The 139,485-nt window shown below is 40.4% G+C and overlaps 13 protein-coding genes and 1 long non-coding RNA gene across 25 annotated transcripts in view; 6 read left to right on the top strand and 8 right to left on the bottom strand.

The window, feature by feature from the left end:
• The first annotated feature begins 13,199 nt into the window (after positions 1 to 13,199).
• On the top strand, positions 13,200 to 17,928 carry LOC103709654. 2 transcript variants are annotated; one of them, XM_039132926.1, is made up of 7 exons: positions 13,200 to 13,378; positions 13,578 to 13,628; positions 14,062 to 14,113; positions 15,252 to 15,310; positions 16,168 to 16,213; positions 17,080 to 17,175; positions 17,528 to 17,928. In XM_039132926.1, the coding sequence occupies exons 1-6, from the start codon at positions 13,313 to 13,315 to the stop codon at positions 17,139 to 17,141; spliced, it is 336 nt and encodes a 111-aa protein (XP_038988854.1). In that variant the 5' UTR covers positions 13,200 to 13,312; the 3' UTR covers positions 17,142 to 17,175; positions 17,528 to 17,928. The 2 variants fall into 2 exon arrangements, with proteins under 2 accessions (XP_038988854.1, XP_008793330.2); XM_008795108.4 differs by lacking the exon at positions 17,080 to 17,175 and having other exon boundaries at positions 13,205 to 13,378.
• A 1,318-nt stretch (positions 17,929 to 19,246) lies between these two features.
• LOC113460921 (glucosidase 2 subunit beta-like) lies at positions 19,247 to 33,557 on the top strand. Of its 4 annotated transcripts, XM_039132924.1 has the most exons (18): positions 19,247 to 19,547; positions 19,677 to 19,790; positions 20,041 to 20,136; positions 22,930 to 23,169; positions 24,153 to 24,325; positions 26,600 to 26,692; positions 26,794 to 26,833; positions 26,867 to 26,919; positions 27,007 to 27,102; positions 28,972 to 29,278; positions 29,410 to 29,514; positions 29,591 to 29,692; positions 31,520 to 31,577; positions 31,688 to 31,756; positions 32,562 to 32,649; positions 32,727 to 32,788; positions 32,864 to 32,915; positions 33,002 to 33,557. In XM_039132924.1, the coding sequence occupies exons 1-18, from the start codon at positions 19,439 to 19,441 to the stop codon at positions 33,062 to 33,064; spliced, it is 1,920 nt and encodes a 639-aa protein (XP_038988852.1). In that variant the 5' UTR covers positions 19,247 to 19,438; the 3' UTR covers positions 33,065 to 33,557. The 4 variants fall into 4 exon arrangements, with proteins under 4 accessions (XP_038988852.1, XP_038988850.1, XP_038988853.1 ...); XM_039132922.1 differs by having other exon boundaries at positions 19,248 to 19,547; positions 26,794 to 26,919; XM_039132925.1 differs by having other exon boundaries at positions 19,248 to 19,547; positions 20,019 to 20,136; positions 26,794 to 26,919.
• Positions 33,558 to 35,671: 2,114 nt separating this feature from the next.
• LOC103709649 (pyruvate kinase, cytosolic isozyme) lies at positions 35,672 to 39,685 on the top strand. The gene is made up of 3 exons (XM_008795099.4): positions 35,672 to 36,311; positions 37,989 to 38,450; positions 38,541 to 39,685. Exons 1-3 carry the CDS (start codon positions 36,090 to 36,092, stop codon positions 39,354 to 39,356), a joined length of 1,500 nt encoding a protein of 499 aa, XP_008793321.1. The 5' UTR covers positions 35,672 to 36,089; the 3' UTR covers positions 39,357 to 39,685.
• Positions 39,686 to 41,573: 1,888 nt separating this feature from the next.
• LOC103709650 (E3 ubiquitin-protein ligase SIRP1) lies at positions 41,574 to 43,943 on the bottom strand. Of its 3 annotated transcripts, none has more exons than XM_008795101.3 (2): positions 43,667 to 43,943; positions 41,574 to 42,835 (listed from the first exon to the last, which is right to left on the bottom strand). In XM_008795101.3, the coding sequence occupies exon 2, from the start codon at positions 42,801 to 42,803 to the stop codon at positions 41,784 to 41,786; it is 1,020 nt and encodes a 339-aa protein (XP_008793323.1). In that variant the 5' UTR covers positions 42,804 to 42,835; positions 43,667 to 43,943; the 3' UTR covers positions 41,574 to 41,783. The 3 variants fall into 3 exon arrangements, with proteins under 3 accessions (XP_008793323.1, XP_008793322.1, XP_008793324.1); XM_008795100.4 differs by having other exon boundaries at positions 41,574 to 42,839; positions 43,667 to 43,942; XM_008795102.4 differs by lacking the exon at positions 43,667 to 43,943 and adding an exon at positions 43,333 to 43,640 and having other exon boundaries at positions 41,574 to 42,839.
• A 2,764-nt stretch (positions 43,944 to 46,707) lies between these two features.
• On the bottom strand, positions 46,708 to 51,062 carry LOC103709651 (alpha-ketoglutarate-dependent dioxygenase alkB homolog 6). Of its 2 annotated transcripts, XM_017843450.3 has the most exons (9): positions 50,800 to 50,881; positions 50,632 to 50,692; positions 50,487 to 50,525; positions 49,353 to 49,401; positions 48,248 to 48,360; positions 47,889 to 48,135; positions 47,748 to 47,794; positions 47,070 to 47,529; positions 46,708 to 46,997 (listed from the first exon to the last, which is right to left on the bottom strand). In XM_017843450.3, the coding sequence occupies exons 3-8, from the start codon at positions 50,511 to 50,513 to the stop codon at positions 47,353 to 47,355; spliced, it is 660 nt and encodes a 219-aa protein (XP_017698939.1). In that variant the 5' UTR covers positions 50,514 to 50,525; positions 50,632 to 50,692; positions 50,800 to 50,881; the 3' UTR covers positions 46,708 to 46,997; positions 47,070 to 47,352. The 2 variants fall into 2 exon arrangements, with proteins under 2 accessions (XP_017698939.1, XP_008793325.1); XM_008795103.3 differs by lacking the exon at positions 49,353 to 49,401 and having other exon boundaries at positions 50,800 to 51,062.
• A 2,127-nt stretch (positions 51,063 to 53,189) lies between these two features.
• Positions 53,190 to 78,699, bottom strand: LOC103709652 (nuclear pore complex protein NUP214). Of its 4 annotated transcripts, XM_039132920.1 has the most exons (19): positions 78,360 to 78,698; positions 78,075 to 78,283; positions 75,938 to 76,106; positions 75,333 to 75,479; positions 69,985 to 70,109; positions 68,760 to 68,872; positions 67,921 to 68,060; positions 65,834 to 65,996; positions 65,533 to 65,735; positions 64,535 to 65,355; positions 63,931 to 64,083; positions 63,752 to 63,809; positions 61,394 to 61,527; positions 61,182 to 61,306; positions 57,895 to 58,246; positions 56,366 to 56,585; positions 55,736 to 56,248; positions 54,308 to 55,333; positions 53,190 to 53,668 (listed from the first exon to the last, which is right to left on the bottom strand). In XM_039132920.1, exons 1-19 carry the CDS (start codon positions 78,565 to 78,567, stop codon positions 53,559 to 53,561), a joined length of 4,989 nt encoding a protein of 1,662 aa, XP_038988848.1. In that variant the 5' UTR covers positions 78,568 to 78,698; the 3' UTR covers positions 53,190 to 53,558. The 4 variants fall into 4 exon arrangements, with proteins under 4 accessions (XP_038988848.1, XP_026661439.2, XP_008793327.2 ...); XM_026805638.2 differs by having other exon boundaries at positions 54,308 to 56,203; positions 78,360 to 78,699; XM_008795105.3 differs by having other exon boundaries at positions 54,308 to 56,248; positions 78,360 to 78,697.
• A 1,617-nt stretch (positions 78,700 to 80,316) lies between these two features.
• Positions 80,317 to 86,993, top strand: LOC113462889. The gene is made up of 3 exons (XR_005514534.1): positions 80,317 to 83,471; positions 83,711 to 83,937; positions 86,089 to 86,993. It is a non-coding gene; the product is annotated as an uncharacterized LOC113462889 (long non-coding RNA).
• On the bottom strand, positions 83,740 to 86,080 carry LOC103709648 (probable glutathione S-transferase). The gene is made up of 2 exons (XM_008795097.4): positions 85,393 to 86,080; positions 83,740 to 84,248 (listed from the first exon to the last, which is right to left on the bottom strand). Exons 1-2 carry the CDS (start codon positions 85,705 to 85,707, stop codon positions 83,883 to 83,885), a joined length of 681 nt encoding a protein of 226 aa, XP_008793319.2. The 5' UTR covers positions 85,708 to 86,080; the 3' UTR covers positions 83,740 to 83,882.
• A 1,198-nt stretch (positions 86,994 to 88,191) lies between the features above and the next one.
• Positions 88,192 to 89,476, bottom strand: LOC103709647 (glutathione transferase GST 23-like). Of its 2 annotated transcripts, none has more exons than XM_039132919.1 (2): positions 88,995 to 89,476; positions 88,192 to 88,892 (listed from the first exon to the last, which is right to left on the bottom strand). In XM_039132919.1, exons 1-2 carry the CDS (start codon positions 89,322 to 89,324, stop codon positions 88,533 to 88,535), a joined length of 690 nt encoding a protein of 229 aa, XP_038988847.1. In that variant the 5' UTR covers positions 89,325 to 89,476; the 3' UTR covers positions 88,192 to 88,532. The 2 variants fall into 2 exon arrangements, with proteins under 2 accessions (XP_038988847.1, XP_008793318.2); XM_008795096.4 differs by having other exon boundaries at positions 88,201 to 88,892; positions 89,007 to 89,461.
• Positions 89,477 to 91,674: 2,198 nt separating this feature from the next.
• LOC103709646 (probable glutathione S-transferase) lies at positions 91,675 to 93,505 on the bottom strand. The gene is made up of 2 exons (XM_008795095.4): positions 93,101 to 93,505; positions 91,675 to 92,215 (listed from the first exon to the last, which is right to left on the bottom strand). The coding sequence occupies exons 1-2, from the start codon at positions 93,413 to 93,415 to the stop codon at positions 91,850 to 91,852; spliced, it is 681 nt and encodes a 226-aa protein (XP_008793317.2). The 5' UTR covers positions 93,416 to 93,505; the 3' UTR covers positions 91,675 to 91,849.
• A 16,644-nt stretch (positions 93,506 to 110,149) lies between these two features.
• LOC103709644 (S-adenosylmethionine synthase 4) lies at positions 110,150 to 113,712 on the bottom strand. Its single transcript, XM_008795094.4, has 2 exons — positions 113,586 to 113,712; positions 110,150 to 111,724 (listed from the first exon to the last, which is right to left on the bottom strand). The coding sequence occupies exon 2, from the start codon at positions 111,722 to 111,724 to the stop codon at positions 110,534 to 110,536; it is 1,191 nt and encodes a 396-aa protein (XP_008793316.1). The 5' UTR covers positions 113,586 to 113,712; the 3' UTR covers positions 110,150 to 110,533.
• Positions 113,713 to 118,453: 4,741 nt separating this feature from the next.
• Positions 118,454 to 120,713, bottom strand: LOC103709711 (transcription factor EAT1-like). Its single transcript, XM_008795196.2, has 3 exons — positions 119,653 to 120,713; positions 118,927 to 119,346; positions 118,454 to 118,839 (listed from the first exon to the last, which is right to left on the bottom strand). Exons 1-3 carry the CDS (start codon positions 120,388 to 120,390, stop codon positions 118,744 to 118,746), a joined length of 1,254 nt encoding a protein of 417 aa, XP_008793418.1. The 5' UTR covers positions 120,391 to 120,713; the 3' UTR covers positions 118,454 to 118,743.
• Positions 120,714 to 126,934: 6,221 nt separating this feature from the next.
• LOC103709642 (E3 ubiquitin-protein ligase hel2-like) lies at positions 126,935 to 136,931 on the top strand. Its single transcript, XM_008795092.3, has 7 exons — positions 126,935 to 127,271; positions 127,818 to 128,123; positions 133,749 to 133,957; positions 134,044 to 134,092; positions 134,394 to 134,483; positions 134,591 to 134,653; positions 134,814 to 136,931. Exons 1-7 carry the CDS (start codon positions 127,104 to 127,106, stop codon positions 136,527 to 136,529), a joined length of 2,601 nt encoding a protein of 866 aa, XP_008793314.1. The 5' UTR covers positions 126,935 to 127,103; the 3' UTR covers positions 136,530 to 136,931.
• A 2,203-nt stretch (positions 136,932 to 139,134) lies between these two features.
• The window catches only part of LOC103709643 (EEF1A lysine methyltransferase 4), an 8,200-nt gene continuing 7,849 nt past the window's right edge, over positions 139,135 to 139,485 (top strand). Inside the window, exon 1 of the mRNA XM_039132918.1 lies at positions 139,135 to 139,402. Coding sequence (XP_038988846.1) covers positions 139,216 to 139,402 — 187 coding nt within the window. The 5' untranslated portion in view covers positions 139,135 to 139,215. The remainder of the gene's footprint in view (positions 139,403 to 139,485) is intronic.

The following is a 139,485-nucleotide window of genomic DNA, read 5'->3' as shown; positions in this document are numbered from 1 at the left end:
TGATTGAGGAATATAGGTATTAGTTGATGAAAGGAGAAGTTTTGAAAATTCTGTTTTGACTGGATGCATCCAGAAGCAGAATTGGATACATCTTTTTTGGCAAACACAAAACTATGCCCCAAATGATGCTTCCATTGGACTGCTTGAAAGCAAGGAATGGAATGAGCATGCAATTCCCTTTTGTCTCCTCTGTAAGTTTGGTACTTATTCAAATGTCAGGAAAGAAAAGGAGATAGGGAACTTAGAGGCTATCCATTGGAAAGCAGCCGACACTCCGATGCCAAATTTTGTCGTGGGTTTTAAGAAAAGAAAAAAAAGATATCAATCATACTTCAGAGCTGTAGGCCTAAAAACCACTTGGCTTGCCTTGTCACCCATAATTGTCTTTAATATGCTATGGTACCGAGATAAATAAGAAGGCTGGACTTGCATATGTACACGCATCCATATGCTGTAGATGTGTATGAATGTACGGTTTATGTTAGGGCATGCATAGAGGTGTATGATAGCAACTAATCTTTCCCAACCTCTAACTCCTTATTGCACATTATCTATTTGCCAGTCTTTATTATAAGATTGCTAAGCTGGTAGCATTAATGAGTTTGAATTCTATCATGCTGGAGACAATCCTTCTACAGTGTGTGCATCAATGGCTGTCCTCCCCTTTCAGTCATCAATCTATGGTGATTGAGTTCTTTTTATCACACAAGCAATGGATTCTCTTATTGTTACGCTATTTTATTTTGGTTTGTTTCAGAATTGTTTAAAATTTATTTGTCTTGTGTATTTGGGATGGAAGATACCCGGTTTTACAGTCGGTTTAAGGCACAATTTACTTCAGATCACTAGATAAGATACGAATGCTTTTGCATACTTGAGCAACCTCTTATCTGTAATGGATTACTGAGGTATCGATGTTTCTTTTGACTGTGATCTGTATATCTCTATCTCCCTGAAAATTCAAACCATTCTTAATGGAATCTCCCTGAAAACTGATATCATGGTCTTGTTTTTTCTTTGAGTATTGCTTGTTGAAGTCATAGACTCTACTTATAGATTGAGACATCGGTAATAAATAACAGGATAGAAAACTACACGACACTAATACTCTGCTGCAACTGTAACGATCGACTAGCCCTCATGCATAGCCTGAATTTTTAATTGCTGGTATTGATATTATTCTCTTGTTGTGAGTATGAGATTCTGCACAAAACTTACCCCTCATCATAATATTCTGCACAAACCTACTCCTCAACATAATATTACCACATTTGGGGCCGATAGAGAATATCTCGCTTGCAATGGGTTTATATTTTAATGAGGCTATAACCAAGTGTTTCTTATCACTTTGCTTATTTCTTTAGAATGCACTCATTATGGCATATATCGTGACCCCATCTCCACCCAAAAGATTAAAGAAAATGCCAAAGTTGAAAGAATCCTTCTCGCTCATGAAAAGAATAAGCATGATCATAGCTCCTTCATGCTTGTTGATCTGTAGATCTTGACAGGGAGATATGCCTTTTTTTTCGGAATCAGAGATATGCCATCACTTAAGAAGTTCCCTATCAATTATATATATATATATATATCCAATCCAAGGTTTCTAAATCTGTGACCATATCTTGAGAGACTTCAATATTTATAGGTTATTTTTGAAAGCTTAAAGATTGATATCAATTTTAAAATAGACTATTATAATTTCAACACCAAAAAAAAGCAAGCTTGCTTGGAAGCACAATCTGTACCTTAAGAACTGTGTTTTTCCTCCAACAGCCTAAAGATCTATGGCATGAGCTGGCTATCAGTATTTAAGAACTTTAGTTGATCTCTTACCGGGATAATTAGACAATAGAGGAGACAAATATGAAACTTAGAAGACTAGCTGGCAAGAAGAGAAATCTTGGGCAAGTTTTGCAGTCCATGTCTCTCAGAAATGGAGTGCTCCAGAAATTGACAAACAAATACAAATTTTGAGATTTCTCTGCAGAAATGTCTGATAACCGCTGTCATAGTTTTCATGGAAAGATCATTTGCGCCCACTGCCTTAGATTGTTAAAAAGTTTAAAAAAAAATGGCTGACCCCTCAAGGAGTTTTATGTTGGGTCCTTTGCTCTACAATTCAGCCAGTTATACTGTCGCCACTGCATCTCTGTTTGGTAACAATTATGGTTTTCACGCCTGAGATCTCAGCTGAGGTATTGGTGTGTGTGCAGACCGAGATAGGCTGTCAAGGCCTGCAACAAGACCAATATGATCAATCTCTGTTTAGTTGTTTACTTGTTTTTTTTTTTTTTGTAGCAACAAGTAATAAATCCTGTTCATGTATAAAAAAAGAAGTAATTAATCTTATTTTTATAAAGCAAGTAGCTAAAGCTTGTTTGAGATAGCCTCCTATTCTTGAAGGTGCTTGATAGAGTTTTCTTTTCATAATCAGCCATATATATCGCTATCCAATCTGCAGTGTTGTTAGCTCATTTGTAAATATGTACGACTTTGAAAACATGTCCTCATTTTTTCAGCAATTCAGTCGAAGTGGATGAGAACCAATATAACCATTTAACAATTGTCGCAGCGTCTGCTTTGGGAATTCGATGGAGTTTCAAATATATGATTAAAAGAAGAAGACATCCATGGAGAAAAGTGAGGCAGGGAACAGGGTCTCATTCCACCATCAGGGCTAAAGAGAGGCTAGAAGGAGTGTGGAATCCACAGCCCACGCGCCATGGAATTTGGGATATTGGAATCAAATGTCGACCCCTCTCTAAAGATAGGAAGCAGCATCCGTGGCTTTCAAGACATCGTTTTTTTTTTTTTCTCTTTTTCCTTCTGAGCATTGGATCACTCTCCTTTCGCATCCTCTGGTAAGTCAAAAGTTCCGGCTTATTCTTCTCAGCCCTCATCACAAGCGTTTGAGCTACCATCGCTCAGGCTCAAGCCTGATAGGTTGGTAGCTTAAAAAAACTATGCCTTATCCTGGTCAAGTGCTACTTGTTTATTTATAATTTTGAACGAATTTGTAATGAGTAAGTGAGAAACTGTAAGCTTCTCTGAATTATACAAGTTGTTAATAAAGAAAAAATTGGACCGTTAGTAACTTTTGAGACAATTTGGTGGGTATTGTTGCTATATTGTAATATAAGCTCCTCTGAACAAGCCAAGTTGGAAAGATCGATCCCTTTATCTTGCTGCCAGAAGCATGAATTTTGCATAAAAAATCAGATAACTATTGATTTTGCGAAAAAAGAACATTTTTCTGTGGTTTTGCTAAATAATATACATGTAGAGATCTTTGAATAATTTTATTCGGAGTTGAAAGACAAGATAGGAGACAAATACTAAGAATTTGATCTATATTTATTAAACATCCGATACACATTATTATAAATATTCGATACATATTTGTTTAGACTAATGTCTATCTCATATTTAGACCAAGGGATAAAATTATTGTTTTACAAAAAATATTCAGAGAAGCCTAAATATATATTATTTTACAAAAAAAAATCAAGCATGAAAAACCAATGATGAGATGGATGTTTTCTGCAAAATTTACACTAGAAAACCCCTTGTTCAAACGGTCTAAAGTCATTATGACTCACATTTAGCTTATGATGTACAAACGATTTGATAGTTATGATCTCATCAATTATTGAGACAGATGGCTATAGGTTTCGTGTTAAATATGCTTCAATTTTGAGTTTGCTTGTCTCTCTTGTACACTTAAAGTATCCAGGCGAAAGAGATTGGAACGGACAAAGATAAGGGGTCATGAGGGGCATGCAGGGGCCAAACCAGGAATTTCCTTTAAGTGAGCCAACAGATGGTCGAAGCCGCTCAGTTCTCAGCAACACTCCACCGCTCCACCTCCCATTCAGATGGTCGAAGCCGCTCAGTTCGACCAGTTAGCCCAGCAGGTTCGCACCCTCGCAGAGGCAGTGCAGAACCTGCAGGGTGTGATGTCTCGGGCGCCGCAGCGGGCCCAGGAGCCGTTGCTCCCTGAGCGCTCACCTGTCCTCCTCAACCCGCGCTCCTTCCTCTCCCATGGGGAGGAGCGCCGGCGCGAGGAAGACTCTCGAGCACGGTCCATTCTGCCGGGACCTTCCCATCGGAGCTGCGCGGGGTACGAGAGGCGGGCCCGGGCGCGTTCCCAGACCCCCCAGTCCTCAAGGAACCCGCGCTCCAGTCGGTCCCCCTCTCGGTGCTCCTTGTCTCCCACCCATCGGTCGCGCTCCCTGGACCGGCGGGTGGACGATCTCCACCGACAACTCCAGGTCCTGAAGGGCCACTCCAAAGATCCCTTCGCCGACTTGGAGATCTTCTCCCAGCCGGCGCTAGCCTCGAGGATCCTGCGGACCCCGAATCCGCCGGGGTTCAAGATGCCGGCGATCGAGCCCTATGACGGGGCAGCGGACCCGCGGGATCACGTCGAGAGTTTCAGGACCCTTATGCTCCTCCACGGAGCATCAGACCCTCTCCTCTGCAAGGCTTTCCCAGCAACCCTCCGTGGCCCGGCAAGGGCGTGGTTCGCCGGCTTGGAGGCTAACTCAATCCAGTCCTTCGACCAGTTTACTCGCCTCTTCATCACCCATTTCGCCGTCAGTAGCCGGCGGCGACTGGTCTCCGACTCCCTCTTTGATGTCCGGCAAAACGAGCCGGCAAAACGAGGGAGAAAGCTTGCGGGATTATCTCACCTGCTTCAACAAGGCTACGCTGGAAGTCCGGAACCTGAGCCAGGAGGTGGCTCTTTCAGCCCTGAAGCGTGGCTTCCGAAAGGGCAGACTCACCTTCTCCCTGGACAAACGCCTGCCGCGGAGCTTTCCGGAGCTGTTGTCCCGGGCGAACCAGTATGCGGACGCCGAGGAGGCGGCCGCCCACCGGAGCAAGGAGGCCGCCGAGATCCCTCCAAAGCTCGGGAAGAAAAGGCGAAAAGAGGCACGCCAGAGGAGGAGCCCGACGCCTCAACGTCGGCGCAGAAGCCTGTCGCCGGCGAGGAACCACGGCGCCCTACGCCCTCGTTCTCCGCCCCGACGTTTCAACCGGTACACTCCTCTCCTGACTCCCCGGGCCCAGATCCTCATGGAAATCAAGGGGCGGGAGGACCTCCCGGTCCCGAGACAGATGAAGAAGATTCCTGGGAGGAGGCCCTCTCGGGCGTACTGTGAGTACCACCGGGACCACGGCCACGACACCGAAGACTGCTTCCAGCTTCGGGACGAGATCGAGGCTCTCATCTGCCGAGGGCGTCTCGGTCGATATGTGAACGACCGACGTCCCCCCGCGGACCCGCGTCCAGCCGACCCGGCTCCTCCGGAGCCTCGAGAGCAGAATCGACCCGTTGCGGGTGTGATCCACACTATCACTGGGGGCTGCTCACGGCCCGTGAGGAACGCAGGGGGCTCGGCGGAAGCGTCAGGGACGGCCATCGTAAAGAGGCAGAGGGTCGGTAATGTAATCACCTTTTCTGATGAGGATGTAAAAGGGGTTCAGACTCCCCACGATGACGCCATGGTGATCTCCCTCACTATGGCAAACTATGATATAAGGCGTGTTCTTGTTGATAGTGGAAGCTCAGCTGATATTTTGTTTTACGAGGCCTTCCAAAAAATGAGCTTGACCAGACAATTGTTGCACAAAACATCCACCCCCCTCATCGGATTCACTGGTGACGCTGTCCCGGCCGAAGGAGTCGTTGAGCTGCCTGTGACTGCGGGCGTTGCACCCGCAGAAGCCACGGTGCGACTCGGGTTCTTGGTCGTCCGTGTTCCCTCGGCCTACAACGCTATCCTCGGACGACCTGGACTGAACGCCCTTCGTGCGGTGGTCTCTACGTACCACTTGCTCATGCGGTTTCCCACGGCGGCTGGGATCGGAGAGGTCCGAGGTGACCAACCGACCGCACGGCAATGTTTCCTAGCGACTCTCAAAGGGAAGGAGCCCGTGGAAGCCCTAAGCGTCGTTCTCCTTAATTGCATTCTTTGTGCAGGACACTCCGGGCGGCATGTATCCCTCGGTCCACGTATCTCCGCTCGCGCCCAGGCCGCATCCGCCTCGAAGAACGCGCGTATCGCGGCCGCTTAACTGACACTCCTTGCAAGCAGCAACTGGCGGTCCGATTTCCCAGGTAAAGCTTCAATTAGCATTTAATGCCCTTCTGGTGCTCCCCAGGCGACGCTTGGAGAGGAGGAGAAACACGATCGTAGCTGGACACGGAGAAATCCCGTCGAGTGGCAAGCGACAGGCGCGTGGCCAACGAGCGGAATTTCCCGAGGCTCGGCCCTCGGATGCCAGGCTAACCCGATGACCATCCCGGGAGCAGACTAACCTGAAGCCCCGACCGGTCGCCTCGGCTTGCGCCAGCCTTGGCCGACCAACGAGCAGAATTTTCCGAGGCTCGGCCCTCGGATGCCAGGCTAACCCGATGATCATCCCGGGAGCAGACTAGCCTGAAGCCCCGACCGGTCGCCTCGGCTTGCGCCAGCCTTGGCCGACCAACGAGCGGAATTTCCCGAGGCTCGGCCCTCGGATGCCAGGCTAACCCGATGATCATCCCGGGAGCAGACTAGCCTGAAGCCCCGACCGGTCGCCTCGGCTTGCGCCAGCCTTGGCCGACCAACGAGCGGAATTTTCCGAGGCTCGGCCCTCGGATGCCAGGCTAACCCGATGATCATCCCGGGAGCAGACTAGCCTGAAGCCCCGACCGGTCGCCTCGGCTTGCGCCAGCCTTGGCCGACCAACGAGCGGAATTTTCCGAGGCTCGGCCCTCGGATGCCAGGCTAACCCGATGATCATCCCGGGAGCAGACTAGCCTGAAGCCCCGACCGGTCGCCTCGGCTTGCGCCAGCCTTGGCCGACCAACGAGCGGAATTTCCCGAGGCTCGGCCCTCGGATGCCAGGCTAACCCGATGATCATCCCGGGAGCAGACTAGCCTGAAGCCCCGACCGGTCGCCTCGGCTTGCGCCAGCCTTGGCCGACCAACGAGCGGAATTTTCCGAGACTCGGCCCTCGGATGCCAGGCTAACCCGATGATCATCCCGGGAGCAGACTAGCCTGAAGCCCCGACCGGTCGCCTCGGCTTGCGCCAGCCTTGGCCGACCAACGAGCGGAATTTCCCGAGGCTCGGCACTCGGATGCCAGGCTAACCCGATGATCATCCCGGGAGCAGACTAGCCTGAAGCCCCGACCGGTCGCCTCGGCTTGCGCCAGCCTTGGCCGACCAACGAGCGGAATTTTCCGAGGCTCGGCCCTCGGATGCCAGGCTAACCCGATGATCATCCCGGGAGCAGACTAGCCTGAAGCCCCGACCGGTCGCCTCGGCTTGCGCCAGCCTTGGCCGACCAACGAGCGGAATTTTCCGAGGCTCGGCCCTCGGATGCCAGGCTAACCCGATGATCATCCCGGGAGCAGACTAGCCTGAAGCCCCGACCGGTCGCCTCGGCTTGCGCCAGCCTTGGCCGACCAACGAGCGGAATTTTCCGAGACTCGGCCCTCGGATGCCAGGCTAACCCGATGATCATCCCGGGAGCAGACTAGCCTGAAGCCCCGACCGGTCGCCTCGGCTTGCGCCAGCCTTGGCCGACCAACGAGCGGAATTTCCCGAGGCTCGGCACTCGGATGCCAGGCTAACCCGATGATCATCCCGGGAGCAGACTAGCCTGAAGCCCCGACCGGTCGCCTCGGCTTGCGCCAGCCTTGGCCGACCAACGAGCGGAATTTCCCGAGGCTCGGCCCTCGGATGCCAGGCTAACCCGATGATCATCCCGGGAGCAGACTAGCCTGAAGCCCCGACCGGTCGCCTCGGCTTGCGCCAGCCTTGGCCGACCAACGAGCGGAATTTCCCGAGGCTCGGCCCTCGGATGCCAGGCTAACCCGATGATCATCCCGGGAGCAGACTAGCCTGAAGCCCCGACCGGTCGCCTCGGCTTGCGCCAGCCTTGGCCGACCAACGAGCAGAATTTTCCGAGGCTCGGCCCTCGGATGCCAGGCTAACCCGACGATCATCCCGGGAGCAGACTAGCCTGAAGCCCCGACCGGTCGCCTCGGCTTGCGCCAGCCTTGGCCGACCAACGAGCGGAATTTCCCGAGGCTCGGCCCTCGGATGCCAGGCTAACCCGATGATCATCCCGGGAGCAGACTAGCCTGAAGCCCCGACCGGTCGCCTCGGCTTGCGCCAGCCTTGGCCGACCAACGAGCGGAATTTCCTGAGGCCTGACAACCCTCAGATGCCAGGCTAACCCGATGATCATCCCGGGAGCAGACTAGCCTGAAGCCCCGACCGGTCGCCTCGGCTTGCGCCAGCCTTGGCCGACCAACGAGCGGAATTTCCCGAGGCTCGGCCCTCGGATGCCAGGCTAACCCGATGATCATCCCGGGAGCAGACTAGCCTGAAGCCCCGACCGGTCGCCTCGGCTTGCGCCAGCCTTGGCCGACCAACGAGCGGAATTTCCTGAGGCCTGACAACCCTCAGATGCCAGGCTAACCCGATGATCATCCCGGGAGCAGACTAGCCTGAAGCCCCGACCGGTCGCCTCGGCTTGCGCCAGCCTTGGCCGACCAACGAGCGGAATCTCCTGAGGCTCGGCCCTCGGATGCCAGGCTAACCCGATGATCATCCCGGGAGCAGACTAGCCTGAAGCCCCGACCGGTCGCCTCGGCTTGCGCCAGCCTTGGCCGACCAACGAGCGGAATCTCCCGAGGCTTGGCCCTCGGATGCCAGGCTAACCCGATGATCATCCCGGGAGCAAACTAGCCTGAAGCCCCGACCGGTCGCCTCGGCTTGCGCCAGCCTTGGCCGACCAACGAGCGGAATTTTCTGAGGCCTAACCCTCGGATGCCTGGCTTAGCGCCGGAAGAATTTTCTGAGGCCTAACCCTCGGATGCCTGGCTTAGCGCCGGAAGAATTTCCTGAGGCCTAACCCTCGGATGCCTGGCCTAGCGCCGGACGAATTTCCTGAGGCCTAACCCTTGGATGCCTGGCTTAGCGCCGGAAGAATTTTCTGAGGCCTAACCCTCGGATGCCTGGCCTAGCGCCGGACGAATTTCCTGAGGCCTAACCCTCGGATGCCTGGCTTAGCGCCGGAAGAATTTCCTGAGGCCTAACCCTCGGATGCCTGGCGTAGCGCCGGAAGAATTTCCTGAGGCCTAACCCTCGGATGCCTGGCCTAGCGCCGGACGAATTTCCTGAGGCCTAACCCTCGGATGCCTGGCTTAGCGCCGGAAGAATTTCCTGAGGCCTAACCCTCGGATGCCTGGCCTAGCGCCGGACGAATTTCCTGAGGCCTAACCCTCGGATGCCTGGCTTAGCGCCGGAAGGATTTCCTGAGGCCTAACCCTCGGATGCCTGGCTTAGCGCCGGAAGAATCTCCTGAGGCCTAACCCTCGGATGCCTGGCCTAGCGCCGGAAGAACTTCGAGAGTCAGGAGTCGGCGAGACGCTACCAAGAGTTGAAAAGAGGAAGGACGAAAGTGAAATGAAGAAACACTCTGTTTCTGCCGAAGGATCGCTCGCGCCCCAAAGGCGAATCGACGCCATTAAGGATGTCCGCCGAAATCCTCAGACTGCCAGGTCAGCAACAACCGCCATACGCCATAAAGAAGGCGGGGAGCTCGAAGCGCGCGCGCCTCTCCGAGGGATGGCGGCAATCTCGAAGCATCACTCCCTTCACCCGTTCCCCTTCTGGTTTCAGGCTCGGAAGTGGGGGGCTACTGTTACGGGGGAACTTAGCCACCATGCCCCATGTGACCGGCACGCGCGCCCAGGAAGACTACGGCAGCCCCTTGATCCAGCAATCCGACCCCGAGTCGGACATCTTCGGCTCCGCAGCCCGACCCCGAGTCGGACATCTCTCGACAACGACAGGCTATTCCCCAGAGGCACGCCGCGGCCCTCTGCTCCACTACTCCCTGCAACGGTCGTATCCGGCGCTGCTCCACGATCCCCTGTAACAGCCGTACAAAGCGGAGCTCCACTACGCCCTGTCATGGCCGTACCCAGCGCTGCCCCACGACGCCCTGTAACGGCCATGTCAGTGGCAGCTCCATCGTGCTACACGATGACCAACCCCCCAGAAGGACCCCCCAGCCTGGTATATATGCGGCTGGGGGGAGAAGGGGGGAGGTAGGCAAGAACTTCCAGAGCATTCTCTTACTTGCTACTATTATCTCTCCTTCTCCTCCAATCTCCTCTGACTTGATCGTCGGAGGGCCCCCACTACCCCAGTGGTGGTGCGAGGCTTGCTTGCAGGTTTTCCGGTGGAAGGTGGAGCGCAATCAACACCAACCAAGGCAACTCCAACGGAACCCCGTTCACACCGCTGTGCCAATCGTTCTCGGTTTGGACCACCAGCAACAAGTAGTATATCTCTTTATATAATATGAAAATGCAAAAGAGAATCTCAAAATTCACTTTAGATCAACAAACTTACCGAATTATCCATCTGTTGTGGTTCAAATCTGGCCCGAGGGTGACCACGCCGGTGGAGCCAAGGGAGCTACCGATGTGGAAAGGGGAAGACGGGAACCACCTCCTGCGCGACGGCCGCGAACCTGCACAAAGCCTCACTGGTTTTTCCGGTGAGGGTCCTCCGACGATCAAGTTAAAGTAGGTAAATTTGGTCCAGCCAAAGGCCCCTTAGGAATTACCTGACCAAGCTATTTATAGCCTCAGTAGGATGGCCCAGATGACGGAGGTGCTGTCATTCCCCATCATGAGGGGGTATGGCTCTGAGCCGGATGGCGTGCAGCTCAGGTAGGCTGGTGACGTGCAGCACAACCCGTTCTTAAGAACGGTAGGGCGTTGACAGCTACAACAGGGTATGACCAGAGTAGTCAAGGTGCCGTCTGACTGCTGTCGGCCGGTTATGGAGACATGACATGGCAGTGTGGTGGAGTACGGCCACGTAGGGGGGCATAGGCCCGCACGTGGATGTGGTTGTTGGCGAGGCCGAGCTTGTTAAGTAGTCGCGTCAGGCGTTTAATGAGGCCGGCTTGGTGTAGATTGGGAGTAGCTTGGTTTTCCAGGTTTCGAGGTGTACTCGAGGGAGTGCTCCGAGCTCGAGGGTCAGAGCGTATGCTATGTATTGCTGGGGTTGGCGTCCTGAACTTGGTCAGGATGGGTCAGCATTTGTCTGGAGGCACCCCGAACTTAGTCGGAGGAGTCGGCAAATGTCCGAAGTTGGTGGAGCTTTAGGTGGAGTTCCGACGACGAGCTGGCTCTGGGCCGAAGTAAAGATTTAGTTATTTATCGTTGGTGTTTACTAGGCCGAAATTTGGCGGCCTTTTAGTTGTGGGCTGGACGATCCGTTTTTCTCTCTATCACCGTCTATTTCAATTATTATATAAGCTTTTAAGTTCTTCTTTCCTTTCTTTTCTGGTAGTTCAGTTCTTTTCTTTCTTAGGCATATAAAAAAGTTTACATGTTACAAGAATTGAAGCTTGATCAGCCAGTCATGGTATTAGTTAATGCTTGACTGAATAAATATTTTGCAATCTAATAAGATAATAATGTCTATAACGATACAGAATAATTCGAACAATAATTTCTAGAATGCCGCAAGCAATGTTATCAAGATTCTAATTTGGTCGAATCTATCTATATTTGGCTAAGCCCAATATTTGAAAATTTTTAAGGGATAAAACATACAGGTCTAACTGTTGAGCTACATATGAAAAAATTAAACCTTGCTTAAAATAAGGAGAGGTTTTAGGGCGTGAGATGTTAGAAATTAAGTGGGTTGGAGACTAATGTTCAGAGGGGATGACACTATGCTCACTAAGGGTCTGTTTGGATAATCCAACAAGTTTTGGGCTGAATTTTCTGTTAGATTTATAGATTGGGAAGCTAATTTAAGCATGATCCATATCAACCCAATACCTCCCCAGCTTGAATCCTATGGAAAGGAACAAAAAAAACACAAGATTTTTATGTGTTTTCTTTTTTCTTATAGATCAATAGGCCTACATGCTGGAATTTAGACGAGGACTTTGGTAGGCCCTTAGAAGATGCTGTCTAGATGGATCAACAAGCCTAATTCTTACATGAAAATCTAAACAATCTATATTCAGGGAGATAACAAGAGCAGGTCAGTTTTCATGGAAAGCTCTGTTTTATGGATACTTGTTAGGTCACAAACTGTTCGACCTTGTGTCCCTTCTGCAAATAGATTCTCTCAATTGTGCATCCAAATATTTAAGCTCGTGCTTGGCTTTGCAAAACGAGATTGGTTTGCAAACTACAAATGAGTGTGGTGATGCAATATTACATACATTAAAATTGCTTGTGTGATGAGGGTTTGTCTAAATACATGAAATGCATAATCTTAGTGCACACAACATTGCGCCGAAGAGGATAAAGACCATGGAGAAAACTAAATTTGCACTCATCAGGCTCTTCAAGAGAAGGTAAAAGTGAAAAAAACTAATAATCAAAATCATGAGCATAGCCAGAAGGAAAGGAGGGTTCAGCCACTAGATGATATTCTGTTTCCCCCCACTTTTTTTGTCTCGACAATTAGAGTACCTTGCCATAAGGTTTTTCACAGTTGGATTGATCGACTTGCTGCATGCTTCTCTTTTGCTTTCTCGAAAGATCTCTCAATGTACTCGATTTCAGTGGTTTTTTTGAAACTCTGACTCCCCTTTTCATAGAATTCTTGCTCCAGCACTCAATGGTGATGACTAGCGTAGCGCATTGATGAACTGACTCCTTCTTGCTTCGCGAAAGCCAACTGCCCTGGTGGAGTGAGAGAAAGAAAAACTTAGTTGGAATCATACTCTATTATCCTATGATACAGATCCACACCATTATGGAAGTCGATTTGTAGAATAAGATCCAATAAACCCCAATACTTCATGGGAGCTTTTGGCTTCATGGGACCGTGCCACTTGACAGGCCAGGTCAAGGGCGACAATTTCACACCTATATTGGGCCGGCCGAATAAGGCTGCCTGATTAGGCCGTCAAAAGAAACTTGGGCGTGGGCCGGCCTGTTTGCATCCCTAACCAGCCGGCCGAATAAGGCTGCTTGATTAGGCCGTCAAAAGAAACTTGGGCGTGGTCCGGCCTGTTTTCATCCCTAACCAGCCGGGTCCGGCCTGTTTTCATCCCTAACCAGCCGATGGCCACTTATCCCACCTCCATCCCCATCGCTAATTTCTACGGCCGAGATCTGCCAATCCCTTTAAACGGCGGAGAGATCCACAGACCTCGCTTTTTCAGCCGAGGGTTTTCTTGAGGGTTTTCCACGACGCGAGAGGGCGAGAGAGAGAGAGAGAGAGAGAGGCGGTTTGAAGGACCAAGTGGGGAAGATTCGGCCATGGCGGATACGAATCACGCTTGCCCGAGATGTCCTCACTGCGCGGGGCCTCTCTCCAAGGACATGGTATCGCTTCTCTTCTCCTCCTTCGAATTCTTTATTCCAGCTTTCGACCTCGGTGATGGGGATCTCTTATGATGATTGCGGACTCTAATTTTGCTTTCCTGTGTCTCTGAAATTTTTGCAATCATTGTTATTTTGTCAATTCCGAACAGTGATTTATTGTATATGTGATTCGCTGATACTTGTTTTGAATTGATGGAAGGAAACGAGCAGTTGGACCGTGGCGCCGCTGATCCGAGATAGCTTTTGCATGGTGAATTTCCAACTTGAATTCCTCTTTTTCGATGACTTCATGACGATCTCAGATGTTTTGTTTTAGTTTCCAAACTCTTTTTTCTAACATATTTTGAGGTCACGGATTGGGCAGCTTAGTTTTCTATTTAAATTTTATTTGGGTCTTCGTGTTTCAGATCCTGCTTGGTTCAATGGTTGTTTTCACCTTTAAAGTTGCTTTTTTTTCTTCTGAATGTCTCACGCTTCATAAGCAATTTTTTAAGACAAAAATGAATAATTATGAGCTAAATTTGAGATAATGAAAGCACATTAGTTTATTTGTCTATTCGAACCTATTGTAATCGAAATTCTTTAAGTATCTTACAAACGATATTTTTTTGCTTAATTTATTGATGAGAATAGTAATCTAAAGGCCTTTCTTTTCACTCTTTTTGCATGGTCGCTGTGGTTAGATTGGTTCTGCTGTTGGAGGAACAGCAAGCGCATTCTATGGATTTAATCATGGTATGTTAATAGCCGTCCCATATCCACCTTATTGTTTTAGTGTGAAAATGTGAATTTATCGGTGTTAGTTGGCTTCAGAGTATGTTTGATTGGTTGGCTGTTTCATTTGTTTTATATTAGCCTTAATTTGACTGCTGAATATTGAATTATAATTAATTTATTTTGGGTGTAATGCAAAGGCTGTTCTTGTATGAGGGTATAGCCTTCCTTATATCTATTTAGACAATGGTGCCTCCCTTTTCTATATTTCTAATTCATACAAAGCCTTAGAAGAGATAAGTATGCCTATCAACTTCATGCTGCTTATATTGGGCTGGATTTTCTGTACTCCAATGTTCCAAGCTATTCATATTAGGTAATTATTTGGCAAAAAAAAATTCATGACAGATTTATGTAGAAGAAAGGAAAGCAAAGTATCCATATATACACAAAAACCTTATTATTGTGCTTATGCATTCATAAGTTCTTTATATGAAGGAAGACTAAATGCAGCTTATTATGAAATCTAAGTCACCTTTTAAAGCTATTGTAAAAGTTACTTATTATTTGGAGCTTGCATTGTATTCTGTGTTTGACAGTCAGTCAATAAACATTTTCTTTCAGTATGAGCTGTCGTCTCTTGCTTTTGCATCATTAGCTGGCCAGAGGTATCTATATTTGTGCTATTTATATTTTCTTTCTGGGCATCAGTAAGGAGATACAGTGTCACTAATTTCATGATACAAATAGATTTTTCCCTATTTTATGCATCTGATGCATTGGCAGCTCTTGTTGATCAGGACTTAATGTGGATGAGTCTAGGATAATGTAATGCACCATGGCAAATCTGAATTATAGCCTGTAGTTCATTATATCCATACAGTACATATATTCAACTTTTTCTGGTTCTTTGTCCTTTATATCAATTTGTCCATGTGTTATATTAATGAATATGGATCTAATGCAAGATCCTTTTGCATTCTGATTTACGTTGATTAGTTATGATTTTGAATTTCAATAAACATATGTATTTTGGAAACTCTATCTAGATTTATGCTTTGATTTTGCTTGAGGGTTTCTTATTGTATTTGGTGTATTCATTTCGTGCGAAAGTGAACTTCACTCTCAAGTGGTTATATCCTTTTTATATTTATTGCAGCTATGCCTATTGTCAGAAGGTGGGTGAAGGGGCCTATGTGGATACATTTTCTTATTGGTGTAAGTATCTCAATGCCTTGCACTTTCTTGTTATGCTTGGATGATTTTTTTTCCGCCTGCTTTTAACCATACATGACACCCCGTTCTCCCCTGATTTTTTTAATTTTGTGTTTTGTGAAGTTTATGTTTACTAGTCTTGTTCAACAATTAGGATGTCTTTATCATTATAATCACATGCATAAAAGACCATATTTACTATTATATTCATCTCCTTGAATTCTACGTAACTATTGTATGTTTTTTTTTTAACTTGAATGCCAACCTAAAACATAATTCCCTTCTAATGGGCACCTCTTTTATAGAAGTTATTCCTAAAATTTGCAGATGCTTATTTTTCCAAGTCTACCGTTACCTGGTTTTCCTCAATTTTACATTTGCATGCTTGTACTATAAATACCATTTTCCATCTTCTGATTTATTTCCTGTTCTTTGGTTGTTTCACCATTTATATCTAGATATATGGAGGGGAAAAAGATTTAACCTCATATAATTTCATCTGCTTTTTCTTGGTTTTCCTCAATTTCATATTCACATGCTTGTATGGTAAATGTCGTTTTTCATCTTCTGATTCATTTCCTGTTCTTTGGTTGTTTCACCATTTATATCTAGATATATGGAGGGGCAGAAGATTCAACCTTGTATAATTTGATTTGCATTTTTATTTTTAACTATGTGATGGCTTGGGAGGTTTATCTTTTGATGTAGTACATGTCCTTAAACTTGCACGGATGACATCAAATATATGGAAGCTGGAATGACTGACTTTCGATATTTATGATCATGGTTGCTGGATAGAGTGATATCTTGATGTGGTATAAAAGACATTAAATAGATCCTTTATGTTTTTCTCTCTGCAGGCTCCACCTGTAATTGTCTTCTCTTCGGCATGTGCTGGATTGGCAGGTTTGTTATTGCTCTAAAATTTTTATATAATAGTTGCTGCTTTTTGCCCCTGAAAGATAGTGACTTGTCAAAAAGAGAATGAATGGATTATACGACTTTAAATTCTTGCCTTGAGGAAGTTCTTGTCCATTATTCATATTTGACATGATTTCTAGAATTGTTCGCTCATTTGCATTCATTTTAAGAAAATCTATTAGGTGTTGGCAGAAGATATTTAATAGATAATAAATAAAAAAGTTTCAATTAAGTCCCAAAAAATAAATCTTATAATATTTTAAACTTATTTAATTAGAATGTTGCTTCATGATCATTTGTGGTGTCTTTGTTGCTTACCATACTGTTCATCTATTTTTCTATCTGCCTATACTTCACTGCTCATCTTTTATAGCAAAAACTTTCAGTTTTATCGCCATAATTTAAGATATATGCTGCTTCTCCGATGTTATTGCTGTTGGCACTCTGTGTTGATGAACATAAGAGCTATTATGTCTTGTGCTATATCTCCCTGATGCAAATGCTGTTGCTGTTTGTTTTTCTTCTGTGGAGTATCTTCCTTGGATCCCTCATCTCGTACTCTTTTTTATTTTCTTTTGCCTTTTAATTCATTATACCTTGTTATTATAGAAAGAAAATACCATCTTTTTATATTTTGCTGGTACTCTCTCTCTGTATCTCTCTCTCTGTCACAATCATGGTGGTTGAATGTCGTTTGTCCTGCTTCTTGGCCCTGCTGGTGGGGTTACTTCCTGCCTATTTTGAGTTAATTTCTAATACAGTGGGACTGGTTCTGTCAAGTTCTTCTTTCAACTTAGGCTTTTTGCATTCTTATTCCTCAAGCATAGTTTTAATTTCCAGTGAAATTACAGATTATTTGATTCGTTTGCTATGCTCCAAAATGACAAATAAAGGAGAGCTGCTGGCTTTATGAAGTCTTTCCATCAGAACGAGCAATGCCGATCCATGTCCGTTTTTGGCCAAATTTTCATGTCCTATGACAGTTTATTTCTGACATCCAAAGTTATTGATAATAATTATGCTTGCCTATGTTAAATGCTTGTTTCAAGTTCTGTACACATTCACATATGTTTATAGAACATAAGGGCTTTCCTTTTCCCCTTATTCTTCTGCCGTCACTTGCCAAATACTACTACATTTTTTTTTGACATTATATATAAGTTTGAAGTGTTCACATGTATAAGCTGGATCTCAGGTTTTAATAACTATCTCAATAACTGCAGTTCTTTTTATTATATACTTAGAATGCCAATGGCAAATCATTTTTAGAGATTATAATAGCATGTCATGGTTCTACAGGTGGTGCTCTACCAGCTCTCGCTCAACTGGCCTCTTCATCATATCATGCAGCCATGTCATCATCCTCCCTGGCGCATTCCTCCTCCCAGGATGATAACATGCACAAAACAAGAAACTCCTCCCCTCTGTAAACTGGTCACCGCCTTTCTTTTGCTTCCCAAATGAGTCTTGAACTTGTAAAAAAAAAGCATCCACCAATTTAGCTTTCCTTTCCTGCTCATCTTCACCAAGGATGGCTTGAAGCCTTGAACAATATCGTTCACTATAATTACCGAGGTTGCACTGGATAGTCGCATTTATGTGTATTCCATATTTGCTTCTTCCCTGAGCTCATCTCTGTAGATGATCTTGTTTTCTTGTTAAATAAATCCATTTATTTTATTACTACGAGTTTATTTAAATGATTTTTTTGGAGGTGGCTTGTTGAGGAATGGGAACTGAAACAGCTTACCGAAGTGGCTGCAATTAATTCATTACAGGGCATCCATTTGCAAACCATGTCCTGATATTAATATGGAAGAGTCCAAAGAGCCAACCTATGGTTTATCATTGTGCTTGTAATCTGTATCGCCAATGGTTGGAACATTTTTGTTGTGAGACTTGGGACATCGTACTAGTATCTATTTTAAGAATATATTTGATCAACAGCAATTAAATTGAAAAGGGGCATCCAATGGGCTTTGATTGGTTGTGCATGGCATGGTGTCATCAGAGTATGCTAATTGCTTGAGCAGAAGCAACAAACCACCTGCTGTACATTTGCAATGATGGATCAGATGCCTTCTGCATGATGCATGTGTTTTCCTATGCACATTGTTTGCTCATCCGGAAGAGGATCTCATGAGGTTTTTGCTCAGGGAGTCTATGAAGACCTCGGGTTGGATTCAGTAATACTAGGTTTGGAAGTTCTACTAGTTGACTTGGCCACCGTGGCCTTGCTGTGCCAGCCGCACTGATGCTTCTAAGATATTTGGTTCCCCCACTGTCATCAAATTAAGTCTGGATGGACTCGTGTTATTGATCATTGACCATCATTTCGGTGTCCTGAAGGTGAACTACCACTCTACTGTCATCCCTTGGATGAATCTATTCTGCAGCCTGCTTAGCTTAATTGTATTTGGTGACTTTTTTGTGTTACAATCAAGGCATTGATTTTTAAATGATGTTTGTTGCATGTAGTCTCTGGGTTAGTTGGGATCCATGGGTGCTCACCCATCCCAGCTCCCAGGATATCCATCTAGAGCCAAAAAAAGTATTGGATTAAGCTCTCTTGTACCACCCCATATAAACTCATTCACCAGATAAAACTAATGCACCATGTACCACACCTATACTTGTGCATACCGTTCGACTTTGTGTTGGTTTATGAAGTTCAGGTTGCAGGTAGGTGCCTTCATCTATGCATGCATGGAGAAATACATAGCAAAGTGCTATACAAAGAATGCAGTTCAGGTTTTCCCGAGATACAGAAGCAGTGACAAGTTTTTAGGACGCTGCTTATGAATCTTAAATTCTGTTATATATTTCACATTCTAAACTGCTTCCATGTGTATATATAACAGAGCAATTAATAACTAGGTTAGGCTTCATACATTAATAAATGCATATAATAGGCAAAGAAATCTTGACCCTACATCAAGAACTCCTAAAACGGACGGTCAATGTTGTCCCAGCTTCCTTAGGAAGTCAATAAGAACAATCGCCCAGGATCTAACGAAGATCCAATGCACCCATATAGCAAAGATCGCGTCTCTCGGTCGGTACTCGGCCCGCCGGTCCGTCACTCTCTCGGGAGTCGGGAGCTCACGAGGCAGCAGTTTCCGGGCGGCCTAATAAAAAAAAAAAAGAAGATCGTACTCTCTTGCCTTCCTCTTCTTTGGACGAGCCGAGGGCTCTCTATAGAAGCGATCGATGGGAGACCGTCTCCGGATTTTCCTAACGATCTCGTGCCTTTTCTTGATTTGGATTTCCGCGTCGGCGTCAATTCCGTTGAGCGAATCGTTGGGGATAGCTCCTCAAGGTAATCCTCTCGATTGTGTCTTTTTTTTTAAATATATAAACATTTACGTGACTTTTTTTTTTTTTTCAAATTTTCGAATTTTTACCTACCAATTTTTTTTTCGGATTTCTTAATTCTTCGATGCATCAGATTTGAGTTATTATAAATCGGATGTGATCAAATGCAAGGATGGATCGAAAAAATTCACCAAAGAACAGCTGAACGACGAGTTTTGCGACTGCCCGGATGGAACCGACGAACCCGGTCAGTATTTTTTTTAATTTTATTTTTTTGTCACTTTCTTGAGATCAATGATATATATTTTAAAGTTGTTATTTTTAGTGCGTTTCATATTGTTGATTTTTTTCCTGATTTTTAGTTGCATTTTTACGGACAAGGGTTAGGACATGTGTAGCGAGGTCTAAAAGTATAAAGTGGAACCTTTTTGATTTATTTGTTTTTTCTCTGATGGTTTTTTCTTTGATCGGATAGGTTATGTTGTGTTATCCTGCAGGGACATCGGCATGTTCGCAAGGGAAATTCTATTGCCGGAATGCGGGTCACATTCCTCTCACAGTCTTCTCTTCCCGTGTGAATGATGGTATATGCGGTAAGGATCATGCTCTTTACTGTCTGAAATATGATGGTATATTGTTTAAGGTAGGGCCTATTATTCATCAAAGGTTTCTCGATCTTTGCCATTAACCAGAAATATGAGAAAACTGTGATGTTTATTTGATGCAATTATTTTAATTTTACTGTTACTGCTAAAGCACCAATTCACAATAAGAGGAAAAAGAACACTAAATACAATTTAATGGTTGGATTTTTCAGGTTCACTATTTCAAGGAAAATCTTAGTCTCACTTTTCCTCAGTTGTTTTCGTTCATATAGCTGCACTACACAGTATGCATATTCCTGAGTTTGAAAATCATCAATGCATGAGCTTCTAAGCCTTTAAGCATTTTGTCATTGCCCGAATGCTGTGCTGTTTTATATTTTTTTCCGAAGCAATCATACATAGTTTTTAATATGGCCCTAATGTTAATGCTATGCATGAAGCGGCCAGGAAATCGTTAGAAGAAATAGCATCGGACAAGTGAGATTCAATCTTGGTGGAACTACATCAAGGGTTGGATGCAAGGCCATATCTGTTCGCACCTTTTCTTGATGAACTTGCTGCAAATTTTCAGAAGAAAGTTCAATGATTTATGATATTTGTAGATTATATAGTATTGATTGGTAGAAGAAGACTCTGGTCAAATGCAATTGATTTTTCAGAATGAACTTTGGAGGATAGTGGCCTAAATGTCATTAGATATAAATTATATGTAAATGTGACTTTTAGTGAAAATGTAAATAGTTTCTAGGCTGTGGTCTAAATTTGATGGTTAACTTAATCATTAATCATTCCGCTGAAAGAAAATAATGCTTTAATCACTATAGTGATATTTAATTTAGCAATATGAAAAAAATGGAGATATAAACTCTGATAACTAAAATCAAATTAGAGAAAATGTTGAATGTGGAGAGATAGTTCTGAAGTGTTTTGAGATCACTGTGCATCTCTGAGAATGGGGAAAAAATTCTAAGATAACAATGTTCCATGATTTATGATATTTGTAGATTATATAGTATTGTTTGGTAGAAGAAGCCTGGGGTCAAATGCAATTCATTTTTCTGAATGAACTTTGAAGGATAGTGGTCTAAATGTCATTAGATATAAATTATATGTAAATCTGACTTTTAGTGAAAATGTAAATAGTTTCTAGGCTGTGGTCTAAGTTTGATGGTTAACTTAATCATTAATCATTCCGCTGAAAGAAAATAATGCTTTAATCACTATAGTGATATTTAATTTAGAAATATGAAAAAAAATGGAGATATAAACTCTGATAACTAAAATCAAATTAGAGAAAATGTTGAATGTGGAGAGATAGTTCTGAAGTGTTTTACGATCACTGTGCATCTCTGAGAATGGGGAAAAAATTATAAGATAACAATGTTCCATGATTTATGATATTTGTAGATTATATAGTATTGTTTGGTAGAGGAAGCCTGGGGTCAAATGTAATTGATTTTTCAGAGTGAACTTTGGAGGATAGTGGTCTAAATGTCATAAGATATAGATTATATGTAAATGCTATGTTTAGTGAAATTGTAAATAGTTTTTAGTTTGTGGCCTAAATTTGATGGTTGATAGATGACTTTAATCATTAGTCATTTTCCTGAAAGAATAGAATACTTTAATCATCATAGTGATATTTAATTTAGCAAAATGAGAAGATTGAGGTATAGACTCTGATAACTAAAGTCAAAGTCAAATAAAGAAAATGCTGAATGTGCAGAGATAGTTCCGAAGTGTTTTGTGATTACTGTGCATCTTGGAGACTAGGTAAAAAAATATAAGATAACAATGAACCCAAAATATCAGTGATTGGAATTTGGAAGGGTTCAAGCAGAAAAGATGAGTATTTGAAGAATGTTGAATTGATTTTTGGTATAGAAAGGATAACGGTGAATATAAGTGCATCAAAGAAGCGTAGAACTTATAATTATTGAGGCCCTAGCTAGGAATCACTTGGGTCAGAGGACCAAAAAGGAAGTGAAGGCCTAAGATGATGTGGAAGAATTGGTAAGGAAGCTTCCAGGACATCTAGCCCCGAATTCAAGTAATTTCTGAAAAAGGATCAAAATTCCAATTCTGCAAGGTGGACAAAAGTTTCTTAAAAATCATGGTAAGGCTTCATGTTGTAGTCTTGGATCAATCAGTCATATGGCCATTAAGATATGTTAGATCCAGGTTACCAAGAGTGTTTTTTCATAAGTTACAGGGATTCATTGGAATGATTAGATCTTCTATGTAAGCCAAGTTTGGTGCTTATATAATGGGGTAACTAACTTTATAGCCTATGAAATCTTTAGGTCTTGCAACTCAGAGTTTACCGTATACTTAGTATGGATCAGCTACTAAAGTGTGAAAGATGTTTGTCTTTGCAGGCCATTTGTTATCTCAATTAAATTCATACCCATAAATGCCATAACTTGCAATTACATGCCATCATTATATGCTCTATCAAGTTATTATGCCAAGTGTTTTCCTTAATCTGTACCCTCCCTTTCATAGATTGATATATGATGATCTAAATTTGTGTATGTGATGAGAGAGAGAGATTTCTAACATAGGGTTGTACACGGACAGATTTTGTATGACGGCAAGATTGTTTTATATTTTTTATCATGCTGGATTAATCTGTTGCGAATAATTCTCTATTTTGTAAATTCTAGTTTTGAACTTTGATAACTCTGTGGTCCCTTCACAAGGACATACCACTGTAATCTTCAAAACTGCAGTTTTATTGATCTTGGTCCCTCTTTTTTCACCTTATGTTCTCTCATGCAGATTGTTGTGATGGGAGCGATGAATATAATGGCATTGTGAACTGTCCAAATACATGTTGGGAGGCTGGTAAAGTGGCCAGGGAGAAATTGCAGAAGAAGATAGCGATGTTTCAGAATGGAATTACTATTCGAAAGCAGGAAGTGGAAGAGGCAAAACAAGCATTTGCGAAAGATGAAGCAGAATTGTTAAAACTTAAAAGTGAAGAGAAGATACTCAAAGAGATTGTTCAGAAGCTTAAAGGTGCTCTCTTGTCATTACTTGTTCAAACAGTCAGCTTTTTCGATTATAGAAGTAGTCAATAGTTCATGTAATTGTGGTGCTTCTGCTACACTCTGGTGAAGTTAAATTAGACATAATAATCTTAGTGGGTTCTTGTAACAGCAGGAATGCTACTATCCTCATTTATTGTTATGATCTTGTAAGTTCTTCCAGATCTAAAGATGCCCTCACTGCTTGATGTGGCTGCCATGAGTCCTTTGAACTTACTTATCTTGTCGAACTGGATATACTTAAAAGTTTCAATGCTCAAGGTTTGGCCTAAAATATTCTTGTGGCAAATGTTGCTCGAAGTTACACTAAGTTTTTTAATAAAGTGAATGGCACACAAAAAAATAGATAAAAAGAAGCTAAGAAATGTGAAAAATATCCATTAGAGTTTCGAAAATAAAAACGTATATATTATGTTGAATAATCTAATAAGATTGAGTTAAAGTTTAAGCCACTACAACTTTTTATTGATTCACCTCAAAAAAAAATTATTATTAACTCTATAATTTATAGCTCCATCTGCCTTCTGGTTTTAAAATTGGAAATCACTGGATTACCTCATCTTGGAGCATTTGGTGGTCATCGTAACTTATTGTGTTATAAAGTTTCTGGATTAGCTCCATCTGCCCCACTTTAGTATTCTAAAGTGTGATGATTTTTGGTTTTAAGGCTTATCATAGGCTCCCCCACTTAGAAAAAATTCTTAGGTATTAACTATTAGAATATCTCTCTCATTTTTTCAGACAGTAGGATTCAAAATTTTCCACTCTGTCGAATTAACCATTTTAAGAAGAAAGGCATATCCAATAAGGCATTCACAATTTCACATACTTTCAAATCTTCATGTTGTGATAGATTTAAAGGATTAATAATTTGAACAAGAAGGTTTGGACAAGGTAAAATCTATGAACCAGGTCCTTTTTCTTTCAATAGCTTTTTGTTGACCTTCCATGCAGAGCAAAAAGAACGAATTGAGAAGGCAGAGGAGGAAGAACGTAAAAAAAAGGAGGAAGAAATTAGGCTCAAAGAAGCTGAAAGGAAAGCTAATGAGGCAAAGAAAGCATTTGAGGAATCTTCACATGATAGCAGTGATCAGGCTCCTGAGAAATTGTCAGAATTACCTAATCAGGTTTGCATAGTCATTGCATTGCTTCATTCAATGTCTTATATTTGGTTTTCGGCGCATTATCTTGTCTATTATCTTACGGTTTATGTTCACCGATTTTTATGCCTAACCACCAGTCTTGAAATCCAGCTTGAACATATTCCTGTACAAACTCTTCAGCTAAGTGCAATAAACCCTGCCATGAGACATGTAAGGGAACTCTTAGTAAAATGCAACAGTTGCTCAGCTGTGCTAATATATCTATCATTTAAATTTTCTAAAGCAGCATGTTAGAATTGTGTATTGTAGTTTAGCTTCCTGATTTTCAATGCATAAGGTGTGAATCCACAATGTTGCATTGCATGCTTTGTACTGCATGACTTGGAACCAAATAAAGGTGATCCAAAGAAGGCAGTACCATCCGAACCATCCAGTTTAGGGTGTACCGAACCATGCTGGAGGTGGACAGGCATGGTTCCGCCCCTCGGTTCGAAAAATCGGGCGAGGGAGGGTGCGAGGGAGAAGGAGAGAGAGGGAGAGAGGGAGAAGGAGAGGAGGGGGGGGATATGGATAAGCTAAGAGAGACGGAGGAAGGGGATTCCCACCTCATCAAGACAATGATCCCTATTCGTTTTGAAACGGGGTTCCCTTTTTTTAGTTTTTGCCGGCTTCGAACTGAAGCCGGCAAGCATTGCCAACTTCAATTGCATTGATCTCTCTTTGATTTTTTTCCAGCTTCAAACTAAAGTTAGTAACCATTGCCGACTTCAATTATTGCCAACTTCAATTAAGTTGATCCTTTTTTATTTTTGCCGACTTCAGTTAATTGAAGTCGGCAATGGTTGCCGATTTCAATTTGAAATCGACAAAAATAAAAAAGGAACCCTTGTTTCGTACTGAAGCAAGGACCGTTGTCTCGATAAGGCCAGAACCCCCTCCTTCCATCTCTCTCAGTCTTTCTCTCTCCCCCCTTCCCTCTCCCTCTCTCCCTCCCTTTCTCCCTCTCCCTCTCCCTCTCCCTCCCTCCCTCTCTCTTCCTCTCTTTTTTTCTCCCTTCCCACCCCCCTCTCTGGTTCTTCCTTTATTGCTACGCACTGGAACGACATGTTACCATATTGTACCATACCATCAGCCAACCCGTATGGGTCCTGATATCGGTACAACTAACCTTGAGGTGATCATTTCAACAATCTATTAGTGACCTTACTATTGTACATAGACTACAATATACTTTTTGATCTCAACTTAGAATTTTGAATCTTTTTAATTTAATTTTTGAAATATACTAGTGGTGATAATTATGTGAATAATATTCTATGCAATAATAGCTAGTATATTATGTCTAGGCTAGGTATTTCCCAGATAGGTATTTCTTTTGCCATTTCTTAATTTGCTTATAAGCTGCTGTTTCAGGATTTAGCTACCTACTTGTGTGTCGGTAGGTTTGAGACCATACTATTAGAGATTTCCGTAGTTTAGTTAGTCAAGATGAATATTTGAAATTTGTCATGAAAAAGGGAATTGGTAAAATGCAAGAGACGAAGATATTAAGGCATTGCCCAGAAACTTCAGACATCGGACCTGATAATAAAATTAGGAGGACCAGAGCACAACGTCTACATCGTCGATGTTGCACTAATCTTCTTCTTTTTGAGAAGCCATTGTTCTGTTCTTAAACAATACTCTTAAGTTAATATTAATAAATTGTGCCTGCTTTTTTTATGCCTATTATTAAGCTCAGTGCTGCTTAGGTTGTCAGCACTTTGTATATCTAATTTTGATTTTATTTTAGGACCTGATTCCAACCTGATCTTTATTTATTTATTTACTAGTCTCAAACTGCTACCTAGTTAAGATCCCTTTTATAGAAGCCCCTGCTTGACTTGGCCCAGGAACCAAGATGATTTCCTAGTGGTGAGATATGTTATAATTAATAACACCACGAGGTTAAGAAATTAAGTGAATATGTGCATCGAAACTAGAGATGTAAAGGCCTGTTTGGTCTTGACAGACCAGGCTGTGGCCTTGAACCTTCATTCTACAGGTTTTAGCTGCTAGACCTAACCCAATCTGCTGGTGTCTGCTGTAAGGCCCATAATCAGCTACACAGTGGATGGGCTCTGCTGGTATACGTTTGCCTAACTAATTAATCATCTTGCCTCTGTTACTGTTATAAGCTCTAAGGATCTGTCAGGTGCTACCAGTTGCTCAATGGTTTTACGTCGTGCATATTCTTCTGGGGTTCATGGTTATGCAACACCCTTTTGGCTAATGCCTGACTTTGTACTCTATTAACAGGATGCAATGGAAGATCACCATGATTCTGCAATAGAAGAGAAAAGTGATTATACCGCTGAAACTGAGATATCTGATAGTCAGGCAGTGGGAAAGGTATTTACAAGTTCTTGTGCTATTTTTGTTCTATATGTTGATTTTTGATGATAAGCTTTTCTCTTCCTCATTGGCATATGTTTTCTTGCTTATTGAGGCAGGTAGCCAATGATCATGATGACACTATAGCCAAGTCTGGAGATGAGACTGATGATACAATAGCCAAGTCTGGAGATGAGACTTATGATACAAATGAAGAATCATCTTTCAGTCATGTGGAAAAGCAGGTAACATGCTCCTAGTTGTTTCAAAGAATATGTAATTTTACATGGAAAATGGTTATTTTTTCACGTTCTTTTGTATTTTTGTGTCAGCATTTGGTCGGAGACCAAGATAGCACTATGCTGAAAGCTGACACTGATGATTATACTAGAAGTAAGGAAGCACCTTCCAGTCATGTGCTGGAACAGGTAATATGAATAACTGATTCTTGATGCTTCCATTTTATCAAATTTGGTTCTTCCAACCTTATTCTAACAATATGAGGTGTCTTAGATGTGTTCCCCAAGGCAAAATTCTGCAGATCATTGATGAGTGTTGATGTTGAATTTGTTCAACTATCTTTAATATTTTTGAGGTACTTTTACTGGTTTAATTTGCTGTTCTCATGTTGGCAAAAAGCCATGATGGGTGAGAACCAGAAACTTCAGAGAGATCAATTGAGAATTTGGCTATCATCAAATTTGTTCTTAATAGAAGCATGGCAAACTTGTCAACATGCTCATAAAGCGAAAACCAAAAGTTGTGTCTTTTCATGTTCTCATTACACTTGCACAGTGGTAAATCATATTGTATTTTGAACTTCTTGTAGTTTTAAAAATTTATATTCCAAGCAGAGGCAGAGGCTCAGGCACATGCTTCTTATACATGCCTTGGCTTAAATTATAATTTTAGGGATGAACATCAGGCAGGTTGGGGTAGGCCATAGGTGGCCTCACGCTTGGCGCAGGTTACTAGACAGCTGGCCCGAGCTCAGCCCAGTCTATGCGCAACATAACATGCATGGGACCAAGCTCAGCCCAATATGTTACAAGTGAGCTCAAGTTGATATCGGGCCAGCCCAAATTAGCAACAAATCAAAATTTGAAGAAAGAAAGAACACCCTCATTCCCCTTATATAGTCATTTTATAATGCCAAATCTATGTTAATAATTTTATATAATCCTTACTTCGAAGAATAATTCCTTCAAGGATTAGTATTTTTACCTATATGATAGACAATTTTTAGTATCATATTTTTACTATAGTTGTGTAATGTAACCAAATATATATATATGCTATATAATTATTGGGCCAGGCCAGGTTGGGCTATTGATATCATAAATCATTGGCCCAAGCTAAGCTTGTTATTAAATCAGTATCAAAATTTGTAACCTAGGCTTTGGCCCAACCATAGAAATGTTGACCCAGTCTTATCCTAATGTGGGCTGGGTCGAGTGGGCCATGGGCTGGCCTCGCCCAGTGTGCATCCCGAATAATATTTACTCTAAGTCAAATGCCATGTTATTACTTCATGACATTTTGTATTTATAATGCAAAAATATTTAGGTATACATCCTCACAATTTAACCTTTGAGTACATGGGCTCATCATGCAGTGCATGTTTTATTTGGCGTATATCATATGCTCAAAAAGCAATTGTAGAAATAATCGTAGAGTTTCTAGGGTAACTTGTGAAATGGGATAATGAAATCTGGAAAAGTTTTAAATTTCTGTGGTTATTTGCAACTTTCAGTTTTGTACTTGAAAAAAAGCTTGGTCTATAAGTCAAGGAAGGGCCATATTTGATTAAAATATGACATCATAAGCAATGATAACACAATGTTGGATTTAATAGGAAACTCAGGCTATCAAGAAACTTATATTGTATTATTTACATGATGTTGCATCTATAATCTTCTACTATCTTTTTTTATTATTATAAAAAAATAATTAACTCACATATGAAAGAACCATTGTTTGAAATAATATTTATAACCAGTATTAGTTTACCTGATATCTAGCAACAAGATCAATGAAGAAACAAATGAAGTTGAAAGGATTCTGGTTCTTCTCTTGCTAGAATAATCGCATTATTTTCTTTGTAACCTTATAAAACAATATGAAAACCAGTTTAGTAAAGTGTGTGCTATTGCTGCTTCAGATTTTTGTATTTATTTACCTTTTGTTGACTCATTACATCACACAGAAGAATTCTGGTTTATAAATTCTAGTTAGAGTATTCATGTCAATTTTCATGGATTGGTATTTTGGCATTAATCATCTATGTTCTAGTCTAGCAGGGGCAAGTTCTTGACAGTACCGAAGGATTGTCGAGAGAAGAGTTGGGCCGTCATGTAGCTTCTCGCTGGACAGGGGAAAATGCTGCAGAGGAAGAGGATGGAGTTGACACTGCAAAAGAGCAAGGACATGAACATGATGAAGATATTCCAGAAGAAAATCATGGTGGTTATAACTCATATAGTGATGAAGATCATAACTTTGATGATGATGATTTTGAAGATGACCCAGATATGGAATTTGGAGATCACGAAGAGCCTGCTGGAACCGACAGCTCTGATGAAAATGACAAAACTGACTATTCAGGTTTTTGTTTGTAGTTTCCTGTGAGGGCAACAAAAGTTTTCCATCACATTGAATAAACTCAATACTTACGGTGCTTAGAAAACATGTCCGGGGTTGATTATGTGTGCGCTAATTGTTGTTCATTTTTTTAGATTTAACTTCCTCTGGTAGCTCATCATGGCTGGACAAGATTCAACAGACTTTCAGTAATGTTTTTCAAGCTATCAACTTTTTCAAAAGTCCAGTAAACATATCAGGTATTCTTTTTCTTTGCAAAATCATATCAGTGACAAAGAATGAGAATCATGCAGTCTTATGTTGTAATTTATGCAGAAGCTGATACTGTCAGAAAAAAATATGAGGACTCAAGCTCGAAGTTGTCTAAAATACAATCAAGAATATCCAGTCTAAGTGAAAAGTTGAAACATGATTTTGGTAAGTATATTATAATGAGAATTTGATTTGGTAATGAACATCTGTTCTCATGTGTGCATCCTTGTGCACCTGTTTGTGAAGTCAGAAGATAATAAGGTTATAGAATGCTTCTGTCATATTTATACTATCCTGCATTACCATCTAAAGGGGGGGAAGAAGGTTTTGATAATTATCATGCAGTATTTGTGTTTCTTCAAGATTTTGTTCTGATTTTTTTATCACTTTATACTTTTTAAATGTCTTGCCTACACTCTCCTATGCGTATCATGCATGTTTTCAACATAAGCTCATAGATTCATTCCTTCACAATGTTCTCTTCAACATAATCAATCTTGGTACAGTCTTGAGGAGGGCTTTTGCCTTTTGTTGTTGTGATGTTGTTTATATGGAGCTGTGGCTTTATCCAAGGTTATGACGCAGGGAACTAGAGATACATGAAATGATCAAATTTTTGACAGACTCATCCAGTTCACTGTCCTCCACCATTATAAAATTCCACACCAAGATCACTTCATATGACATTGCTTTGTTTGATTTTATGGTGGTCGGTAACTTCTGAAATTATTAGTTTCCTTCAAGGATGCCCGGAAGTTTAATCTTGAAGATGTAAAATTGTGGCCCCCAACTATAGCATGTCCTTACAAGACATGTAAGACATGTATAATGTAGATCTTTGTCCAAGCTATGACATAAACAACCTTCTGCTCATACCAGAACAGCCAACAAGAGATAGATAAAATGCACATGTACAACAAATACAGGATCATATCACAGCCTAATACCATGCAGTTATAAAGAAACTGAGTGCGCTCAGGTAAAGTTGATTATTGAACAGAAGTGCAACCTTTTCATTTTAACAAAATAAACTTCTGTTTGAGCATATAATAATTGATGAAAGAGAGTAAATTGCTGGCTGATTTTGATCAAACCATGGGGTGACCAAATTACTCCATGGGTTTTAGCCATGCAGTTGATGTATGACCATTTTTGTTTTTTCTCCCAATGATTAGGTACTTTGGTACTAAGCTGGATACTGTTCTATTATTTAAAGTTCTTTTTTAGTTTTAAGGATGATACAAGAATGAAAGAAAAGAGGAGACAGCATTAAGGATAGAGGAGACAAACTTCAAACTGTAAACAATCTTGCAACTCTCTTTATATATAATAGGTATGCTGATCCGAAAAGTAATATGATTAACATCGCCTGTGAATTTCATGACAAAGCTATTGTAATTTTTGTGAGGCTACAGAGATTTTTCATACCATGTGCATTGGTGCATGCCAAAAACATCCTATGGTTGCAATCATATTTTTGACTGCAATAGATTTGACATGTCTGAAAGACACGGAGGAACAGAGGTACCCTTTTAGTTTTCAAGGAGCAGGTTGGCTAGCGAGCTTTGTAATGGGTGAGGAATTCAAAAGTGTTGGTGGTGGATAGAGCCAGCACACTTGCAAGCCGCTGGTTCTTTTTAATGTTTAGGGCATGATGGAAGGCTGTGCTTTTTAAATTGCATGCAATATGTAGGAAACTTAATATTAGGGTGCTAGATCACATGCAAAACTCACCTTTGTTCTTATAAATCCGTAATATTTGATGATAGCACAAATACAAAAACCTTTTTTTTGTCATCATGTGGTTGTCTATAAGGTGATAGGCCAGATGGTTCTTATATTGTTTATATTAATTTGCAAGTGCAAGATAAGTAGTTTGTAAATTACGCTGTTTCTACTTTATTTCTTTAATTGCTTGTGTGAGAATATGGTCATGTTTATGACTTAAGTTAAACAACAATAGTTTTCTGAAGTTTGAAATTTTCTTGCTAGGCAAGGATAAAGAATTTTATTCATTCTATGATCGTTGCTTTGAGACCAAGCAGAACAAGTATGTATACTGTACACACCATTCTTTTAAGTGTGCTCAAAATAGTATGATTATCACAGTTCTTGTTATTTCATCCTATTTTTGTGGCTTTTGGAAATTCTTGTTGGTAGGTATGTCTATAAGGTCTGTCCATTTAAGAAAGCCTCTCAGATTGAAGGGCACAGTACCACGCAATTGGGGTAAGTTCTAGAGATGCTTTGTTTATATTAAAAAAAATTGTATCACTGATAACCCATCTTCCTTGGCAAAAAACAAGGGGCTCTAATAAGGAAGTTCCACATTACATAAACAACACCATACTAGCCCAAGGGTCTGCATGTTTTCTGATATTTGACCATTCATATCTGTGTACATAGAAGCATTAAAAAGCATGATATGGTAATGTCCATTGACCATTATATGTTATACCCAATTTTTTGTATCACTGATAAAATATTCCTTGGCAAAAAACAAGGGGCTCTTATAAGAAAGTTTCTCATTACATAACACCACCATACTGGCCCAAGGGCCTGCATGTTTTCTGATATTTCATCATTCATATCTGTGTATGTAGAAGCATTAAAAGGAACATAGTAGTGTCCACCGACCATTATTTCCAATTTTTTTCTGTTAATTTTAATTTGGGACCTTTGTAACCTTTGAAATGAAGTCTTCTTTGATTATCGCAAAAACTTTAGAATCTTTCAATCGCATCAAAAGAGAATATTGTAGCAATGACACTAATTTAAGGATAGGGAGAGTAAAAAGGGCAAAAGACAGTTGTTTTACCAATTGACCTTCATGAGCCTAGCTTAACCTGTATTTGAATAACTTTAGTTCTCTATGGGTCTCTCCGGGAATCTCTATCTGTTTTAAGGAATAATGTCGCTAGTGGTTGCTGGGTCATATTATGGTATGGCAGGGTAGTGTTCGTGCCACATTCTAACAAGATGAAAATATATCTACTTGATTTGGTTGGATGCTATCTCATTTTATTATATGCAGGTACTGGGATAAATTTGAGGAGTCATACAGAGTCATGCTGTTTTCCAATGGAGATAGATGTTGGAATGGCCCTGATAGAACTCTAAAGGTACTGTTTGAATTTCCTTATCAACCTTGTATGAGATTTCTTAAGGTAGCGGTTCTGATTGCTCACATTTTGTCCAGGTTAGGCTTAGGTGTGGACTGAAAGATGAGCTTATGGATGTTGATGAACCAAGCCGATGCGAGTACGCAAATCTTCCATCATTCTAACCTTTCTTCTCATGATCATCTTTTCTCATGTTTAACGTTGCCCATGTCAGGTATGTAGCTATACTATCAACTCCAGGCCTATGTCTAGAAGAGAAGTTAAAGGTACGTGCTTGAACTTTTTAATTATTGTGATATGCCTCTTTTCTTGTAACTCGGATCTTATAATGGAATCCTGGTAACTGCGGCAGGAACTGCAGGAGAAACTTGAAGATGTGAACGCAAGTCGACCCTCCATTCACGACGAGCTATGAGATCTTTTCCACAATTTGCAGTGAACAAAACATTCCTAAGTGCTTCCCACCACCCTCGTTTGAGCGTAAGAGGTTCATGAGAAGCCTTTCCTGTTGGAACTGTGGAGAAGTTTGTGACGGCCCCATGGAGACCACATTCTGATTGGATGTCATGAAGCCACCTTCCAATATTTAAAAGCTTCCGAGCTCACTACATGCTGCTGTTGCAATTCTTTTGCCATCCTTCAACACGAATGCTGATTGAGAATAGAGAATATCAAGGCAACTCTTAGTTTAATTTACTTAGATTATCTTCATGCACTTGTACTGCTGATCAATCTGAATTCTCATTAGCCGTTATTGTATAGTAATTGTTCTGTTGTGATAAGGTAAACTTGTAAACTATTCGGTCATCATAGCCTAAAAACCTTGATTGATATTTCAAGAACAAACTGTGGTTCGATATGGTCATCATTATCCAAATCAGTATTTATTTAATACAACATATTTTATACGGTAGAAGCTTTTTTGGGCAGAAATTTTGAAAGATTTGAATTTTGAGAAATAATTATTTTACTGAAAAAAATTAGTGCAAATACCAAATATAAAATGTATATAATTTCTTATATTAGATAAAACTAGAAGGCTATGCACCATGTATTAGTACCGATGAACATCGTGTGTTTAGAAAGTGTATATTGATTTACCGAAATGTATATATTGGCTCGTTAGATGATTTAATCTTAGTCTATATTACTTGGCTTTGAAGTATATTTTGAAAATTATATATCGATTCACTTGAAGATGTGTCTTAAATCAGTATCAAAGAAACTTGTAGTATGTATCAAGAAGTTGACGAATATATATCATCTGGTTATGTAGTGCGTACTAGTGAGCATGAGATTCTATAAACTATGTATCGATTTACTGTAATGTGTGTATTAAGTTATTAGATGGCTAATTTGCTAAGTATGCATCACTTGATCATGTACTATGTACTGATGAACATTATATTCTGAAAACTATGTATTGATTTATCTATATGTGTTTATTGACTTGCTAAATGACTAATTTGCTTCCTGTGTATCCTCTGACTATGTAGTGTGTACTGATTAAAACAATATATTTTGAAAATAAACAAGGAAAAAAGAGATGCTATGCACATTTTTTTTTCTATTTTTATAATCTTGGTGCCGATAACTTTATTAATAGAAAAAGTTTTTGATTTTTGTTTTTCTACTTCAAAATGGATACTAGAAAAAATATGGCAAAATGAGAAGCACGCCTCATGGCACACCCCATATAATTTTTGCTTGATCTCACTTGACCATGATATTTATTTTGTTTTTAGATTGTAGTATGTCCGCTCCCTCGAAAAGAGTATCTGATCAAATAAACTAGAAATTCCCGAAGAATGAAGACAACTAAATTTCAAACAATCGATCCCCAAGCGCTCTCTTAAAAACTGTGGACCGGTTACCTTGGAAGAAAAGAAACGAAGAGAATTCTATGGGTCATAGAGATTCTCCGGTTTAGGCTTGGTGGAATTTGCGCTAGGCTAACACAGGCTGCCTTATTTTCGGTTCATCAGGACTGAAAATTTTATAAAAATTTTACAAAAAAAATATATGGGTCATATCATGTTAGTCTTTGCATCAATATTTTACAAATAATACACAGAAGTTTTACAAATAACGATGCATAATTAAATACATAGTGAGATGCACATATCAAGCTAATATGAGGACAATAAAGATACAATGTACTTTGCGTAGTTCAGTTTTAACAAAGTTCTACACTTTGTAACATTTAAAGCAGCAAGTTCTACACTTTGTTGTCCATGTGTAACCAAGAACTGCAAAATCAGTACCGAACATCATACTAGTTATCCGGTGAAACGAGTTGGTATGGACCCGTATCATATCATGTAGGGTCCGTATCGACACAACTTTTATGGCGGACAAGAGGGAGAATGAGGGAAGAAAAGAGAGAGAGAGAGAGAGCGAGGGAGGAGAAAGAGGAGGAAAGAGAGAACGGTCGAGGCCGACCGACGGAGGCAGGGGAGACGCAGAGGCTCTCCGGCCTTCGCCAGCTGGCCTCTCTTGCTTCTTCTCACTCTCCCTCCCTTCTCCACTCTCTCTCTTTTTCTCTTCTTCTACTCCGGCGAATCGTTTCGGTATCCATGGTAGAACCGTCTCGATCCGCCACCGGTACAACTCAGAGCACTCCAAAGTGGACAATTCAGAATGGTTCCGCAAACCTCGCATGTGTACTTGCAATTTTTGGCAAGCCAAACCATTTCCTATGTTAGCATGTATCATGCATCTCGGGCATCTATGGGCATGCAATGTGCCACAGAAGGTATATTTCTTTAGAACAATTGAAAAATGATAAGCAAAACTAAGCCCCAAACCGACTCGCGCTCTCTCTCTCTCTCTCTCTCTCACAATTAAATTTAAATAGCTCATTTGGTATCCAATGAATCCAAGATTCAAGTCATGATAGCCCCATCTCCCTTGTATTTCTTCTGCGCACAGCGCATGTGATTGATATGAGAGAGGATGCCAAGTCCTATAATAATTAGACGCAAAAAGGATAGAGGCATGCAAAAAAGGACAGAGGCATGCAAAAAAGGACAGAGGCATTGCAAATCCGCCGGTCCGGTCCACGGAATGTTCCATTCGCCCCCCTTTCTCTCCGCTAATTCGCGCTGCGCTGCAGAAGCGAATGCCGTCTCTCCAAATCCACCCCATCATCCACTGTTTCCTCCAAAACCCACGGCTCCCATGGTTTTCACCGCCCCAGTTCCCAATCCAATGATTCCCCACGCTGCTCCGCCGGAGAAGCATATGCCCAACCCCCACCGATAAAAGGCGACCTCGGTTCTTTCGTCGCTCGCGGCTGCGTTTCTTCCCATCTACCGCTGCTGGAAAACAGGAGGGGGAGCGAGAGGAAAAGAGACGCATTTGTCCTCTTCCTCTCCTTCTTCTGCCGGATCGATCTCTATTTCTTGGGTTTTTCTCGGTCTTCTTGCTCGAAGGGAGGAATGGCGGAGGTGAGGAGGAGGCCGAAGACGAAGATCGTGTGCACGCTGGGCCCGGCGTCGAGATCGGTGCCGATGATCGAGAAGCTTTTGAGGGCGGGGATGAACGTGGCCCGCTTCAACTTCTCGCATGGATCCCACGCCTACCACCAGGAAACCCTAGATAACCTCCGGGCTGCGATGGAAAACACCGGTATACCATGCGCCGTCATGCTTGACACCAAGGTAAGGCCTTTGATCCGTCCCTTTGTGTCGGATTGTCGATATGGGTGGGGACCTCATGGGGCGGGAACTTTTTTTGGAACTTTCCTGTTTCTGTTTTGGATTTTTTTTGCTTTCCGATTTATAGATTTGATTGCGTTATAATTTTGAACTATTCATATGGGTTTTATGCTAAATCGTGCCCTGCTAATATGCTTTGACTGTTCTAATGCTTTTTTTTTTCATTTAAAGTATCGTCTTTTATATCTTCTTTGTCGTTTTTCATTTCTGTATTTATTGATAAATGGATTAGTTCTAGTTTTAAAATCGTATCAAGCTTCTTAATATGGTTCCAAAACTTAATTTTTATTACTCCTAGGAATGCTATAGTTTGTTATGCATCGAGTTTTCTCTCATCATCAACCCTCATTTACTTTGATTTCTTGTTAACTTTTTATTTTCATGCCAAGATATGATACCCGCAGCTCTTCTTGTATCATTGTAGCGTGACCCTTGCGTTTACTTTGGTATCTTTGCTGTTTCTCTGCCATTATTTAATTCATATCAAGCATTTGTGATTTCTATTTTTGAGTAGCCGGTGGAATCAGTAATGCTGTCTTGCATGCTGTTCTATCGATGAACTATGCAAGATCGATGATTTTCATTTCCTTATGAACTCTTTGGGTTTTTCTTAACTGCTATTTTCATGCAAATATGGTTTCATCTGATCCCTGAGGTGTCTCTGGAGGCCACTGTATATCAACTGTCTGATTGGCTTGCATGTGCCACTACCTTCAGCTATTTGTATGCTATATTTGGTTTAGGAGGTGATTTTTTTTTGGTGTTTATGTTTATTAGGATATTGCACTTGTCGATAGCACAACTTTCTTTGATTTGTGTATCTTTGATGAGTCGCCACCACCCCCCTGCCGGACTCCATCCCATCTAACTTACAGTTGATGATATGATGCTCTATCTTTTATTTCCTTCTGGTTCTTAATAGGATCGTCCTAAATGCAGTTCACTTCTTATTCTTTATTTTCGTCTGTTCATGTGTGTTTGATTTGAGGGGGAAAAACTTGCCCATATTTACCGAACTGGATTTAGGCAAAATAGCTTATGTAAGGCTGTCTTTCAGTTTCTGATCGGATCGGGGTTTACACTATGCTGTTTGTTTTTGTATTTAGATAGCATGGTTATGTCGTAAGTTACAGTTCTAGATTAGGAGATGGCGCTAAGATAATTTCAGATATAACAAGTTCCAAATAAGGAGATGGCATTAACATAATTTCAGATATAACAAGTTCTTATGGAGTCTCTGCTTTGTGTCAGTTATATACATTACGACATAATCTAGAAGTTGTTATGGTTTTGGCTTCTGTAGTAGGAATGGGTATAAAATGAGGGAAGAAATTGATGTCAGTGTCAGGGATTAACTTGAGGAACTTTGCCAAGGGGGCGATGCAAGTCTAGCTGGAACTCAAAGAAAAAAGTGCAGTTGATAAATATGATATCAAATTACTGACTGATTTTTAGGTGACCTCTTAACGAGCATATGATTCCTATAGTTCGGTCAATTTTATGCACTGATATGAAGAGCTCATTGATGTTGTAAGCTACCGGATTTTCAATCATCATGTCTTTGTTGCTTTAGAAAATGCTAGTACCACTCCTTACAAGATTCTGATCTGTATATTTCAGGGTCCAGAGATCCGAACTGGATTTTTAAAAGATGGCAAGCCAATCCATCTTCAGAAGGGTCAAGAGATCACTGTCTCCACAGATTACAGCATAAAGGGTGATGAGAACATGATATCGATGAGCTACAAAAAGTTAGCAGAGGATTTGAAGCCAGATAGTGTCATACTCTGTTCTGATGGGACGATCACACTTACAGTGCTTTCTTGTGATAAGGAAGCAGGCGTGGTTCGCTGTCGATGCGAGAATTCAGCTGTTCTTGGTGAAAGGAAAAATGTCAATCTTCCAGGAGTCATTGTGGATCTTCCTACACTAACGGAGAAGGATAAGGAAGATATCCTGCAATGGGGCATCCCTAATAAGATTGACATGATCGCTTTATCCTTTGTACGCAAAGGTTCTGATCTTGTGGAGGTCAGAAAGCTGCTTGGAGAGCGTGCAAAGTCAATTATGCTGATGGCAAAGGTTTGTTAAACTGTCTAAATTATTGTATGAAAAAATTATACAATAGTATGCATGGTCTGGAGTTTTTATATTCACTATAAATACTTGCAGGTTGAGAATCAAGAAGGGGTGGCAAATTTTGATGATATACTTGCAAATTCGGATGCTTTCATGGTGGCACGAGGAGATTTGGGAATGGAAATTCCAATTGAGAAAATCTTCTATGCTCAAAAGGTGATGATTTTCAAGTGCAACATGCAAGGGAAGCCTGTTGTGACAGCAACCCAGATGTTGGAATCCATGATCAAGTCTCCCCGTCCTACCCGAGCAGAAGCTACTGATGTGGCCAATGCAGTTCTTGATGGCACCGACTGCGTGATGCTTAGTGGAGAGACAGCTGCTGGGGCTTACCCAGAATTAGCAGTTCAGACTATGGCCAAGATTTGCTTGGAAGCAGAATCATACTTGGATCATGGGGCTGTTTTCAAAGGTATCATGGCAGCAGCGCCAGTACCAATGAGCCCGTTAGAAAGCCTTGCATCCTCAGCAGTCCAAACAGCCAACTCTGCTAAAGCATCACTAATCCTGGTCCTGACCAGGGGAGGAAGCACAGCAAAGCTGGTTGCCAAGTACAGGCCCGCGATGCCGATATTGTCAGTCGTGGTTCCTGAGTTGAAGACAGATTCTTTTGATTGGTCCTGCAGTGATGAGGCTCCTGCAAGGCACAGCCTGATCTTTAGAGGATTGATTCCGGTATTGAGTGCTGCAACTGCAAAGGCCTCCGACACAGAGTCCACTGAAGAAGCATTGGAATTTGCGATTCAGCACGCAAAGAGCATGGGTCTCTGCAAAGCAGGAGAATCTGTAGTGGCCTTGCATCGGATTGGTGTTGCATCCGTGATTAAGATCTTGACAGTTAAGGAGTAAATGAATGATAATTGAGAAGAAACTTTTGCAGGGACAATTTTGCTTGAGGGTCCATGTTTCCTGTTTTTTCTTTTCTCGTGTTAATTCTATGGAGATTGCAGTTGTTTTGCCTCGCATGGGGGGAACTGCAAAATTTTGTTGCTTTAGCTAGGATACAGATTTTCTTCCTGATGAAGGTGATATGAACGAATAAGGATTTTGGTTTAGGGGAGGTTCTATTGTGAGAATGTTATTTCCGTTTATTTGGTTGCCTATATATTTGAAGTTTATATTTCAGGACAATTGTTGAGTGGGTTATGTCATGATATTAACTGAATTTTCTTCATCTATATCTTGTGCTCTCTAGATATTGTAGAACTCGATATACTAAATTGTTGAGTAGCTCAAGTTAAGATTCTGATTCGAAGGTGCTTCAGCTAAATCTCGGGCTCACTGGATTTTACAGAAGTTAGTATCTTGCTGGTTCTCGAGAGGCTATTTCATAGAGAGAGAGAGCACTGAGATCAATTTATTTTATCAAACTTCTAGCGTTCGTTTGGCCAAGTGCTCGAACCATTTGTGGTGATCGGATGGTTTGGACTTCCAGGGATTCAACTGCAATGCACTTGGATGAGTAGTTCTAATATTCAGGACTGATCAGAAAATGGAGGACATACCAAGTAAGATGGAGAGCCAGTGCTAACAGTTTTATCCTCATCTCCTAAGGAAATTTAACAATGCAGCTTTTGCTTTTCTTCAGAAGAAATATATACATAAAAGGATTATGCATTCAAAACAGGACAAAGGGATACATAACTATAAGTGTTTAAGAATGTCTTGGTAATATCTTAGCCAAGTGCCAACTTCCATATTGCACATCAGAAGCATGAAGCAAATCATGTTTTGCAATTGCAAAATAACACCGTGCTATCGAGCACCACCAAATCAATTATTTGCTTTAGACATTGAATTCACCACCACTAAATAAAGTATATCATCTATTATCATTTAGCAGAAAGTTTCTGCAACTAAATGGTTTAGGCATATCAGTGAAATGTTCATATACTCCCAAATGTCTATACCAGCATTCATGCGGACACTGAGGAGCTTGCTTGACTAAAAGAAGATTGATAATCTGATCAGATCATATGTTGCATTAAAAGACTATCTATTATTCGAAAGCTATGAATGATAAGTGTTATCATTCAGAAATAGTTCTTAGAAGCAGAATCTATAGTGTAGATCCAACTCCATATGATTCATGTTTAGATGATGATGTATAGACTTTGCAGACCAGCTGTTTCTCAGCTACAGATAGGAAACGTGTCCTCAGATATAAAGAAGCACACCTCTACCTGTTTTCACCTAGCAATGGCTGTACTGTACCTATGGCCCTAACAGCACTATCAATTGCCCCACCGACTTACGTATAACAGAAGATGAGCAAAACCATATTTTGGTGCACACAATTCTGCATGCTCAACAACCAAAGGATGTATTTCCAGAATTAAAGCAAAAGGCATCCTTGTTCAAGAAACTTTGTAATCTAAAATATAGCGAAATCCAAAGCCTGCTAAAATGGACTGTGATTCACAAAGACTTCACTGGCACAATTATGCAACCACTTCATGAGAACCATACCAATTATAGTCAGGAGAAAGACATCATAATTGATCTTCAATCATCTGTTCCATTTGAGTCCTTGTTGAATGGTGTAGAGGTGGCAACTAATAGGTCTCAAGTAAGAAGGTTTGAGTTACCAATTAATGTAACAAAAAATCTGTGCCAAGAATCAAGAAGATTAACTCGAGCAGCAAAATATATTCCAGCTCTTACCAGAGACTATCAAAAGTATCACTATCAATATGAATCTTGAAAGATGCATTACAGGAAAAATGAAGATTCCACCGGATCCTAGTGAAGGTGAGAGAGTAGGCCACTGATCAATGATTACAAGAATTGCACAAATAATCAAGAAGACTACCAAAATTTTGGTGCAAATGAAATAGTACAGGGTACTGATAAAATATGAAATCATTGCTTGAGCACAAATTCCGAAGAAAATCAATGGAAAGTAAACTTTGAGATAATGAGGAAATAGAAATCTCAGTGGGTCTGGATGGTTAGTATTGATCATCATCTTCAACATAAATTGGTTTTATCTTCTCCAACTTATACTTCATAAATTCTGGAAAGGTAGAAGTTAAAGACTCATTTACCCCAAAAGGTAAGCAGACATCAGAAATTCCAGTTGATGCAGCTAAATTCATTGGACACAAACTCTTCAGAGACACAAGAAGGAAAGAATGTGAAAAAAAACAAAGAAGAGAAGGGGCTCAGAATTTATACTTCCAGGATCCAGATTCAGTAAATGAAACATTATTACACTAGTATTACACCCAAAGAAGCAGAACAAGAGAAGCATAAAACAGCTATCTTCAGTTCATATTAGGCTGAGTTACTATCGGGGGTGGACGATGACGGCGGTGCCGAAGAAGAATTCCCACTGCTCTGGGACCCTGATAAGGAGAACAGCCCATTGAAAGGCCAAGGCACTGGCAACCAGAATCTCCTCCCATTCCCTCCATTACCCGCATCACCACCATCCCCACTACCACCCTCCACCCTATTGCTGTTACCACCTCCATTTGAATCCTTCGACTCATCTGCTGGCATCTGAAACCTACAAACTGGGCACGAGCTGTGGAGCTCCAGCCATGGTAGTATACACCCGCAATGGAATTTATGTTTACAAGGCATCTCCCTAGCCTCTCCACCTATTTCAAAGTCTTCCAAACAGACGGAGCAGCTCATGGCTTCCACAATTTTTACAGTGGGCATTGCATCAATTGCCTCTTTCTGAGCAGGCGGTGATCCATATCTGTTAGGATCATTCTCTGCCAAATGCTGCAACAAAAGATCCAGGCCAGGCCCAAGAAAGTAGTCTTCGAAAGAAGCACCAAAGCTGTTGCTGTTCGAATTCTGTCTCTGAGTTTCGCCTGCATCGAAGGATCCTTGGAGAATTATAGCCTGGTTGAAAGGATTGATTAGGATCACACGCTCCCTCTCCCTTTCTCTAACCCTTTCCGTCTCCCTCTCACCCTCAGAATTATCAGACTCTGATCTGTTTGTTTCCCGGAGGGCTTGCAGCAGCTGTAGGATGGCCAAGCTCCTCCTCCTTCGACGAAGGGATTCTGAGTAACGATGCGGACCAGAGTCATCCTCTTCTTCTTCCCTTTGAAGCCTTCGGCGTCGGGAGCCCCTGCTCATCATTCCAAGCAAGACTGGAGCCCAAAGAGAGAGGGATCGGTCAGAGCCCAGATCGGCGGCATCCAAGTCTCCCCCACCATCCATTTCTTCTACAAATCCATTATTACAATGGGGGCATTTGATCTCCACCTCCATCACAGGATTTACCATCTGTGAGCACATGTGGCACCAGTATCTAGCAACCAGAGCCTCGTCCATCGTCTTCCTGCCCTTCTCTTCAACCTTCTTGTCTGGCTTCCAAGACCAAAAAATGCAATGAATCCAACAAGCAAAGGGACAAAAAAAAAACTTATAAGGAGCAAGAAATTAAGCAAAGTTTAGGCAAAAATTCAGCTCAACTTGCCACCAAGTCTTCATGCAAAGAATCTATTATTTTCTTCCATCAGAAAAATATATAGGAAAATCAGGTCTTCGACTGGCGAAGAAATTGGAAATCTTGAAATGAGTCTTAGTTTCCATATTTCTTCTTGCCGAAGGATAGATAATTTAAAACAGATCCTTCAGGGAGAGAAATGGTAGATCTTTTCATGAAATCCATTGAAAATCAACAAAACAAACTCTTTTTACAACACCATAGCCAAAAATCTCTCATAAAGGATATTCCTTTCTTTCAAATCCATGAGAGTAACGCCGGAAAAAGAAAAAGAAGACCCACATGACTCTCGGATAATAAAACACCAGCAGAAATAAAATCATTCTCTCAATGAAAGAGGAGAACAGAAAATACCAGCTAAAAAGGACTCCTCTTAGCCACGAACAAATTCTCAAAAATCGCAGCCAAAACCATACAAAACTCTGATCAAAATTGAATTTTTCGGACTTTTCTACCAACAAAATCAATAATTTTGGAGATTCATTCAAACCCCAAACAGGTGAGCATTGATTTAAATTTCCCCACCCAGAAGAGGCCACAGCAGAAGAATCCAGAAGGACCGAGAAAAATCTCATCTCCTCAAACCACCAGAAATCGGCCATAGAAGAAGAATCAGAAACGCAATCTTAAATCAATTCCCTCGATCTTTTCTCGAACAAATGCATTAATCTTGGATTAAAAAAGTTACCTTCGAGGAACTTTGGGCAGGCTTTGAATGGTAGAAGAGACGCAAAGGGGGGGTGGAAGGTATCGGGAGAGAACGACTCAACGATCCTCCCCCGCTTTAATTTCCTCCAAGGGGTTCGGCTTTCCGATTATTTTATTTTATATTAAATTCTCCATCTGTTTTTTTTGCTAATTTTAATCTTTAGTATTACTTTTCTGAGCAGCGTGGTTGGTGGTGGGATTTCGCTCTCTTGCACCGGACAGCAGCCCACCCACCCTCTCTCTTCATTGTTTTAAAATAGCTAAGCCATTTCTACCCAAAAAAAAAGCCAAGTCATTTATTAGGATCATGGCTTAAAATTATGTACTGAAATTATTCCAATATTTGAGAAATTTCCAGCTTGCTGCGATCAAAGTCATTTGTCAAATCTTCGTAGGGTCATACGTACATGATCATGCATCACCTCACAAGCTATTTGCTTCAAGTAATACTAATCCATTAACTGTAAAAAGTAAGAGTATGTTTGTATGTGTGATGGATATGATTTGAACTACACAAATGAGAATAAAAATATGACAAAACATGACTAGACCAACTTTTTTTTTTCTTATCAGCATGAGGTTCAAAGTTCAATTATTTGAAAATGCATCTCGAACTCTCTATGAAAATAGAGAAAAAAGATTGCTATTGTGCCTGATTTGTAAAAGATTCCAGAACAAAAGGATTGGCGAATATATTCACTGAAAAATATCTTAAAGCTTAGATTAACTGAAAAATTGGAGCATTAAAGAACTTCGTAAGTAGTTGTATAATAATATTCACAAGTAATAGAGTTTGCATCGGCGAACGCTTCTGAGCCGCCAAATAAATAAAAACCCAAAGAGCTGAAGCGGAGCATAGAGATGACCGCCCGCATGATAATGACGCAACCAAAACAATCATACGATGCGAGCTACAAATCACGGGATGCTGCAAGTTGACCGGTGGGGCTTTGTGGATCCAGGCAGCCCAACTCGGAGTGGGGCCGGAGGTGTTTGCTAGAATCCCCAGAAGAAGTCGTCAAGCCCAGCCAAAGAGAAACCAGCAACAAGGCCGAGTCGTGAACAGGAATAAAAGAAAGATGCTGCTCGTTATGATTTCTGTGGCTGTTGAGGAACTAGTGGATGGCAAACGCCTACGGTACTGTCCAGAGAGAGAGAGAGAGAGAGAGAGAGAGAGCGATGGTGATGTCTTCTATAACAGCCTCAAAAGACCGCTATAGTGATAATACCATGAGAATGGTTTCCAAGTCTCATCCTGGAGAATATGATGGCCTACGTAAAGTGTCGACTCTAAAATACTGTACTGCGTTAAGTATAGACATCGTTATCCTTTCTTGTATTCAATTCGGCTATCCTCGGCTTCCATGCATGTTGCTCACACGAGATGCACCTTGGTGCTCACCCTCAAGAAGATAAAATGGCAGATAGTGATGATGACCTCTTGGTAGTTAAGTGAGTGCTCTCTTCATTTTCATATATGGGAAGGATATGATTTGTGGCTAATTTTATCGACAATAGATTCTAGGAATCAGGAAGCCTTGTCGCGGTTATTCTAACTGCTCGCTGATCATATTTCCTCTCCACATTGGCCAAAATGAATCCAGAGGTATCTGAAATTAATTACATGTCCAAATAATCAAGTACACAGGTCCCAAATTCCAGATATGGAAAGGAAGCACTAAAAGATGGATTTGTTAATATGAAACATCATCATTGACATCACTAAAAAGAAAAGCTGAGATCTATCTAAATAGGCATGGATTTGCCTTTGCAATATGCCATTTGCACTTGGTACAAAAGCAAAGGCTTGCAATGAGTTGCCTTGCTGTTGCCCAACCCAGTTTTCCTTGCATAATAATTGCCCCTAAAAGATTTAGTACGATTTCTAGCCCTAAAATTTGATGAAAGCTGTTGGCTAAGATTTAGTGCAATTTCCGTGCATATCCGAATTGCCGCAAGAATCGACGGAATGGGGAGAGAGAAGTGGAGTGATAAGAGGTTGAGAAGGAGAGGCAGAGGAAGGACTCGCTCGGCTCTACATTGGAGGTAAGGTTTGTTGAGGCATAGGAAGAGATGGTCTCGGCAACGCCGGAGGTTTGTGAATGAGAGGATAAGCATGGTCTGTTTTCTTATTTAGGACAGATTGCAGATCAGATAACCATGGTTTAGCTTAATTGTTTCGTGATTAACGGGTGGTTAGTGCTTACTGGTTTCCATAGAGGGGAGACTGGGCATGAGTTGGCAGTGGGGCCCCTTGTGTATGAAAGGTGGGACCATGTCACATTTCTGCCTCATCTATACATGTGGATGGAGTTGGAAGGGAGACATCAACCACAAAAAGCTTTATCATATAACTAGCATATAACTTGAGATATTATTATAATTCGAGACTTCCACCACAAAAGCTTTATTATATAACTAGCATATAACCTGCCCGATGCATGAAATATTACAATTTGAGAACTCATTTAGCTTTCAGCACATTGGTTCAGATGCACAACTGGTCTCTATTCCATCATTTGCCTAGTTAGTTGGGTTTGGGTCCGAGTCAAACCGAACCTGATCAGAAAACAAAATTCGAGAATTTTGTTAGGTTGTTAAGGAATCAAACCAAACCTGATATTTTGGAGCCACATTAGTGGGTTCGAGTCAGATTTTGCAACCTCTAAAATCATACAGAGCTAGATATCGATAAACAGGGTGGGCAGGATTAGGTTTCTTATAAGGCAGGTTTTGGGTAGCTATGGTTTGGCTCACGCCAAGTCCAGCTCCTTTTCATGTGGAGGATAGATTCATTGCGTCAAGTAGAAGTATGAGAGTGCTGGGAATAGTCTATAGAAGTAGGCTATCTTCAAGCTCTGAGTCATACTAAATATGACCTCTGTTCAAGTGCTGCTCAATTAAAACTGACCTAAACCCAGTAGAAGATTGGCATGAGCTAAATTGCATGATTATATTTCAATCTAATGGTTGAGAACATACATCAAACGATTGTAAAATTAATTTTTTATTCACAAACAATAACTAGAATGATGTATGTCTTATTAATCATATATTCAGATTTTTAGCTTAAAAACCAGCAAAATGAGTGCATATTTGGTTTGCTAATTGAGCAAGCCCTTGTCAAGCTTTCTGAGCACATAAAGCTGCTCATGAATGGCTTGCTTATTCCACAGCCCCTCTGCAGGTGGCCTTCACTCCATAAGCTGAGTGCAGCAACCAAAATAGTCAATTGCGTGCGACAACTTCGCCTTAGCTATTTGTTGCTGGAGTAATGGTAGGAGGCAATTCTTGCACATAAAAAGTTCATCCTGCCACATAGCATGAGAGAATTAGTTGTAACTCATGAGAATTGGTGTAATACGCTGTGGGTGATTGAATACCGTGTTGCCAAATCAGCCCCAACTTCATTTCTTCATGGATCTGACTTGTAGACTTCTGCCAAGAAAATTCTCCTCATCCTTGGCCTATATGCTCATTCCTATTTAAGACCATATGATAGAATGCAGGAGATTATCACAGTGGTGAAATGCAGGTTATTGATAGCCATGATAACCGGCTACTTATTATATTTCTTTGAGAAAAACAATTTATCGCTCTCCAATTCAGAAAAACTTGCAATTCAATTGATATTAAAGGTTCAAATCATATTTCACATGAATTGTTTTAGAATTTGAAAAGATTCTTGTGAACTTTCGGCACCAAACGACATGTCAGTGAGACTCTCTTTGAAGTTCTACGGAAGATGCTACTTTGTCCGGTACCATTGGAGTCTTCTGCTACTACAGGGTCACAAGTCAGCTCCTGCGCTTGAAGTTTCTTAACTTCTGAAATGTTCAGAACCTGAGTTAACAAAACAAGGGAAAATGGGAGGAAAGAAAGGAAAAATAGAGTTTAATTAGTACATGCTGTACAAGTTGACCTCTTTCAGTAAAAATATATTTATAACAGAAGCGACAGATATAATTTAATCAAGAGTGGCTTGCTATTCCTGCAAAATGTCACAAGCTTAATATCCTCAAAATCGATGTTCGCATGATATCTATTCTGAGATTAGTTACCTTGTCAAAACTGCACAATTCAGAATCTTGGATGCCATGAAGGTAATCTGAATAGAGGCAATAAGAAACATTTAGATTTTGGAAAAGAAATTCTTACTCAACCTCTCATTAAAACTATCAAATTGTTTTTTCAGTTTTCACCTGTATAAGCCTGATCTTTGAATATCAGTAAACTACAAGGCATTAGTAGAAGAGAGCACGGATCACAGTGAACATCTGGTCTGCATAATGACTCACCCAATGAGCCATTTGTCTCAGCTTTAGCTGCAACTGTACAAGTAGCAGAATCTTCTCTCAATCTTGGATGGGCAATAAAATCAATCATAACAGGCGATTCCAGAGATAAAATTGCCACAACGGGGAAATAGGCAGGGCCGTCTTGGTGAAGCTGGATAGCAGGATAGATGTAAATGCTCCCATTATTAGCCAGATGCTAATGAAAACAAGAAACAAGGCCTGAAAAATGCAGCAAGAAGAGAGTTTAAAGTCTGGATACAAACCATGATCCCTTGATCAGGAAGGTATTCATTGATGAGCACATGGTTTATTGGTGATGGAAACAACCCTGTTTGTTGACATATTCTTTGAGTAATCTTTGTAAGCCAGGGAGGCACTGCAAAAAAAAAAAAGCAAAAAAAAGAAAAGGGAAAAAAAGGTTGAGAAAGTAGGATACAGACTGCAAACCACATGACATCATACCTGAAGCTACAAAGGTCCTTCAAAAGCATGAGCTGTAATTAGCTTACATAATCGACATACACACTAAAAATCTATGGAAAGGGAACATTTGTTTATCATAACTCAGGGCACTTAAGTGAAATTTATTGGTAGTGTCACATCTTGTTATTTGTTTTAATTGTCCAAAATGAAAACTTCGAAAATCCCTCAACTTTATCATATTGAATTTGAGAAGGTGGAGTCAAATTCAAGCTTGGCGAAGTAGGAAACTTTAGGAATGAGGTTTTCAATGGGCCTAAATCATCCAAACCTGACTGGAACCAAATTGACCCAACCTGCCCTGTCCCAGCCAAACCTGAGCAGACCGAACCCAGCTGAATGAGTTACAAAGAAACCAAACCATCCAAGCTAAGACCCAACCTGACTTCAGGCCATGCAACTTCCCATTGTAACTAACTTGAAAAACAAACACCTCATAAATCGATGGAACTGCATAAGCATTTTAGCATATGATAGCTATGAAACTATACTGCACCACTCTGCTGTTCTAACCATAGTAACAGATCTTGTTCATAGGCCTTTTCAGCAAAGGAACATTTTGAGAGTTTTTCAAATATACAGAACTATATTGAATCTATTTTAGTTATATTTCTGTAATGAAGAAACTAAATTATTTTTCAGTAGTTCTTGGGTTCCAATCCTTTTTGCCAAGTCTCAGAAAACATCATGAGATTTCTGAAAAAAACCACAGAGATTTCTTACTATGACTCTGACATGCACCGTAGTATGATGTTGCAATTAAAGATTTTCAATATGGTACATGATTGCCACAAGCTGCTGAGAGTCACTTAAAGATTTTGCAAAGAAACTATAAATTTGGTGAATTTTAGAATTTTAATTTTTGGCATTAAAAGAGTGTGTACTCACATGGGCCTATGAAGTGATGAAAATGTTGAGGCAGATTGATAGCGAATTTCTGGAAGATGAAGTTAAGTTAATAATTTTATATAGCAAAAGGCTTCAAAATTGCACAAGCAAAAAGCATGATTTTAAACTTATGATAAAACTAAGTATTTAAGATTTACATTAAAAATATAAACCTAAAAATATATAGACTCCAAAAAAATGACCCACAAAAAGATCAGCCAACTGAATGGTCAGACTGTGCTTCAAGTATTCAACAAGTGAAGAAGCAACAGACCAAGATAAAATTCTGTTTAGCCGAATAAGATACAGTCATCCAGTTAATGATCACAGAACGGTTTAGATTGTTTCATTCTTCCCCTGATCCAGCACCATACTTAGTTTAACATGATGAATCTTTTATCTTGTCATTCATGCCTCAAGTATTCTCAACTGGCTCATGATTGCAGCACAAGCGAATGTTAAATCCAAGACTAATAAAGTGGCAATGCGACAGCCGTTATATTCTCAGCCTCTAACTGAAACTATAAGAGATGACAATTTTAATGTCAAATATCATGTCACGACCTAGCACAGTAGTGCTTTAAAGGAGCCAGCTGTATTAACGCTAGGCACTTCAATACTCTAATAAGACTTGCAACAATGCATCCATCAATTATAAGAAGTGCCACAAGTAACAAAGGGGAGCAGTGGCAACTCAGCTTGTGTTCCTTTAAAATCATCAAGCACATGACCTCTTAAATCTCTGAATTAAAAGCCTACACCAGCTAATTTTCGACCAATTGCAATGAAATAGTGTGCGCAGATGGAAAGACCCCAATCCAGTATTCTTGTATAAGCATCCTGAGTAGATGCAAAACACACCAAGAGAAGAATCATCCAATCAATGACATTGGGTCAATTCTACAAACAGCTTCACTGCAATAAATGTCCACTCCTAGAAACAAATACCTTTCTCCATTCCCCAAGCTTCACTGAACTAACAAAATATATAACAATTGATTTTACAGTCAAATTACGGTAAGTGGAGCCAGTGATTGAATAACCAGGAAGTTTCAACCATAGAGAAAAGAACGCGATAAAATCAATAATTTCATCATATCTACATTATATATAAGGGAAACAGTTCCCACTCACATTCCTGTGGCAGAAGGCCCTTCTCATGCACCACACCACCTACCATCAACAAAAACAAGCAGACGAACCATTAAGTCAGGCAACGAGCATATATATAATCTCAGCTTCTGGGCGGCAGAAATAAAGAAACACAAAAGACAAGTACCCCAATTCTGTAATCTCCTGTTCTTCAAGTACTTCCATCTCGATGCTGGCCCCTCATAAATCTATGAAAATACCATATCCACATCAAAAAAAAAAAAAATCCCACAGGGAAAAAAGAGGATAGGAGAATAGAAACCTAGGAAAAATACAAAGAAGGAAGACATGTTACATGGTGGAGAAGCTGGGCTTGCTCAGATTCTGTGATGAAGTTGGGGATGTAATAAAGAGTGGGTAGAGTCCCCACAATGAAGTCGTCCAGCTGCAACCTCTTTTCTTCTTTCCCTTCCATCTTGTGGTCTATCAATGGAGTTCTGTTTAGGGTTTACATACGATCAAGAAATTTTTTAGTGTTTTTTTTTTTTTTTTTTGAGTGCATATGATAAGAAAATTTAGACTTGGGATTTGGCAGGAGTGCGGCTGTGCAACGGATGGGCGACCACCCCACCCCACAGGAAATTAATTTAATATCATGGTGGGCCGCCCACTTGTCACCGATAGCAACAGATACCGCCCTCGATTTTAGCTGAAAGGCCGAGAAAGGTACGAATTAGACCGACACGCTTCCTGGTCGTAGCTACAGTTGTCCAGTCCGATGCGCGATTAAACAGCTCCTTCACGATTCCCGATTCACCATTCACCATTCACGATTCGTTAATCATTGCATTTGGGATTCTTATTAGCACAGAAAAGATATAAATATCAGTGGGAAGATACACGTTGGGCAGCGACTCAGCTGGTCTGCTACAGGAGTTGGTTGTCCCAGAGGAAGATTCGATGACTACCATTAGCGGGATAAGTAGTTGAGCTGAAAAAGGACCGTAATCATTAAAAAAAAAAAGAAGGGATTATAATGGCCACGAATTTAATTATATGCTAAAATCTATAGAGATAAGGATACAAATGAGTTAATAGTTTGGATATAAATATAGATGTAAATGAGATAATTAAACTTTATAAACCATCAAATCATAGGAATCACTATATGAAAAGTAATATAAGTTAAAAGACATGTTAATATTTATTTTTTTCGGAGCTAGCGAGAGTTATACAAAATTAAATAGAATTTTAAACAAAACTGGATATTTGAATTGGATAATTATCTGTTTATATTTATTTTTTTTTATAGATATGGATATAAATATTAGTATCCATATTTTGATAGAATAGAATGATATTATCGGTAGTCGAAGAAAGTTCGTGTAGATATATAATTTTATATTTTGCTGGTTATCTGGGCGGTGGTGGAGAAAATAGATATTATCGGAGAAGTCCACGTCCGCCAGCGTGTCTGGGTCTTCCAACGCGTCCGGGCTCCTCCCTGGGCCACCAATGCACGGGAACGTGTATTGCCAGCTTATAGGGCAACCATCTTGGACCACCAAATAGTTCAATTTCAATAAGCTATTAAAAAAGATGACTAATATGTAGCAAAAAAAATATGAAACACGATGATGAATGCAAAGTACCTTGAAAGTAATCATTTTTGAGGACCGCCAAGTTATTTAAAAACGACGTTTATTTTTTGATGATGTCGAGAAATAAAGCCCTAATCATCTGTCACCAACGGGTACCCTTTTGTAGCGCACACAGACCATAAAATTGATGCCAGCATCCATAAATATAACTCTTGAGACGCAAACAGGTACTCAGAAATTGTAATCGACAGTCATCTTCTAGAGGCCTTTTAGGAATTCTCGAAAGCATAGCTCCAGTCTTTTTTTGCCCCAACAAGGTTGCCAAATGGATTTTTTTGTTCTTAAGTAATACCTAGGAATCGAACTTTCGACCTCCTCCATGAACAAAGAGGTGCCGACAGAACCGAGTCATCTAAGTCGACTATGAAGTTCGATCTTTGGATTTTAGCCGCAACCTAAACAGCATATCACATTCAATCAGAAAGACAATGCTCGTTGTAACCACCGACTACTTTCTTCCATGTTGATGCTTGACATATACGCAGTCTACTAAAAGTTACCTCACTACCCAATATCTATCAACCACTACAATCAATTGCTCCATAACTTAAAAAGTCTTTGGTAAGAAATATATACCATACCCTACAACAAAAAAATACATATACCATACCTTCCATCACCGCAGATTTACCCTGAATATCAGTCCTTTTCCCTGTAAGACAACAATGCTGCCGTTATTGGTCTTCTGTTTGCTACCTTAAGCAGCATGATCACAATTAAAAAGGAAGAATATTTCTAATTGGCACGGTGTATCCTGTAATGGTGCTGGTTAACTATGCGGGCAACTTGTTTGTCCTTTGGCTAGTAGCACTGATTCAGCAGACAAAATACAAAATGAATCTACAAGGTATGAGAAACAATTTCCATATACTGCCCAAAATTGCAACAGAGAACAAAGATCAAGCACCATTTCATTGTGCTCAAAACACTGGCGTCCATTACCAGATATGCCAGTGATTTTAGAATGTTGGTTTTCAACTGTCAACCATAGATGAAAAATAAAACCAACTTCATGTTCAATTTGATTTATATTACAATCCATCATATGAAAAAAGAAGCTCGATATAACAAACAAACACGCTAGTTAAAGTATAAGAAGCTGAAGAATGAAATGATTTCGAGCCAATGAACAAAATATTTGAAAGTTTACACAATATTGCTTTCTACCACGCTTTCACATTAATTTCATGACATCAGACTCCTCCAAAACACTTCACTCTTTGATAAAATTGAGGGAGAGAGACCACCTCCGATAATCATAGAGTTAAAGCAATTCTTTTTTTTAAAAAAAAGAAGAGGAGCATCATTTAGCTTTTCTTGTAAAGGATATTAAATGCAACAAGGAACAGGATGGAAATTCATGGATAATATGAAACATCCTACATTTTTATGTACACCAATACCCTGTATCACCCATTCTTCCAAAACATTTTTCTGACTAATTATGATCTAACTATCTCCTCATCTGTGTCAAAATATCTGCAGGGGTTCTTCCAGCAGCACTGTTTCCACCAAATGCAGAGAAACCACCTGCCTGATTGCTGCTAAAGCCCCCAAAACCACCTGCTCCAATACAAACATAAGAAGAAAATTCAGTGTCAATTAGTTTTTAAATTGGGAACAGGCATACCATCAGGGATTCGAGTATAGCTAAAAATGGCAAGAGTAAATTAAGAATTTAGCGACAAGTGCAGCTTGGCTTGGGTTGCCTCCTCAAAACTAGGTCACAGAAATATGCATTTTAGGGGGATAATGAAGAAAGCAATTACACTACTCCATGAGAGATACATTTAGACCTAGCTATATTTGTAATAGAATGGATTCCAAATATCAATTCCAGCATTATGGGTAGCAAAACACAGAAACATAGTATACAGCAATGCAGAATACTTAGTCTAAACATCTGCAAAATTGAAATGAAAAATTAATGTCAACATAAAATAAAGAATACAAAAGGTAACTCAGTTATTGTGATATTAATCTGCATGAGACAAAAGGATCTTATCATTCTTGTTAGGCCCAAGCATGGACTCTGAAGTACTTAAATATGGAAATGCAGGATCTTTTTAGCTGGGTTCTACTTCTAAATTACAACAAATTTAACAGATGATAGTTGCTAAGACTAATCAGGTATGAGTTTACATGCCCTTTGATCATCAATTAGACTACCACTTACAGACGATAAGAACACATATATCCTACCTCCTGGGAACCCACCACCTCCAAAGCCCCCTCCTGTAGAAGCAGCACCAGCAAAGCCACCACTAGCAGAGGCAACAGCAGCAAAGCCTCCTGCACCAGCACCAGAAAAGCCACCACCACTGGAAGCAAGAGCCGCAAAGCCCCCTCCTGTAGCAGCACCAGCAAAGCCACCACCAGTTGAGGCAACAGCAGCAAAACCACCTCCCGTAGCAGCACCAGCAAACCCTCCACTCTTGGAAGCAAGAGAGGCAAAACCCCCTCCTGTAGCAGCTGCTGAAAATCCTCCACCATTAAAAGCACCTGCAGAAGCAAATCCAAAACCCTGTACACCAGCACCAAGCTGTCGCGATTGTCCAAAAGCACCCAGAACTGATCCAAGTGCCTGCTGTCCAGCTCCAATTTGTGCCGGTTGTCCAAACCCACTAAATCCACCAGAACCACCTCCAGAAAATGCACCTGAACTCAATGATTCTGGTGGTTGTACTGGTTGGGCAGATGGGAGATTTAAAGATGGGGGACGGAAGAGTTCCCCTGGAGTTGCTGTCAGAGTAAAAGGAGGGCTTGCAATGCTTGTGTTGGCTGCAACAATTGAACCACCAAAAGGGTTGGTTTTAGCTGCACTTGAAGGTGGCGTTGATCCAAGCCCAAACCCACCAAGAGCTCCAAAATTCAGCACATTACTTGTGACTGGAGCCTCCTCTTCCATTTCATCTTCTTGAGATACAGTATCCAAGTAGTCTCCATTGGTTTCTATGGCCGTGGTGCTCACAGGAGGTGCCAGGTCAGCTTGTGTCATAGGTGGGGTGTTAGATAAGCTTCCACTGGTTGCTGGAACCGAACTGGGTTTCTTATCAAAAGCCAATCCAACTGAAGCCTCGCTTGCAGTTGTCTGTGATGTAGCTGGTTCAAGTTTAGAAGTAACATTACTCATGTGTGATGAAACCTCAATTATGGGCGCCTGTGATGGAGTTTGTTCAGATAGAGAATTAGCCTCGTTAGGATGTGAAGGGGCAGAGGATTCCCTATCTGCAGATGACATAGAAGGCAGTGAAAACAGTAATTTCTGAGATTGACTGGAAGAAAGAGAAGACTGACAAGAAGCAACCAATGTTGACGCTGACACTGAAGTTGCTTGAATAGTTTCTGCTATGGAATTAGTTTTAAATGATGATTCTCCAAAAGCAACAGCTGATAATATGGAGGGTGCCAAGGATGGTGCAGTCGGTGTGGAAATACTAGACAAGGTGTGAGCAGCAGAAAATGAAAAAGGTAAGGAAGAAGTTGAAACTGATGCTCTTGACCGAGGTGCAACAGTGGAAGCAGTTTCAGTTGACTGGATTCTGCTTGTTATCTTCTCAGTTTGAGCAGTACTTTGGCTTGCATCAGGAAACCAGATGGAAGATACAGAAGAAAGAGATGATATATTACTTTCTTTTGATGACGCAGACAAGCTTTGTGGAGAAATAGCCTCTTGTTTCATGTTTCCTGGGAATGTCTTGGCCAGATTGTCCTCTCTGGTGCTCAGATTCAGTTGCTTGCTTGCTTGACCATTTGCCTCCACTGTTAAAGTGGCCTTCACAGGCGACATGCTGCTGGAGAATATCGTAGAAGTTGACATAGGAGTAGATGTTCCTACATGAATATTAGATACTGTTTTGGGGATTGAGACAGAGTTGGCAGTCCAAGATGACTGACTCCCCATCCGAGCCACTCCAATGCTTGCCCAGTTAGGTGAATCAAACTTTTCATTACTCTGGGCATGGCTGAATAGTGACGGTGATGGGGCCACCAACGTCAACGGTTGAGTACTTATCTGCGTCTCCTGATTTGAATAAGACTTTGATATCAGGGTTTGGGATGACCCCGACAATTCCTTTGCCCATTTGAACAGAGAACCTGATTGAGATTCGAAGGCTTGATTTAGTGGCTTTTCTTGATTTCCTACAGAACAAAATAAATATGGAACCATATATAAGCAGACTCATGATTAGGCAGTGGATACTTTCATCATTTTTTTAAATTTACATTTTTATGAAATTACATAGTTTAACAAGTTACCTTGAGTGTATGCATGAGACTGAAACTTGCTTGCAGATGAGACTGAGGAAGAAGATACAGGAGTTCCATTACTTTTTTGCTGGATGATAGCAAGTGCTTCCATTTGAGAATCAAATTCTTCCTTGGTTTTCCTGAAAGGGTTGATTGCATTGACTCTTAAACGTTCTTGCTGTGACGCTCTTTTGACAGTGGTCTTTCGAGGCTCAAAACTAGCCCAACTCTGCAAAATGTTAATTATTTAACCTCTTATTTGTTCTACCTTATAACTACAAAACTTTAAACATATTATAAGAACTTCTAAAGTTTCAAAAGAACTATAAAAGAAATTGGAGAACTATAAAAGTTTCCAAGTCAGACTTCGAACAAAGAAACCAGAACAGGATCTCAATATTATCCTTACAAGAGTGACATGTTAAATTTGCAGACTTTCTCTTCCATAATAGATAATAAGTTCAATGGTAAGTCCTGAATCATATTAGTTGTAATTAATCCCCACTCCTTCCAAGAGCATCTTCCTGGTTTAATATGATGACTGATAATTACTATTATGGCTTTTTCATATGAATTAGCTTAGGAGTGACCTTTATCAAACTGAAGCTTAAACAACTGTGTAATATTTAATCAACTTCATTTGATTTCCATACAAAAACATCGATAAATTATTTGGTAGCGGAGTATTAAATATTATTTTTGTAACTTTTCTCAATATTGTTAAGCCTTACCTCCTTGTCCCTAAACCTTTAATACAAATCTAGGTCCCTTTCATAATCTTTGTTGCGCTAGACATATCATTGTTTGAACGGTCCTCCAGCTATCATGATTTTGAGGTGTTGATGCATCTTACATTATATCAGAATACATAATATATCGCAATTGTTAAGGCAAAGTAAAAACCTGTATATTTTAGCACATGTATTGAAATGTAACAACCTTGCACATTAGTATTCCTTCAAACATTGCATACAACCAGTGACTTAACAAGCAACATGATACAAACTGATACAATTGTACCAAGTAAACCTATTTATCATTGTATAAAGCAAGCTGTATATCTTAATAATATTATCTTAATAATAGAAAAAAGGGTAATACCAACGTTCAAACTATCATAAAATTTTTACCAGAGGTCTCAAGGTAAACCCACAAACACCTCTCAAATTCAAACTATGCAACCTTAAATTTTGTTTCATACATCTTCATCAACTCCTTTAACATTCCATTAATTTCATCACCTTTTCTTGGAGTACAAGAATACTACAGCATATACAGCTAGGTTGGCTAGAGCTACATAGAATTACATACTACTTGCTCCCTAGTGATAGAAGCAAATGAAGGTAAAGATCTTGTCATAGTATCCAAGTTTAGATCAGAACATAACTAAAGGATTACGGTGGAAGCTACAAGAATAATTATTTAGTCCAGAAGGAATCTCAACAATATCATGGAAAGAACAGAAGAGGATATAGGTTAAAAACAAGCAAGCATATGCATCATGAAGAGTTAAGAAATAGATAAAATTTGGACATTACTTTATCCAATGAGTCTCTCCTCCTCCTTGCAGTTTCTGGTTCAAAACCCTTCAGAACACTCAATGTGCTTCTCCTAGGACGTTCATTGCTTGAAGTAAATGTTAATGGTGAAATTCTCTTGACAGAATCTGGAGCAAGGCCAATTCTTCTAGTATCAGGAGACTGGAAAGCATCAGCTTCATGAGCAAGACCAATTGATTCAAATAATTCTGTTGTTACACTCGCTCTCTTTACAGAAGGTGAGTTTATATTAAGCATGGTCATCTGTTTTGAGAGGCATTGAGATAGTTGCTCTGCTGCTGCTAATTGTGAATTCAAAGTATTGTATACACTGTGCAAGGATTGAATATGCCTGCGGACAATATTATAATGATCAAAAAATCCAGTAGTTCTTAAACATCAAAGACAATGAATGGATAAATACATGGGTGGGGAAATCTAAAATCACAAACCATGACTTATGTCACACAGAATACCAGAAAAGCAAATTTCTCAAAGGTCGTCGTACAAACCCAAAAGCAATTTCAATTTCTAATAAAACTTTGAAAAGAGAAACGTCGACTTTGCCAAAGAGATTTCATTGATCAAAATGTTGGTTCTTATGTAAACATACAGTAGTTTAAAATGGAGAGTTGCTCCTGAAAATAGTGTCGGCAATCTGGTTCCTAAAATACGATGCATCTGGAAGGATGTGAAAGTAAATTTGCTGGAATTGCAAGCATTTGATAGTAGCATTTGAAGCAGCTTACATGTCACCATACTAAGTAAACCTGCTTACCAGATACAACAAAAAAAAAAAGTAGAGAAGGCTCTTTCGGAATTATCTTCTTATTTCCTTATTTATTTATAAATTATGTTTAGTAACAGAATAATTATGAATTCGAACCCAGAATGAACATAAGATAAGAATCACTCTCAAGGGTGCATATAAACATGCGCAAAAAAAAAAAGAAAAAAAAAACAAGAAACTTCTTGGTGCTCCATGCTCACTTCCACTGGTTCAACCATATGCCCTACAAAAGTGATGGTATCTGCTTTTGGCACTTTTAGCCATCCAGATACAGATTTAATGAAGACTATTTTCTACCTCTCTCCAACGCAATTTCCAAAAAGAAATTCTACAAAACGCAAGCAGTGGTTCTCTCTATTTATCAAGGAAATTATCAAGTATTTGTGCTAGAAAAGTACATATAAAACATCTCTTATGGTCATCCCTAAGACGTGCTTAAATGTCTGTGTTATTTCCATCACCCAAATTCATACAGGGCATACTAGTGGTTAGGTCAGTTGGGCAGAATACGGGATAGTTTAGTAGAGACTTAGTTTGATCCATGCAGTAAATGTCTCTTAGATAAGCTGAACAGCTTATTTATCATTTTAACTTCTTTCAAACAGATAGAAGAAAATGGGAGAAGCAAGAGAAACAAAAGTAATGGATAGATGCATACATATATGGTTACGTATATACATACATATGTACATATATATGAATTTTCCAACCTAAGCATGTCTTGCTGTAATTTATGAACGTAGATGAGCTAACATGCTTTGCTTTCAAGTAGTGTGTCATCATACAAGAAATGATTTTTGCTCGAGAACTAGAGAAATTACAAATAATTTGTTGAATCATCGATTGGCTCTTGCCAGTTTGAAAATAAGCATATATGGCTTCTTTTTATTTTCACCAATTTTCATTCAAAATATAAATTATGCAAGTAATTCTTAAGCAGCTTGCATTTGCTCAAGCAAGGCCTGAATATAAGCAGATTAGCCTTCATCAAAAGTTGATTTAGCCAAGCATGAACTCAGCTCGTAGGCTGAAAAAAGTTTGGCCAGATAAGGCTTGAAATTGAGTGTATCATATGTAGTATATATTTAAGTGTCATGTGATCAACCATCGGAATAGATCATTTGGCTGATGTTTTGGGCGTTTAGGGTAAGATTAAGGCTTTGATTTGTGGGCTATTTGAATTGTCCAAATTAGATTAATCCTTGGTTCAAGCTTGAACCTAGCCATGATTCAAGTTTGTACTGAGCTTGTTTCATGCTTGAACCAAGTTCACAGAGAAGCTTGATACAAGCTCAAATGGTTTCAGCTCATTTAATGTTATTAATCCGATTACAACAAGCACATGTTTGGCTCAGTAATAACTAAACCAAGCTTGATCTCAAGTTTTAGGCTCAAAACTAAATTCAAGCCAAGCTTGTTAAGATCTAGGCTCGATCAAGCTTAGCTCAATTACACTCCTACTTTTTAGTATGGTATGCCATACCAGTCCGAGTCGGTGCATACTAGGCATACCGTATCGTATCGGTACCGAACCGATACGCAATACAGAGAGCATACGAGTATCAATACGCCGAACTAACGCCCATACTAGTCATAAGGACACTATACAAGATTGTACCAGTAGAGGATTCGATACCGAGATTGCAAACCATACTTTTTACCATTCCATTTTTTTAATTTTTTACAACGTTTTATTATTTTTAACTTGTGAATACAATAATGCCCTAAAATCCAATTCATGGTAAGGTATACACCAGCCAATGAACATACAGCAATGCTAGTATTTTAACCTTCCTAGGAAACATGAAACTACAAACTGAAATTTAATTTATATGAAGCAGTCAGCAAAGAGGAATGCAAACAAGAAATTTGTCATTCAACCTTATTATATGCTTGTTTGATAAAAGTGGACCAGAAGTTGGGGAAGTCATAGAGGGTCCACTTCCAGGAGATGAATTCAACTAAACAAACTCTAGCCACTTCTTAAAACTTACAAGTGACCATGTTCAAACTTTTTGTCATTACAACCTAATCAAAGAAGTTTGATCAAAACAGATACAAGTGATCATAGTTGACAGTATCTGACAAGTTTGACCATAGTTGACTAAATCACTTTTGTTGTAAAAAAACTTTTTTCTGAATGCACTTCCAGCACATAAGCAACAGAATGCAACTCCATTGATCATGTTCTAATATAAGTTGGAAACATGCTAAAATTATAAATTTTATAAGTTGATGTAAATACATAACCTACTGAAATATAGACAGTTCTAACTAGTGAAAAAGCAACGTCATCCTCCATATAACACAAAAACTTCTTAAGACAACATAGTTGGAAAGCAGGCACACTAAAAGAAATAAATGTTAAACTTCTATAAATTTCAAGAACTTATGGCTATTCAGAACTAAGCATTAAGTGGTTGCATATTAGACATGACTTTCATCTATATCAAATGAATATATCTGCCATTGCTGATGGACTGTATTCATAATATACCTTGATGACCCCATACTATTACGAAAAGCTCTCCGTCCTGGAGGAACTCTGCCACTTTCACCAAATCTGTTTATTTCAAGTGAATTGAAATGCCTCTCTAGTTCTATAAGCTGATTAGTCAACTTCTGAATGAACAAATACACATAAGAATTACAAAGATTTTTTAAAAAAAAGGAAAGAAATCATTCTCAACACAGTTTTGTGAAATTGACCTGGTTTGCATTTAAAATTTGCTGCCGCTTCAGTTCAAATTCCGGGCTTAACTTCTGCTGGTTCCATATATCCCAATATTTTCCATTGGAAGCTTGTCTAACAATGCCTTCCATGTAGAGTTGCCGAGCCGAAACTGGATATATAAGAAGAAAAAATGTTTTGGACATGACTAACAACCATATCAGACAGCTAGCATCACTTTAAAAACATAAACATGGAAGAGGAAGTTATTTTCTAAAGGAAAACTACAAATAAATGCCAAAATTATAGACAGCTCAAAAAGAAAAAACTGACAGCAATATACATATAGTACGTAAGAAAAAGTGAACAAAAAATGTTCTCAAGGTCCCATGGGAAATGAAACTTGATTGCATTGCAATTTGATGAAGTTATATACCTCCTTTAAATCGGAACAGGAGTAAGGCTAATTCTATGGGAAAGAGGACCATATCTTTTCTTCTAATAATGTTATAAATCTTCTTCACTTATCAAAGAAAGCATTGTTGAGAAGCTTTAATCATAAGGTGCTGCAATTTCTTAGTAGTATTGAATTGAAAACCAAGGGAGGTGCTAATTTCTACCTAAGTTTAGACATAAGTCAACCAAATTTTGTCACATTTGCATTTAATTAATTGTTCTTTTAAGTGTACAGATCTAGAATTCAAATTAAAGAGGAAAAAATATTAAGAAAAGCAGAGATATAATCACTGTTACAATTTCAGCTGTGCTTTTGGGTGAAGCATCAAGTTAAATTGGTATAAAGCTTGAAACAACTAATCCATGATTTAATCCCTTGAATTGGAAATTGAAACCAGGTTAGAAATTATTAGTGATTATTGTCTAAAATCCACTACTTTATACCAAGTCAAGGCGGAGTGGTTGAATTAAGAGATGGGAAAAGTTACAAATACAAAGGATGATTCAAACTAGAATTAGCTAATAAAAGTTTAAAGATGCAGCTGGAACTGAAACCGATCTATTTCCCTCAAACCCAATATTAACTTGGGTAATTTCTGACAATCTTAACCCAAATTAAACAGTTTCTGTCCAACTTCGGTAGATTCTGACAATTTCAGAGGAAATCAACCACTTTCAACTAAAATTGATTGATGTGGGGCTTAAGACCTTGAGTTATTTCTTGGTTTTTTGACTAGATCTAAAAGCATATAAGCATTGCTTACAAAAACAAAAATAAAAAAAATTATTTTTTTGATTTCTTGGTTATTTAAAATTCATGGAAACCTTGCACAACTTGGTATCCCTGCTTTACATCAATAAGTATCAGTAAACATAACAAATTAGGTTATTTGTTTATATAAAACTAAAAAAAATGTTATTTTGATGAGAATGCTATGTTTTGCATGAAGGATTTAACTGATAGTATATAATAATTTTAATATTTCCAAGGTTCACAAAATTGGCACAGGACCCTTTACAACTACCATCTCAATATAGTGTCAGTACGCTGGGTACGGGTTCCGTTGGGCATACCGATTCTTGGTATGCCTCTCATATCGCACACCAATTCGGTACCGATATGGTACAATATGCCTAGTACATATCGGTATGGACGGATATCGCATAGCATGAATCTTTCTTTAGTCTAATTTGATCTACTTTTCCATTTTTAATTTTTTCAATTTTATTATTTTTTTATTGTAAAACTTCAAATGTTTGGATATAAATGTTATATTTGGTGTTCAAGATTCCTACCAAATGAAACGTTATGATTTAAAATGGAGTCTACTGTCTATTTTTCTTCTTCCCCCTTTTTTGAGCTTTTTTGCCCTTCCTCAAGGTCCAAACACCAAAGATATGCATAACAATTTAAAGGCTCCAAGTAATACAATATTCTCTAAAATGGAGCAAAATGTATGTTCAACTTGTTTATTTTATTTTTCAGATATTGAAAGTCAGCAGAAAGATTAATTTAAGATTAGTACACGAATTTTAGACAGTTCATTCATGGTGCTTGGACAAGTGAAGCAGGGTTCTAAATATTATCAGTTTCTGAGAATAAATGAGACTATTAGCAACTTGAGTCACAAACTTGCCACATGTCTGTTTCTAGAGACTTAACTAGCACATGTCTGTGTCTGAAACTTGCATACAAGCTTCTTGAGCTTCTGCAGATTATGTCTATGAAAGCAGCAGCTTCTCATTCAGAAAGTTATGATACACTAGATCAATCTAAGTTTGCCGTAAGTTCATGCCACTAATTCCTCCAAGTAATGCCAAAGACTTCCAGAATGATTCATTTAAACACTCATATAAATCGTACCACACAGATAAGAATGTCAGTAATAATCATATCTAAGAGCAACCAAATCTAAATGACTGCACGCAATAGTACATACCCTGCAACATCTTATTCTGAAGCTCTTGAATCTCCATGAGCTGTTGCTCTACTTTGCTCTACAATGTCGAGAAACAGAACCTTTCAAACATTTGGAAGAATATTATAGAAAGGAAAGAACACAAACACATAAAACCTGTTCGCACACTGAACGAGATATCTGAAAAGATGGAAATCTACCCTGCATATGCCGGATAATGCTGAAAGATTTTGTAGTCCCTCCTCCAATGCCAAAAGTGAACTTTGCTGGAAAACAGTGCAGGCATCCCTGAACCCATCCTCTCGTTCTATGAATGATAAGAGAGTGTCAAGCTCCTTAGTCATATCTTTCACCTGACCAAAACATTAAAAATGATTGAGGCAAACTAGAGCAGATCTTTAGGAAAGAAAGTTGAACAAATTCCTCAATTACTAAAATGCCTGAATATATGACAATCAAACAATGTGAGCACAGAAGAGAGGGAGAGAGACTATGGTAAGGTCAACTGAATTCAAGACCAAATCTGGTCAGGTAAAATTTGAAGATGGAGGTTCAGAAAACACAAAGATCCAAAATGATGAGCTGATCCAGTTCATATACTAGCACCTGAACCATGCATGCACAAACATGAATATGAAGAATAGTAAGATGGGCTAGTATTTCAAGACAGAATACTCAAACATGCTGCACATAAGTAGACCAAAACTATTAAATAAATACATAACATATATCAAGTTATTGAGATATTAAAGGCAATGTGATTCACAAAGGTTCCCAAAATCAGGAGGTTTATGGAAACCTTACATTATAGAACTCCTTTGACAACGCTGGCTCAGGGTCCAACATCTGAGGAGACTTGGAAGTTCTGAAATTGTCAAGTGAAGGTTGCACCCTGGAATATACTGGCTTACCCACCATAGTTCTTTCTTGTTCCATAACAACAGAGCCACGAACAGTAGGCACAGTTTCTGCATTTCCTGTCTTAGTCCATGGGGCTGTAACACCTTCGTTCTGAGCAGCTTTATATGAGAACATCAAAGATGATGATTCCCTACTGGAGCCCTTCAAATTAGCACTAGAAGGAAGATCAGCTGAAAGCCTGTTGTTTGAAGAAAAGGACAATGATTTATTTCTTAATCCAACCTCAGCCTTTTCTTGGGTATTACTAGGAAATGATCCCCCAGAAGCTAATGCTAATGATTTTGCACTAAAACCATCGGCAGCAACGGACTTCCCAGTGGCTGGTGGTCCATATGAAACCCCCTCAGTTTTATTTAAGCTGAAAAGTCCCTTACCCGCCTCACTGCTTTTCACAACACTTTTAGCACGGGCTTGCCAGGTTGCTTCACTTGATATACCATCTACCATGGAAGTAGTACTTGCACCCTTTCCAGGCAAAGACAAATTAAGTTCCTGCATGCCAGGCTTGGCATCATCTCTTAGGGCCAAACCAGGGCCTTGGATTTGAGGTGACTCCACTGGCAGTTGATTAAAATTTAAAACTTGTCCAGTGCCAGACCCAAAGAGTGAACCACCACAGCTTTGCTCTTTCCTGCCAGGGGGCATGTGGTCTTGCCTCCCGACTTCACATGTGCCTTTGTTTCCAATACTTTTCAATTCTTTACCTGCAGAATTTTATTTCTAAGTTTATATCAGAATTTTATGTCTAGGCTCTACATTCCCTTTCTAAGTACTGAGAAATGCTCTAGTGTTAGTTCAAAAATTTAATATATAACAAAAAGAAATTTCCAAAAGATGCAGATATTACTAATCGGGAACTGTTTCCCTCCGGTAGCACTTACTTGTATCTACAATAGATGCTTCAGTAGTGATTTGTTTTATCCTGTCATTAGAAACTAAACCATCTATATCATCCTTTGGTCTTGAAGTGGTAGCAGGCAACTCATTTTCCAATAAAGTATTGGTCGAAAGTCTCACTTTCTCAGCCTTATAGTCATTGGTAGGAAGAAGGGAGGACTGAGGCAGATCTGAAGGTTCTGAAATTCTAAACAAAAGATAACAGTAAGACAACAAAATACAAACAAATGCTAAGCCTTAACAATGATAACTTCCGAAAGTAGTGTGCCTAAATAAAAGTTTTACCTTGCAACATGGTACATTATAAGCTTTCCTTCACAAGTAAGACACAGAACAATACAGCGTGGAGACAGTTCTTTAGTTTGCAAGTCAAGTTGTATCTTAACTTTCTCATACACAGAAACTTTGTCGACACCAAACCCCAATATCAAATTGTCATTGCCATTTTCTGAAAAAGTAAAATATTATTCATAACAATCAAATCAAAGATGTGACATGCACCATAAATATATTGATATTATAAATTGTCTTCATCCTAAGTCCACATATTTGTTGGAATGCTCAATAAGCATCTGCATTTACTAATAATAAAGACATTAACATTATAAATTTTAAAATAACATGTTTTGAAAGCTTAACATGGACTAATTACTAGTTGATCACAGAAAACAAAATCAACATAATTAATTCTTATTGGTGGGGACAAGAATGAATAAACTTCAATGAGATCCATGAAAGATCACAAGGAACCAGCAAGATTTGTCTTAATCACATGTTAACTAACTTGAACATCTTGCCCTGACTTGAAGTTAAAATTGCTCAAAAATTAAATAAAATGAGTGTTATTAAATATGCCTTCATTCCATATTAAGAAAAACATGCTTGAATATTAAAAAGCTTAAACCATGAGTAAGGCTGGAGGGGAAAAACTGAGATATCAGCATCAGTGTTACAGTTCAGAGCTCATGCTTTTGCAGAGTGGAGCATCATACTAATTTGTGAGACAACTAACTTCAGAACCATAAGAAAAATTTCCAGCATTAACTAAATAAATTGTTAAACATGTGTTAGTTGAGATAATACTCTTCTACATAAGTTTACCAGAACAGTTGTGCGAATATTTGCTCACAGATTTAAAATGTTGTGTCAGACTAGAGAGAAGTATGACATTAATCTTAATGATAATGGATATTTTGTTCATGACAGCATATTTTATACATTATCAGAAGGCATCTAACACATCATGCATGACCGTCATTTTGTTTTTCTATCTCCGTATTTAACTTTTATATTTTGACAGATGAAGGTTGTACCTTCATGAAGTTCTAAAAAAATTGTGCCAGATCGAGATAGTTAATTATTTTAACTGAATTTGACCTGCGATAAAGTTTACATTCTCGAGTGCTTCCCAACCCAGTTCACCACAAGATAGTGAAAAGAAGCCTTTGAAAGCATTTAGGTGTTTTGGTGTGGGTTTAGGATGAAAATATAGGTAACTCAAGTTTCTACCCTGTCATAAGAGAATATTTATGTAACCTAAAATGTTGGAATGACATAACTCTTAGCATCTTTAGGACCATGTAGGTCAGCATTATGTTGTTCAAGTAGTCCATGCACTCCAATTGTATTTTTTTCTCCCAATTCTTTCTGTTTGTATGAGATTCTAAAATTATTAAGGTCTGCTATACTTGCCCATGATTCATACATTAATGCTATACTGTCATGATTAATAAGGATTTTGCCACCAAATCTGACCTCCATTAAATATTGATGATTATTAGAAAAATTATGACTCAATTCTCTTCTACAGCAATCCATGGTTGGCAACAATTTACAACAAAAAATAAAATCATTATGAAAACAATACCATTTTAAGAAACTAAAGGTGTTAGGTTTTACGGATTTAATTTTCCCTGTATGAAGCAACAAATATGAAATCATATGGCATTTCTCATAGATATGACACCACCCTCCCACACACTAGGAGTATCAGCCTCAGTGGTAGACATTGAAACCATGCATCTTACAGGTAAGTTAGCTAGAATATACATTTCTATTCATCCACCATGTACGGTTTTAACATGCATAAGCTTTGATTTTTGCAACAAAATACCAAAAAAAATTTCAAGCTTGTTCATGCTTATTACAATTTTAATGTTCATTAGCTAGAAAAATAAATGATAGTCAAATGTATAACGTGTTCAACAAAAATAGTCAAATGTATAACATGTCCAACAAAAATACATAAGTCCATGCTCCCATAAGTAACTGATTTTGAGAGTCAAGTAAAAGCATCAAAGAAACCAGGAATATGAATTAGAAAATGATAGCAAAAAAGGGGTATTCACAAAAAAAAAAGAAAAAGAAATTACCTTGCAGATCAACCCTAGGAGTATACTTATCATTTTGAAATTCAAGGAATACCACTTCCCTTGTGTTGTCATCTTCTGACCACTTCAATAATCGAACATGCTGATCAATATTCTTTTTGTTAGCAGCAAGAACAAGCTCCCTGTTAGGGAAAAAATGCATTGTTCATCAATAAGAAAGAAAAACAACTACCAGCAAGAAGTATTACAAGAAAAAGGCATACCAAATGTAAATACAAAAAGTGCAATGTTAGCTTACTTCACATATCTGCCAATCATAATAGGAAAAAAAATCACTTGACAATGTGGCACGTTGTATTGCTCCCTCTTTGGGCTGACGCCTTACAAGCAGCCAGAGAAAGGTGCAACAGATTAAGTGTTACATAGGCTACCTTTTCAGGGAGATTTCTAAGTAGTGAAATCATATCCCATAATTAAATCAATTACTTAATAAATTGTGTTTAAAGTTGAGGATTATTCAAAATTCAGAAATATCATGACAGGCATTACACATTAAGGACAATGTGTTCCTGATAGGTGTGAGAATAAAACACAGCATCCGAACTGCACATATATTACATCTCAACATTTTATATAGATAAAGTAACTAGACAGTCCATTAATAATTTACTTATGACAATTAACAATCCGAATGTTGAAGGCATTGGCTATAAAACAAAAGAACATCCACTTGACTATAATCAATAAGCCTTGAACATATAAACATCATAACAAAACAAGCCTTGAGCACATAAATAGTAATGTTGTTGAACTTTATTGCGGCACAAGCACACGCTAGGATATATTACAAAATTTCAAGCAAAGACAAGTTTCTGCCATACCAGTGATCCAAATAACTTGAAAGTAAATAAGGCCCAAGTCCAGTGGGCAATATATCATCCAGAATACCTTCAAATAGATCGGGGAAGGAAAAGATTACTAGCTTGGATGTTTCCTGGAAGAAAAAAGGAAGCATCAGTAAGATGAATCAAATTCATATCAAAGGCATAAAAGGCACAACAATGAACATAATGCAGCACCAAAGAGAGGAGATTTTTTTCTGCACCCATCCATGGCCTCCATCCCTCTCCCTCCCTTCCCCTTTCTCTCTCTCTTCCTCTCTTTCCTTCTCTCTCTTCCCCTCCCTCACAGGTTTCTCGATGTGAAGGCCGGAATCATCCCGGTCTGCAGCCGTTACAGCTTGATACGCCTCGAACTGAATGGTTCGAGACGGTTCCACCGACATTGATCTAAACTATACATTGATGATATCCATTGAACCATCAAATAGCCTTATGAAATAATCAAACAAGGAATGAGACATAAGAGTTTTGATTAAAGGTGGTGATTTACAGAAAATATGTTAACTGAGTACTCTGATGAAGAATAATTTTCAAAGAACCTAAATGAATGTACCACAAGATAGTTATCATACAAAGGTAAAGAAAGATGCAAAATGGACTCAAAAGCATTGTGGCATTTCAAATCCATAAAAAAAGGCAGCCTAGTGCACGAGGCACCCGCCATTGCAAGGTTTGGGGAGGGTCAGATGTACACAACCTAACCCCCACATGCAGAGAGGCAGTTCTTGCATCTCAAACAAGTGACCTCCATGTAATAACGGAGAAACCTTACCATTGCGCAAAGGCTCACCCTCTCAATACAAATACATGAAATACCATAAATAGTACAAAACGTTGATAGCATCGAGGCTGCCTGACATGGTTATCCAGCTATTTATTATAGTACGCTAATAAAGAAAATTTACTCTAATGGTGTAATATTTAAGATATCCACTAGATTCCTAACATGGTAATAACAAAATTTGAGACTTCCTGGTATCAACGATATCAACAACGGTTTAAGTTGAGAAAACAAAAAATCATTTGAGCTTACTACAAAGTATGATATTCCCTTCATGCTATCCTTTTTATGTAAAGAGACAACAATTAGGTAAATAAATGAATAAAGTAAATGAAAACAAAAGATACAAAATAATGATATCGAAAGTCATTTTTTATATACAAAACTGCAATCTTAGGTTGAACATGCAACTAATGGACTAACCTCAGTAAATTTACGCTCCTTGCTTGTGATCACTTGAACTAGGTAACCCTCTTCAATACCATCTTCATTAACTCGAAAGCAACCAATAATAATACTATCATCACGCACCCACTCAATGGAATCCACTGTTAAAAGTAAAAGAACTGTTCAGCATTCAAAAGTATAATCTATATCTTAAAGAATTTCAATTGGCACACCAAAAGGTGGTAAAAACAGATTAAAGGTTTGAAAATAAAGCATAAATCTAGTTGCAGTATCTCATGTTATGAACATATTGAACAATAACGATGCAAAGAGGATGCTAAATTTGTCTGAGTATTCCTCTGAAAGAAACCTCGAGAAATGTAATAAAGGTTGATCTCTAATTCCCTCTTCACAGATGATACGACAAATCAGAAGCTCCACACTACAGTTTTCTTTTATATTAGATCTTTCATTTATCTACACTTACATAATGGAAATGTGAATGTGACTGACTGCCATCCAATCAACCCACATTGCATGACCAGGCCTAACAGGGAAACGACGCCAGAAGGTGGGAGGAGGGGGAGAAGGGCATTGCTCCAGAAAACAATGATTAATGCTGACAATCAAGAGAGAGAAAGAGAGAGGGAAAAATGAAAAAGCAAATACTGTTGTCAGTCTTCTAAGAATTGAAGGATCTCGAGTCCAGTTTAAAAAGCCCTTAGAGTTCCGCTTCAACAAAAAAAAGGAATGCTCTGACTTGCATGGCACTTGTTCAGTGCCAGTAGTGCATATAATATGATCTCTTGCAAGACATCCATTGGATGTTCAACATGGGCATCCAACATCATCTCGTGTGACAATCACATGACACCATGGAAACAAACCTCCTGCAATTTTGAGAAGATCTGTCACACTAGGAAATTGTAATTAAACAAACATCTCCATGATCTCAAAGAAGCCTAATACTCATGGGAAAGAAAAATGCGAAACCTTTTCAGATCCTCTCCGGTTTGATATTGAACTGGAGAGGGGACCAAAATTGGACAGATTGCTTCGATTTCCAAGCTTTTCAAATTTTTGGGATTTCAAAGAGGAGCCAACATTTAATTTCCATATTTACTTGTCTCTCAAATTTTCTTTCTATGTGAAATCGCAGGAATTCAATGTAAAATTTTTAAAATTTTCAATCAAATTTTATTTAAATATCAAAGCATGATCACCCATTCTATATCTTTTCCTGAATTCAATGACATGCATAGCATGTCCCAGAACACAACTGCTTAACCATCTCTTCCTATTTTTGTTATGAATGAATTGAAATAATTTTAATCAGATGAATGGATCCAACATGATTGATCTCACACATGCAACTGCATGTGTCAAAATGTAGTTGTTCATAACTATAAGAGTCCTATGACATCTTGGTAGACTCCTAGTCAAATGTTGAATTTTGAGTGAACTTGGAAGTAGGTAAACTTGGTTTCCCTTTTAGCTTAACTAGGCCAAATGACTTTTATTTAGGCAGTTTATGGTTTCATTTTTGATACATTGATTGAAAAAAAAATCAAAAAAGTCAATTAGAATTATTAAAAAAATAGAAACATTACAGAATGATACATTTAAGTCAAGAAATATATTAGATATCATTTTTAACTAAATTATATTGTTTCACACTATTGGATGTATCATTTCCTATGTTGCATCAATTTAGGAATAGTTGTCGAGTTCTAATGTGTCTAAGAGTCCCAAAATTTTAGAATAAGAGCCATGACTCAAAATCCACGGGATATGGCCACTTTTGATTTTTCTGTAGAATGGGATGCACCATCGTCCTGCCCCATCCCGAACTATGGATGGGGTATATCTGAGGATGCACCAAACAAAATGCTAGGATGATGGTTGGGCAATCTCATCCCAATACATGGGAAGTGCCCCATCCCGACATTCCCCAAGATATCACACGAGGACTTGAATCCTCAAATAAGAACACTTGGTTCAAAAGCATCTAGAAATTGGAAGTAGGTATGTGCATATAACATCTAAACGCCATTAACAATTAGAGCCAATCATCACTTAACCTTTAGCATCTGGTGTGAACATTATACACCAAGGTTCGCCCTACTGGGCATACCATACCTACCGATACCGAACCAGTATGCAGTCTCGTACCATTCCGACACTTGGTACATCTCACTGTCTCATATTGTACCATGTACCGACACTGTAGTATGATAGAACCGGTACAGGGTTTACTACCAAGACGGCAAACCATGCTAGACAAATTTGCATATTGATTTATGTACACTTTTGTGGCCTTACCCCAAACCAGAGTTTGCAATCATGGTACTAGACCACAGATCAGTATCTAATCGACACACCCTATATTGAGTGTAATTATGATACATATCTCAGAATTGGTACTCACTACAAGGGGTACACCGAATCTAAGTCCCTGCCAATATGTTGTGATATGCCCCACACCCTGTGGTATGGTCTGATACAGCAGGCTATGCTCTAAAGTCATGCCAAAGATTAAAAATTAAATGTCATCAAAGTAAGGCAAAGCAAATTTTGGTCGATAAGACCTAATCATCAAATAGTAGTCAAAATGGAGACTAGCAATTAATTCTTTTAACAAACCTGATTAATAGAATCAGAGTTATCTATCAAGTGTCATTCTTTACTAAATCGCATGCATCAAATCTAGCTAAAATCTAATCATTATCATCCAATGTCTTCTGCATCATGCACAAAAGGCCCGCAGCACCTCATCCATCGTCTCCACCTACTTTGCCTATCTCCTACATCCACGAAGTGCCATCTCCATCCATTGCCAGCTTTCCCTAATTATAGCAGGACCCATCCTCTTGACATGGCCTATAACTAGCCAAGCTCCACCAATGTTGGTAATCCATTACCTCCTCCAATCCTCTCTCTCTCTCCCTAAGTCAAAAACTTTACTTTCCTCCAAATCATCTTGGAACATAATGTTGCAAGGGTTAGTAATCTTCCCAAAACCTATAAAATCTTAGTCTAAAGAAAATTCTTTTCAAGATTGGAAAAATTAGGAGATGACAAAAGAGATGGCATAGATAGTTTATAAGTACAACAAATTGAACCGCTATAAGTTGGGTGCAAATGGGTCGGGTTGGATCGGGGCACAAGTAAACCCGACTAGACCTGGTTCCTTATTTGGGTCCTAATGTTGACCCAAACCCAACCCCATAGAAGATTGGGTCGGATCGAGTCAGATCCACAGCCAAATGTTTTGTCCCAACAGGTCATTCAGGTCGGGTCGGGTCCATGTATGACTCAGTCCCAACCTAAAAAATTCGGATCTGGATTGAGTATGAGTCGGATCCAAGTCCATCAGCCCCCCTCTACTAATCACACGGTTAAGGCTAGAAAGATTAGCAAACATTCTGTCATTCAGCTTCCAGGCTTAGGGAACTTCTTGCTATTGGGACAATCTTATCCAGCAAATCAGAATATGTTAGTAAGCAACAAAATATGAATCCCTACAAGCATAGGGATTGCAAGCATTGTCTTTACACATAGAAAAGTATTGGGTTTGTTGATGTTAAATCTAGATTGTTGGAAGCAAATTCATAACTAGAAGAAGGGGTTAGGAGAAGGGTCTGAACCCTGAACACAATACAAGTTTAAAAGTTTAAACTTAAACAATATTTCCCCAGATGGAGTATAACAGCAAGACATGAAAGACTATATAACCATTACAAATATTTATCGGTACCTACTGAACGAGAACATGCAATTCAATCCAAATAGTTGACTTCCACCTCTAAGCATTTCAAAACAAATAAAGCTCTCTATTCTATCCAAACTGTTAACAACTATAAAAATGCCCAAGACCATGCAAATAGCATCATCATACAGTTTGCTTCAAAAAAATTTCTTTGGTCTATACCGGGTTCGGGTCGGGTCGTCGATAAGAAGGCCCAAATTCGACCGAGATAAAAAATGGGTCAGGTCAGATCGGGTGGGGTCAGAGTTCAGTAAACCCAGACCCAACCCGAAATGCGAAATGGGTCGAATTTTAAAACCCGATCCGGTCCTATGGCTCTTTCAAAGTAAGTTGGATCAGGTCTAAGCAAGTCAAATCGGGTCAAATCAAGTCACGGGTCAACTCGACCTATTTGCAGCCTTATATGTCCTTTTGGTCAAACTAAAACCTTATGTAGACGGCAAGTATAAAGGCTACATAATCACTTCAACTGAACTCATGATTTCAAAAACCCTATTCAGTCAACTCTTCCTTTGTAAGTACATCCATCCTCATCTTATGTTTGATGAACATGTTACATTACTTGTTCGAACTCTTTTTGATGCATCAAAGCATTATCTTTAGACACAGAAAGCTTCTCAAGCAATCAACATCACCCAACCAGTTAAGCGTCTAGCAATCACTAGCAAACAATGGCAGCAGCATAAGCCATGAAATTCACTCTACTCAAATACTAGAAATGCATTATTTTTCACATAATTTAAATGTTGAAACTCCAGGGGCTTAAATATAAGGCAATGTTGACTTAAACCATAAGAAAAGACCATGAGAAAAATAAACCCCTAAGTTGAATCAGTTCCGTGACAGACCTCCACATCATCAATGCCACTATATGTCGAGCACAATAAACATTACTTCGAGCAGAACACATGAACAATAACAGAATCTGCCAATTTCATCAAGCCTTGTGATTCCTCTCAATCTAAAAGACATTCTCACATCACTGACAGAATAACCTTGCCAGATCTTGAGGTACATGAACCACATGACAAATACTTTTCATCAGCATGCATCTAGTCTAAAATGTCATTTTTTTTGAATGTACTCAAACTGCTTTTCTTTTTGCCAATTAAATGTGTCTGCAAAACCAGCACTACAATATCTCAAAGCTTTATGCATAAAGATTGACAAAAATAAATAACACGTTAAATTTGAGGTTCACATAGCTTTTTCTCATAGCTCTTATATGACTTAGAAGAAAAAAATGGTATCATTTTCAAGGTCCTGCTTTATTTTTAAATAATTATGTAAAAAATTCAGCATGAACATAATATACCAAGCAAGTACAGTGGACATAACATGACCAACAGCAGCAAGTATTCCAAATGAAAATTGAATCAGAGGTAAAGAGAACAAGTAATTTTAAAAAAATTATTAAGCCCAGCAACACCCTGCCATTGGCTTTATGCACAAGGAAGGGATTCCAAGTCCTGTTAGCACTCAAAAGGAATCTTACCTAAAAGCATAGAGAGAGAGAGAGAGAGATTGAATTACTTGTAGGTGATTGAACACTTCTTGAAATAATAACTCAAGTTTTGAAATTATGATTATTAAAGGAGGATATGTATCAACAGACCTTTTATGGTGCATTCTGTATCAGCATCACTTGTCCATGACTGGAACAAGAGTGACATGCCAAGTTGTTCCTCAAAATTGGATGACAAGATGCTCAAAGTATTCTTCCTTGTAATAGCAATGAAATCACCTTCCACACTCCAGTCAACTACAGACATAAGCAAATAAGAACATTCAAACCAACATGATCATCTGGATGTGATTATTTAAGAGAAAACCAGTTGACCGTAAGTAAAAATTCAACTGATGAGGCAGTTAGCTAAATTCAATCACAGAACAAATCAGCTTTAGATGTTAAAAAGAAATGGGTTACAAAGATTTGAAAAAATATCAGTCATCCGTCATCAACATCTGAAGTAAAAATGCGTACTGAAATTTATGATGTGAACATGTGAAAACATATTATTCTCACTTGAACTAAGTTCATCTAGGTCATAGTTTAATTAAGTAGACCTGAAGCAATCCATAAAAATTGAAATATAAATAAAATTAATTATAGCTGAACCAATCTGAGTTTAAAAAAGGATTTCGGATAAAAGAAAATCAGGATCATAACGAGAAGATCTGATATCACAAAAATTATTTTTTTCTAGGAATAAAACAAACCAGCATCAACATTGTCCATTACATCCTTCAGTTGCTCCTTGAGATGTCCACGGTATAGCAAGCCATGACTTGAAAGGACAACAAAAGATTCCTCAGCATTTTTTTTCCACTTCAAGTCTTTAACAATGCTGGATTTCTTGATAGAACATGAAAATGATGGCTCTTGTTCCTACACCAAGGTTGGACAAAAAATAAAAAGCAGTTTAAGTAATATAATACCAACATGTTCTTATCAAGCACATCAAATGATGCTAAGAGGCACACTAATGTAGTCAGAGACCTAGTTGATAGTGGGTTAACACATCAAGTTACAACTATTAACAATTAATAAAAAAATCAAAACAAATAAATGTGAAAAGTGAGATAACACCATCTCAAGAGTAGGCATTCCCACAAAAATGTCACGGCATACATTTTCAGTGGAAGAGAGGTGGAAGAAAGAAAGCTTCCTCCTTGATGAAAAATAGAATTCAAAAAGGGCAATGAACCATAGTCAATCCACAGGGAGCAAATAATTTACCAGAACAAAGGAGGTGACCTATGAATTACGTGATGCTGTCCTTTACAGCAGAACTATTATATCCACAAAAGAATAAGATTTGTCATATTATTTAGCCCACACAACATAAACTGTTTCAAGAAGTTACGGTATCCAGTAACAGATCCTCCAACAATGATTGGTGAACTGTACCTAAGACATCGGCCTAACACAAGATGTTTGCTTATATTCCACAGCAATGCTTCATTGTGCTTGAGGCATGTACTAGTAAAGTGATAAAATCCAAAGGCATAACCATCAAACAAGTATAGTATGAAGAAAATATTAATGGTATATAACAAAGTCTGACAGCAAAAGGAACGTTAAGACCCTGAGCCAGTTTTTTAGACCGGGGTTGGATTAAATTGCTCCATAATAATTTTGAAGCTGGGTTTAACAAATTCAAATACTATAGTCACTTTTTATGTAATAATTAATATTTATTTTCATCATTTCATTTTAATCTCACAAACGTATGGTTGACGACCCAAAAGGACTAGAATGTCATATGTAGTTGTTCCTTCATGTTGCAACATCACCTGGTAGCAAGGCATGATTCCTCTCTAATTTCAATGGCCTGTAAGAACTATAGTCAGAGTCCCACTCTTCAGAATTCCAAAATGAGTAAGTTTCTTTATCACGTGACTCACTGAGGCATGGAAAGACCAAATTATCGAGCTCTCATCAGATAATTTGAGCAAAATGTTTGATATGAAACAAAGTGGTTTTTATTATGAATTTATTCAGGTAGAAAGAGGACCTTAAAACTTATTTTTAGGTGCATCGGAAGCTAAAAGCTTGGATCCAAACTGGAACAGAGGTCAATCTACAATAAATCCACTGTAGGTTAAAAAAAGAACTTTTTTTGAAGTGAAAAAGGTCAGATGACTCATCATAAAACATGCAAGATCAATAAGTGATGCATGTTTAGGTATAAATATTTGTTTCAAAACTAAACTTATAATGCATATATAGATACACATGGATGTACTTGTGTATTTTCCCAATTACCTGAGTAACTACCTAAGTATAAATCATTCCGGTATTCACACAAATCTAGCTGGTTTATCTGGTTTGTTAATTAGATGGACCAACTACTGCAAGAGTAAGTTTAATAACTAACTCTAATTGGGGTAAAACAATATTCTACTAGGGAATAGAAGCACTCAACTAACCTGAAAGGGCTCGGGAAATAATAATATATGCCTTCCCAAAATCAAAAACATCACTAATGAACTCAATATGAGATAGCATTCAATAAGTTGGTCTTTCAATCAAATTAGACTTGGCATTAAAGTTCATGGTTCGTTAACTAAAAAGAAAAAAAAAAAGAAATATGTGCTCCAGTTAGCAGAACATGATGGATACCAGTAATAGATAAGATTTTCGGTTTGTATGGGTCTTCTTTGAGATTTAACCGCAATGGGATTTAAAGAGAGAGGCGGGAAGAGAGGGAAAAAGAGTTGGTTCGAGTTCTTTTGGGTCGAATTAGGTGTTGAGATTAGTAATGAAACGGATAAATATCAGCTTATTACAAGGCGTGCAGTGCAAACATCTAAGCTTTACAAACTTTAAACGGAAGAAAAAGCAAAAGGCGACCTTTTCAAGAAGTGACGGAACAGAGAACAAGTGAATCTCTCCCCCAACAGTAGCAGCGAGAGTTGAAGAATCCCCAGAAAGCGCAAGAATCGAAACCCTTCCAATCCGCACATCCACGACACTCGAATTCTGAACACAAGGGCCCTTCCCCTTCTCCTTGATCTCCTTTGCTAACCCAATGACATCCTGAGTCTTGGCAACAAGAAACCCTAATAAACCAAGAACCCTGGTTCAGCAGAAAGAAGGAAAGATGGGCATCAATGAGATAGAGGGACGGAATGGGACCTTCAGAGTGGGCGAGAAAGAGCACGCCAAACCGCTCGGAGACCGCCAGGGGCCGCGACGGAGGGTTCTGGAGATCGAAACCGGAATCGGAGGGCTTCAGAGGGACGGATTCGCCAATGCGGGAGAAGACGAAGTCCGTAGTGCCGCCTCGGTCGCCTTCGATCTCTTCTTCGAGGCGGATGAGATGGTCCTCGGGCTCTTCTGCCATGGCGGAATCCGAAACCCTACCGCTTTATCGCCAGGAAGAGAGAGGAGGAGGCGGGTGGGAGGGTTGGGAGAGACTAATGATAAAGCTAAAGGATGGGATTTGCCGGGTGTCAGACGGGCTCTATAGAGAAAGGAGTATGGGGCGGGAACAGGGCGAAAAGAGCCCTAAAAACACGAACGGCAAGGTGGGCCTCACCTGAGAGGCAGCGTTTGGTACACGCGAGGTGCCGGAATCATCTTCTTGTATTGTGTAAAAACATAAATAATTTCCATGAAAAATTATTCTTGCCTCTGAGATTAACTACGGATACTTACAGTGTGGAAGTCTAGTCCATTTATACAGCACCTTGAAAAGGTGCATATTCAACAACCAAAAAAAAAAAAAAAATCCAGTCCACTAGCTTAAAATCTTTGCGGATGGGAACTTCAAAAATCATGCATAATAAAATTTAAATTATATATTCCATATTTTTTTAAAAAAATCGAATGCTTGCTTGATTAGTACCATTTTTTGCCGCTTCGATATGAAGACTAAAATTCAGAGAGATAAAATGGATGGTAAAAATTGGTAAATATTAGCCGTTCTCAACCTAAAAGAAGAAGGAAAGAATTTTTTTTTATTTTTAACATGTATTTATATCTATGTTTTTTTTTGTGGTAATGTCCCTATTGCTAAATTTTTGACCATGAACATCAATAGTAGTTATTTTATTTTTTTATTATCTTTACATTAATATCTTTGGGGAAAAAGTCAATCGTCGAGTTGCATTACAAAAGAGTTATATGAAGTTTTTTGAAATATATTTTTGTCAAAAAATAATGGCTGTTTTATAGTTAAAATAATAATTTATTAAATTTACAATAAAAATATAGAAAGAGAGACAATATTGGAAAAATAGGATATAAAGATAGTATAAATATATAGATTATGATATTAGAAAGATAAGTTCAAAATAATTCATAATTTCTTTTGCACAAGCGATATGCATGATCTAATGTATAAACCAAGTATGGAAAAGTTTGGATTTAAGAGCATTTAGATAAAAAAATTTACAAAAAATGGTAAGTTGCTACCCTAGCATGTGGGGGGGAAAAAAATAGAAGTGGAATAAAATTTCAAACTTAAAGATAGAAATGATACTATAAAATTAGAGATACATTTGAATTTTTTTTTATAAACCTAAGTAGCTGGTACATAACCCATTAAACACGGGTCTCATGAATTAAGAATTTATATATATATATATTGATCCAATCAAAATATAAAATAAAATTTGTTCACGATGAGTTGGGATACAAGTGGATTAGATAATATCTGTTTAGATCTATTTTTATGTCTAAATCTATTCGAATATAAATAAAAAATTTGCATCCAGCTAATATTTATATTTATATCTATATTTATTAAATAAAATAAATATGGATATGGATATATTGCTTATTCATGATCAATCCAATTTTAGCCCTACCATAACTCCCACAAAATATTCGGGTTTCTGTATAAAATTTGGAGTTTTGGAATTTATAAGTAAAGTTTATTGCAAATCGAGTCTAGATAAAAAAAATATCAAATTTCAAATAGATCGGGCCACTCCGAGCTTTGGCCAATGATCAGCAAACTAACTCAAGATTAAAATAAAGAACTTATAAATATTTTTCATCTGGAAATTTGACGGCGTCATGTCCAGGTTTGTACCTGAGAGGTGTCAATTACGTTACTATCAGCGGCACACAAAAATGTCTGCTGAACCTCCGCCTTCCAACGTCGTTTCAAGACCTTGATTCTTATACGCTTACGATCAAGAGCACGCGTAACTAAGCAGCTCTCTCTCCCCCCACAAACCCATAAATATTTCACTTGCCCCGCCCCAGTCTCGATAAACCTCTCCTCATGCCTCACCAAAGCCCTCTCGCTTCTCAAAACTCCTCGTGAGCTCCACCAAATCCACTCTCTGCTCATCACCTCCTACCTACTCTGGCCGCGCTTCTGCTCTAGCAAGCTCATCGCCGAGTACTTGGAGCTCCGGAACCCCGCTGCCTTTCGGTCGGTCTTCATCTCGACTCGCTATTCCAAGAACAACGTCTTCATCCGGAATTCTTTGATTCGAGCTCGAATGCAGATTGGCATATTCTCGGAAGCTCTGGATTACTATATCGAGCTACGGGGGATGAAATTGGCCCACAATGCCTTCACCTTCCCCTCAGTTCTTGGCGCCTGTTCTGGCTCGGCCGATCTCGAGCTAGGCCGGAGAATCCACGAGCACGTTTTAGAAGTTGGATTGGGTTCTGATTTGTACATCAGAAATTCTTTGAGTGATATGTAAGCGAGGGTCGGTTCCTTAAATGAGGCTGGGAAGGTGTTCGATGGAATGCATCACAGAGACATTGCTTCGCCTGGAAATAATGTGCACGAGGAATGGGAGAAAACTGTGGATGTTTAGGGGGAATCAAAGTTACTGGTCTGATTCAAGATTGTTCCACAGTGGAGGGTGTCTTTCCGGCCTATGGAGGTCTTGGGGCTGTTGAAGAGGGTGGAATGATTCATCGGCTTGTATATAAGATAAAGATCGAGGAGGATAGACTAGTGAAAATGGCCTTATTTTTTCCATGTACTGCAATTTGAGAATTTAACTGATGCTCAAAGAATTTTTGATGTGATGATGGGGAGGGACACTGTTTCTTGGTATACCATGATTGATGGATATTACTAGTTTGGTGGCTTTGACATGGCTTTGGAGCTGTTTCAAGAGATGATGATTTGATCAAAACTGGATCTCGTGACAATCACAACTGTTCTTCATGTTCCTCATGATATCAGTGACTAAAAACTTGGTGGTTCAGTTCAAGATTACATGATAAGGAAGTGGTATGGATGCGATATTGTGGTTCTGAGTGTTCTTATAGCTATGGATTCAAAGGGAGGAAATTTTTTCATGTCATGGAAAGTGTTTGATCAGATGGATTATAGGGACTCTTTTTCATGGGATTCACTGGTTAGTGATTTTGTTAACAGGGGATTTTTTTGGTGAAGAGACAGACCTTTTTTAAGTCTATGAAAGAGTTGGAAGTAAGACCTGACTCTGTTACAAATTTGTTTATCAGCAATGCTCTTGACATGTACCTAAAAATGTGCTAGATTAGAAGATGCATTGAAAGTGTTTGTGAGCATGGGAACCCCTGATGCAGTACGTTGGAATACTATTATATCTGGGTGTGTCCAGAATGGTAATTGCAATTTAGCGTTCAAACTGTTGAACCAAATGAAGGTCAAGGGACCAAATCTGGACATGGCAACAATATTGGGCATCTTGTCTGCATGCTCCTTTGTCGCAGCAACAAGAGCAAAAGATCCATGGTTGCATTTTCAAACTTGGTTTAAACAGTGATGTTCCAGTTTGGAATGCTCTGATTGAAATGTACTCAAGTGTGGCAGTTTAGATTATGCAGTCCGTGTCTTTGAACATATGAATACCAAGCACCTTGTGTTGTGGACCTCTTTGGTGTGTGCCTGTGGTATGTATGGTCAAGATGAGAAGGCCTTGAGAACATTTCGGAGGATGAAAGATATGGGTCTAAGACCAGACAATGTCGCATTTATCGCTGTCATGTATGCATGTATCCATGCTGGTTTAGTCAAAGTAGGTAAGATGTATTTTAAGAGGATGGAGAAAGACTATAATATCATGCCCAAAATGGAACACTATGTTTGCATGGTTGATCTGCTTGGTGTTTTTGGAAATTAGAGGCAGAAACTTTCATTGAAGAAATGCCATTTGAACTGACATAAATTATGGGGAGCTCTACTCAGTGCCTGTAGAGTCTCTGGTGAAACTAAGATGGCTGAGCATGTTGCTAAAAGAATTATGGCCTCATATTCAGAAAACACTGGCTATTATGTTCATGTATCAAATATAAATGCATCTATAGGGAAGTGGGATATTGTTAGTAAGATGAGGAAATCCATGAAAGATAAATAAAATGAAGAAAGATCCAGGATTTAGCTGGATAGAAATCAGAAATAAGGTGCATGTTTTTTGGACTGGGGATCAATTGCTGGAACATTCTAAGGAGGTGCATCAGCTGTTAGAAAGACTTGATGGATTGATGGCTAAGGAAGGATATATTCCTAATAAGAACTTTGTCCTGAAGGACGTGGAAGAGGACAATAAGGGATATATGCTATGCACACACAGTGAGAGGCTCTAAAGCTTTTGGGTTGTTAAATACAAAGCCTGGAACGCAATTGCAGGTAATGAACATTCAGAAGTGTGGAGATTGCCACACGGCAAGCAAATACATATCAAAAGTTGTCCAGAGAGAAATATTGGTCCGAGATGCTAGTCACTTTCATCGATTCAAGGATGGAATTTTCAGTTTTGGTGATTACTGGTGACAAACCTTTTTTTTCTATGCTTAGGACTGATTTTTTCAGACATGTAGAATTCAAAATACTAATAGGGCAGATGGAGAGTTCTGACTTTACTTAGTGAAGATTCACTTAATTGGTTTTTATACAAATAATAGAGAAAATTTTGAAAATCAAAAGGGCTATCCGTATATGGACAGTCTTTTGTCCTGTAATCTTAATCGAAGAGTTGGATTACATTTGTGAAATTTTGTGTAAGTTAATCCATTACCAAGAATGTAGGTGGCAAAAGTGACTGAATTCATACCAATTTAAAAAAATGAAAATGATGAAGCAGATTTGCAGATGCTTGTTTTTCAATTAGGTGGCATCCCTTTATCAATTGATTGTAAGCATTGGTCATCCATAAGCATGAGGTGGAATTGGAGTGGGAGCAAGTATGAGATTTGATGGAAGAAATGATGATTATTTATTTTGCTTAAACTTCAGTGTGTCAGAGTTAATGGGAGCAGATTAGAAAGAAGGCAGCTTGGAAACAGGTTAGATATCGTAATACTATGATTCATGTTTCTAAAACTGTTAAATGCTAGCAGCAGGACTACACTAAAACTGTTAATGCTAGTACAATTTTTTTTTATTGATCTTGCATGTTGCCCACCTGTTCTGATTACACCATCATTTTTTCATGCATGTTCTCTTAAGAATTGATGCTGGGAATATGCTTAAGCAGTCTTTTGCACGTAATTAGATATGCTTATGAAGTGATAATTCCATGCAGGGGATTTAACTATCGTAGAATTTGGGTCAGGAGCAGCAAAGGAAATACATATATATATATATATATAGCATCCTTCCAACACTTCATGTATTTAAGTTGAGAGAAAATTAGGCTTCACCCTGGTGCTGGCATGCAAGTTGACTTATTATGGAATTCACAAAGTGCAGCAAGTTCAGTTTGTCCCCCTTGTTGTTGCAAAATAAGCTTCACGGAGCGTACGGTATTTGGTAAGCATTCTCTCTTGTGGTGGGAAGCTGTCTTTTATGCCAGGAAAGTCGGAGAAATTTTTCATCCATGCAGAAAGTGATGGATACCTTTGCTCATCAATCATCTTTAACTCCATAATTTCTTCCAACAAGCTGACCGTGTCTACAATCCAACCGAGTGATATATCTGCAAATCCAAGTGTTTCTCCATTAAAAAACTTTTTTCCTTTAAGCTCCCCTTCCAAGATCTTTAAGTTTTCTGAAGCAGATACAAGTGCTTCCTCTCTCTTTTCCCCTTGTGAGATGAAAAATTTCCACATAGAAGGCAGAAACTGCCACAAAGAGCAATTGTTTTGTCAAAGTTAGAATGCAAACAAAATAATCATGAGAAGCAAAATTGATAGAATTTTAAACACAGCGGGGCGCATAAGACAGCTGTAGATATGTTCATGGACAATGGCATTGGTCAGTCTTGCTTTCATAGGAAAAATTTCATTAATTTCTGGAGAAGATTGTTCTGTGAGCCAACTTTCAATTCCCAATATTGGTAAACCAAGACCTGACTTTATGCTAACGGAGACTGCTTTCTCCATCTAATTCAAGATATTACATGGTAGCCAAAAAAATCTTGATTGCTTTTTCCCCCCTACTTCTTTGGAATGTTTGGAGGGATGCCTAGACCTCCCTTGTGAAGAAACCTGTCATTTTTTATTGTCCATGAGTTCCAGGAGAGTTTTGCTCTTTTGACATTCTCTTCTTGTCCTGTCTGATGGGGTAACATTAAGGTACACTTAATGTAAAACATAGGAATTTCCTCATATATTTTCCTTATTAGATGTTAATGTCATCATAAGTCAATGGGGTGAATAAAAATACATGTTAGTGTCACTAGATATGAAATGGTGGGATGCCTAAAATTATGGATGCTTTTTTCTGGTTCATCAGACCTTTTAATGTCCTTTTTAATGTTCATTCATGGAAATCATGACAAGATCTGGTCAATTTGTGTCTGTGATGACTGATGACCTTACTAAAATTTTGTAATAGGTCCAACCCAGTGACCTTACTCAGTTTTTAGTTGTTACATGTGGTTTATGGTGGTTTTGCTGTTTCTGAATTTCTAACATTGGGTATGAATGCTTGTGTGCTTATTTCTCCTACATTTCTCCCACTTCTGAATTCTCTTATCCATTTCCAAGTCTTTCATGCTATAATGCTGTGGAAGGTGCAGTTTTTTACCCCTATCTAAATTATCACTCATAATGACTTCCTGCCAAATTTCTCGTACACCCTAGCTAGGATTAAGCATTGTCTGATGGTTGTACCCATATATATCCTCAGTTCATCACTTTTCGCTATAACAATTTGAATAGGAAATCATGGGCCCTGATGGTCTATAATATGTACCACAAACAAATCATTTACAGATTAGCATTGTTTAAGGCATCAATAATAAGGGGCAGATGTCACTATTACCTTCTCATCTCCAAATTTAGACCAGAAACGTGCCATGGCCCTCTGATAAGGATCTTCTGGGAGGATGGGATTCTCTTTCCATGTCTCATCAATGTATTCAAGGATGACATATGATTCAGCAATTGATTTCCCATCATGAACAAGCACAGGAACCTTCTTATGAACAGGATTATACTTCAACAGCAATGGACTCTTGTTTTGGAGATCTTCTTCTATGAAATCATATTCGACCCCCTTCAGTTTGAGTGCCCATTTGATCCGTAGGACAAATGGGCTCGACCAGGTCCCCAATAGCTTTACCTCTGCTTCTGCCATTGCTGCTCGTAGAGGTTGTTGCTGCAGAACCGTATTTGTAAGCAGGCATATGCTGATTTTCTTTTCTTTAGTTGTTGGTGTATTTGTTTGTTCCTATGGACTACTCTTTCCTCTCAAAGACTTTGCCGGCCTTTTGTCCTGATATACTTATCTCTCAGTATCTCTGGAATCCTTTCCATTTATACTATCGGTAAAAGACTCATCTTCATTTATTTACCTACCTGAATTTTGAAAACTTCTGTAATTCACCAATAAAGTCTTTTATAAAGAAACTGTGTGTTTCCATTAGTTATTTTTCTCAGTTTTCTATTCATTCGGGTCGTCTTGGGAGAAGGGTCTCTTCTCATACATGTTTAACTAAATATCTAAAAAATTTTCTAGCTTCAGATGTTTATACTTGGCAAGCAGCGGCAAGACGCCTGTAATCTTGTGAGACTCTTCCATTCAACAACTGGTCAGGTATGGTGCACTGACTTGTGTTATAGATAATGTGAAAGTAATGAATCAGAATATGGAAGTTTATTTCAGGTCTCCAGTTAATAAGCATCAAGTTTGTGCTGGATGGAGCTCATATGATTAAAATTCAAGCATCTACATGTTCTTCTTGTTTTGTTGCTTATGTCGGCAGATTCCCAAGTATCATGAAGGGCAAACTTATGGGCAGAAAAACATTTTGTTATATTCTTTTATGCTACCAAACAAATAGAAGGACCATTCGAAGTGGTTTGCGTTTTGTCATTTAGCTTTACGCCAGATCTTCGTTGTTCTTCATTCTTCTAGACGACATAACAACATTGCTTTTCCCAAAAGTATCTTTTTTTGAGGAAAAGGGAGTCTGAAGCCGCCCAAGCTTTACTAATGAAAAGAAACGAATGCTGTACGGAGTTTACCAGGAAAAAAGATAAAAGGTTTGAACAGCAGCGACCAATCCAAGGCTATGTCTTATTGCAAGTCTCAATTTCTGTCCCTTATCTGCCTGCATTTGTTCAGCTGCCGGATGATGGAATACAGACTTTACAGCGGGTGCATTTGTGCACGAATTCTGATAGTTTGGGTAATAAAAGTAGTTTTTTGAGAGAAAAATAAAAAAGTTTGAAACATACTAAGTGTTGTCCTTCCTTTTCTTTCAAGTTGACAGACTTTACTATGTGGCCAGCCATATACCGTATAGGCTGACGATGAAGATCTGTTCCGAGCATTCCAAAATATTTTATTTTTTAATTTTATTGAATGTATCCGTATTCTTCAAATATGAACGGAAAAAAAAAAGGTTTGCACCTTGAGAATTTTTTTTTTTTTGTTTTTGTTTTGTTTTGTTTTGTTTGTTCATGCTGGTCACAATCCAACGAAGAAAATCTGCTTGGACCAAAAATCCCACGCCAACGAAATCCTGCAGGGCTTTGAAAGGCATCACCTCCTCCACTGTGGTGAGGAATGCCAACCACATGATGGTAGTGCATTAGTGACCGGTACCAATAGCCATTAAAGCTACTGTCCTGGGATTTGAATTTAAGCAGCATCACCACTAATTAATGTCAAGATAAATTTGCTTTTGATGGGTCCTTTGAGACTTGCAAGGGGAGCAGGTGATGGTTGTGTGGTTCAGATGGTATCCGTGCGAGCATGCGCAGGGGGGAGATCGCTGTCCCAAACGCACGTGGTTGCCCGCCACTTTACGAAGGGCCCCGGCAGGAGGTTTCCGCCTAAACCAGCTTGCCAACCAGACTTGACCACCAACCCACTCTCGACGGTGCACGATGACATGTGGGTCATATGAGAGAAATGATTGGCCTACCTGCCACAGCCCACCAACTTAACAATGGATTCCCATGTGATTCACGCGAGTCAGCACACCACATGCAGTGCTCTTGTACACCATATTCTGAAGATGGTGTACTATAGGTAAACCCTAACACGTGTGTGTATGTATGTATGTGTGTGTATATATATATATATATATATACACATCATCTTTATGAACAAAGATCTTGGGCTTTGGTTCTTGCTTGAGCTGGATGACAGAAAATTATCCTATCCGGTTCCTTCGTGATATTCTGAACATGGTATACTATAGATGAACCCTAACATGTGTGTGTGTGCGCGCGCGCGCGCGCGCGCGCGCATACATCATCTTCATGAACAAAGATCTTGGGCTTTGGTTCTTGCTTGAGCTAGATGACAAAAAATTATCATGTCCGGTTCCTTCATAATATTCTGAACATGGTATACTATAGATGAACCCTAACATATGTGTGTGTCTGTATATATGCATACATCATCTTCATCAACAAGAATTCTCGTACAATTAAAGAAGAATTATCGTATGATCAAACTATTCAGATGAGTCTTTGATATCTCATTCATTAGGGATTACCATTATATATCACTTTTGAGCTGCGAAAATAATATATGTACATTGATATATTTGGATGTGTTTTATGTTGTATAGGAAATAGATTTTTTTGTTGCATGCCGTATCTGAACATGTGGCACTTAAAATTTGTATCTTATGGTCAATCTATATGTCTCATGTGGGAGGATACATGGAATAATTACTTGGAATTTTGCCTTCATTCTGTATCTTGCCTTCGTATATGCTATCTAACATGAATTGAATGGCGGTCCAATGGATGAATACATGACAAGATATGGCCGCTCAAATTGAGGCAAACCATATACTATTCAAATTGAGTTCATATCTCATTCTGGATGCGATATCCAGCTCAAGCTTTGAACATGAGCCGCTGCAATTCGTGCGGCTTTTACAGCTTGCCACTCGTTACAGAATAATCCTAACTCGTGCATGGCTGAGTGGGGAGGGCAGCCTAACAGTTTGGTGCAGCCAAGTGAAGCCGGCGATAGCCATGAAAAAACGCCACCGTCTTGTCACGAGGTGGAAGGTTCTCTTTGATCGCAGGAACTTGGAGGAAGTTATCAATCCATGAAGTAAACCATGGAAACTTCTTAGGATCCAACACCTCAAAGGAAGCAACCTCTTCCGACACCCCTAACCAGAAAGCCATCCAGCCCAAAACCAAGTCCGAGAATCCAATATTCTCTCCGCCAAAGAACTCCTTTCCCTCGAGCTCCCCATCGAGTGCTCTCAGAGTCTCCTCCAAACATTCGATAGCTTTCGCACGCTCCCCTCCTTCTGCAAAGAAGACTCTTCTCACTGCGTCCCGACACTGCAAAAGGAGAAGAACAAGAAAAGCAATGGAAAGTATAGAGGCATCTCAATTAAGTTCTGCTGATGTAACCATGCTAAAGAGGAAGCACAGGACAACTACCATTAGTGCTACCTTGTCTTCACTGTATGCGGCCCAGAAACGAGCCATGGCTCGTTCATAAGGATCCTTCGGCAAGATGGGGTGATGCTTCCAGACCTCATCAATATATTCAAGGATGACGAGGGATTCGACGATCGGCTTCCCGTTGTGGAGAAGCACGGGGACTTGCTTATTGATTGGATTGTACTGGACGAGAGCTCCGCTCTTGTTCGAGATGTCTTCTTCGACGTACTCATACTTGATCCCCTTCAGCTTCAAGGCCCACTCGACTCGACGAACTGCAGGACTTGCCCACATTCCGAAGAGTTTCACCTCGCCGCCACTCACCATGCTGCTGATCAAGGTGAGATCGTGCCCGGAGACACGAGTACTTAAAAGACTTGGTGCTGAGTCTCTGCGATCGAGTTGGAGATAATGTTCGGATTCTTATGGACTTTCCATCCGAATCATCGTCCACTAAAAATGCCAACACGCGGACACTCGTGGAGATTTGCTTGGATACTGTAATTTAAGGAGTGCATTATGCTGAGAAAGCAACCCTGTTTGGAAAGATCGCTGTAGTAGCCAATAGATTACGTGGTTCGCAGATTTTGTGAAACTTTTGGAAGAGAACGACGCTTCACCGCGTGGTCTAAATTGGTGTCTTTGTGGGGCGAAGAAAAGGGGTCCAAATTGGGATCATGTTTATCATAATTGTTGTTGTAAGGTCTCGCGTGGGCGTGTATTTAGTCCCATATCGGAGCGAATTCATAGAGAATCAAAAAATCCAAATAATACCTTCCAGCTAGTTTTCTTGGATGAGTTTTTGAGTGTTAGCAAATAGTATCAAAACGAACTCGGCTCATAATCTATATGGATTAGAGGACACTGCAACATAGATTCATGGAGGTTGACCATGGGCCGATTCATGCATTGTTACAGCTATCCACAAATCTAAAATGAAAACTATATTTATTGGAGAACAGCGGAGAAACTAGGATCCCTAAATTTATTTTGTCATCTTCTGCCGACTTTATCCACGAACGGCGGGCAAAAAATGCTTTCTGCCTCATGAAAGAGATTGGAATAAAAGATCCAAGTTCATGTCGGCTATATTTTTCCGTATGGGATACCTCTTGATGTATGGCTTCTATAACCATAATTTTGAGTATAATTGAGCAATGCATGGTGAAGTTGGGTTCAATATATTTAGCTTAAAATTAACCATAATTTAATCATCAGTTTTAGGCTTGGTTTGTTTCCTATTTTGATCGGGCTTAATTTTGAATAAAGCTAACCATAAACCTATTTGAATGGTTTGAGTTTAGACTATGGTAAAGTTGCGTAAACCATTAAACTATTTAGCAGAATTGCTTCATATTCATGATTTGTAAAACCATCGAAACGGGCAAAGTCAACAACTATGTGAAACTAGGATCCCTAAACTTATTTTGTCATCTTCTGCCGACTTTATCCACGAACGGCGGGCAAAAAATGCTTTCTACCTCATGAAAGAGATTGGAATAAAAGATCCAAGTTCATGTCGGCTATATTTTTCCGTATGGGATACCTCTTGATGTATGGCTTCTATAACCATATTTTTGAGTATAATTGAGCAATGCACGGTGAAGTTGGGTTCAATATATTTAGCTTAAAATTAACCATAGTTTAATCATCGGTTTTAGGCTTGGTTTGTTTCCTATTTTGGTCGGGCTTAATTTTGAATAAAGCTAACCATAAACCTATTTGAATGGTTTGAGTTTAGACTATGGTAAAGTCGCGTAAACCATTAAACTATTTAGCAGAATTGCTTCATATTCATGATTTGTAAAACCATCGAAACGGGCAAAGTCAACAACTATGTGACCAATCATATAATGAAATGTAACAATATGACAAAGTCATCATACTAATTATAACCATTAGTGATTTAAACAACTAATTATGAATATATGGAGATGCTAATTAACCAACCTATATTTGAATTGAGTTTGATTGAGCTACTAGAACGTTAACTAATCCCAGGTTATGAGCAATTTGTTGTTCCCACCTGTAAAGTATATGTACTAGATAGATGTGCATGCGATGGGATTTTTTTGTTTGTTTGTTTGTTTTTTAAACAGAGAGAAGGAGGTTAAAATGTTTCTGAGAATATTTATTGATCTTAAATTATGTCTAGTGAAAATCAATATTGTATTTCATGACTTACAATGTATAGAATACCTAGAAACTAAAAATTATTAGTAGACCATTTTCGATATGGACTCTAAAGACTTCTTAAATCCATGGTTAAGATTCAAGAACACTTTGAAGATTGGAATTCTTGAGATTTCTTGAACTTATTTTTTTCTCTCTCTTTGATTGTATTGGAACTCCCTAAAATAGCTTGCTCATTAAAATGTTTGGTTACAAAGCAACAATAGCATTATAAAGAAACTTTTTTCAAAATAGTACAAATAAAATTCAGTACATGCATGATATCACATAAGCTGGGGAATGTCCTGCAGTGAAAAAAGAGAGAATAAGGTCACCGGATTGCAATATCATGGGATCCTTCCCTGGTGAGTTTGGTCGGTTTACAATCATATATATTAATTACCACTAGTTGGTAGATTTGTGTTAACATTTTCGATCAGATCATTTTTTTTTCTTGGCTTTGAGATACGAACAAGAAGCTAAATGAGAACAAGTCGTAGCCCCATGAACAGCTCAAAACAAACACAATGTTCTTCACACTCGCAGCAAATTGTAAAACAAGCAAGCAAACATAGATACTATTGGATATCGATTCAAGTACAACATGTGAAATTCTTCCTCTAATTTTCCTCATCCTGATATTGTATTCATGTCCTGCATCAAATGGTTGCGTCGCACCATCAATACACAGGAGCTTTGGTAGCTCGGATGGCCTCTTTCTTAGCTTGGAAATAAGCAAGCAGTCCCTCTCTAGCAGGTAAGCATTCCATCACAATACTAGAGCTCATGAACTCTTCAATCCATTTGAATAGGATGGGATGCTTTTCCTCATTGATCAAGCTTATTCCTGCTACCTCCTGAAGCACCCCAGCCCAATGAGCTATGAAGAAGGCTGCAATGTCCACCATGCCTATGGCATCACCTCCAAAGAATTTTTTCCCTTTGAGCTCACCCTCTAGAATGCTTAGGTTCTCCTTTGATTGTATCATGAAATTCTGCTGCATGTCCCCTTCGGTCCAGCATGACATCCAAATTGCAGGGATGCACTGAACATATGAAATCACCAAAGTTAATTAGTAATGAGTTGAAGTATCCACAAGGGCTGGAATTTATCTCTTTTTTTGACTGTGGGTGGGATTTATTTCTGAAAATAGAAAAAAATTAAGGTTGTTGTTTTTGTCGTCATAATTATTGTTGTCGTCGTAATCACCTTCATTATCATCATCACTATAACAGTAATAATAGTGGAAGCAGAAGGAGGGGAGAAAGAGAAGACCGTAAAGACGCTTGTTTCGAGATCATATGGAAAAGATGGATGATAAACATTAAATAAATATAAAATTTTGAATCTAAGTTTAGTATCTGGAATGCCATGAGATTTTATTTTTATTGAAAAAACTTTAAATGATGTCAAAAATAACCGGAATAAAAATTCACTTGTCTACATAAAGAATTTTATAAAGCTGACCAAATAATATTACTTTTGCCTTTTTTTTTAATCAAGCCAATCGTCACTATCACTGGTGGTCAAAGCAGAAGTGGTGGTAGGAAGAAATATAAGTTTCAAATTCTCATGGAAAAGGTCATTGGAAATCACTTTGGAGATATCCAACAAAATTAAAATGATGCCGAGAAAATTAGCATGGAAAGGATCAAAACTAATATTCCTATTGCTTTTTTTTTGTTTTTTTTTTTTTTCCAAAACTACGACGAGGATGCTATCGTGCCATCATTTAAACCTTGGACCTCTCCGGCCCATATGGAGAGGGATGCTTCAAAAAAAAAAAGAAGCTCATCTAATATTAGCTGCAAAAATCAAAGAAAACAAATTTCTACATAACAAAACAGTTTAATATTCGAATTCGCTACAAGCTCGGCAGCATGATAGGAAGACTGTTAACTTGATCAAAAACATAAATATTTTGTATCACCTTCTCATCAACGAACGTGGACCAGAACCTTGCCATGGCCCTCTCGTAAGGATCCTTCGGCAGTATGGCGTGATCCCCTTCCCATGTCTCCTCGATGTACTCGAGGATGACGAGCGACTCGACCACTGGCTTCCCACCATGGAGGAATACGGGGACCTTCTTATGGATAGGATTATACTTGAGGAGCAAAGGGCTCTTGTTGGAGAGATCCTCCTCTATGTAGTCATAGGAGATTCCCTTCAGCCTCAGAGCAAGCTCCACTCGGCGACTGAAGGGGCTTCCCCACGACCCAAGCAACTTCACTTCCTCAGCCATTTCGCTTGCTTCTCTGCCTCTAGCTTGATTGGCTTTTATACTGCAGCCATGGAGTATATACGTTTCTTGTTAGCTAAGGATCTGGATCGTGTCTCCTTGCTGAGGAAGGCTTGCGAGATAGTTCCATATTAAAGTCTTCTTGGATCTATCATGGAGCCTAAGTCAATGATGAAGGTTAGTTTAATATGGAAAGCTTTGAGGCTTTCCACCCTTTTGGTGGGATGACTACCGTGGGAAGGAAGTGATCAGGACCGGTAATATTCCTGCTTTTCAAAAATAAACTAAGATACCATTTTCTTCATCGTGTTTCCTTGCCGAGGAAGGCTTCCGAGTAGTTCCATATTAAAGTCCGTTGGATCTATCACAGAGTCTAAGTCAATGATGAAGGTTACTTTTAATATGGAAAGCTTTGAAGTTTTCCACCATTTTGGTGGGATGACTACTCCGGGATGGAAGTGAGGATCAAAAATAAACTAAGATATTGTTGATGCTCAAATTCTGTCAGATATGCTGATGATCTCTAGGCATAGAGGGCGCAGATCAACCCGCTCAGGCTACGTTGATGAAAGATAGAGCACCAATTGTCAAGGAGAGCCGCACATCTGCACACAAAAAGAAGAGAATGACCCTCCGAGGTGGCTCTAGCCGAATCTCCTTCAATGCTTAAGTCGGGTAATGCTTTAAAATAACGGCATGAAATAGCAAGAGAATACTCGACCTGGAGCACTTGGTATGAGAGCTTGACTGGGAGTGCTCGGCCTAGAGTGCTCGACATGCGAGCGCGGCCTAGGAGCTTGATATGGCTCTAGTTAGCGGACACGCATCTTGGTCCCCAGGGATGCGTCGACTAGAAGCATAGCTTTGGTCGGAGGTCGTATGTTCTGGTCTCTAAAGACTCGCGTCTTGGTCTCCAAGGATGCATGAATTTGGAGCATAGACTGGGTGCTCGACATGGCTCTAGCCGGCAAACGAGCATCCTAGTTTTCGAGAATACATAGACTGGGAGCTCGTCATGGCTCTGTTAACGGACGCGCATCCTGATCTCTAGGGACTCTCATCTTGGTCTCTGAGGATGCTTAAATTGAAAGCTCGGCAAGGCTCTAGTCGAAGGTCGCGCTTCCTAGCCTCCAGGGTCTCACGTCTTAGTCTCCAAAGACACATGGACTGGGCTTTCCTCGCCGGTTGCGCATCTGTACGCACGGCGTCGGATCTCGGATGGCACAGAAGGGCAACCTCCACGGACTCGCATTCTGATCTCTAAGGACACCGATCCCATATGCATGGTGGTCGAGTCTCTGGTGGCACAGAAGGGCGGCCTCCAAGGACGCGCATCCCGTCTAGCTAGAGAGGATGGCCGTGGAAGATGAGTCAAGTGAAAAAAATAGCTATAAGAGTTTGAAAGCCTCTTCATGGAAGCCTCTTGCTATGAGAGTTTGAGAACCTATCCTTGGAAGCTTGCCGCCGTCTGTGCTTGGGAGCCTCAGGCCGTTCATCCCTATTCCCTTCTTTTGAAGTCTCTTGGCCTTATTTATATAGAGGATGGAGCATGGATCCCTTATGATTTGAAGGTGACAATCAAAGGATTCTCGTTACTTTTTTTTATCTGAATTTACATTTGTCGTATTCTACTCCTTTGTTTGGATCTTGCCAAGAATTTAATTATTTTTAAATTTAGATCTTTTCAAAATACTCGGCATGTATCAATTAAATCATGACCAGTGGATCAGATTTAGACCGCATCAAATACAATTGTTCATCTTTTTCATTTTATTATTTTCAAAAATAAAAATAAAAATTTTAATTGTAATTTGTTAAATTTTAAAAATATAAATATATTTTATATATTTGATTATTTAAAGAATATAAATATAATAATATTGGCAATAGAGGCAAACAGGGGTACTAGTGATGTAGCAGCAACACGAGGGTGATAATAATAACAACAATGATAGTAGAGGTGGAGATGGTAAAGCAGTAGTGGCATTGATTATGGTGATAGTAGTGGCGACAATACAATGGTGAAGATAAAGATAGTAACAGTGATAGCGATGGTGGTGATGAAAATAATGATCGAACAATGGTGTTTAATGATAACAACGATAATAATAATAGTAATGGTGATTTTATATATATATATATATATATATATATATATATATATATATATATATATATATATATATATATATATATATATATATATATTGCTTTTGATAATAGTATAAATGAGAATATTTTTGCTTTCCTTTTTTCTAGAAATAGTAAAAAAATGCCAAATAAATTTAAATGTTACAAAAGAGGATGCTTGCAATAGGGATGAGAAGAGAGTAGATGTGACCCTTTCCATCTTTCCACCAGCGCCCCTGCTCTGCATCTCAATCATCCCCTATTGCCATCGGTTTTTAATTCGCCCTCGCTCTGTGAAGCAGCCCTTGCCCTCCACCAAAAGAAATTGCTTATAGGAAAAAATGAAGACCTTGTTGGAATAAATGCCTAGAAACTACTATGTTTCTTTTTTCTTTTAGTAGTTTGTTTCCTACTTAGCATTATTTCTGGTCCTTAGACAAGCCACCTTCTTTCCAACTCAAACCAGCAGTCCTCTCTCTCTCTTTCTTTCTTCTGGGCCCAAGAGATACTGAAGCAGAGCACAGCTGTGTGGAGCTCCTGTCTTCTTCTTCTTATGGCACAAGAACAGTTATGTGGGGGGGGGGGGGGGGGGGGGGGGGCACCGGGGGGGTGGGATGGGGTGGGAAGGGAAGAGTAAGACACCGGGGGAGGGAAGGGAAGAGTAAGGCACCGGAGGGTGTGGTGGGGAAGGTTGGAGGAGGATAAGGATAATAATGTCATTTTAAATTTTTATTTTATTTTTAATTAATATAAATATATATATTTTTTAACATCGTTAGAATAATTGTTCTTATAGGGGTATTTGTACAATAACAGAGTTTTACGAGGGTATATATGTAAATATCGATTTTGAAAGGATATTCATACAAATTTTGATATTTAGAAGGATATCCATGCAAAAAAATCCTATATAAAACTTCCGTACGTCCGTCCTCATATAATTTCTATGCAGATTATCTTCCGTATGAATTAATATTATGTGGTCTTTAAAATATCTAAAGTCAACGAATTCATGAGACCCAAAAGATATTTCTTTGTAGGTTCAGGGGTGTCTCCTTTAGAGCGAAACCATTATTGCATCGTCCACAAATCACTATAATATCAATGAATTTGGAATGTTTTAAGATTTGTGGATGATTCAATAGTCGATTCCTGCGAGAGAAAAAAAGATAAATTTTTTTTCACACAAAAGATTAAATCCTCCATGAAGAAATTATTAGGTGAATCCTGTTGGGGGAATAAGGTTTTTCCCCCAAATGACACGAATGCCCCAAAGAAGCCGCACAATCGTCGACCCTGGAAGGCCGAAGTCGGCACCCGAACTCGGAACCTCCGACCTAAGAGAAACCCCAATGCCCGAGGCCTACTTTTGTCAGCCACCTACTACGGCTATACGTCTCCGAGGTCCGGCCAGAGACCGTACTATGACGCCCCTCCGGCATTTATTGCGCATGACCGCTGTGATCCTCCGGCACACTCCACAATAAATATGGATCTCCAGCTTACTCCACAATAAATATGGATCTCCGGCTTACTCCACAATGAATGCGGATCTCCGGCTTACTCCACAATAAATATGGATCTCCGGCTTACTCCACAATGAATGCGGATCTCCGGCTTACTCCACAATAAATGCGGATCTCCGGCTTACTCCACAATAAATGTGGATCTCCGGCTCACTCAACAATTAATGCACGTGACTCCTGTCATCTACGGACTCCCAGCTCTCCACGGCAAATAAGCCCAGCAGAGTCTAGTCAACTGTGATAAGTCTCTGATCTCGGCCATACCTCCGACACTGATGCAATAAATTCGCCTGGTAGCGTGCTAGTTCGGGTTGTACAACGCCCTCATCGCCGACATCAGTGCAATTATTCGCCTGACCAAGCGCCGACCTGAACGACATGCCGAGCCGTACTACGGCTTCGCCCCGTTACATCGCAGGTAAACCGACCCCCGGTCTATAAAAGGGGGTTGGAAAATCGATACTGAGGACACGCACCGTTTACCTCTACTCTACACGATTTGCCCCCTCCCTGACTTGAGCGTCGGAGGGCCGGCGCCGGGAGACCCGGCCACCGGCTCGTGTGCAGGCACCCAGACGGAGGACGCCGCCCACTGTCGGATCGTCGCCCAGCCGCGGGAATCAGCCGCTCCTTCTCGCCGATCGCCCCAGACGGAGGACGCCGCCCGTCGACGAACCACCGCCCCACCGTGAGTAACCACCTCCCGCTCCCTCTCCTCGACCGAAGATTGCCCCCGGGTCCAATTTCCAGCAACAGTTGGCGCTAGAGGAAGGGCCCGAGTAGCAGTCATGAAGTTGAGAAGTAAGGGAGCCTCTAACGTCTCCCGGCGTCCCCCGCAAAGTCCTGGACACTCCGTCCAGAATTTCCCAACTCCAGCTGACCCAGGTCCTCAGGTCCAGCTGGAACAGTTCAATGCCCTGGTACAGCAAGTCCAGGCCCTGGCCGCCGCCGTGCAGGGCCTACGGCGCGTGGAAGCTTCATCGGCGCTTCCCCCGCAGGCCCAGGCCCCGCCGGAGTGTCTCCCCAACGGCCCGGTTCTCCCCAGTCAAAATCTGCATGGCTCCTCCAGAGCCAACAACGGAGAACGGGCTACTCCCCGTAGGGAGTTACCGAGAAAAGGTTTCGATCGGAGACCCCAACTTTCCGAGGCGGAGTCAGCCCCGGACCGCCAAGGGCCGGCGCAAACCACAACGACAATCCCACGGGTGGGGGAGCTCGACCGAAAAGTTGAGCATCTGGAGCGCCAGATTGCGGCACTCCACGGCAAGAAGGCAAGACAGGAAGGGGACTTTGAGTTCACTGCCAAGTCCCCCTTCTCCCGCCAGATCGAGGACGAGCCGGTTCCCGTGAGATTCAAAATGCCTCAGGTGGAGCCCTACAGCGGAATCACCGACCCCCTCGACCACTTGGAGAGTTATCGGGCCCTCATGGCCCTACAAGGGTCCTCGGAGGCCATACTCTGCAAAGCCTTTCCAGCGACCCTCCGAGGGACCGCTCGGCTTTGGTTTTCTGGACTGAAGCCGAACACGGTGTCCTCCTTTGAGCAGCTCGGCAGGCAGTTCGCCACCAACTTTACTGCCAGCCGGCGCCAGCGACGGACATCAGACTCCCTCCTGGACATCAAGCAGAAGGAGGGGGAGTCCCTCAAAGAGTACCTGGACCGCTTTACCGCCGCCACATGGGAGGTCCGCGAGCTAGACCAGTCGATAGCCATGTCGGCTCTGAAAACTGGGGTTCAAACTGGCGAAAGAACTAAACGTGGGAGACTTGACGGCATTCAGCGACTCCTAGCTGGTGGTAAACCAGGTCCAAGGAGATTTTGAAGCTAAAGAGCCATCCATGCAAAAGTATCTCCAAAAGGTGCGGGAACTCATATCTGCCCTGAATTCTTTCAACATTCAGTACATTCCCAGAACGGAAAACCTCAGGGCAGACCAGCTATCCAAGCTGGCAAGCTCCCGCATGAGCGAGCTTCCTAAGGGAACCGCGCTCGAGTATCTTCAGACCCCCAGCACGGAGGAACCCGAGTCTACCATGTGCATCGGCTCCGAGCCAAGCTGGATCGACGGGCTCGTCTGCTACCTTCAGGACGGAACCCTACCTCATGACGAGATGGAGGCTCGCCGAATCAAGCGCCAGGCCCCCCGATATGTCCTATACGAGAACAGGCTCTATCGACGATCATTTACTTCCCCCCTTCTCAGATGCCTCCGCCCCTCCGAGGCGGACTATGCTCTCCGAGAGGTCCATGAAGGGATCTGCGGAAATCACCTGAGGGGCCGGGCCTTGGCCCATAAGATCCTGCGGCAGGGATATTACTGGCCCACACTCCAAAAAGACGCAACAGATTTCGTCCGCAAGTGCGATCGGTGCCAGCGAAACGCCAATATCCAGCGCCGACCTTCAGCTCTGCTGACCTCCATCATCGCCCCCTGGCCGTTTGCCCAATGGGGGATCGACATCCTGGGGCCCTTTCCCCTCGCCACCGGACAGAGAAAGTTCCTGGTCGTCTCCATCGACTGTTTCACCAAATGGGTCGAGGCCGAACCTGTCGCCCGGATCACCGAGCAAAGGATGCGGGATTTCGTATGGAAGTCTATAATCTGCCGATTCGGACTACCCCGTATCCTTATATCTGATAATGGTCGACAATTTGACAATATTCATTTCAGGGAGTTTTGCTCTGAACTCGGCATTGATCATCGCTTCACCTCGGTTGCCCATCCCCAGACAAACGGGGAAACCGAGGTAACTAACCGAACTATTTTGCAGGGACTTAAAGCTAGGCTTGATCGGTCCAAAGGACAGTGGGTCGAGGACTTGTACAATGTCCTTTGGGCGTACCGGACCACGTTCCGACTACCCACGGGAGAGACCCCCTTCAACCTAGCATACGGCACTGAGGCCGTCATCCCGCTGGAGATCGGCCTGCCTTCTCCCAGAATGGAGCATTACAACCCCGACACCAATTCTTCCCAGCTAAGGAGCAACTTGGACCTTGTCGAAGAAACGAGAGAGGTCGCCCGGGTTCGCATGGCGAGATACCAACAGCGAACGGCCCAATACTACAACTCCAGAGTCAAGCCCAAGCTCTTCAAAGTAGGGGACCTCGTCCTCAGGAGAGTCGAGGCTTCTCAACCGACCGAGCAAGGAAAGCTCGCCCCAAATTGGGAAGGGCCGTATCAAATCGCCCGGGTACAACGACCAGGGGCGTACAAATTGAAGTCCCTGGAGGGGACTCTGATCCCACGAAGCTGGAACTCCGAGAATCTACGGATGTATTACCAATGAAACCCTAAGGGGTTCAAAACAATCAGGACAATGGACTCAGCTCCTTTTTCTGCAAAAATTTCTCTCACCTTGATAACTGTAATCCTCTTTTAATATTGGGTCGTCTGTGATCCTCAGATTCCCCGGCCAAAATCGGGATGCCTCGAGGCTCGACCGTAGAGTCCCAAACTCCCTCGACCTCGGGAAGGATCGCAAGATGACGAAACGTGGAATGGAGCAGGATTCCTCGACTAAGGCCGAGATGCCCCGAGTGTCGACAGTGCGTGCCCAGACCCCTCGACACTTCGGGAAGACGGGGTAGTACCTTCGCGGCCCCCCGTGGCGCTCATCACCAACAACGGGGTAGTACCTTCGCGGCCCCCCGTAGCGCCTCCTCAACTAAGGTCGGGATGCCCCGAGGGTCGACCGTAGAGAACCAGACTCCCTTGACCTCGGGAAGGCGCCGTGAGGGGTGGAAAGGGTGGCTCCACCTGGGGCGCCACGAAGTGGACCCCCAGGAGCGGTCGACGATCCCCGATCCCCGAAGCGAGCGATCCCTCGACTAAGGTCGAGATGCCCCGAGTGTCGACAGCGCGTACCCAGACCCCTCGACACTTCGGAAAGACGGGGAAGTACCTTCGCGGCCCCCCGTGGCGCTCATCACCAACAACGGGGTAGTACCTTCGCGGCCCCCCGTAGCGCCTCCTCGACTAAGGTCGGGATGCCCCGAAGGTCGACCGTAGAGAACCAGACTCCCTCGACCTCGGGAAGCGTCGCAGGTCGACAGTGCGTACCCAGACCCCTCGACCTGACGAACGATTCCTCGACCAAGGTCGGGATGCCCCGAGGGTCGACCGTAGAGAACCAGACTCCCTTGACCTCGGGAAGGCGCCGTGAGGGGTGGAAAGGGTGGCTCCACCTGGGGCGCCACGAAGTGGACCCCCAGGAGCGGTCGACGATCCCCGATCCCCGAAGCGAGCGATCCCTCGACTAAGGTCGAGATGCCCCGAGTGTCGACAGTGCGTGCCCAGACCCCTCGACACTTCGGGAAGACGGGGTAGTACCTTCGCGGCCCCCCGTGGCGCTCATCACCAACAACGGGGTAGTACCTTCGCGGTCCCCCGTAGCCCCCCCTCGACTAAGGTCGGGATACCCCGAGGATCGACCGTAGAGAACCAGACTCCCTCGACCTCGGGAAGCATCGCAGGTCGGTAGAGCGTGCCCAGACCCGCCGACCTGACGTATGATCCCTCGACTGAGGTCGGGATGCCCCGAGGGTCGACCGTAGAGAATCAGACTCCCTCGACTTCGGGAGGTACCACAGGTCAGCAAAGCGTCCGCGGACCCGCCGACCTGACACAAGACCCCTCGGCCAAAGTTGAGGTGCCCCGAGGTCCGACCACAGGGTCTCAAACTCCCTCGACCTCGCAAAGAGCTACAAATCAATAAAGCCTCCCCAAGCCCTCTCAACCTCGGCGGGTGCTGTCGGGTCCGTGAGAAGCCCGAGCCCCCTTAAAGTCAAAAATGACTCCGCAGGTCGACGAGGAAGGGAAGCAGCCTACTCCACCATGCGAAGCATAACTCTGAGAATGAAAGAGGTACATTCAACTGGACGCCCTCCTTGTCAAATTTTATTTACATATTGCTGAACGGAATCTTAATGTTGAAGCCTTATCTCGCCCCAAAGTCGGGCCTCTCTAACGGGTCGGCTTAGGATCGACCTCCTAATTACATTATGCATGCACCGTTCGTCAAGTCTCCGAAACTGGTACAGAGGATTTCATAAATTAGTGCCCGACTTGGCTCTTCGACGTAAACTCCTACGTCCGGCTAAAAAGTGGTCCCGGCCACGAATGCGCCAGCCAAACACGGGTACCAAGGCAATCTCTGGAAACCCCAGCCTTGCTCACCGAAGCCTCGGCAGAGTCCGAGAACAATAACTACGAAAACCTTCGGTAATAACCTGCCTATTGGCCCGCGCTCCCTCTGAGGAGTTTGGAGTTAAGTTCGGAGACCCGACTAAACTCCCCGATTAGCGGCACATACAGACCTAGTCCGGTCTTAGTTAAAGGGCTAAGGCCCGACCTCGACACCTTGGGACTTCCCTAAAGGCTAAACGCGATGACCTCCACGTCTCCCAAATCCGAGCTATAGGACTTAGGGAAATTTTCTAAAAAACTCAAGACTCGGAGCTCCTCTTCGTCGGGATGACTGGAACCCGAGAAGGCTAAGACGTAGCCCGGGAAGAAGGGCAACTTCGTTAAGCAGCCCGGAAATTAAAATGCAAAGCTAGGCCATCGAGGCTGTTCGCTAAGGCCCTGGCCTCGGTCACGACAACAGAGGGAAAGATGAACACGGAATGGCAAAAATACTTTTTCATTAACAAAGGGCCGGAAGGCCAATTACAAAATTGGAAGTCGGCCGCTCAAGGGCCGACCTCGGATACAATGAAAAAGAAAGAAAAATACGCTAAGTCCTAAGCGGCGGGAGCCACATCCGGGGGGTCGTCTGGCACATTGATGACCTCAAGACCTTCCTCCGGAACAGGCTCGGGGTCGGGAGCAGGAGCTTCGGGCGCCACCCCGTCGAACCCGAGGACCCTCATCCTGGGTCCGCCTCACAAACCAACCTCGGTAATCCAAGAGACACCGCCCCCGCTATAGTCGCCTCGAAAGACGTAGGGATATGGACCCCATCATTAATTCGCCGAACAAAGTAACCTCGAAACGCCCAAGGGCGCAGGTCCTACCACGAAAATTCCAAGAAACATGAGGGTGCGGACGAAGTTCGCCCCCCAACTTTAACGATGGACTTTACTTCCTACGTCCGAGCCCACAAGCCGCTCGAACTCGGAAGTCGGGGGGTAGTGTTGGGGGAATAAGGTTTTTCCCCCAAATGACACGAATGCCCCAAAGAAGCCGCACAATCGTCGACCCTGGAAGGCCGAAGTCGGCACCCGAACTCGGAACCTCCGACCTAAGAGAAACCCCAATGCCCGAGGCCTACTTTTGTCAGCCACCTACTACGGCTATACGTCTCCGAGGTCCGGCCAGAGACCGTACTATGACGCCCCTCCGGCATTTATTGCGCATGACCGCTGTGATCCTCCGGCACACTCCACAATAAATATGGATCTCCAGCTTACTCCACAATAAATATGGATCTCCGGCTTACTCCACAATGAATGCGGATCTCCGGCTTACTCCACAATAAATGCGGATCTCCGGCTTACTCCACAATAAATGTGGATCTCCGGCTCACTCAACAATTAATGCACGTGACTCCTGTCATCTACGGACTCCCAGCTCTCCACGGCAAATAAGCCCAGCAGAGTCTAGTCAACTGTGATAAGTCTCTGATCTCGGCCATACCTCCGACACTGATGCAATAAATTCGCCTGGTAGCGTGCTAGTTCGGGTTGTACAACGCCCTCATCGCCGACATCAGTGCAATTATTCGCCTGACCAAGCGCCGACCTGAACGACATGCCGAGCCGTACTACGGCTTCGCCCCGTTACATCGCAGGTAAACCGACCCCCGGTCTATAAAAGGGGGTTGGAAAATCGATACTGAGGACACGCACCGTTTACCTCTACTCTACACGATTTGCCCCCTCCCTGACTTGAGCGTCGGAGGGCCGGCGCCGGGAGACCCGGCCACCGGCTCGTGTGCAGGCACCCAGACGGAGGACGCCGCCCACTGTCGGATCGCCGCCCAGCCGCGGGAATCAGCCGCTCCTTCTCGCCGATCGCCCCAGACGGAGGACGCCGCCCGTCGACGAACCACCGCCCCACCGTGAGTAACCACCTCCCGCTCCCTCTCCTCGACCGAAGATTGCCCCCGGGTCCAATTTCCAGCAACAAATCCAATCTACCGAGTACCAACTCAGCAATAAACCAAGCCAATAATATCCTACATCAACTAATCCCCTCTTTGTGGGTATAAAAGATCTTCAGTTACTGTGTGGTTCCTACAGGTGTTGGGCGGGACTTCGACAAAACCGAAGAATGTGTGCGATCTATTACTTGTGTAGGGGAGTCTTATAATAGGTTCTGGGTCATCCTCTGATAAGAAAGGTAAGTTTACGTCCTAGGTAAACTGCGAAAGATACAACCCTGACAGCTCTTTATAGAAAATTATTGGGCAAATCAGATTTGCCAGCTCAACAGTAAACGAAGCCAATAATATACTACATTAGTAGGGGATGCAAATGGGTCAGATAGAGTCATAAGTAACTCCAACCTAATTTCTTGTTTGGATCCTAATTTTGGATTTAGATCCGATCCGATAGAAGATTGAGTCGGGTCAAATCGGGTCCACCGCTATAATTTTTGATCCAACGAATTATTCGGATCGGGTCGAATCCATGTATAACCCGGATCCAATCTAAAAAATTCGAATATGATTTAGGTCAACCTATCTATGGCTTTAGAACTTATGTTGCACCCCCTCGGGTTGCAGCCAACGATCCTAAATAATTTTACAGTACGGGTCGAATCGTAGGATTGAAAATCTAAAATTATCGAAATTTCAAATGAGTCGGGTCGAATCTGAATTCAACGAACCCAGATCCGACATGACCCAAACCCGTGGATCCTCCAAAATAGATCGAGTCAGGTCGGATCAGATTATGGGTCAACCTGATCTATTTGCAGCCTTATTCATTAGTTGATCTTTTTTTGTCGCTGTAAAAGAACTCTGGTTAACATATGGTTTCTACAAGTGCTAGGTAGGGCTTGGACAAAACAAATATTGTGTGAGATCTATTACTTGTGAAGTCAACTCTTATGAGGGCGTTTGGTAACCCCAACAGGATCACCACAGTGATCTAAGATTCCGGCGATCCGAATGCTGGGGTGATTTGATCCCCAGTGACCTAAGATCAATGTGTTTGGTAGGCCATGATCCAGTAATTAAAAATCTCCGGATATCCACGAGTAAATTGTTTGGTATGGTATGGAGATCCAAGATCACTCACTACATAATACCACAAATACCCTTGATATATCTTAGATGGATTTTTTATGTATTTTTAATTCTCATGAATTAAAAATATAAGTCAATATACTAATTCCTATAATAGCTCCATAATTTTGTCACATATTCTACTTTTAGTAGCCCTTATCATATATTTATTAATCATAAAATATATATTATAATAAAATATCAATATATTTATCGATATATTAATTATTAATATATTCTATAAAAATATATTTATTACTTCTATAAATTATTAATCTTATAAAAATATGTTATTTTTCATTTTAGAATTATTATTTTTATTTATACTTATAATAGATTTTCTTCATATTAATAATTGTGGAATGATTGATAATACCCCAATTTGATTTTGATGAGACCAAAGCATTTAAGTATATTTTATGTTATACTAATGAATTCAATCTAGTATCTCAGGCAAAATTTGTGAGAATCTTCTTTTGAGTGCATGTGGAAATCAGTTTAAGTCAAAGGCTGAAACTCGAGTCGACTCCGGAGGATTACGAGTCGACTCCAAGTGTTTCAGATGTTCTGGCACAGGCTCGAGTCGACTCCGGTACACTGCGAGTCGACTCCGACTGAGAACAGACAGCAGGATAGAAAGATGAATCTCAGACCCTGTCACCAAGTCGACTCCAACGGTTTCGAGTCGACTCCGATGCTTACCGAGTCGACTCCCGACAGTTCCGAGTCGACTCCAAGGAGTAACAGACAGAAAGATAGAGAAGTGATTTCTGGACCCTGTTACCGAGTCGACTCCAGAAGAATTCGAGTCGACTCCAACGTTTGGGGAGTCGACTCCTAAACAAGCAAGAGTCGACTCTCAGAGGAAAGCAAGACTAAAAGTCAGAGAACCAACTTCGGGCTCTGAGAGCCGAGTCGACTCCAAGACGATCCGAGTCGACTCCGAGGCAGTTCAACTCCAAAGATAGAAGATCAGTTTTTGGGTTCTGAGAGCCGAGTCGACTCCAAGATGATCCGAGTCGACTCGAGAAAGAAATGCAGAAAAATAGATCTCTGGAATTCTGAGAACGAGTCGTTTCCAGAGGGCCGAGTCATCTCCGGATACTGGCGAGTCGACTCCAGGTTTGGCCGGGTCGACTCCAGAACGGGACATCACTTTAATTCAAATCCTGAACAGTGGGCGAGTCGTCTCCAGTGAAGCATGAATCGACTCCAGCAACAGCCGAGTCGACTCCAGATCGAGCGAGTCGACTCCGATCCCAACGGACACATTGTCAGGAGTTGCAGATTGTGCAGAACGGCCACAAATTGGTGTCTAACGGCTAGTTTTCAAAGTGGACTGCTTAAATAGTCAGAGTGAACAGTAATAGACATCAAGAGAGAGATTCCATTCAAAGCAAAAGTGATTTCCACCTACCAAAGGCTCTCAAGAGTAAATACAAGAGAAAGAAGGAAGAAACGCATTGAACTCCATCCTACAAACTCTGTCCTTCGCATTCAAGGCTCTCCTTCTGACATCAAGTCTTTAGCGCATTCAAAAAGGAGACTCTGAATTCGAGAAGCCCCTTCTTCCACTTCCAAAATCTGTTTGAGGGCTTCTAACTCTACTCTTTTCATATTGTTTAATATTTGCTTATTAAGAAGCTTTCCGTGTAATTTTCTCAAACTATTTTCTTACTTGATTCAATCAGGGGATTGAATCAAGGGTTGTAAGGTTTGTTGGTGAGCCGAGGGTAAAACCAACGGTGTAAGGGTTCGATTGTGATCCCGGAAAAACAATCGAGTAGTTCTAGTCGGTGAGCCTGTGAAAACCGACCAAGTTCGTTGTGATCTCGTAAAACAACAAGTTGGGTTGTGAACTTGTAAAACAACCGGCCGTAATCCGAGGGATTATAGTGAACTCCCAAGTGTAGCTTGGGGAGTGGACGTAGGAGAAAGGGTTAGCTCCGAACCGCTATAAAACCTCTTGTGTTTGTGATTAGTTCATTGTCTCTTCCATCCCCTTCATTCACTACATCTAGTAAACTAATTAATCTTGCAATAAGTTTAATTTGTTACTCATTAAGTTTTTATTTGCAATAATTACTTAAAACCCAATTCACCCCCCCCCCCCCCCCCCTTGAGTTGTCTTCTTGGGCAACAGTAATTATTTTGATTAGAAAAATAAGGTAAATAAAAGTAATATAGTAATATATTAAATATTTTCATTATATAAATATAAAATATAATAATATATTTCTGCAGAATTTAAAATTATCCTTCAATAATAATAGGATAATAATATGATTAGTAATATATTATAATATAATATATCATTAATATAATATATAATATCAACATAATATATATATATATATATATATATATATATATATATATATATATATATAACATTAACTTAATATATTGATGATATATTGATATATCATTTTTTCTGCTAACTTGAGAGGTATTTTTATGTTTAACTTTCAATCCAGAATCACTGCTCTGGGTGATCTTGGATTTCCGACCTCAAGGACGGGTATCCCATCGTCGAGTTGGAGGGTGATTTGAAGAGTGGAAGTGATTTAAGATCACCGCCACGTAGGATCACCGTGGTGCAACTAAACGCAGTGATCTCATCACCTCCACCCACATCACCCTTATCCTAGGACGATCACCCCATACCAAACGCTCCCTATAGGTACCGGTTCATTCTCCAAGAAGAAAGATGATTTTACGTCCTCATATCAGCCCATGAAGGTGGAACGCCAGTCATCAGATGCGCATTCAACTGTGTACCATGTCTGAATCCCCTTGGTAAATTGAGAATTTCTCACTTGGGCGAGAAATGGATGCTCATTATTCTAGTTGCAAGAACAAAGTAGATCAAACAGGCCATATTTGTCAAATGGATGATGATGGAAAGCAAGTTCTTTGTCGTCGATAGCTCCCTCCCCAGCCCCAACACCGACAATAGTGGTGCGTCTCCATCGCAGCACAAAGCAAGGTCTTTGTCACCGACGGATTTTTGGATCAAAACAAGCCACATTCTCCTTTGGAATTGATAGAAAAGACAGAGACAGCAGAACAAATCTAGCAGCATTCCATCCTTGGCACCAGCTCAATGGCCCCACGTGTTACAATTTATCTTGCCTGTACCAACAAATACAAGAGTCCATGGTCCTGCACAATTAGGGATGCTGCAATTCATGCTCAATTGTCAATACTTAATCTCTCTTAGGAGGAGTAATGTGTGAAGAGAGAAGCAGGATAGATTAGAGAGGCTGACAGATGCTACAATAACAAGGATTTCGGGAAAAAGAGATCCATTAGAAGTCTATTTCAACAAATTTCATAATTTTGGAATTATGGGACCAAAGGATGGTAATCAAAGACGAGCGCATGATTAATAAGACTCTCAAGAACGAGACAAAATGATTTGCGTGGTGCACCACCGTGTGGTACATATGGTGTAGGGTATCATTTCTTGCTATGAACTCCATCACTGGTAGTGGAACAGTGTGAAAACTAGTAAAGAAAAATTACAACAAAGAAGTTTATCTCGAAGGCTTTTATTGGATGGGCGACTCCGGTAAATTTTGTTGTTTTAAGGCAAAGGCATGTGACATGCATGCTATCTGCCCTTAATAAAAGGTAGTCAACAACCAGACTTCCACCTGGAATGAAGAGGAGGAGACAACTGAACCAAGCCCAATCTCAGGTCACCGACAGTCCAACCTGCTAAGAATTTGAAGATGCTAATCAGTGGAACAGGAGAAATCTCAGATCACCGACAGTCCGACCTGCTAAGAATCTGAAGATGTCAATCAACGGAACAGGAGGACTCGTGCCGAACCATTACAGGCAGTGTCGTTATGATCCACTTGAGCTTTTCTTCTGTAATTTTTGTGCGAACAAGCCTAGCTGAGCCAAGCACTAACAAGCCAGTCGTTGAGGCTCGGCTTAAAGCTCATTTCAAGCCTAAAACCCAACATCAAGCTTTAGTTTGTCTAGAAAAGATTCACACTTAGATCATGACTAGATTTGAGCTGTTCACAAGCTCTTAGATCCATTACATACCCTAACAAATAGTTCCACATGTGTAGAGTCCCACTATGAGCACATGCAAGTTAAGACTCCAAGAGGTTTTAGTGCTTTCAGAAGTAAATAGGTAATTGTTAAAGGGCAAAGCTTCAGCTATGAGAAAACTTTCAGAATTTGTGGAAAATGTAGAAAATTCTTCAAAAAAAAGTTTAGGAAGAACTATCTTAAGAAGTAAATAATGGAAAGAAAGAAGCATGCAACAATGAAGCAACTTTTCGAATACCTTTGTAAATAAAAACTAAGAAATTAATATTTGATCCAAGATTTTTCCTCAAATTTGTCGTCAATAATTAGTAAGTAAATCAGAAAATATCAGACTAGTCAGACTTGGTCTCTGTTCTTTTGTAACCTAAAGTATTTACAGAATCATATGGCCAGTGAAAAGCAAGTGGATCGTTCAAGAACTAATAAGCAAATACTGTCTCGCTGGCCCAGCTCTTCAGATGTTTTGAAGGTGCTCTCCATTGCCTTTGTCTGAAAAGGCCTGTTAACAATTTTTCCCTTACCAGAATCTGGTAATGAAGCAATCCTATCATTGTAGCTCCTCTCTTAGGTCCACAGCAAATAATTTTTTTATAAAAAAAAATCTAAAAGGGGGAGTGTTTCGTCACCACTGCAGTGCAGGAAGACGGTAAATTTGCCTTTATTCTTTGATAAAAGAAAAGGAAAAGAAATACTATGAAAAGGGACAAACTAGTCATTTGGTTCAGTAGATCTGGAATTAGATCACAGCAGTTTACTCTGGCCAATAGATAATGTAGTTTCTCTCCCACAATAATCCATGTGGAAAGTATGAGAAAAGAGGAAATATTGTTTCTTTTTAACTTAATACTTTGCTATTACATGTCTCCAAACAGCTCAGAGGCATTCCTCTCCACAATGTAATACACCTTTTCTCTTCTTTCAGAGAGCTCAAGACTAAATAGCAAAGTTGTTACCACACATAATAAATGGGTGGGACAAATCAAACAAAAAGGGGACAACTAAAATCTTGCGTTACCAAACACAATAAATGGGTGAGACAAATCAAACAAAAAAGGATATCTCGAAACAAGCACCCTTTGAAGATTAGGACCAGAAGAGAGATGGCAGCAGCAGACACAATGTAATTGTTGTGACCACGTAAACGTAGACACAGAGTGATCTAGGCGGTGGGTTTCTCCCACTTGAGGGGCTTCACCACCTCCCAGGTGAAGTCGGAGTCATCCCTGCCAAAATGGCCGTAAGCTGCTGTCTTCAAGAACCTCCCATTGCCACCCCTTTTCAAGTCGAGGTCGATGATGATCATCCCAGGCCTAAAATCGAAGTTCTCCTTCACAATCTTCAAGATCTCCTTATCAGGAATCTTGCCTGTGCCGTAGGTATCCACAAACACTGAGAGAGGCTCTGGCACGCCAATGGCATAAGATACCTGCACAATGCAGCGGCGAGCAAGCCCACTGGCAACAATGCTCTTGGCTGCCTGCCTTGCAATATAGGCGCCACTCCTATCAACCTTGGTGGGATCCTTGCCAGAGAAGGCACCACCACCATGAGCTCCCCAGCCACCATAAGTATCAATAATGATCTTGCGGCCAGTGAGGCCTGCATCGCCATGAGGCCCACCAATGACGAAACGGCCAGATGGGTTGAGGTGGAAAATGGTCTTCTCATCAAGGTATCGCTCAGGGATGACGGGCTTAATGACATGCTCCTTGAGGTCAGCAGCAATCTCATCATTGGTAACAGTCTCATCATGCTGGGTCGAGATGAGGACGGTGTGGACACGGATGGGAATCATGGCGCCATGGTCATTGTGGTACTCAACAGTCACCTGGGTCTTGCCATCAGGCCTCAACCAGGGGCAGGTGCCATTCTTACGAACCTCAGTGAGGCGAGCACCAAGCTTCGTCGCAAGGACGTGGCTGAGGGGCATCAACTCTGGGGTCTCATCAGTTGCGTAACCAAACATGTGACCTTGGTCGCCAGCACCGATCTCCTCGGGGCGCTTAGTGAAATGGCCATGGACACCCTGGGCGATGTCAGGAGATTGCTGCTCAATGTTGACAAGCACCTTGCAGTGATCGGCATCAAGTCCAACATCATCGGATGTGAATCCAATCCCCCGGCAGGTGTCACGGACAATTTTCTCATAGTCGACATTGGCCTTGGTGGTGATCTCCCCAAAGACCATGACCATGTTGGTCTTGGTGCAGGTTTCACAAGCAACCTTGCTGTCAGGGTCCTGAGCTAGGCAAGCATCAAGCACAGCATCAGAGATCTGGTCGCAGAGCTTGTCAGGGTGTCCCTCGTTCACAGATTCAGAGGTGAAAAGGAAGGTGTCTGTGTTGGCCATCTGCAATAGACCAGCAAAGATCATATTAATATCCATGGATGCATAATTAGTCACTCTGAAACACTGACTGCCATCTATCATAATTCTGTTACCATAGATTACATGGACCACAAAATTACATATATAAACAAAAATCATAGAAATACTATATCCGTTTTCCATCCTCATTTTTCAAAGCACTTCAACCACATCTTTATGAGCAGATGATGACACACTTGTAACATATATCTAACACAATCCAAACAAATTCAGATTAAACTACAAAAATAACTTCTGATATGCTTTACATGCAGTTCACTGATTTTAGAATCAAGTTTGAATATTGACAAGTAACAAGAAACTTCATTAGAATTTCTGAAAACTACAGGATGAGAGCTGTTCATGACTGAACACGATAAGTAAACTGTTCAATATCAATCAAGGATGCATGCCCATAAGAAAGAATTAATGCATATACGAGCAGTCTGAGATGATTCTGTGCATGTAGCTCATTCACCAAGATAAGAAGGAACAAAACAAGAGTATAAACTTCAGGATAATCTTTTAAAAAAGATGCTTCTACTAGAAGATTAGTGAGGAAGAAAGCAAATCATTTGAAAGGAGCACAAGAACTTCCAGAAGAATCTATAAAATCAGGAATCAGAATCACATAATATAGCACAAATTAAATTACTTTGATTTGGAAAGGATCCAAAAAAACTCTAAGCACAACATAAAGTGGAGGGCAGATCTAGGTTGAAGAATCTCAAAGCTTGTAGGGGACGAAGTAAGAATTAGGTACAAATTCTAAAGAAGCATCTTACAATGGAAGGTCGGCCCAGGTCTAACAGCTAAAAGGTGACAAAAGGCAATCAGCACTAATATGGAGCAATACACATATAAGTTCATGAACGAAGAGTAGTTAACAATAAAGGACTATAAAGATTCCTAAATAGGAATCACACAAAGGCATGTAAATCTAGCCAGCAGGCAGATCTGACTACAACAAACTCAAGCATGTAGCCTGGTGAAGGGGTTGGTTTATTGTAAGGAGGAAAAGCAAAATGACAGAGCATCAAACAAAGGTAAAACCCAACTTGCTGAAATAAAAGATAAAAACTTTAAAAGCATACAACTTGCAGGTAACGCTGAGATCTAAAAATTTTAACACCAAACATTTTATTGAAAGAACTATATCCAGCAAAATTCATCCCAATGCCCCAAAATCCAAAGAATCAAGTTAGATCCATAGATCCAGCCAATAATAAGCAAAAAAAATAAGACACGAAAGCTGTGCCAACAATCTACCCCGGTTTCAGATTGAACCAACATCAAAATCCTCAAGTTCACCCAAATCTAAACGACATTACCATCTTAAAGAGAACAATCATGGTACAATGAAAAAGACAATCTTTCCGCGAAATCTACACAAATCTAAACAACAATGATCCGAATCGGAACCTATCTGACCTACCTAATCTCACTTCATATGAATCAAGAGAAGCCCTACTAGAAAAATACCTAATTTAACAACAAAATACTCAAGATCCACCCATTTCCAGACAGCCAAAAACTGAAATCACTGAAAGCCACTGCCTGTACCACATCCAGCTATTTCAAAAGAAAACGCACATAAAGCGTCAAGAAACCACATAGTAGCACTTAAACAACTAAATGCACCAGATCTAGCCATCTCAAGTTGCGGGGAACCCAAAAAATAGTCAAAAAAATCACGAAAAAAAAAATCTCCATGGAACCGTACCAGGTCCACTAACAAAGATCCCTCAGAATAGGAAAGAAACATGAAGAAAACCCAAGAAATCAAAGAACAGAACTCATTGACATGATCTAAATACGAAGAGAGAGAACAAGATCTCCTTACCTTAAGAGGAAGATAGAGAACAAGAGAGACCCCAAAGAAACCCTAGCTTCTGCTGCTGAGTTCTGGCTTAGGGTTGGACGCAGGGGTGCAAGTAGAGGAACCTCGTACTTATAGACGAGCGGCGCCCTAACGACGCGCTTTGGACTGCAGTTCCGAAGTGAGATCCAGATCTGACCGCCCGCGGTTCCGTCGGTCGCTCGATCTCGACCGTCGGATCCAGAGGCCGCCCCTTATTTGGTCGTCGTCGGTGGCGCGTCACCACCAGTTGTATCCGTACCAGCCCACCCACCGGGCCGGGCCCCACCGCGATCGAAGCGGGCCGGACGCGGCTCGGCTTTATTGGCTCCGAGAAGCCAGCCAGTTAATTGGGCCCCACCTGGCATGGACCAAATTATACTCTAGCCGTGTGTCAACATTGGCGTGCCTACGAAGTCATATGGCCAATTACATATACATGCACATGATTAATAGGGCCATATAAAAAAAAATTAGGTGGCTGATACAAACCATGTAAGATATAATTTCTCCTAATTTATTGCTTGGCACTATTATTTTGTGACATTTGTCTATGTGGACGCAGTCTACAATCATATTCTTATTCGTCCTCAAAGTGAGATAAAATTATTTTTTTTTTCCAAGTCTAGCCTTTTTTGTTTTAATTAAAATTTAAGTCCATAAGTTGCTTGAATTTGTCAATTTCTTAGGATTGAACCTATCAAAAGGTTTGAAACCTGTCAATTTCTTGAGCAGATTATTTGTCAAACCAAGTGGTTGGATCCAAACCATCGATAACCACCTCATTGCAACTATATTGCATAATTTTCTAGACGACCAGTCTATATTTTATATTTTATAAAAGAAAATTCACCATTGATAGTGAACGAAAGCAGATAGTTGCTACTACTTCATGGTAAGGAACCAAGCTAGCTAGTTGACGGGTATGTGTTTTAATTATCAAGTTACTACTCTCTTCCTTCATTTTCTTTACCAACATGTATGCTTTTAGATATCTTATATTTTAGTTATTGAGATTGATCTTGCTGTTTATCTTTAAAAAAAGATAATTATCCAGGGATTTTTCTACTTACCAGACATGAGTCTAGCATAAATTCTTGAACATGGTAATTTATATGCTAAAATAAAGGCTTGTTGATAGCTATGTCACTGGATCAGGTATAGGCCGGATTGGCCATTGTTCGTGCCTATTGTGTATTTACCTCGAGTCAAATAAAGTTACAATTTTTTTCATATAAATCTTTTTTCTTTTACCAATGAGGATCTATGGAAAGTTATATATATTCGATTGATTCAGGATGAATTTTACCCTTATCTATATCCATTTCAAATCCACTATAGGTCAGATAAAATCCATCTTATTATAATCAGATCGGATCAAGTTAGATGCCAAGCAGAGTAAGTTGCCTCCTCTATTTGTTCAATTTTTTTGTTAAGCCGATGTACCTTACTTTTTTTCTTTTCTTTTTTTTGACAAAAAGCAGAGCTCCACCTACTAAGGAACTGAAACACAAAATAGTTAACCTTATGAAAAAAAAGGTTGATAGAAAGGAGAAAGTACAGGAAACATTCAGAACAGATCGAGTGTCGTTTCTTCTCCTAATTTACATGCTTGTCGAGTATATATTAATTAGTATATAAGACCATAACTAGAAAATCTTGATGTCTTTGTATAAAATTCCTTCCCATAGACTTCGGGATTTAACTAGGATGATTATATGAGCTCTACCTACATGGAACCCATTAGGAAAAGTAAAAGCCTGGATAGCATTAAGGCTTAATAAAATGCAAAGCATAGCAATTGCTTCTGAATTGACCCATGATGAGCTGGTAGAAGTTAGGTGCGGTAGGAGAATATGACGTGGATTAAAAATCTCGTATGAATAAAAATTACAACAACCTATTACTATTTATTTTCAAGATTTTTTATATTTAATATTATTTATAAGTTTGCATTTTTGTAGACGAGGAAGCTAATATATTGAAAGTGGGCCACTTGAGCATGCCTCAACACGCCAATTCAACTTGCTCACCATCTACTCCAGCAAGAAAATAAGAGCGTTGATTAGCCTCTGTTAGGTAAGACGCCAACTTGAAATTGTTTCATGTGTTTCTCAATTTTTGCGAAAGTCATGAGCCACTAAAAAAGTTGATGCAACGATGATGTATTGGTGATGTCGATTGCAAACAAGCAACTATGGAGTAGGTCGGTGGAAAAACCACCGAGACGTTTCTAGGATAACACAGAAGTCTAACTAAATTTACATGTAACCAAGAAAGTCGGCTTAGCCACCCTTAGACTTAGTAGTTCTACACTAATATCTTCATGAAGCCAGGGAATGGTGTGTCACGCCCCTGCCTCTGCGAGGCACGTGAGGTACCTAGTGCCCACGTGGGGGCCACATGAGGGGGGAACATGGGGCTCCCCTGCCAGATATTGTCCGGTTCTGGAGCTTCACGCAAGCGTCCTTCACCCCTCCCCGGTTTTGTTTTCCACCCAAAATGCGTCTGCAGGATTTGGAGACACCCGCCTCATATGCGCAGGCTCTGGAACGAGTCTTTCCGATGTGGGATTATTGGGTCTCATACCTCCCTCAATCTTCGTTGGAAATAGCTTCATTAGTTTTGGGTGGTCGCTAAGGCTCGGAGAGTGTGCCTCGAGAGGGATTCTTCTATGGTGATCGACTGGATTCAGGAAGTGGATAAGTACGGTGACAGTCATCCCCTCATCCGAATGTTTCGTAGACTGGTTTAGAAGTTGAGAGATGTTCACATATCACATGCGTTCAGAGAGGCGAACAGTGCAGCAGACTGAGTCACTTTCTTTGTCACCCGGCACTTCGGAAAGTTTCTATAGACATCGGCGGTGGACATACCCTAACCCTTGTACTTTTACTTTCTCTTGATTTGACAGGTTGTACTTACGTTAGAGCTATATGAATTGTCGTTTTCATAAAAAAAAAAGGCTCAGAGCAACATGCCGCTGCAAAAGCGTTGCGGGGTAAAGAATCGATAGGAGCATGATCATCGGTAGAGACAAGGGTAACAGAAGCGAGGTTGTTGAGATAAGAATTGGTTGTACCTTCTTGGTCGAAAAGTTGATCTCCCCAAAAAGGCCAAAACTTTGAACACTGATCACCATCAGCTGCCAGTGGAATGATAGAACCGAAACAATGACCCTCAGCTTTAGCCCTTGTCAAGGAGAACAACTAAGGCATGAGAAGAAGGTGCTAATTAGGTGTCTCAACTGAGAGGGATGCAGGGATAAGTCCGCAAGCATGAATCCTCTGCAATGCATGGTTTGCATTATAGAGTGAGAATATCTATTAAACAAGGAGGTCTTATGTGTCATGCATGACACATCGCTGATCGTAGCCATCCATCTCTTGATCGAGGGCATCGAGCACTACATAGAATTCTGGCTCTAAGTTCACACCTCCCTTCCTTGCAACTTGGGAATAATTAGTGCTTCGCACCAGGAGGATAGGGACTGGCATTGGGAGGGAAGAATTAGGGTGTTCAACACAATAATGCAGTTTGGGTTCGGCCAAAGGGTCCCTAGGGTGGCTTCCCTACCTATTTGAGGCTACTCTTGGCAGATTTGGTACGGCCTGACCCTAACATTTGCATTTAGCCTAAGTCCCATCGGATCCAGAGCTTGTTTGGGTGCGCATGATCATTTGAGCCAACCAATCTAGTCCACAATCATTTCAAACTATTAAGGGTTCGGACCAGAGAACTTCAATATGGGTTAGCATATGTGTCCTCCGTGAGTTTGCTCAATCGTGAGTGAAGCTTCTTTGGAGCTTTCAATGCATTTAAGGGTTTCATTCTCTATGTCTTCTTGATTATCACCATTAATAGTGGGAGCTTGATGCTCCACTAGCTCTATTGCTCACAAGCTAATTCCTCGTGTCTTTTTGCCACCCATGTCTTATTCCACCTTAGCCTAGTGCCACTTTTAGATCCTGTTTCGATGTTTCTATAGGATTGGATTGAAAATTTCATAGAAATCCAACCTGTTGGCCCGTATAACTTGGCCTTCTAAGAGCTATGTCCAAATCCCAGTCTTTGGGCTGCAAGAAGGCAAAAAAATCCATAAAGGTCCTTTTATCTTCCCACATGATTTAGGCTCGAAGGTGTTGGGTTGATAGAGCCATGCTTAAATAGGCAATTCTGCAAAATTTTCCACCCAATCATATAGGAATATTTAAATAGACTTTTAGAAGAATCTTCTTTCTTAGATTTGAGAGGAGAGACTGAAATCCACTACGACCTATATTTATTGGGCTAGGCCAAGTTGACTGGCACACAAGCTATCTGACTTTCCCAATTCCGCATCTTGAGCTGCGATGAGGTGGCTGCCGATGCTCTATACGTAGTGGCTAAGACGATTTTATGATCACTGGATGGTTAAATATGTTTAAATCAAGCAAAGTTCTCCTACATCTATTCCTCTTATAGACAATTCTTGTATGCTTATAAATCTAGTTTCTTTCCTCCTTAAAGCTCAAAGAAATAAAATTTTCATGCGTATACATTTTGCCAAAATGAGAAATGGTGAAACTGAAAATATAAAAATAGTTATACAATTGCCAAATTGCTTATAATGGATCCCCGTGGAAATTAAAGGAGCCACTGCTTCATGGCTTGGATTGTGTAATATATCATTCTCGCAATCTGTGGTCTCATTCTTTTCATCTCACCATTTCCAAATTTCAAGATAACATGTTATGTGTGTGCTCATGCATGTTTCGCATATATGCATGTATTTGTGTGCATAGACATGTATGATATAATTCTTGTATATTTTTTGCTACAGATGGTGACTTGAATAAAAGGGTGGTATATAATGATACTTTTCTTTGAGGGATATATATATATATATTTCAAACACTCAATGTCATTAACTTGTTGTCTTCATCTCAAGCAGTTCGAGAGACTAGCAACCAGCTTACAAGACGAGTAATATGAGGGTGCATAAATAAATTGTACTGTAGTTGTAATATCAGAGCCCTTCTCTGAAAAGAGATTCCGAGTCTTACCTGCCAACTTCTATCCACGGTACTCCTACCAACTCATGCATATTCCCTTCACCCAACTTTGAAGCAAAAGCTTAAATACGATATTTGAAATCCAAACCCTAGAAGCTAACAGGTAAAGGTGGGTATGGCACATCCAAAACTTCAATCAGCTTCTTTGCTATCGCACTTGCATAAACTGAAGAACCTTCATGGATCTGCATGGGAAACCAATCCATGCTTCACTAGCCAAAACAAGAAAGCAAGATGCTATGAAGCAAAACAGAAAAGATTATGGAACAGACCTTGGTGTTGAAGATGAAGATGTGAGAATCTCCAATATTTCCACCTGACAAGTGGAGGAGCTCAAGCTGCAGTTCATCCAGGACCTGCGACACAACAACCAAGCAATCCATCTTCTTACGCTGAGTTAGCTTGATATAAACCTCATCCTCGATGATGCGGACATCCACAAATGTCTCCCTAGATTTCCTTTGGATCCATGAGCTCCTCAGAGATCCCCTGAACGCACGATCTCCATCATCTATGAAAGGTTTTATAGAGGAGCTCTCCACATCTCCATCTACTCCATCTCCCACGATCAGTTTCTTGCCCCACTCTCTTCTGTGTCTTTTCTCTGCAACCAGTATCTTGAGCTCTTTGACCGTTCTTAGCAGCTCATTTATGTAGTCGGTCGCATCGGCGATGATGCTGGCTCTATCTTGCTTCAAATTTAACATTTTTTTTTTTGCAAAAATTTTTGAAAACCTCATCAAAAACAACAAAATTTTCTGAAGAAGCTAGCAAATACGTGGAGAAGAATTGATCAAATGGAAGGGAGAAAAAGATCAACAAGCATCGTAGTAGAAGTTATAACTCATTATTTTGCATGCGCTAATTATATTTGGAGAACAGATTGGATGAAGAAGGCGAAAGCGAAAGCTTGACATGAAATACTGCTAGCAATTTTTGAGAGAGGCAAAATAGAAAAAATAGAGCCGATTGTTGAATAGGGTTGAAGTCTGATATACCTTGGTCGAATCTGGTATCAGCGACTTGAGATCATCGTATTTTTTGGTAATCCTTTCCCTCCTTTGCTTCTCATTTTTCAAGCTCCCAGCCTCTTCCACCTGTCTGGAAACTCCTTTCTTCCTTTTCTTATCTGACTGCTGTCTCCCAAGCTGGCCAGCATAGCCATCCTCCAACTCACCAACCCCATTTGACCCAGGAAAAAACCCAGTGTCATGGGGCAGCGAGTTGAGGACATCTTTCACAAGCGATGGCTGGCTGGGGAAATCCAAGTGCACCATCGGATCGTGCAAAATGGTCGATCCTGTCGACGTGCTGTCTGGTGGCAACTCGCCGAAGAACATATCGGCTGTATAGTGGAAGTTCCCAGGATTCAGCATCCCGATCACCCAAGGATTCGAGGGGGTGGTGGGATCAAAGTAGGGTTGGTTGTTGTTAGCTTGCATGAGATTGGTGGTGGCGATATCTGCTCTGGGGTCGAGACCTGGCTGGAAGTGGAGATCGAGTCCCATGGCAGAGTGGGGGTGGTGAACGTTGGGATCTTCATGAAGGAACCTGAAGAGCCTCAGTTTCTCCTCCAGGTTGTTCCTGTTGCCGCTGCTGCTGCTGCTGCTACCCCCCATGAGTGCGAGGTCGGAGTGACTTATGGTGTTACTCTGAGAAAGGCCACCAAAAGCTCCTGCTCCTCCTTGGATGCTCATGGCTTCATGAGGACCGAAGTACTCAGACTGGTGATGCATCGTCTAGGAAATGATGTCCCTTAATTTGCTGGCCTTTCTCTACATCAAAAAGGAATCGAAAAACTAGATCATCAGAATGGATAACTTGTCTAATTAGCTATATAAAGCTTGCAAACCTTTCCTTGGAAGCGCTTTTAGAAGGGAAATCAGCAGAAGGCCAACTACTTCTAACGAAAAGGATATGAACAAGAAAGAGTTGGGTTATGTATCGATCGCTGGGGTATGCTTTGGAACCATTACAAGAATCACCCAAGAGCTAAAGCCAAGAAGAGACCCATTTGGGTGATGGCAATGTTTATCATTTGTGAAGTCGATGAGGGGAGGAGGAGGAGGAGAGGGAGCTTATAAAAGTGGCAAAAGTTGATATGGAGTGGAAGAAAGTTGTTGGCTTCTGGTGGGATGGAAGAAAGAGAAGAGATCTCCCTCCCTCCTCTCAGCTGTGCCTTGTGGGCCGAGAGAGAGAGAGAGAAGTTTGTTACTGAGATTCCCTTTCCCTTCTTATGGGGCCCACCTCCTTCTCTTTCTTTCCTTGTGGGCCCCACGTCGCGGCAGTGCAATCTTCCGTATTTCCGGTACACCGCGTGATATTATATGGTAGCGGTACGAGCCTCAGCATTATTATGGAAAGGTTGGCCCTTCGATATTTAGCCATATATATTTCCATCAAAAAAAAAGTTGGCCTATATAGCTTTAGTAGAAGGAAACGGGGAGGGATCTACGTTATGGTGATGGTTCCAGTTTGGACATTGACTCGTATTTAGAACAAAGAAAGAAGTACAAATGGCTGTCGGAGTCTAGGATTAAGGGGATGAGTTGGGGCAATATTGGCCCCATGATTGTGGCCTCTTGGTGATGAAGGGGTTGTGGCACATGTATCATGTATCATGGGCTTTATATGGCTATGAGTTTGTATACACCATAGTGGTTCTTGAGGGTTGGGTGGAGAGGGATATAAGGTGGGGAATTGACAACAAAGGGAGGTAAAGTGTGATGGAAATTTACCAAGTTATAGCAGACAGGAAATTGGGTATAGAAGGTGATGGAGGACAGTGAAAGGAATGATCAATATAAGTGACACCAGAGACCTGGTGTTTGTAATCTTGATAAATCTCTCTGCTATAATAAACCATTACTCAACTTGTTTAGAGATAAAGTCTTCTATGCATGGCAACTTAGCCAGCATTAATATATATATATATACATAAATATAATGTCCAAATACATTGAAGAATTTAATATGTCGAGTTAACATAAATAAGAATGATCCTACTGCTTCAAACCCTAAAAAATAGAAAGCTTTCATCAAGTGTTCTTGATGTGATGACGGATTGGTTTTGTTGAAATAGTAGATGTTGGAGTAACCTTTGCCACTGATATGCTGTTTTACTGCGTGAGGGTTTTACTACAAGAAAGAATATTTATCTGTTGCAGTTATTTTATTATTATTATTATTATTATTTAACTTTAATGATAATGGCACCAAAAAGGGGAGTACAAGTTGAAAGGAAAAAAAATACGGGGGTGGAAATTAAGAGGTTGGCTAAGAAGGGAATCTGGAGCTCCTCTCACGCACTTTTAACCCATGGCTTTGCTGCTAATGGAATCTTAAGGAAGTTGGACCATGCATTGGACGTGGCCCCAGTCCATAGCCGAGTCCCTATCACTTGAGTTCACTTCATAACAGAGTCCCTAACCCACAGGCTACCCACTTTAGTTATCTTCATCCAGGGAGAAGCTTTTAAATCAGCTGGGTAGTTACCATGGTAAATATTATAAACTTTTTTGAAAAAAAAAAATCCACACTGGGGAGTTGATCATTAGAACCTGGAAAAATGTATTTTACCAAAGAAAACCTAGAAAAGTGTAGGATTTGTTTTTTTCTAATGCTGAGAATGGACTTTTACATCCATCTATCTATCTATCTACCTATCCATATATAAGACACGATACCTTGTATGTCTGAATTTTGATGATAAATCAACTTTGTTTTGCCAGAGTTGCATTCCCCAGAGGTATACTATATTATGATAAGAGGACGATAAGTGATTACCTTAAAAAAAGTCATTTTTTTAGTTCAAATAAAGTAAAGATAAGTGCGATGGTAAAATGAGAGAGCGCATGTAATCGAGCTAATCTATAGGAAAATTACAAAACCAATGGTTTTGTTAGTTGATAGGATCCCATTTGTTCATTATTTTACCTTCCATCTTATAATAATCATTGTTGCCTTTTGTTTCTAGAGCCAAATATGATGGAGAAAAGAACTAGAAACACTTCATCGATATTCAGATATGCATCATTTCTAAGGTTCCAAAATGAATGTAGTGCAGCTAAATCACAGTGATTACCAACTGATCCTAAAACAGTGATAAATGCTTTGACAATATCCTCATTGTTTGCAAAGATTTATATTCTAAAAGAAGTCTAAGATGAATGTAATGCTTGTCATCACCCAATCGACAACCATTTCCCTTGAAAGACTGCAAATACGCACTGAGGTGAAAAAATTCGTGCCATCTTACTTTGTCTCTAATCTCTTTCTCCCTTGAATTAATCTGCGGTCCTCTTAGAGGACCCCATGGAGGACTTTTCTCTGCTTGTTTATTAATTTTTTACTATAAAGCCAAGCACTAAAATGTACCAAAATTACTATTGGTAGGTTTACATTAAGAAGAAGCGCATAGAGATTAGAGGGTACAACCAAGACCTTTCAGTTTATCATTTTATTCCTTCCTTGTCATTACTCTGAAGTCTGAACATTGTATTTCCTTAGCCATACTTGATGGAGAACAGAGATATTCTAGAAGTCCAACCGAAGATCTAAATAAATAAATAATGAAAAGGAAAAAGGAAAAAAAAAGATGAATGAAGATGGCGAGCTATACATGATAATGCATGCAAGCTTAATATGGTTGCCATCGATATTTGGTCCATCAAGCACAAACTGAGATCCACATAAACTCGAGACTCAAGTGCGAGGCTGGTAGGATGATCCAACTCTAAGAATATATGGAGAGAAAGTTCCCCTTCCCTTCTTCTGCAAGGAGACTAAGATGCCTAAGAAGCCACAGAAGAGCACATTGATGAATGAGAAATGGAAAGCATACTACAGCAAAGAGAAGGACAACAAATAAATCATGATCGAGGAATAGTAGGATTTTTCTGAAGAGATCTGCTACAATTGCTTAGGTGTTAAAATCATATCAAGCTCTTGCAACGCAACTGGCTGATGGAGCCAGTGATAAGAAGATGTGTTGTGTTTCAGAGGCCTTGCAACTGCTAACATTGAGCTGCTTGATGTGTCTATGCTGTCTTCTTTCTGCTTAGCCTAAACTAACTAATATTCACTTTGTTAACTGTTTCTGGTCAATAAATTTGGATCACCACATTTTTGAGCCAGAACAAGAAATATAATGATTCCATGAGTTAAGTGCGGGATCGATTTCATTAGTTGCACCGGAGGAGGAGGTCGGGAAAAAGGCCGCAGGGAGATGAGAAAGCAAAAGGATTCATCCAACAGATACATCAGCCTTGGATTACTCATCAGATGGCTCTTCGATTAGTTGAGCCAAGTTGCCTAAGTCTGACCTTGATTTATTTTTGATGTAAAGGGGAGGCAGAAAGGAGTCACCCAGCTTTTATTGAAGATTAATCATATTTAAAAGAGGAATGAGGAGCAGACATGAGTTATATTGTCAAGAGAGGAGAGGAATAAATACCGAAAAAAGAATCTAAATGGTTCCAAACCTTGATTTATGGTTTAAAAAAAATAATCACACTTTCTTTAGTTCAAATTGGGATTGCCAACAGGGATATGCTTCTAGTGCTGGCTATAATTTGTTCAAAGAAGTAATGCACGGAATAAGAGTATACCACTTGCGATCGCCTGCAGCAAACTTCCAGAGGATTGTAAATTGTTGCTTGCGCAACTCTGATAAATTCTTGATCATCCATGTCTGTACATCAGAGGGTTTTTCTTTTCTTTTTTGGTGTTTTTTTTTTGGTAGAGACAAGACCTCTGATGCGCACTCATGGATTTGGCTGCATGAACTTCCATAACATCAACCCAATGATGCAACTATCATTGATGAGAAACCCGGAACAAAAAATTTCAAGATGTTCGAGGTCAGCCATATACCAAAATCCCAGTAATTCTGGGTCGTACTGAGATAGCAAAATGTAGTTGCACCTTATCTCTCTCTCATTTTCTTCCAAAGAACAAATAGAAAGAACATTACTGCTGTTATATGGCCAAAGTAAGGGAACTGAACGATCCAATTACGGAGACATCAAATCTACATGCATAAACAAATAAAATCTCAAAAAAAAATGTCCGAGTTCTTCATGAAAACAATGTTTCTAGTTACAGTACCCCTCGATGTGAGGTTGAAAGTAACAAGGCATGAGGTCAGCATGAGCTTGCCTTGTCGATGGCTCCAAGACTCCAACCGGGCATTGTTATGGATCGGGCCATTTGTAAAAGATAAGAGAAAAGTCACGGTTGTCTCTCGCGTATAGTTGTTATAGGTTGCAACCGCCGAGACCATGATATGCCTGTTCGAACCTTTATTGTAAATGATCTAAATTGTTAGCCCATTATTCGGATTAAGTCATTTGCAAATATTAAAACAAGCCATAATGGATCAAAATCGTATCAATTTAACATGTGGGCTAACTAATTTGACCCCATATGGTATATATTTGTCAGCCCAACCTCTGCATCAATTGAGCCACCAACCACAGTAGTCAATCGAGTTGTTGACCTCGATATGGGTCGAGTGGCCAATTTGAACCATCATGCCAACCTAAGCAAACCGGCCAACTAATGGCATGGAGCCACATATCCCCAATTCAAAACACATTAAGGGCCATTAAAGTTCGTTGAATGCATGATTATGATTTCGCTATTTTATGAAGCATGTGTGGCAATCACAACTCATCCTACATGATAGAATGATCACTACAAGATCTGCATCGTTATCCACAGTATATGTCTGGGCCGTTACCGAGCAGCTAAAGCCTACTTTCCCGCCTAACTCGATAATGGATAAAAACTCTGGCTGTATATAAACAGTGCCTAGAGGAATCTCCAGGTACGCTTTTTTGATCTCTCTTCTACACTGCAACCTCTCGAATCTCTACTATTTTTCTCAAAATTATTACCTGACTTAGGCATCAAAGGGTCCCCGCTGAATAAACTCTGACAAGTGAACTTTTTTTCTTGATTTCAAGTTAGATCGCTGGAGTCAAATTCTGTTCAAGCTCAACCACCACAACCATCTCCAGCTCATCTCTTCCACTTGCATCATGTCCGACCTTACCAACTCGGCGCATGTCGGACCTCACCATCTTCAGGTCGAATTTTGGCAGTAATAACAATATCAGTGTCTTCAAAAAAGAAATTTTTGATAAATCAAGAAAAGGATATATTGGTTCTTACTGTCTCTTTTCTAGTCATCTTTTGAAATTTCTATTTATAAAGCTTAAGGAAATAGATAAAACGGCTATATTGCGGGTGTATAAGATTTAGAAGCTCTATTTTCATGTAATATGGTTGCTATATAACATTGTGGAAAAAGGAAGAAGGGACAATTTAATTGACGAGATCATGCTTTGAAAATCAACATGCCGGTGGAAGTCCGAATGGAGGTCCGATACAAAATAGAAGAAAAACTCAAATTAAAGAATCCTTTACTTGGTGAAAAAAAATCTCTCAAAAAAAAATTTATGAATATCTCAAAGGCTACTAGTTACAATATCTTATTTCTATATTTATGAAACATGATACCCTAATCCTAATTCTGGCATTAAACACAATACAAAGTTATATTTGAAATAATACTTGGTAATAAAAAAACATACTAGAATTATCCTATCACAAATATGAAGACTTAACTAGAATTTGATAATGTTCTTAATGAAAAATGTATAAAATAATCTTCTGAAAAACTCTAAATCTAGTAAATCAAATATTTACTTGCTTCCGTCTTCACCTGCGAATCTGGTTCCTTTGATACTTGGTATGGTCTAGTGGGACACCGTACATATCGGTTGCATCCTATGCTGCATCACTATATATTCGGTCAAATATCTACAACTTGAAGACTATTCAAACTATGAAAGAAAAATTCAAACTCAATTTCAATTCACATAGATCCACTAACAAACGTATAGCCATTGAATAAATTTTGCTGACCCGAAGGGACATTGGCTAAATATGTTAAAGTTAAATGACATTAGGAATCGTAAATCACTATTTTTCATTTAAAAGATTTATTCCTTCTTAAAGTTTTGCATTTATTTTTTTAGAACTAAATATACTGCTTTATTATGGCAGCTAACTTTGATTATAGATTATTATCATCTTTCTCGTGCGTAACAATGTTCACCATAACTAGTTAATTTCAATTTGTTAACCATATTCCCTTTTGGTCTCGGCTGGCGCCCTCCCTTATTTCGAGGAGAAACGGGAAACTGGGATGGGGGAAACTGAAGGAGTCGAAGCGACTCTGGAAAAGGGCCGGAGTTGGCTTTAAATAATCGGATTCATCCCTTCGGCTCCTCGCTTCCTCTCGCCCACCTCCGGGAATCGGTGTCTCTTCTTTCATCAAAAGGAGTCCGCGTCCCTTCCAGTGCCTTCCAGCGGCGGCCGTCGGAGATTCCACCCGTCCTCCCTCCGGAATCTTCAGCTCTCCTCGCTCGTCGGATCCGAGATGGATGACAGCTGCGCGGTGTGCGCGGATGCCCTCGAGTGGGTGGCCTACGGATCTTGCGGCCACCGGGAGGTGTGCTCCACCTGCGTCGTCCGGCTACGCTTCGTCCTCGACGACCCCCGGTGTTGCATCTGCAAGACCGAGTGCCCCATCGTCTTCGTCACCAAGGTTCGATGCCGTCTTGGGATTTCCCCCAATCTATCCTTTTTGCTCTCGTTCTTTCAATCCTTTGATTCGTTTGCCTCGGATATTTTCTTGAAAGATTGCTGTTTGCGTAGTTTTGTATTGGAATTTGGTCGTTCGATTCTGGAATCATCGATTAAAAGATCGGTTTTTGACGGATCTTTATGTCTTTAGATTAAAAGGAGAATAAAGAAGGGTTTTATCCTTAAAATTTTTACGCACCGGCAATTTTTATTTTTGTTTGTTATTTTGGGATTTCTTTCACTGTTTTAGGTGTTCGTGTTCCGTAATTGACTGATGTTAATAGTATTCAATGCAAATAGAATTTATGTTGGGAGGAGCAAATTGTAGAGTACCTTCTGATTTCTTGTTTTGGATATCTTCTCCTCGATGTTTGTATCTATGTTTTAATTTCTTGCATTGTATCTGGTTTCTGTTAGATTGGCCTCGCTTTGATGGATATCAATCTGAAGGGTTTCTGTAAATTGATATATATCATGTTCCAAAACTGGCATAATTTGTGATCAACAGGCTTTGGGGGACTACACAAGGGTGATAACTGATTTTTCAGTGTTCCCGGCCAATGCGGCGGAAGGCCAGGTGGGGCAATATTGGTATCATGAGGGCACGCAAGCATTTTTTGATGATGTGGACCACTACAGAATGATAAAGGCGATGTGCCGGCTTTCTTGTGGCGTTTGCGACAAGAGTGTAGAGGAACAAGGGAGTGAGGGCTCCAAGAGGAGGCAAAGGTTTAGGAGCATAGAGCAATTGAAAGGCCATCTTTTCCATCAGCATAGGTTGTTCATGTGCAGTCTATGTTTGGAAGGGAGAAAGGTGAGATTTTGCTTGCTAGCTGTCATTCAATGTACTGCTTTGTGTTTTGGTTATCCCTTTAATTTCCATCTGTTTGAGTTTGCGTGTTGAAGAATGATGATTATTTGCCGCATTGATGTCTCCCTTGCTTATGATTATATGGCAGCTCAATCTCCCACTCTGAGGAAATATAGTGGTCTGAGTGACTGGCCTTTTTTATGATTGTTCTTGTTGCCCTAGATCTAATGTCACTAATTAGCTTTCCTCTAATAAGATGATGGTACTAGTCCGATGATCCCAAACACATACAAGTTCTAGATGTCATGTAAATTTATTTTAGCCCTTGGAATATTTTTGGAATATGGTAGTTTGAGGGATTGACCTTTTTTTTTTTTTTTGATTGTGTTTGTTACCTTAGACCTCATGCCAGTGATTAGCTTTCCTCTAATAAAATGAATATGTAGGGAGCAAAAGGTACCTTCTCATTGCTATTCCGATGATCCCAAACAGATGCAAGTTCTAGATATCATCTAAACTTAAACTTTTAGCCCTTGGAATATTTTGGATTTTCAGATAGCCAAACTAGCAGTTCATACTCATGTGCTACCAAGGGAATTGTGTATAGGGGAGTTTGAAATGTCCTGTAAGTTGTTATTATTACTGAGTTGATCTAGGTATGATTCACAGCACAAGATAAACTTATGCATAAAATATGAGCATGAAACACAGACGCGCAAAGCTGTGACACTGTAGTTTTAGTTTATTAGACTAACTGCATGTACAATTAAAATGGTATGTTATAGTGAAAGATATTATTTTCTGATGACCTGAGTGTGGAACTGAGAAGTTGGTAATCTTCTGCTGGTACAGTGCATCATTTTCCAGCAATGCTTTTGAGCTACTCTTCTGATCTGCGTGTGACACTGAGAAGATGGAAATCTTCTTCTGGTACCATGCATCATTTTTCCAGCAATGCTTTTGAGCTACTGATCCTCTGGTTGTTGATTCAATCTCAAGAAAAATTTAGGTAATCCGAGCCACTTGTGTAGATTTAGTGATGTTTTGAGTAAAAAAAGGATTGAAACTGGATTGATATTTTTTTTTTCCTGGGACCATCTATTGGTTTACACATTTGTCAAGAACATGTGAAATTTGCTGATTTCCTGAATAAATTGTGCTTTAAGAATTAATATATGATATTTCACAGTAGTAATAAGACTTAACAGCCTTTACCTCGCAGGCTCTTCATTTTCGGCATGGGCATATCCATGAAAAAAAGCCTCCTTGTCTTCATCTCCTTTTCTTCTATGTCCTAGCTTCTGCTTTATCTCCTTCAAACACTACTGAGCCTATGTTTAGCTACTTCCTTCATCACCAAAGGGTAAGAATGCAGGGCTCCAAATCCCAGACACAAGCAGACCCTACTTTCCGCAAATGCTGGCCCTCTTTCTGCTATCTCTTGTATAGTGACATATATTCAACCTCCTCTTGATGATCGCAAATTTAGAAACTACTTTTCCTTTTAGTCCCCACTATCATGAATGATGATTTAGTGGAATTATTGATGTGTTTAATGCTTACATCTGGTAGGTTTGAAATAAGAAGCAGAGAAAATGAAGGCATTATTTTATCGAACACTACTAGCATGGTTAACAATAAAATCAACCTAGCCAAAGGGATGGGCCACTCATCAGGTTGACTTGCTGGATTGATAGCATTAAAACAATAAAATAAAGTAAAATAAAATAATTATAAATGAAAATAAAATAGAATAACTATGAATTGGGAAATTTTGTAGAGAATATGGAAAATACATATATACATATAATATGCTATAAAAATATAAAAGATTATAAACTAAAAAAACTTTCTAATAGTATACTAGATTTTACTAATAAAAGATTATAAACTAAAAAAACTTTCTAATAGTATGCTAGATTTTTCTTTTATCTGGCCATGTTGAAATTATTCTTGGCTTATCAAGTGCCCTGAACTTGTTGAAGTCTAGGGCTTTGAGGATGGCAACCAAGCTGGGGTGGGATGGCAATCAAAGGGTTCGAGGAGAGGCTGAGCTGGTTGTTGAGGAGGTTGGAGGCTGATGTTTAAAGGTGTTGCCATTGGTGCAAAGTGGAGGTGATGGTGGCTGTGTAACTGTTGACAGATCACGCTTTGCATCCACATGACTCCTCTTTGGGGCATTTCATGGTGTTCCTCGTCCTCGTCCTTGTCCTCCTCCTCCTTCTCCTCCCTCTCTCTCTCTCTCTCTCTTTGTAGACTAGGGTTTTCCGAACCTAAATCCCCAACCCCAGGCCAGAGGATGCAAGATGAGCAAGGATTGGACAAGATTTCTATATGGGAAGGAGGGTGTCAATAGACTGATCGGTGTTGGGATAAGATGAAGACATGGAAAGCACGGTAGGCGGAGACCAAGAGAGCTGGAGAGAGATCGAGAAGGATCGTGATTTTCCTGATCTGATTTTTTGAAAAGTTGATTTCGACTTATTAAACAGGGTTGTTTGGTTCTTTAAAACTCAACCTGGTTGCTGATTCAGCAAAAACCCAGCTGATTTGAATTTTTCTTTTTAGGTCTCGCTCATTAGCAATCTTATTGCTTGATTGGACTAGCCAAGGTACCAGTTAGCTAGTTCTCCAGTTTACATGGCCACTCCAAGCTATTTCTGATAACAGTAGGCGCTCGGATAGGCTTTGTTTTGGTCCATACATATTATTTTGACATTTACAAGATGATATGGAAAATATTAAGCATGATGAATTTAGTAGTAAGTGTTTGGTATTTTCTTTAATGCATCTATACATTTGCTTCTATATTTTGTTTTTTAATTTCCTGAACTCTTGTGAACTTCTCCTAATTTAGCACCTTTTTTTTCTGAATACAGAAGTTTTATGCCTCACATAAATAATCCTTGATGCTGAACTAATCTGATCAGGGAGAAAGACTTATTTCCTTCAACCTGCTCAACTCGAATCTCTCAAATAAAATAATAAATATAAGAATTTTAAGAAGCGAGGCTCTAAATCCTTACTTTCATTATTTTTTATGATCCACATATTGTGGTACATATTACAAGTGGAAAGTAGGGTCTGTGCTCTTGCTTTCACTCCCTTTCTTGGGGTTTATGAGTGGAAAGTAGAATCTATGCTCTTTGCTTTCATTCCCTCTATTCCCCTATGTTGGAGTTCTAGTGGGTGGAAAGTAGAAGTTGTGCTCTTTACCTTCATTCTCTATTCCCTTCTTCTATTCCGCTCCATTTCCATTCTTCAAAACCATGACATATACCATCTATTTATTCTGGTAAGGTTCTTTGTATTTTAGTTGGATTGTTACTTCTAGCTAAAAAAGGAGAAACTGCGAGGTTTTTACTATTCTGTAGAGGTCTAATCTCTTTATTTGAGGCAAATTCTTCTTCCAGTTAGAAGAGGAAAAAACTTCGCTCTTTTTATGCGAGTGAAGTCTGGCCCAAATCAGGTTGGCTTCCTCTTCTAACTAGAAAAAGATAAAAATTACAAAAATAATAAAAATATATTAAAAAATTTCAAATTTGAGCAGTAGCTAGATCTTGATTTTTTACATCAACTTTTTCTTTAGTCATACCAAATTTTTTCTGGATTACAAATTATGGCTTCCCGAAATTTCGATACTCGATTAACCTTTGGATGTACTGTATCTTGCTCCTAAAGCTTCTCTAGACTTACCCGTGGTGGAAGTCTTGTGTAGTTAGTAAATAACAAAAATAAATATAAAATATGCAATTTGAACTGTAAGATGAAAACACTGGAAGATCTTGTGACATAAGCAATAATTTGTTAGTGGTAGGAATATAAAATAGAGGAGGAAATTTAATTTTTATCTATCTTTCCTTCAATGATGTCTGGCTCATGAGGAAAAATATTCTCTATATGCCCCTTATAAGATTAGAGAAAATTTTGTTACATTCCATCTCGTAATGTTCCTCGCTTTTGCTAAAGAGTGTAGTATTTTATTTGATCTTTGATTTGTTTGAAGTAAATATTTGAACTCAATATTACTTCACTGGTTTGAACTTTTACAGAGATGTACTAACCTGCATTATATTTGGGCCATTGCTGTTCGTATGTGTTCCCCTGCTCTCCTTTTTTTCTCCTTAGCCTTCTTTATCTTGGGGTAATTACCTTCTGGTTAGTTGGTGCTATTCACTTTATTGTCCTTTTATCTTTACCTTTCTGGTTTGCACTCTTGTTTTCTTTCTAAGATAGCAATATGTTGCCTATGCTAGATAACCATCATCTGATAAATAGTTGACGCATTTGACATCATAAGTAAGCTATATTTCATTAGAATGTGACTTTTTGCTGACTTCACAGGACAATTGAGTGTGGGCCAATGGGGAGAAGCATAGTGAATTTACGAGTTAACTTCTGGTTAACATTATTCATCAGTGGAAAACAATCAGGTTGTGATTCTAGAATATTATATGGCAAAAAGTGTGTAATGAAGAATGGCTGTTTTACTGATCCATCAAAGTTTGGGACCTTTCTCCTAAGTCATGTTGTTAGTGCAACACCTAAAAACTCCTAGCTCAAATTCAAAGCGGATGGCATTTACTGCAGATGAGTTGATTTTGTTTGGCCAAAGTGGTAGATCAGAATGGCAATCCTCTAAACTTCTCAATTTATAAGTGTTAAAATGACAGTCATTGAAATTTATACCTTTGTTCCCGGCTTAATGATGATGGCCAATCAGGAAACCATCTTTTAATTTGTCGTAGAGTTTGAAGTTTTGGAAGCACTTTTAATTATTTGAATGCCTGTTCAAATTTGATTTGTTGGTAGGGGATTTTTGGAGATCAATCTTCTAGAGGTTTTTAGGCATTTTTAGAGTCTTGGAGTAAAAGGTAATCAGAAGCAACTGTTTGGGACAAATATATCTGATTATTGTCTCTTCCCAAAGAGCATATTCGGTATGTTGATTGGGTAAATGGGAAGAACCTCTTTGCTTAACTGTTTTAGTCCCCATCCTAATACATGACAGTTGCGTCAGCCATTGATTGGCCTAAGTTTGATGAAAATCTCTCAACAGTTTTAGGTCGCTGGAAAGGTTAACAGATATATTAAGAAGACAATTTGCATCATGTAATCTGGGCCTTTGGGGAGGTATACATACTACGAATGGAACTCCTGAGTTTGAAAATAGCTACTTTTTCTGACATCGAGTGATTTATAACTTCTGTTGTTTGAAGTTAGACTTGATGAACACTATCAGCTGGGTATCAAGTGGACATGCTCTTAGATAATTAGCTTTGATTCACAGTGGCTGCAACAGAGGGTATGCGTCTGTTCAGCCGTGTGGTTTGTAGTTGTAATGGATGTCCGATACTCTAGTGCAGGTGAATGTGGGTAGGAATTGGCTTTATGTAGAGGATTCTTTCTTAAGGTGGGTTGTGTTTTTGGAACATGCACGATGCTTATGAAATCTCACATGAAAGTTGTCCTTATTCAGGATGACTTGTAGAAGACTAGCTTTGCAATGCCCCCTTCTAGATGTTGATCTTCTTTCAGAAATTTTGTATTTTTCTGTGTGAATTATGTCAATGATTTTGTGAACACTTTTTCTGTGCATTGCTGATTTCGCATGGAAATTTTAAGCAGGTATTTATTTGTGAACAAAAGCTTTACACTAGATCACAACTGAATCAACACATAAGCACTGGTGATTCGGAGGTGGATGGTAGTGAGAGTGAACGTGGTGGCTTTATGGGGCATCCCATGTGTGAGTTCTGCAGGAACCCATTTTATGGAGATAATGAACTGTACACTCACATGTCAACAGAACATTATACTTGCCATATATGCCAGAGGTACCTTTTCTTTTATACTTTTTACTCTTAAATCGATCAATTTATACTCAAAACTTCATGTTTAATGTCTACTGTTACCACAACAGGCAACATCCTGGGCAGTATGATTATTACAGAAATTACGATGACCTAGAGGTATAATATATTCAAATGTTATTTTCCCACAGCAATTAGGGGAATGCTAGATCTAGACACAAAGTCTAGACATGTACATCTTGTGATTTGTGTGCTACATGTACCGTTTCTTTTGTTGGACCCACCCTTGTAGGTCACATGTTCTGCTGGCACCTGTAGGTCTGGCAAAGGAAACTGGACGGGTTCGCTTGGATATCAACATGCAGATCTAGCATTTTATAGGCTTTTGGATTTTTTTTATTTATTTATGTCAATTAATATAAAGAGTTTTGGTTATATTGCTAAATGCTAATCCACCCAGATGCATTTCCGCCAAGAGCATTTCCTATGTGAGAATGACGCTTGCTTGGCAAAGAAGTTTGTTGTGTTCCAAACAGAAGCTGAAATGAAGGTAAGTTTATGCAATGAATATATTTTTAGCAACATGTCCTTGTTAATATTTCTTTATATTGTTAAATATCAGATCTAAGGTGATATGCTGTTTAAATTTGTTAACAGAGGCATAATACTATCGAGCATGGGGGTAACATGTCTCGTTCTAAGCGGAATGCTGCACTTCAGGCATGCAACAATTGCATTCTCAAGTTCTTTTGCTTTATTTTGGTACAAATTTGTTGTGTTGACCTTCCAAATGAGTATTGAAGACGCTGATTTTGGCTAGGTTTGCTTTATTTACATACTATCCATCAATATCCTGATTTTGTTCACCTCTTTAATTTAGATACCGACTAGCTTCAGATTTCGACGAAATGAACAAGAACAGCGACGGGGAAGAGGTCGTGGATTTCGTCCTGAACCATCTAGCAACCAACTTGCAATGGCAATTCAAGCAAGCCTGGAGACAGCAATTGCAGATCTCAGAGTTCGTGATTCTTCTTCTAGTGCTGTTCCAGTTACCGAGCGTGGGGAGACAAGTCAAGGTCACACAGTTACAGGTTCCCTGGAGTCAGTATCTATCAATTCAGGTCCTGAGTCACGTTCAAGATCTTCTGCAACACAGAGCCAAAGCTCTCGGACCACTCCATTTTTAGAAGAATCTTCCTTCCCTCCCCTTGGAGATAGGGAGCTACCTGAACCTTCATCTAGGTATGCTCAGGCTCTTAGTCAAAGCTCAAGGAGTGCTGCCCGTCTTGGAGAAGAATCATTTCCTCCTCTACCTGGTGCAAGTAAGAGCAGTAAACCAAAAGCTACACGCGGACTAGAAAGTTTGGCAAAAAATACCCTTGCAGCTCGTCTCCATCAACGTAGCAGGGCCTCTGTGGCAGTTAACTCTGCTAAGGCAAGGCCATCAGATTACCATGAGAGTCTCTCTTCTAGTTCTACAAGCTCTCAGATCAGAACAGCACCAACACATGGACAAACACCAAGTTCAAATTCTCAGCCTCGGATGGCAACAAAACCAGCAAGAGATAATGGGTCCGTATCACCTCTATCTGCCAATCCTGCTTGGAAGTTGAACAGCACAAATAAGATGAGGCATTCTGCATCAGCTCCAAGCCTTGTTGAGGGACGATTTTCAAACCAAGCTACATCTAGTATGGTTTCTGCTATGAGTGGAAACCAGGTGTTGCCTATGAGCAACCAATCTCTGCCCAATGTGGAGGATGTTCACACTGCAAACAAGACTTTGGTAGAAAGGATCCGTTCTGGCCTAGGAATGGATGAGGATAAATATGCTGCATTTAAGACCATATCCGCTGAATATCGTCAAGGACTAATCAACACCTGGGAATACCTTTCTTATGTTGAGCAGTTTGGCCTGTCCCATCTTGTTCCTGAACTGGCTAGACTCTGCCCTGATGCTCAGAAACAGAAGGAACTAACAGATGCCTGCAATGCCAATCTGAGGAACAAATTTAGTCTGCAAAAGGATGCTGGCAGCAGTTCTGGCAGCTCAAAAGGGAGTCACCTTTTGGGCAAGGGAAAGGGAAAAAGTGTAGATCGTGCAGGAAGTACTAGCGCAAAAGATGCATTAGGAGAAAACATTTTAAGCACTGTAAGAAAGCTACAGTCAAGTCGAAAGCCTCAGGAAGAAGAGGTGGAGATCTTGTCAAAGGATGGTTACCGAGCTGCCAGGGGTCAACAGAAATTACCTGTTGGGGAAGCTTACATTAATTCAGATTCTGTTAGCATGAACTTGGCTGACTCAACAGGCAATAGAGAATCCCTTCCAAACAGTACCAAGTCTAACCAGAATTCAGGAGATGGTGGAGGAAGCAGTAAGCAACATAGGAAGTCTGCAAAATTCCTTAGAGTCCGTTTGGGTGATGGTTCAGCAGCAGCGCTTCTTGACCTTGGTCATGCAAATGCTAGCCCTGAGTGCACAGAAGATGAGTCTACCCACAACCCCTCCGGTGGATTACCAGTAAGAGGTGTTTGGCGAAAAGGGGGGGGACACAGACTGTTTGCAGACTCTCAGAAAGATCCCTCAAAGTGATGTCTGTTACTACAATTCTGTATGTTTCTGCAGAAGCCCGAGATTTTCTTGAAAGTGAAAGCTTGGGTTGACCTTTTTTTGAAGATTACCACGCTTGGCCCTTGTTTGTCTTATCGGCCATTAACCTGAGCAGGAGAAATAATATCCATAATGCATGATCATCTTTCAGTCTGCTTGCATCGGCGATGGGAATGTTCTTGATAATGTATGAGGTTAAAGAGTTGAAAACCCAACTTGGCTGGATCCAGCCTACTATAGATTTTGATAATTTAAGGCTTTACTAAAATTAATGTTCTGGGACTGGGTTTCTAGATTTTCTCTGTTACGTGTGATGGAATACATTCATGTTTTGGTTACTGTTACAATGGCCTGGATTTATACAATCGGATTTGCCAGAGATAATTTTGACTATGCCCTCTATATGCACTTGCTTCTCGATAGTATCAGAAGGCCTGCCAGCAGTATCCATCTCTCTCTCTCTCTTTTTTATTCCGCTTTTATTTTTGTACTTTGAAAAAAAATACTGGTCCGTTGCTTGATTTTTTTCTCGTCTTGTGGGAGAATTGAGCTCGGTGAAATTGAAGCTAAGAGATTATATAGGAAAGACTTGAATTTCTTGGATTGCACGATATTTCTAAATGCATGCAAAAACCCCAATGCAGGAAGATTAAGGTGGGGCAAGGGTTGTAGGCTAATGAAGGGATGGCTGCCGGACGGGTTTTTTTTGGGTATCCGATTCATCTTGAATTTTAATAGGATTCATTTAGCAAAATTCTATGGGGTTTTGAGCGGGTAAAAAAATTAAAACCCGTTAGGGTTGGAGACGGGATTGAGATTTGACCCTCATGTGTTGGCTATCTGAACCCATGTATAAAATTTTTATTATATATATATATATAATAGAAAAGTGAGGGATTTTTTTTGATATTAATTATATTTAGATCATTATATAAAGATTTTTTTCAGTTTCTTCTGCCGTCTTCTTCTCCCCCTCCCCCCCCCCCCTCCCAACCTTTTTTTTTATTTTTTTAATAATTCGAAGTCCAGTATCCGACCTATTAATTGCGCGGGTTTGAGTACTCAAATGGATTTACCATCATGTCATGCATGTTGGATCCTCTATTAGTCTATGTTCTTTCCAAATACATGTGCTTTAGTTAGTTGGTAATTGCTAATCAGTGTTGGTCGTTAGATACTTTGCAGCATTTGGTACGCGTATTATCTTAACCCAATATGGCATGTTAACTAGATTCATCATGCCATTACTATGAGTTCTGTTATTGATTACCGCTCAGTTCACCTGGTATGTGGCAATCAAGATTGGTGACGTACTTGGGTCGGCGCATGATCACCACTCAATTCCCAAGGGGACATGGAAGTTGGTTAGTGCAATTGTGCGCATGAGACTGTATGGCTAGGTTTTTTTTTTTTCTTGATGACCTAAATGTCATGATAATTATCTGGTCTAATTCTTATGCCTCAGTGCTGAGATCTGTGATTTTAATTGCCTAAACTGGATCGGAAATAATGACATATATGATTGATAGGATCCGTCATATTTCACCGAAAGAGGAGGGGAGGGGGGGTTGGGGGAATAGTGTGGTGTTTGCTATGTGCTCATGCGCACGCACTCACATTGGAAAGAAGACATTTAAGTTACGCTGTTTTAATATCCAACTCCGTATCGGTGTGATATTATCACTATATTAGTACAGAATAATATGGAGTCAGTTCAGCATACCAAGTATCAATATATTTTCTATAATGTATATCAGTATAAAACTAGTATAATACGATATGTCCCATACCATTCAATTCGGTACGGTATGGCGAATCTTGAAAAGAATAACTTCATATTGGCTGCAACGCTAGAGGCTGGAAGCTATTATAGGTGCGCTAAATATTAGAACAGAGCTAACTCAGAGCTCTATGATCTTGCGACCATAACCAATCACGAAGTTATAGATGCATGAGACATAGCCATGCTTTAATGCGCAGTACAATGATAAAGAAAGAAAGAAGAGAAGGGAAAATACAAGATAACATGATAACCAAATACAAGATAACAAAACAAATAGATTTCAGCGAATGAAGATAATGCACAAATTAGAACCGCAAAAAAGAAAACAGCTCTAATTCAACAATTATATCACCAAAATATTACTTCTTCCTTTGACTAATACTGAATAAAAAATGCTGCTGGTATCTAATTATTTGCTCCAAATATTTACAACATTCTTTGTGTACCATATCAGTCTTCATTTATGAATATCTCTAAATGCATCAACTTACAAAGCTTGTAAAGTTTCTTGATGGTTATACCAAAAATCTTGAGTGTAAATCCCACTTTGGAAGTTGTAGGTGAAAGTATAAACATATCTTTATTATCTGGGCTTTCATTAAAATTGCTAGAAATGGCTGGGTCCTTTTGGAAGAACGCAAAAGAGACTCCGCGTGCTCCAAGTGCTCCTCTAGTTTTCATTAGGCATGGGCTGCAAGGTCTGAATTAAAGGCCGGAAAGCTTGAGTTAAGGGTCCAATCAAACGATCTACGGCCTTGATGCGCGCTTTATATTCTCAGATGCCCTCTTCTTTTTAACAGTTTCTCGAAACGGCCCCCTTAACTGCAGCAAGAAAGAGAGAGATAGAGAGAGAGAGAGAGAGAGAGAGAGAGAGAGAGATCGGAGATGACGGTGGGGGCGTCGTCGACGGCAGGGGCGCACGCGTACGGAGATCCGGCGTACTGGGACCAACGGTATCGCCAGGACCCGGGGCCTTTCGACTGGTATCAGAAGTACAAAACCCTCGCCCCCCTCCTCGATCTCTACCTCCGCCGCTCCCACCGCCTTCTCCTCGTCGGCTGCGGCAACTCAGGTCGGTTTGGTCTTTCTTGGATTTTGATTCCATCCTTTTTCTTTCTATCTACATCGTTCTCATTCTCTTGAGCTGAGAGATTT

The sequence above is a fragment of the Phoenix dactylifera genome, chromosome 13, assembly GCF_009389715.1.
Source record: "Phoenix dactylifera cultivar Barhee BC4 chromosome 13, palm_55x_up_171113_PBpolish2nd_filt_p, whole genome shotgun sequence".
Classification (NCBI taxonomy): Eukaryota; Viridiplantae; Streptophyta; class Magnoliopsida; order Arecales; family Arecaceae; genus Phoenix; species Phoenix dactylifera.
The sequence above is the reverse complement of the archived record's forward strand: the minus strand, read 5'-3'. Positions and strand labels throughout refer to the sequence as shown.

What these genes read in the sequence shown, in the direction of transcription:
- LOC103709654 (XM_008795108.4), top strand. Translation starts at nt 13,313, where the DNA reads ATGGCGGATACGAATCACGCTTGCCCGAGATGTCCTCACTGCGCGGGG. An exon ending in ATTCTATGGATTTAATCATG is followed by an intron (nt 14,114 to 15,251) that starts GTATGTTAATAG and finishes TATTTATTGCAG; the next exon opens with CTATGCCTATTGTCAGAAGG. An exon ending in GGCATGTGCTGGATTGGCAG is followed by an intron (nt 16,214 to 17,527) that starts GTTTGTTATTGC and finishes ATGGTTCTACAG; the next exon opens with GTGGTGCTCTACCAGCTCTC.
- LOC113460921 (XM_039132922.1), top strand. Translation starts at nt 19,439, where the DNA reads ATGGGAGACCGTCTCCGGATTTTCCTAACGATCTCGTGCCTTTTCTTG. An exon ending in TCAGTCATGTGGAAAAGCAG is followed by an intron (nt 26,920 to 27,006) that starts GTAACATGCTCC and finishes TTTTTGTGTCAG; the next exon opens with CATTTGGTCGGAGACCAAGA. An exon ending in CACAGTACCACGCAATTGGG is followed by an intron (nt 31,757 to 32,561) that starts GTAAGTTCTAGA and finishes TATTATATGCAG; the next exon opens with GTACTGGGATAAATTTGAGG.
- LOC103709649 (XM_008795099.4), top strand. Translation starts at nt 36,090, where the DNA reads ATGGCGGAGGTGAGGAGGAGGCCGAAGACGAAGATCGTGTGCACGCTG. An exon ending in CCGTCATGCTTGACACCAAG is followed by an intron (nt 36,312 to 37,988) that starts GTAAGGCCTTTG and finishes TGTATATTTCAG; the next exon opens with GGTCCAGAGATCCGAACTGG. An exon ending in CAATTATGCTGATGGCAAAG is followed by an intron (nt 38,451 to 38,540) that starts GTTTGTTAAACT and finishes AAATACTTGCAG; the next exon opens with GTTGAGAATCAAGAAGGGGT.
- LOC103709650 (XM_008795101.3), bottom strand. Translation starts at nt 42,803, where the DNA reads ATGGACGAGGCTCTGGTTGCTAGATACTGGTGCCACATGTGCTCACAG.
- LOC103709651 (XM_008795103.3), bottom strand. Translation starts at nt 50,919, where the DNA reads ATGGAAGGGAAAGAAGAAAAGAGGTTGCAGCTGGACGACTTCATTGTG. An exon ending in CAGGAGATTACAGAATTGGG is followed by an intron (nt 50,526 to 50,631) that starts GTACTTGTCTTT and finishes TGTTGATGGTAG; the next exon opens with GTGGTGTGGTGCATGAGAAG. An exon ending in TTCCTGATCAAGGGATCATG is followed by an intron (nt 48,136 to 48,247) that starts GTTTGTATCCAG and finishes CCTGCTATCCAG; the next exon opens with CTTCACCAAGACGGCCCTGC.
- LOC103709652 (XM_008795105.3), bottom strand. Translation starts at nt 78,567, where the DNA reads ATGGCAGAAGAGCCCGAGGACCATCTCATCCGCCTCGAAGAAGAGATC. An exon ending in CATTATCCGGCATATGCAGG is followed by an intron (nt 63,810 to 63,930) that starts GTAGATTTCCAT and finishes TCGACATTGTAG; the next exon opens with AGCAAAGTAGAGCAACAGCT. An exon ending in AATAGTATGGGGTCATCAAG is followed by an intron (nt 58,247 to 61,181) that starts GTATATTATGAA and finishes TATTGTCCGCAG; the next exon opens with GCATATTCAATCCTTGCACA.
- LOC103709648 (XM_008795097.4), bottom strand. Translation starts at nt 85,707, where the DNA reads ATGGCAGAAGCAGAGGTAAAGCTATTGGGGACCTGGTCGAGCCCATTT. An exon ending in CTAAATTTGGAGATGAGAAG is followed by an intron (nt 84,249 to 85,392) that starts GTAATAGTGACA and finishes TCTTTGTGGCAG; the next exon opens with TTTCTGCCTTCTATGTGGAA.
- LOC103709647 (XM_039132919.1), bottom strand. Translation starts at nt 89,324, where the DNA reads ATGGTGAGTGGCGGCGAGGTGAAACTCTTCGGAATGTGGGCAAGTCCT. An exon ending in AAGACAAGGTAGCACTAATG is followed by an intron (nt 88,893 to 88,994) that starts GTAGTTGTCCTG and finishes CTCCTTTTGCAG; the next exon opens with TGTCGGGACGCAGTGAGAAG.
- LOC103709646 (XM_008795095.4), bottom strand. Translation starts at nt 93,415, where the DNA reads ATGGCTGAGGAAGTGAAGTTGCTTGGGTCGTGGGGAAGCCCCTTCAGT. An exon ending in CCACGTTCGTTGATGAGAAG is followed by an intron (nt 92,216 to 93,100) that starts GTGATACAAAAT and finishes TCATATGTTCAG; the next exon opens with TGCATCCCTGCAATTTGGAT.
- LOC103709644 (XM_008795094.4), bottom strand. Translation starts at nt 111,724, where the DNA reads ATGGCCAACACAGACACCTTCCTTTTCACCTCTGAATCTGTGAACGAG.
- LOC103709711 (XM_008795196.2), bottom strand. Translation starts at nt 120,390, where the DNA reads ATGCATCACCAGTCTGAGTACTTCGGTCCTCATGAAGCCATGAGCATC. An exon ending in TGATACCAGATTCGACCAAG is followed by an intron (nt 119,347 to 119,652) that starts GTATATCAGACT and finishes TTAAATTTGAAG; the next exon opens with CAAGATAGAGCCAGCATCAT. An exon ending in TCTTCATCTTCAACACCAAG is followed by an intron (nt 118,840 to 118,926) that starts GTCTGTTCCATA and finishes TTTCCCATGCAG; the next exon opens with ATCCATGAAGGTTCTTCAGT.
- LOC103709642 (XM_008795092.3), top strand. Translation starts at nt 127,104, where the DNA reads ATGGATGACAGCTGCGCGGTGTGCGCGGATGCCCTCGAGTGGGTGGCC. An exon ending in CCATCGTCTTCGTCACCAAG is followed by an intron (nt 127,272 to 127,817) that starts GTTCGATGCCGT and finishes TGTGATCAACAG; the next exon opens with GCTTTGGGGGACTACACAAG. An exon ending in ACTTGCCATATATGCCAGAG is followed by an intron (nt 133,958 to 134,043) that starts GTACCTTTTCTT and finishes TTACCACAACAG; the next exon opens with GCAACATCCTGGGCAGTATG.